At 38.6% G+C, this 144,179-nt stretch overlaps 6 protein-coding genes across 9 annotated transcripts; 4 read left to right on the top strand and 2 right to left on the bottom strand.

Annotated features, from left to right (window-relative positions):
* Positions 1–40,770: 40,770 nt before the first annotated feature.
* Positions 40,771–45,804, top strand: GSTK1 (glutathione S-transferase kappa 1). Its single transcript, XM_053450260.1, has 8 exons — positions 40,771–40,875; positions 42,686–42,767; positions 43,427–43,555; positions 43,949–44,049; positions 44,144–44,179; positions 44,259–44,375; positions 45,310–45,403; positions 45,542–45,804. Exons 1-8 carry the CDS (start codon positions 40,807–40,809, stop codon positions 45,583–45,585), a joined length of 672 nt encoding a protein of 223 aa, XP_053306235.1. The 5' UTR covers positions 40,771–40,806; the 3' UTR covers positions 45,586–45,804.
* Positions 45,805–50,789: 4,985 nt separating this feature from the next.
* Positions 50,790–59,384, top strand: LOC128468509 (Y-box-binding protein 3). Its single transcript, XM_053450258.1, has 9 exons — positions 50,790–51,048; positions 51,743–51,806; positions 52,329–52,362; positions 53,554–53,643; positions 54,320–54,442; positions 56,172–56,266; positions 56,484–56,664; positions 57,813–57,885; positions 58,779–59,384. Exons 1-8 carry the CDS (start codon positions 50,949–50,951, stop codon positions 57,870–57,872), a joined length of 747 nt encoding a protein of 248 aa, XP_053306233.1. The 5' UTR covers positions 50,790–50,948; the 3' UTR covers positions 57,873–57,885; positions 58,779–59,384.
* A 16,233-nt stretch (positions 59,385–75,617) lies between these two features.
* STYK1 (serine/threonine/tyrosine kinase 1) lies at positions 75,618–142,196 on the top strand. Of its 3 annotated transcripts, XR_008345850.1 has the most exons (11): positions 75,619–75,809; positions 80,783–80,881; positions 82,026–82,151; positions 82,914–83,156; positions 83,432–83,613; positions 83,904–83,987; positions 84,070–84,278; positions 84,839–84,879; positions 86,312–86,408; positions 86,682–87,199; positions 142,186–142,196. XR_008345850.1 is itself a non-coding variant. In XM_053450257.1 (10 exons), exons 2-10 carry the CDS (start codon positions 80,812–80,814, stop codon positions 86,884–86,886), a joined length of 1,254 nt encoding a protein of 417 aa, XP_053306232.1. In that variant the 5' UTR covers positions 75,618–75,809; positions 80,783–80,811; the 3' UTR covers positions 86,887–87,371. The 3 variants fall into 3 exon arrangements, 2 of the variants coding, with proteins under 2 accessions (XP_053306232.1, XP_053306231.1); XM_053450257.1 differs by lacking the exon at positions 142,186–142,196 and having other exon boundaries at positions 75,618–75,809; positions 82,917–83,156; positions 86,682–87,371; XM_053450256.1 differs by lacking the exon at positions 142,186–142,196 and having other exon boundaries at positions 86,682–87,371.
* Positions 90,006–95,010, top strand: LOC128468510 (claudin-10-like). Its single transcript, XM_053450259.1, has 5 exons — positions 90,006–90,342; positions 92,406–92,567; positions 93,404–93,485; positions 93,578–93,685; positions 94,512–95,010. The coding sequence occupies exons 1-5, from the start codon at positions 90,123–90,125 to the stop codon at positions 94,636–94,638; spliced, it is 699 nt and encodes a 232-aa protein (XP_053306234.1). The 5' UTR covers positions 90,006–90,122; the 3' UTR covers positions 94,639–95,010.
* On the bottom strand, positions 97,719–105,051 carry GABARAPL1 (GABA type A receptor associated protein like 1). Its single transcript, XM_053450266.1, has 4 exons — positions 104,799–105,051; positions 102,601–102,679; positions 101,801–101,919; positions 97,719–97,808 (listed from the first exon to the last, which is right to left on the bottom strand). The coding sequence occupies exons 1-4, from the start codon at positions 104,886–104,888 to the stop codon at positions 97,743–97,745; spliced, it is 354 nt and encodes a 117-aa protein (XP_053306241.1). The 5' UTR covers positions 104,889–105,051; the 3' UTR covers positions 97,719–97,742.
* On the bottom strand, positions 113,146–134,575 carry TMEM52B (transmembrane protein 52B). Of its 2 annotated transcripts, none has more exons than XM_053450261.1 (6): positions 134,463–134,575; positions 115,525–115,589; positions 114,696–114,739; positions 114,377–114,415; positions 113,787–113,956; positions 113,146–113,487 (listed from the first exon to the last, which is right to left on the bottom strand). In XM_053450261.1, exons 1-6 carry the CDS (start codon positions 134,491–134,493, stop codon positions 113,273–113,275), a joined length of 564 nt encoding a protein of 187 aa, XP_053306236.1. In that variant the 5' UTR covers positions 134,494–134,575; the 3' UTR covers positions 113,146–113,272. The 2 variants fall into 2 exon arrangements, with proteins under 2 accessions (XP_053306236.1, XP_053306237.1); XM_053450262.1 differs by lacking the exon at positions 134,463–134,575 and adding an exon at positions 116,622–116,691.
* Positions 142,197–144,179: the final 1,983 nt, after the last annotated feature.

Raw genomic sequence — 144,179 nt, 5'->3', positions numbered from 1 at the left:
CACGTGGCTTTCTGTCTATCGCAGCATTAAGATGACAAATAGTCAACAAAAGATTGTCAAGTGGATACGGCAACAAATCCCGAAAAAGGTTCCTCTCTTGATCATTGGTTCAGTGACTGTGTCAATGGCACAAACCTTTTCTGGGATAAATGATCTGACCGTTAACCATCAGACTGTACCCGACTATGGAAACAATGTTACCAAAGTGATTGTGGAAGTAAAGAGCAAGTGCGCTTGTATGCTATGGATATTTCTGACTACTTCCTCATTAGCATTTGGACTTTTTTTTATTGCAACTGTGAGTCTCCTCCATTCCCTTTGGGGTCATGTTAACAATATGCAGACTAATGGAAATATTGCTAAAACCCCAAATCTTGATAAACTATACAAAGCATGTAAAACATTAACTTCACTACTGCTCTTGTGCATTGCCTTCTATATCACTCAGGGCCTCTTATTCACAAATGCATTTGTGTATAACAGTGCTCCCTTTATAACATGCATGCTGTTTGTCTCCACATTTCCATCTTTAAATGCTGTAATCCTAATAATGGGCAACCATAATCTTATGCATCCCATTACCGATATACTAAGAAGAGGCTTTGTGTGAGATGTAATGTAAACTCTTCTTCCTTTGTTTTCACTATGCATGTAATACAGTACAGAACTCCATAAAAAATGAACATTGTAAATTTTATCACTTGACATCTGAGTCATCACCATTTTTTTCTCAAGAAATCATACAATATTTAAATGGACAATGTGAACAGCTTTGTGTAAGATCCTGCAAAATTTTAGTATTCAATGTTATTATTTATTATTATCTTGTTATTGTTTGAAAACAAAGTTGTACCGATTTGGTAAAAATACACTACATATTATAAAAAATGCTCACCGATGAATGATCAGTAACACTGATGGATAGTAAAATAGCTAAAAACTAAATTAAGGTTTTTTGGTCATGTTTATCACTAGCAAACACAGTAAAGCAGTAAAGTAATTTAGGCATAAAAAGCTTGGGTAAATGGGTTTAGGGTGGTATAAGAGAGGTATTTTGCCCTAACGTCCACATTTCCCTGGATACAAGTTTAAAATTTATTGTTTGCATATGGCTCCTGTCTTATCTATACTTTGTACTGAGCGGGTGGTAGATAAGTGGAAAAGCCCCCAGCAGATGTGATAGAGGCTAACAGGGCTGGACTGACCTACTGGCAAACCAGAATATTTCCTGGTGGGTTGACTGGTCCGGAGATTGGTGGAGCAACACTGGGGCCACGCTGATGTCTATGTGGACTAATGTTATCAATGCAGTCAGTGGCATAACAACCATGGTCACAACTGTAACCTGGCCCACCACAACCTGCAACCACTTGTGTACACAGATGGGCCTGTAGCCTACCCCTGTGACACCCGCACACTATGCGAGTAGCCTCCCAGCTATTTTTTTACAGAGGTTATTTTATTTACACTGCCTTTACACACACCTGCCCATAAATACACATATACACATACACTGCCCTTACACACACCTGTCCATAAACACACATATACACATACACTGCCCTTACACACACCTGTCCATAAACACACACATATACACATACACTGCCCTTACACACACCTGCCCACACACACCTGCCCATAAATACACATATACACATACACTGCCTTTACACACACCTGTCCATAAACACACATATACACACACAAGCCTGTCCATACACACCTGCCCATAAACACACATATACACACACAAGCCTGTCCATACACACTGTATTTGTATTTGCTACATTAAATTGCAATTGCACAAAGTGCAGAATAAGAAACTTTTCTCTGAGGAAGCAGCTTGTCTTCTGTTTCAGCTGTTCTAACCCCATCTTTTCAGGAACAAAAAGCCTACCGCACCTACAACCATCATCTGTGCATCATTAGTGCAGTATGTATACTACTTTGTTCTAACAAATACATATATTTAAGAAGACTTAGAAGTTGTGGTCTTGATTGCTCTTTGGTCACTGCAAAGTTTAGATATTTAAGACAAATGCATATCTAACCATGATCTCTAGATTACTTTGTTCATGTTGCACCAACCAAGAATAACAGTAGTTAATCGTAATATCCAGCATGAGTTCATGCAGCTAATATAAAGGAAATTTAAAGGAATCTAAAGGAGAGCTACAGGTTACTATTATGATATTCAAAATTAATGCGCTGTTTATTTTTAAAACAGTTCTAGATTTTTTTATAATATAATATTTTTATTTCTATTAGCCATTTATATGTCTTCTGTTATCTACTGGACAAACAGCTTGACTCATTTTAACGCTGCCTGTAGCAAAGAATAAAATTCCCCAGTCTTAATAACTCAGCCAGTTTTTGCCAGATTTGCAAAATAAACACCAAACGATGGTCAAGCCAATATACCTGAAATGATAACAGGATTTATGGATATGTCCTGAATTTCTGTAGCATTTATCTTCTTCTTCATTGCAGTTCATTTGATTGCAGATGATCATTTTAGAGACATGCCAGAAATATGCACAGATCTGCAAACTCTCTTTGACCTTTGCTTCATGTCCCTTGGGGGGGGTTAGCCACTCCCACTCCCCTCTTGCTTTCTCTCCTATGTCTACTGTTTGGTGCTAGCCATCCCCCATGTAGGACTAACAATGCTTATAAGGCCAACTAACCCAGCCCCTTGGGAAGTCACTTCCTGGAAGAGTGAGAGCTCCAGGTAGGTTGCTCCAGGAAATTCCCAGGTGTCAATTTGGAGAATTAAAATATTTTTTCACCCCAAAACTTCCTAATTTATTCAGATGAGGTAAAATATTAACACCACTCTTGGCCCTGTGTATCGCCTTCTACAGTTGTGCTTAAAAGTGTGCATACCATTGGAGAATTGGTAATATATGTACCATTTTTAAAGAAAACATGAGTGAAAAGGCAGAACACATTTCTTTTATTACTCATGGGATTCATATTCAACCTTAGGTTATAACAGAACAGCACAACCATAAAACAAAACATGGCAACAAAGAAAATAATGAAATTACCCCTGTTCAAAAAGTCTACATACCCTTAGTTCTTAATACAGCGTATTGCACCCTTTAGGATCAGTGACAGCGTGCAGTCTTTTGTAAGGTGTCACCTCCACATTCTGTATCCATGCAAGAACACATTGGACAATATGCAATTATATAATAATTAAAACCTCCGACAACATTGTGAATGGGGAACAAATTACATCATCCTAGGTTGGGCCATTGGAATGTTGGAGGAAAGGAGATGGAGTACCTGTGATATTTTGTTCTAATGCTAACTGTACCACCATCACAATGTGTCTGTGTTGTGCGTTCAGAGATGGTATTCTGCATACCTTGGTTGTAACGAGTGTTCTGCCCATTCTCCTCTGACATCAACAAGGCATTTTTCCTCCACACAACTGCCGCTCACTGGATATACTGGAGACACTGGATACACTGGATACTGGAAGTGAAAAAAGAAAGGGAGAATATTCTAGTATTCTAGTCTAGTCTAGTATACAATCATTTAGAAGTTACATGAGTTGTCCTTTGCCATTAAAATGTGTTGGCTTGTTAACATAGTTGTTAAAAACATGGTACATATTTATGAAAGTATATATTGTGCTCTTGTTTGTTTGGTGAAAATGTGCACAGTTGACACTTGATAGTAGTTAGCATTTGCATAGTATTGCTTACCTATGGATATATACAAATAACATATACCCTTAACAGTACAAAAATATAAGAGGTGAAATATAAAAGGGATAGGTTGAAATGAGGGAAGGGCTGGGAGAGTAGCATTAATATTCTAAGAACAGACATCTCAAATACTAGAAAAATGGTGGCATACACGTAATAAGCTGAATTTGCTGAAAGTAATTACATCATAGTTCCACATTTAAAACAGTTGGGCAAAGTGAAATGCCTCTCTCCTAGGAAAAAACTTTATGTTACTTCCAGTTCTATTAATCTCATTCTCCAGATTGGTATAACCTTCACTGATTTCCTTTCCTATTTCTGGCCATAGGCTTATGTTGTATACTATGTTACAAAATCATTTTTTGCATGCGGAATGTTCCTGATGATCAAAAATAGCCAAATAAAGATAGTTAGGTGGCTGAAACAACAAATACCCCAAACCAGAATCTAATGAAGCCTGTGACTGCTATTTATTTGCATACACACACTTACATAAATCACACAGCTTATATTATATGTATATATACATTATATGACTCTTACTCCAGTCATACACAAAGAGAATTACCGTACATGGGAAAGTATACATTTATATCCACCTGGTTACAATTAGCACTTCCTTAGAATATGATATCCTGTATGGACAGTCTTTCATCATTTCATTCTAAGATGCTAATATTTTTTTATTTTTTATTTTTTTAAGCCCAACAAGTTTTGCATAAAGTGAATATAGCTGTATATTTAGGATGGTTATCTGATAGTAGATAGTATTTGCATAGTGATGTTTTCCTATATATCTATACAAATTACTTGGTATATTTTAATGTTCCTGGCTGGTAAAAAAAAAAAAAAGGTCAAAGGCCCATTGCATGCCTTCTAATCCACCCCTGTGTTAGGGTCCTCAAAAGACCAAGAGCGAAACATAAAGTTAAATCAGAATGAAATCCCTTAATTCTATTAAGCACACAGCAAAATAATGAAAATAAAATCTGATTATTGCAGTCCTTTGAACTCCTCCATAAAGAGCACAGGCCTGCTTTTTACCGACACATAGGGTGAAAGAAGCCATCCTGAGAAAGCCGCACTGTGTATTGGCGAAGTACATGTCATGACTCTTTATGTGATAGTACAAAGAAGATTGATAAGACAGGTAGTACTATATTATGCATTGTTTTATGGGCATCCTAATATGATTTGCTGGTTGCCTGTTATGTCCAACAGGGAAAAGAAAAAATGTCGGTGCGCTAAGCTAGTCACAGGCTCAAATAATACAAATGTGTAATACGAGGCCTACCAAACAGGTGTAAGCATGCTGCAAAAACAGTGTATTGGCTGTTGCTTTGGCCAATTCATATAACCAAAACCTCTCATTTATATTATGTTTATATATTTGTTGCCAACTTTATTAGGGTAAGAAGCGCAGACAGTTTTTGTTTTTTTGTATACATTGTACAGCCAATACACTGTTTTTGCAGCATGCTTACACCGGTTTGGTAGGCCTCGTATTACACATTTGTATTATTTGAGCCTGTGACTAGCTTAGCGCACCGACATTTTTTCTTTTCCCTGTTTGCACATATTTGAGGTTGTTGGCTCCTCATCAGTCTGGTTGCAGCTTGCTGTCCAGGGGTTAATGGGGAGGAGGTTTAATTGCACCTCCCCCAACACATTAATAAGGTTTTGGTAGCCGTATAAACTGCTTTGTGTGCCCACTATGTAGGAGGTGAGACTAGGTTCTCACCCTATTGAGAGTGTGCCTTGACGTGGCGGGTGAGCTTAATTATGCTTTGGCCAATTCATATAACCAAAACCTCTCATTTATATTATGTTTATATATTTGTTGCCAACTTTATTAGGGTAAGAAGCGCAGACAGTTTTTGTTTTTTGTTATGTCCAACAGAATATTACTCAGAGAGCAAGCAGAGCATAATCACCAACAATGCCACTTTGCATCAAAGGATATGCATAAAGAAACATTAACCCCTTAAGGACAATGGGCGGTCCCAAAACCCATTGGAAACAATGCATTTTGAGCCCGTACATGTACGGGCTTTGTCATTAAGAGGTTAAAAGGAAAAAGAACATTAACAACAATGAAAACAAAACAAGTCCCGCCCTAAGGACACCCTTGTGTTTATACTCACCTGGTATAATCCAAGGTGAGTATAAACACAAGGTTCAATAAACTGAACTATAGAAGCCAGAAAACAGCTGGAGAAGTTACCACATCAAACATCGCAGAAAGCTAAAAATACTCCTGGTGCTAAAAGAGTTCAACACAAAAAACTAATATAAAACAAAGTAACATTCCAATTAAGTATTTTAATCAAGTCTCCTATATGTTCTTATAAAAAAAAAGATCCATGGGAGGGTAGAGCAATATAATCATATTCACATAATGAAAAAGTAGAAATAAAAATATATTTGCTTGGATAGGTATGTAACTATAGCATCCAGTATGTCTCCGGTAAAGATCCTTAACAGGACATTACACTATATAGCAGTGCGAGGATAAATAAGATACACACACTCATCAAACAAAGACTTGAAGCTTCTCCAACATAAGCGTTCTGCTTGGCGTATCATCACCAGTTGTTTTGTTTTTTGCAACATGAAAACTATGTCAGGTAGGCCAGCTAAATGAGCTAGGAACTATACTCCTATCCCATTATATACATTCCTCCAATTTGTGCTTAAGTGCAGCTCAGTTTCTCTTGTTATACCACTTAAAAGGCCTTTATTAGCTATTTTTTGTCGTTGAGGTAGCTCCAGAAGTGTTTTTTTAAGGCTCAGGTGAAAAGTGAAATTTTTCCTCAAGAGAATTCCTGCAGAAATTTTTGTCTGATCCTTAAGAAGTAACAAATTCAGTCCTCAATAGATTATTTTTGTCAGTTCAACAAAACAATTAGTATCAATTAACCCTTAGACATCATTTCATAAATGTTCTGTGTAGCACTGAACTGAATCATTTATGAATTATTATTTGCATTAGTGTCACTTATCGCTTCACATTTGCAAACAAATTGGCAAATCTCGTGTCTCATTGATATGGGAACCTTATAGGCAAATTCATGTTATAAAATGGGCATCTGAGAATCCAAAAACCAGACTGTGAAGAGAAACATTACAAAGAAAAAATGAAGATCTTTTTGTTCCAAGCAGTCTTTGTCTTTGTTGGAGTGGCTTCCAATAGCTACAAGTTTCTTTTTAGTCTTAGTTCCATTAACCTTTTTCTCTAGATAACGTTGGCATCAATGTATTTTTGTTTTCACGTCTGGCTGCAGAAATATGCTGAAGAGAATGTAGAGAGATTATACTTTGTAGCAGGTCTGTTTTGGGTCTTATCCAGCGTGTGGGTGTCTACATAGTCTTCTGTCTATTGCAGCTTGGAAATCTCAAATAAAGAAAAGTTCATGGTTAAAGCACGAAATGCCTGGAATGGTTCGTTGGTTGGTTGCTGGTTCAGTAACTATTACAATGGAACAAATTTTTTTCTGCTTTCAAATACTGCTACTATGAAAATAGGAACACAACTCAAAAGTAAAACAATGTTAATGAAGGTATAGATATATCCAGCAGCAAGTGCCATCTAATGTGGGTGAACATTTCAATTTCATCCTTGTATATTTTTTCTTTTTTCATTGCATATTTGTTCTTTCTTTGTTACTTTTGGAGATGTGAAAAATACAGATAGTAATGAAAATGTGTTTGGTAACCCATGATTTGATAAATTATTCAAAGCAGCTAAAAAGTTTCTTGTATTTGGAAATGTATTTGAATATAGGACTGCGAAATCCATTAACTGCTCGATATTTGTCTCCATGTGTCTATCGTCAAATGCTACAATCTTAGTTATAGGAAAAAGCTAATTAAAGCAACTGGTGATTGATTTGGTTCTACAGAAGCAGGACCTGGTGTCTCTTTAACGAGTTTTATCTATGCCTTACATAGATCTGAAGATTTTATAGGGTACATCTATTAATAGTAATTAACACTCTAACACACCCAAAAGCCTGTGAATTAGTAAATGACGTTCTGTATTACCAGAATACCTTGCGTCTGAAAACCTGACACTGGTTGTAATTTGCATAGCATCATTTCTCTATGCATTTATACAAATAACTTGGTTTCCCAGAGCAGTGGAAAATAAAAACAGACTTGGTCAGTTATAAAAGGATTACTTTAAAATGATGAGGAACACAGAACCAACATACAGAGAACAAAACACAGTAATCTCTGCCATTCACAACTGAAAGAGAAGAATGGGAGAAAGCAAGGAAAAATTGACATTGTTTTTCCAAGGAGCCTTTGCTATTGTGGGATTAGCTAGCAATATCTACATCGTTGCTATACTTATAAAAGATTTGGGCAAGAAGAGAAGTGTCCCTCCAAGGGAAAAACTTGTTGTGAGTCTCAGTTTTATTAACATTTGCCTTCAGATCTTTATGACAGCCAATAATTTCTGCTCTTTTATTTGGCCATATCTCTACCTTTTAGACTATGTCGCGAAATCATTCCTTTTCGTTGGGTTGTTTTTGATGTCCTCCAGCTTATGGATTTCCACGTGGTTCTGTGTCTATTGCAGCCTAAAGATTACAAATACTCAACAAAATATTGTAAAGTGGCTTCAGCAAAACATGTCCAAAATGGTTCCTTGGCTGATAACAGGATCTTTTTTTTTAGCGCTGATACAAAGTATCCCTGCTGCATATGATACTAACTTTAGTATTCAAGCAACACCCAGCGGTAAAGGCAATAGGACCACATTTTTGGTGGCGCTTGATAGTAACTGTAGTTTTTGTGCCATGTGGATATACCTTGGCATTTCTTTTATAGCGTTCATAGTTTTCTTCACTACAACTGTCATAACCCTCTGTACCCTTTGGGGACACATGAAAAACATGGAGAGTATTTTTGGGAACCCACAACTTGATAAATTATTTCAAGCGGCAAAAACAGTTACATTACTTCTTATCCTGTGCATTGTCTTCTATGTATCTCAAAGTCTCTTACTTATAAATATTACCAACAGTATGGGCACTCACATGCTGTGTATAGTTTTGATCACAGTGTTTCCATCGCTTAATGCGGCAGTTTTGGTTATGGGGAATCAAAAATTAAAGCAGACTCTGAAAAACACATTCCAACGTCTTTTTAGAAAAGATGGTACTTAAGGTTTTATGATATCTCAAGCCTGCTGGTTCACTGTTATAATTAATGAAAGTGACTGTACTCAGTAACGCCGTATTCCAGGAATCTTTGATATTAAATCTAATGTTAAAACAAATCTTAAAATCACACTTTGAAATGATAATAATAACAATAAAATAATGTGTAGGTTATATGCACTTCAGAAGAAACTGATAAGACTTGCCTACAAGAATAATAAAATGAATCCTAAAGCTAGAATGGTGATATAATGGATCAATCACAGATCCAACGGGGTCTGTTAACGAAACTGACATGACCTGAGTTTACATGTAAAGTTTAAATTGATTGATAAAATAATATATGATTATATTATCTCCATGGATGTTCACTTGCACAATAATGGTCATTGCAGATTTTGAGCTAAATTTTGAGTAAACTGTTACATAGCGGTAATGTTATATAGTAATTGTTTGTTATACTCCCCCTTTCTATGTATTCAAAAAAAGAAAATGTCAATATTAAATTACATGCTTTGATACCAAACAACCCTAAAATTGAAATTTGCTTTTAAGAATATGCCTAATAACAATATTGGAAATGACCTCCACCATGGTAAATGTAACAAAGGCTGAAAACATTGGCGCTGCGAAACTTTGAGGTTCTTTTTGGGAAAAAAGAGCTTTAAGAAGTTTGCCAATTACTTCAACGTTACTTCCAATTTACTAAATAACATCAAAATGAAGCTCTTCTAAGAAACAAAGAGCAGTACTCCTATCAAAACCAATACACACAAAGAATCAAACAAAAGGAGCAAACTATATGAAAAACAAAACTAGAATAAAGAACTGACGCACCAAGTCCAAAACAAAAGTTTCTTCTAAAGCAATCCCAAAGCAACAGAATAACCTTTTCAAACTGAAAGAGACATGAACTGGATTCAAATGTATTTACTCCTCAGTCATCAACTTTTTAAACAAGGAGCAATAAAGGTGAACAAAAGATCAGTACTTGACATTTAAAGGCATTTTGTTTATGGATTGCACCATGCTATGGCTGCCCTCTGTGTCTCCTGTTTAACCATAGACGTGTCTATGTAGTAACGCTCTGCCTGAAACAACATATGAAAAATGCGTGTTCTCAACATAACTGCAATATTTGTACTTATATATGCTACTACCTGTACCACATTATACATCCCTTCCTACTTAGTCTCATGTCACTTGACATGTACAGCTTTGCTTTAACGCCGCAGTGTCCAACATAAATCTTATGTGGGCATCCACCTATCATCCACAGACCACAATCACTATCAAATATCTTATCAACTTATCTTATTATCTTATCAAACAAATATTTTAGGATGAGAAGACAATTTACAGCATGTAATGTGACAGCAAGATGGCAGCCCCTTACAATGCACAAGTTATTTTTTATACATATATTTTACTTAAGTAAGAAGACAAAAATAACCTGATTGATGTCTTGTATATAGATGTAAAAATTAGGTTAATCTGGAATATAATATTTCCCATTCAAGGGTCTTATATAATAAATAACTACATACTGTTTTATCTTTTGTTTGGCTTGGTGTTGATATTCTTTAAAAATGGAACTAACCAGTGGAAATATAATTTAACAGATTATGTGACTGGATCATTTTTGTTGTTTGGGTTCATATTTATCATCAGGTTTGGATTTACGTTCCTGGCTTCTCTATGGATAAATATGGATGGTCTTTAACCAGGCCCGTTTGGTCATTTGACACACTGGGCAAATGCTGGTGGGCTGCTGGCGGGCAGCGCCCTATACTCACCTGAACTGATCCAGCGTTGTGGGTATTCCCAGCCGCATGTTTGGTGAGCATAAAAACAGAAAGTGCAGCTGTGTATGCTCAGTTGGTGGCTGCACGTACGTCATTTGGCAACCACTGGCCTTAAAATGCAAGGGTCAGTAAGACATCCCCATTCAGTCCTGCCTTTAACTCATGAAAATAATGATATTAAGGGCAAAAATTGGGATATAGGAAGTACATAACTGGCCTCTGGTAATGCCCAGTATATTACATGTTGTGCTTGCCACATGGAAAATCCCGTTCTGGTCACAGTCAATTACTTTTATAGAGTCATGGAAGGTTGCTTGTTTTGTGAAATAAGTATATAATTTCATAACATCATTAAGTGAAAATAGGGAGGTGGTAGACCTGAGGGTGATCAGTATAGTTATAAAAACAATGGCAATACTAAACATATTTCAGGTCTTTTAAAACCAAAGTAATCCATTATCAGGGTTCAGGACACTGTTCTAGAGACAAACATTAACTGGTCTTAATCAGCAGACCGTCTCATGAGAATTAGAAATCTCATCCCGTTAAAATTCCGTAGATGTTACTAATGCCCTGTATTGATTTTTACAGTTTAAAAAATCTTCTGCACGTTCTTATGATTCCCTGTTGAGGTTTGGACACTTCGTATACTCTTACCTTAATTTTCACAACTGCTTGAAATGTTTACTAATGCCATCTTATGTCAGGAAGTCTAGTTTTAAATGCGTCAACATTATGTATATCTATAGTTTTATTAACTGAATCCAACAGATTTACTTAGAGCTTTACATTTGTATTAAAAGGAGAGCACAATAAGTGATGTTAAATAATAAGCACAGCGGCTTACAGACATTTCTGCATTTAAATTGCTGATACATTTGTGGTGTACAGCTTTGCTCCATTATGATGTTGGAGAAGGCAAGAAAAAGCTTTGAACTGCTTGAAAAGTGCCATAAATTTAAGTATTAGTTGTAGGTCAGTAATGGATGTTCATCAACCTCATGTCCCAAAGATGTGCAGCTATGATACCTGATACCAAATCATTATGCATCATACATTAATACGTAAATTACCCTTTCATGCCATTAACCACTAAAGGTAACTGAATAAAAAAATGTTCTCTAGAATGAAAAAGCTTACTGAATTTGTGGCCACTTAACCTTTGGAAAATGTAAGATACTTATAACCCTCAATAATTATTAGATTTAGGCTCTGGATTGTGACAATGGTATATTTTTGGAACTATTAATCCTGTTATTGCAGGTTATATTCTCACATCTCTAGATACTGTGTCATTGTATGGAAAAGCAATATATATATATATATATATATATATATAGAGAGAGAGAGAGAGAGAGAGAGTGTTTTAACTATCCTAATCACTCAGACCTTTCTTTTATGAACACGATGACCATGGTATGCTTCACTACTATTTTAACAATTTTGATCCAGGTGGTGATACAGCAAGGTAAGGATAAATGAGTATATGAGTGGAAGTTGTTACGACTGTTCCCATTAGAGTGTAGAAAATAGATACAAATACTTTCCTCATGATGCCCATGGAATGCCTTCTAGAACTGAAAACCATACAAATCAATGGAAGCCAGCTTACTAATCACAATGTAATTAGTCAAAATTAGAAGAAAAAAAAATTTGTGTATGTATTAATAATTCCCCACTGATATCCCCACTGATGTCACCATCAGGACAACCATCCATCACAAAAATCTTTGCATGGAAAGCATTACAATACTGGCATTTTAAAATCCGATGGGGTCAATCCCAATGGAGAGCTCAGGGTCCAAGGATGGTATGTTCCAAAAAGCAACTTGATTCAACCTTGGGAACCTGAGCAACAGTTTGGAATAGTCCACTGGTTAAACCCCGGTCCAAAAGATAATGTTATTAAAACTAGGGTTTCCAAATGAGAGTGACGTGGTGGGACAAGAAATGTCCGTAGCAACGCAGTTGATGGGCATTGCCACGGTTCCTAGCCGCCGTACAGTTCAATGAATTTGTGGCTAGGTCCCAGTCAAGCATATGGAGCGTTTCAGGCCAGGTACAGCCCCATAGTCAGCTAGTTCGTGGGAGTGTGGTTAGGGCAGAACAGACAGAGGTTTTTCAGTCACCCCGTGCCCCCAGACGTCTGGTCAGTCTGTGCCCATGTCCTATTTTTGGGTCATGAACACGGCTGTCCCGGTAACCCCCTGAGGCTGACGACACATGTGGGCGGATTTAAGTTTAGGAGGGGGCAGTGATAGGTTCCTGGAGAGACTCTTTGCCTGCCTGCCCAGTCCCCTCTTATGTCTTAAGTCACCAGGACAGCCATGTTCAAAGATGTCCCAAAAATAGGACATGGGTGCAGACTGGCCAGAAGTTGAAATTCCAAAAAAACGCACACCACCCTAATGTGGCCTTTTACCCCCCAAACAGCCCAACAAACCCTTGCATGGATGGTATCGCTGTTCGTAGGAGATGCTGCTGAACACTTGAAATATCCTGGGGTGTGTAGCATTTGAAATACCCTGGGGTGTGCAGTTTTCAAAAACATATGGGGCAACATTGTCAAAATTGTTGAAAAACTGAATTGCACATGCCCCAAATATGACCTTTTACTCCCAAACAACCCAACAAACCTGTGCATGGGTGGTATCACTCTACTCAAGAGATGTTGCTGAAGATATATTGAGCTGTTGATTGGCACTGACATATACTACGAGCTGTAAATTCGTACCTAAATTAGAATTTGTGTGTGAACAAAACACACGTAAAAAAATACTACTGAAAACTTTGATAAAGGTGGTAAAATGTGTGCATGCAAAGGGTTAAAATACCAGTATTTGAAATACCCTGGGGTGTCTAGTTTTCAAACATATATGGTCTGATGGGGTAAATTTAATTGGTTGGCTTCAAAGATGTCACAAATAGGACATGGGGCATAATTTTCAACATTTCTGGAAAAAATGGTTTTGAAATAGCAATAATTTGCACATATTGCCCTATAACTTGCCAAAAAAATTGAAAAGCATTTGGTATTTCTAAACAGACGTGAAGGGGGTCCCCTGGCAACATCAGCTATTGCAACATCATTCATGTGTAAATATCCTTACTGTATATTAACCCTTACCACTTGTGCTTGAAAACCCACCACCTTTCTCTCTAATACAGTTTACATAATCATGTATGAATGATCTGATTAAATTTATGTTTACTGAAAATGTATGATGAAGTATACCACATACAAAGGTGAATTAAATGAATAAGGTCGTGTTTATTAAAACAACATCAATGTAATTTTTGGACCATTGAGTTGCTCTTTAGCTCTGTGTTCTATATGCACAGGATCAAGAAATGCTTATATTATTGAGATATGATGATAACTATTGAGATGGCACCTAACAGCACTTTACAGAAATGCTCAGTGCTCATGCTCTTTAACACATCAAAAGAACTGTGGTATTATAACTTGTAATAATACAAGGAGATATGTAGTTCAAGGAAATATAAGCTGTGATGGCAACTATATAATGACAGAAGTAGAAGAGCAAGAGGCTTAACATTCACTCAGGTATACAAAGCTGAAAATAGGTTGTCAGGACTGATTTTCTAAAACAAAAGGTAACAGATCACTCAGCATTGCATGGATGCAGGTTTCTCACTTCCTCTTTGAAGTCGTAGAATAAATTGTGATACATGCAGAGGAACCACCTTGTTTTTTGGGGGTTTTTTTTGTTTCTCTGCAATATGATTTCTCAATTGGTTGACCCAATACAAGCAAACACTAAACTTTTTCCTGTGACTCATATTTAGCGAAGGGGTTTAGTATTCTGAAAGATACGTGTCTTGTAGCAAACACGTCATAACACTCTATTGGGAAGGCAGGTGTGCAAACATTGGTCATTTGGTGATGAATGGATTATGCTTTCCGTGTAGCAAACAATATGGAATATATAGCTACTCTAGGAGCCCAAAGACAGCAAATCAACTCCCATGCCAGCTGTGACTACACTAAATGGAAAATTAAAAAGTCAAGAGCTGTGATTTCCTTCATTACTGTTGCGCATTCCTCCCAGAGATTTATATTATAAGAGAAATACATTAAAGTATATATGCGAATAGAAAGATACTGTCATAAAGGTGCAGGTCAAACCATTCCTGCTGAGTGGTAGGACTGAACACAATGCAAGCAGTGATCATATCCATTTCTAGCGTTTTACTTTTTTTTTACTTTTCACTAAATATTGCACTTTAATCACACCTTTCATTTACAAATAGTAAAAAATAATAAAAATGATAAAGTTCAGGAGCAGGTCACAGAGCAATCCAGGAGTTACATGTCAAAGCGTGTAGTCAGGGGAGCCGGGTTGGGGAAGCCGGAAACCAGAGTTGTCTAGAACGAAACCACACAAGGGCTGAGAAGTGCTGAACCTTTGCAGCTAAATAGCCAGAGGACTGCAGGAAGGGGCTGACTGATTAGCAGCTAATCAGGTAAGGGTGTGACAGATCAAAACCAACAAGATAGGTGTGGAGCGGGGGAAGGGTGGAAACCCTGACACTTCAATTATAATCACTTAATGACACAATCCATTTATGCAAGGTCTGGTTCCATTGGCTCTAAACATTGTTCTGATGTCTGTATGCAGGAGACTAAGGATTTCTATAACAACTTTGCAACCTCTGCTTGATCGCTTAACTTGTTTGCCTATGACCCTGACCGTTGGCTTTCCTCCTGAGTCTTCTTTTTTTTTTTTTTTTTATAAATATATCAAATAACATACATACATAAATACTTAATAAATATCGTACAAAGACAACATAATAGAAAAAAAAATATCTTCTTAATCCTAAATACATCTGGTTGGATGGAAATATTGAAAAAAACAAGATTGTCCTCGAAGGCCAGGTTTTTAGAATTGTTCTTTACATTTTAAAAAAAAATACTCAGAGTAGGGACTGAGTGTCTAAAAATATCTATAAATTGTATGCCTCAAACTTTCCGAATTAATATTAAACATGAGGGATTATATGACTTTTGTTTTTGTTTTGTTTTATAAACACACATATACACATACACTGCCCTACACACACACATATACACTGCCCTTACACACACATATACACTGCCCTTACACACACATATACACTGCCCTTACACACACCTGCACATACACTGCCTCTACACACACACACACACATACATATACACTGTCCTTACACACACATATACATGTACACTGCCCTTACACACACACATATACATGTACACTGCCCTTACACACACATATATACATATACACTGCGCTTACACACCAGCTAAGTGACAGACCTCGCGCTCCCTAATGTTGAGCCGACTAGAGGGAGATTGCAATCTCCCAGCTAGTGTGCAGGCTGCAGCTGCTGATCGGGCGGCTGTGCGCCCCTCACAGCTGCACCCGAGGTGAGTATAGATCTCGCCTCACAGTTCACAGTTGTATGATCTCCTAGTCAGCAGTCTACAGTTACATGAATAAAGATACTTTGTGCTGAATGGAACATGGTTCCGTAAATTAGAAAAGATGGGCATTTTAATAATAGATCTTTTTGAGACAATATTCTATTTTTAATTGTTTTTGTACAATCTAGGTAAGTTTAAAAGTTAGAAAAAAAAACTTTCATTATTACAACAAGTAAGATTTTTGTTGCTAATCTCTAATTTGCATGAAACTTTGAACAAACAACCACAATGCAAATTTAATGTTTCTATATGTACACAATTGGAAGTGCTAAATTATCTTTAAAATCTCTTGAGTGGGTTGTGTTAGTATATAATGTATATACACAAAGTTTCAACTGTGGTGATTTATCTGCTGTGGATAGCAAAAGTCTCATCCTATGTCTGACTTCCTGCAATATAAATTCATGCTTTCTTCCTACTACTCTTCTCTCTACTGCATTTCCTTTATCTCCTCCCTTTCTCATAACCCTGAAAATCTCTTCAATACTTTCATTTTGCAATATCATAACTACCCCTTCCACTAATACTACTGCCTCTGACTTTTGCCACATACTTCAACAATAAAATTGCATTCCCTCTGACTCGGCACCCTCTCCTACACTGAGCTCTTCTTCCTCTTCTACATTAAACCAGTTCTCTGTTGTCACTGTCCAAGCACTCTCTGGTCTTTACACTAGCTTATATCTTCAACCTCTCCCTCTCTATTGCAAGCAACATTTACTGACATTTTCAGTGACTACAATAGTTTATGATAGCAACAGGGAGTATTCATGTAATAGACAAAATAAATAAGTTCAAGATGGCACATAAAATTAGGTTTGGACTAGTAGTGATCACTTTGTACCTCAGTACATCTTCAGTATTTTGGGTTTTAGTGGTAAAAAAGTATGTATTAATGTTTTAATTAACTGCTCTACCATGTTTAGAAACCACCAATGCAAATATACCACTGGTACAGTAGGAAATGTTTCAACTTCATTTTATTGTGGTCATGATCTATTTATTTCACACAGAAGCAGTATGTAAATACATATGTTTAACTGAACGATAGTAAAGTCAATCTGTTGCTGCTTTGCCAGGAATAGAGTTGTCTAGTATGCCAACCAAATGAGATCCATCTGAAAATTATAACTGGACTGGGGTACTGTAATCCTTTAAGGTATGTGTTCTTTGAGAAATATTGAGATGTACATAACATGCCATTCCATAATGTACAGCAATCATTCTGAAAACAAAAATGAAATAATCAGTTTGCCAGTACAGTCAGCATTCGTTTTGATAATCTTGTCTTAAAGTGACCTCTAGTGGTAAAATTCCATATTTCCCACTTTGGAATGACGTTACATTTAGGGCCTAATTAAGTACTAGACTTGTGCATTCGTATTCGGGCGAACATGAAAACGAACACGAAGGGTACGTTTTCATTGTTCAACCCAAATACCGAACATATGAACATGGCGGCGGCAAAACATAGACGAAGATGAAGACACACAACACAAAGAATCTTCGTGTTTGTCTTCGTCTACTAATCTCCTTGGTCCCTTCCCCATCTAGCCTACCTTATCTATGCAGCATTGCAGGGGTTAACGGAAGCGGAAATCCGTAGGTTCGCTGTCAAGTGTTAAAGGGCCGTGTGAATGACTCTATTGGTCGCCTGCAGGGGCCTCCTCTGGCATCAACCAATAGGCTCACTCGCACTGCCTTTTTAACTTCTAACGGTGCAACTTTGTCGGCAGAGACCACTGGTCTCCCTGCTCCAACAGTTAAAAGTCTGTACGAACGACCAATAAAGTCGCTTGTACGGACCTTTAATTGTTGGAGCAAGGAGACCAGTGGTCTCTGCCAGCCAAGTTGCGGCACCAGGATTTTAAAAGTCTGTACGAGCGACTCTATTGGTCGCCAGCAGGGGGCTCGTCTGCCATCTACCAATGAAGTACAGGTGTTGCTTGTACGGACATTTAAAATCCTGGCGCCAAAGCTGCTGCGTAGTCTGTACCGCATTAAAAAAACAAAAAGAAAAAACGAACACAAAGAATGTACTTGAATATTTGCGGAATATGAAGATTTTTTCTCCCACAAAGACGAACACGAAGAGTTGACAAGCGCCCGAGTCTATTAAGTACTACCTTTGGGGAACTCCAGACTTAACTCCAGATATTAAAAATCATTGACTAGATTATTTTTATATACTGAATCTAAGACATACTTACAGATATATACTCAAGCTAACACACTCACGCATTCATGCTCACTAATGCACACTTACATAAACACAGGGACGTAACTACAGGAGGCCTGGGGCGACCCCTGCTACTACTAGTTCCTGTCACCTCATACTGGTTCAAAGTAGTTTACAAAGGGCCCTTCTGACCAGGACTGCACTGGTCCAGGTCGAAAGGGCCCTTTCTAAATTATTTTGAACTGGCACAGGGAAACAGGAATGTATCAGTTTCATGTTACATCAAGTGACCCCAAGGCTGCTTGTGTTGAGTGTGAGAGGACGAACAGAAAGCTGCTGCAGAGGTGAGAGGTAAGCGGGGGCAAGAGGGAGTTGGTATGTAGTGGATGTATGTGAGCATGGATGCATAATTGTGTGTGTGGGTAAGCATAGATGTGTGTGTGAGCATAGATCTGCAATTGTGTGTGTAAGCATGGATGTATGTGTTAGCATGAATGTGTAATTGTGTGTGTGAGCATGGATGTGTAATTGTGTGTGTGAGCATGGATATGTATGCGTTTGTGTATGAGCATGGATGTGTAGGTGTTTGTGTATGAGCATGGAGTGTATGTGTTTGTGTATGAGCATAGGTGTATACGTGTTTGTGTGTAAGCATGGATGTGTAAGTAGGAGAAGGAGTGTGTATTAGAATTAATGTGTACATGTGGGTTAGTGAGTAAGTGTGTGTAATTTGTGTAAGTATGTTTTCATATGTGTCCCATATGTGTGCCAGAGTGTATGTTGGAGGGGGGGCAAAGGAAAAAGATGGCACAGACAAGCAGTGATGGCACAGACAAGCTGTTTGAGGGCAATGATGGCACAGATAAGCTGTTTGGGGTTACTGACAACCTGGGGACAAAGATGGCACAGACAGGCTGTTTTGGGATTAGGATGGCACTGAGTTATTAAGGGGAAAGGTGGACCTGTGGGAAATGTTGCTTGGTGAAGTTGGGGGACCCCGTGGCCAGGGCCCTGTGATTTCTAGTTATGCCCCTGCATAAACACATTCACACACCTACACATACATACTCATGCTTGCACACACACTGAAACATTTTTAGGGACCAGGAACCAGACGGACACAAAACGAAAAATGCAAAACACCTTTATTGTAATAACAATAGCAAACAAAGCCAAATCGTGATCCAAGAGCGTATACCAGAAGACAAGCCGGGGTCAGGAACCAAGACGGGGTCAGACAAGCCAGGGTCAAGAATATGGAGATCAGCAAGGTCAGGAACAAGCCAGGAATCAGGATCTAGGAGAGACGTCAGAGAAAGCCAGGTCCTGCACAGGAACTCAGGAACACAGAGATTGCACTTGCATCCGGAAACAACACAAGGGCAAGGAGGAAGTGAACTTAGCTGCTTAAGGGGCCAGAAGGGACTGCCTGTGGGCTGGACAATGGGCTGAGTCACAGGAGTGTAGCCATGGCAATCCAGACAGGCTCTAACTAGCATAGCAGTGTAGCCCTGGTCGTGAGCAGGAAAGCAGCCAGATCAAAACACACATACATCACTCTAATAAACACAGTATTATTATTTATTAATTTATAAAGCATCATCATGTTCTACAGTACTATATAATGGGTAAACATTAGACATGTGCAAATGCATACCTCCCAACATTTTAAAATGTGAAAGAGGGACACTTTTTTTGTTTTTTAAAATCTCGCAGAACTCACCGATACAAGCAATTGCACTTTACAATGCTGCACTTGCATCGCCACTTAAAACACGCTTTGTTTTTGTCAGCAGTCATGCATCTTAAAAATTACCAACACATTGCATTGAACAGTAAAGCTGCAGATGCTAGCTGTGAACTAAAATCCCCATAATTCTCAGCCAGCCAGGTGTCCACCATAATGCTGGCTGAGCATCATTGGAAGAGTAGTCCACAGCAGCAGAGATTTTTTTTAATGAAAAAAGGCTAATGTTAGCCTCTCCCCCAGGACCCTTACACACACCTGCCTTTACACACACCTGTTCATAAACACACATATACACGTACACTGCCCTTAGACACACCACCCTTCATCCTTCTTCCTTCTGCCTCCATCCTGTATCCTGCGGTGGGAGCGCGAGGTCTGTCACTTCAGACCTTTCTTTACTACTCCCTCATCACTACGTGCCGGCTATTGCTGCAGAGTGCAGGGATTACGTCATAGGTCTGAAGTGACAGACATCGCGCTCCCTAATGTTGAGCCGACTAGAGGGAGATTGCGATTTCTCAGCTAGTCTGCAGGCTGCAGCTGCTGATCGGGTGGCTGTGCATCCCCCGCAGCTGCACCTGAGGTGAGTATGGATTTCACCTCACCCTTCCTCAGCCCCTGCAAAGCAGAGGAAGGGATAGGCAGGACAGCGGGACAGAGACCCGAAATCGTGACTGTTCTGCGTAAATTGGCATGCAAATGGCCCAAAAATGAGTTGGACACATTTTTGGTTAATTTTTAGCCCATTCGTTTTTTGGTATTGAATTTAGTTCTATCCCCTTTCACTTCAGCTGAAAATGGGGACATTTTTAATTCGGAAACAAATTTCATTGCCTGTGCCCATATTCCCTCTCTCACACTGTCACTCTCATCCTCATAACCTGACAACTTCAGCCAAAATGGTCTGCACTGTGCTGATGTCCTCCTCAATCCTTCAATCGGGCAAGAGGATGTCATCAAAAGTATGAGCTGAGGGCAATATGACGGAGCTTGTAGTGACATTCCTCGATCGGAGGTTCAAGGAGGAATGTCAACGCAGAGCTACTATTTTAGCGGACGTTGCCGGGTTATGTCTGTGGAGATGCAGACGAAGAAAGAAGATACCAGATTAAGGATTGAATATTAAAGATAGAAGAAATAAGAGAAGGGAGAAGACAAAAGATGAAGAAGAAGATGCAGAATAACATGCAGAAGATGGTGTGGAAGTGGTCAGCAGAATTGAAAGTGGGAGGCAGAGAAGGTAGGGAAACATTTAAAGAACGTGAGAGAGAGTGTGAGTGAATGTGCACCCATGAATTCATAAATTCAGAGCTTTTTGCTTCGTCTTCATCTAATTCGTGGGGGGGGCTTCCCTAGTTTTTCGGGGTTCGTAACACTGTGAATTAAAATTTAGTAAATTTGCAATCCGAATGCAAAATTCGAAGTAAACTATACATAACAAATAGTACATAACAATTTTCACTGGAACAAATGGTAATTAGGGCCTTATAATCTAAAAGTGCAGACACACTTACTGTACATGCAAACCCACACTGACATACATTTGCCTACTCACTCTAACACAATTCATTCATCACATCATCAAAGCCTCATCTTGCCCAGAGCCAATTTTCCAGCCTCTTGCGCTGTGCGAGGGTCCATACTATTAGCGCTGTACCACGTAACATTGCGTTACATGACACCACAGCATTCCCACCTCAAGAAGTGGGCCTCAACTAGGGAGCAATTGCCCTCCTGTCCAGTCCGTCTGTGATTGCTGTTCAATAATTTCAAACATATATTTAAAAAATGTAAAAATGCCATGGGTAGGGCATATATCTAGAGCACATCACTGTGCACATGTGGAAGACCTACACATTACTTGGTTATCAATAGCAATAAAACACACTACAATACAAAAAATATATAAAAATGCATAACATCTGGTTCATGAAACAGTGATGTCTCATGTCAAATTTATTTCCATGTTTGACATCTTAAAACCTGTGCTTTTTTCAGCATTTGCCCCACAATCTAGTTTAAAGCACCAGTCAACATTTAAATAACTCTTGTTTTCTTCGATACTGTCAGTGCATATTAGTTAATCAGCTGAGACTGGTAGCCAAGAGACCTTCTTTCACTTTTACTAGTGGGATTGCGTGTTGCTCACAAATGGTGAATGAGATCTAGTTAAGTTCCCCTCCTTGGTTAAAATTAAGTTGTTCCCCTTCAGCATATCAAGACATTTTGGACGATGGTATGCTTCCAACTTTGTGGGAACAGTTTGGGAAAGGTCCTTTTCTATTCCAGCATGACTGTGCCCTGGAGCAAGGTCCAAGACATGGTTGGATGAATTTGCCAGCCCACTCCTTCTATTGCAGTTGTTTGGTTTAGATGATCAGGACACAAACTGTGACCTTCAAGCTGTCACATTCTGAAGAACAACAGCTAACTGAGGATTCTCACAAGGTGCAAAAAATAGGAAGATTATGTATTTAGTTTCATCTGTACAGTTCACAATTATGCAAAACAAGTGAGGGATATGCCAGATAACACTGGGTCATTTGCATCTAACAAATCCAATCAGTGGAGGAGGATGAGGGTATTGACTTGCAAATGTGCATACTACTGCGTGATTTGGCCAATGATATATTGAGGTTTTCAGAATTTATGAATGAAATTAAATAGAAAAAGATTCTCACATTACAAAGCTAGATAGTGGAAAGCAAACACTAATTGCTTCTGGATGTGAATCGAGTCCACAGAGAATATACTTTGGATTATGAGAAGATTCATTTTATCTTTCAAGTGATCAAAAAATTGCAATCGTTATTTTTTGGAATAACATATTTTGTGGACATTCTTGTACTTCAAGGAATTGATCAATATCAATTAACCAACCAAAAACATTTTTTTCTTCACTGAATGTTTGGTCTGGAACAGCTTCTGAAGCATCAGAAATTGCACGTTTGTAGGCTGACACAGTGTTGTCTCCTAAAAAAAGGCTTCTCTTAAAGCAACTCATCATCTCTCAGTGACAATGCTCAGCTGCAGTGTAACTTTAGTCACTCATACCTTTTTCTTTCTGATGGGCACATCAGGAAATCTCTTTATTGTGATAATCAACTTTCGGGAATGGAGAAAGACTGGAGACATCAATTCGTGTGCTTTGATTATAAATACTCTTGGCTGTTCTAACATCTTTCTCCAGATAGGCATGTTGGCCAACGAATTTTGCTTCTCTGTCTTCCCAACATTTTACTCCCAGGATTCAGTGATTAAATTATTCATGGCCATACTGACTTCACTCTTCTTCTCCAGTTTGTTGTTTTCCATCTGCCTATGCTTTTATTATTTTGTGAAAATTGTGCAGTGCAACCACTCATTCTTCCAAAAGCTAAAGAGGAGGATTACAAAGATAATCCCCTGGCTTCTTGTAGGATCTCTCATTGTATCGTTTGTCATTGGTATACCTTCCTACTGGGACCTTTACAGAGATCAATCTGTGGTCACTACTTTATCAGGAAATGTAACGTATTCACTTCATTTTAAATATGAAAGTGGATGTAATTGTATTTTTTTACTATACAGAGTGTTGTCCTCAGTAGCTTTGACTATATTCTTCATACTAACCATTAGCATTATCACTTCTCTTTATAAACACATGACTAGAGTACAGAAGAACTCTGATGGCACCTGCAATATAAACATTAGTACTCATCGAGCTGCTGCCAAAACACTTACCTCACTTTTACTCCTCTATATCTATTTTATGGTGGCTTTGAGTTGTATCTTCGATGTGACAGAGCTAGGTGGCACTTTAATCTACTCTATATGCTTGTTGATGGTAGCAAGCTTCCCATCGCTGAATTCTCTTATTCTGATTATGGGAAATTCCAAACTCAAGATATCTTTGAAAAAGTTACTTTTTATCAATTACCGTAAAAATTCGAATGTTTTTTTATCACAATAAGCTTTGAACAGTTTAAATTTACTTATGACTATTACCGTATAATTTGTATTTAGCTTGATCTGTTATTAGCTATATAATATGTGTTTTTATATAAATTAGCGCTTTTGTCTAATTGTTATAACATATAACTATTTTTTCTGTGTATGTTTATATTATTATACAATACATTATCATACAAATATGTATAATGCAAACTTACTCTTTCATAACAAAACATAGCATTGTATGAAAGGAAAGATGCCAAATAACACTGTTTACAACAGTAACCTAAATTCTAAGACTTATTCTGGGAACTCTGCCAGCTCAATAGTAATTTATAAGTGACAAATTAAACAGTTGGCAGAATAAATCTGGGAATCTTGCTATCTGCGGTAAACAATGTAGTTTTGTATCTCTCCTTTCATATAATTGGTGGTTTTGTCATCCTCACAGCGCATGTTGTGGTGATACTGTGTTTTTTGGACTATGTGAATTGTGGCTGAGAACGCTCACATTTGTATACAGAAAGAATGTTCTGTATTTCACTATTATCATTAAAGCTAGATGGGAGCATTGAATCAAACCCATTATTTTGAGACTGCCAGAACCCTACGTAAAAATACTTCTTTAGTTATGTAAATGTTGACCTATTCATCATTTTCCAGGGATTGCTTAATTCACAAAGACATACACTGATAGGTAATTTCATATAACCAAAACCTCTCATTTATATTATGTTTATATATTTGTTGCCAACTTTATTAGGGGGAGAACCGCAGACAGTTTTTTTTTCTTTCAAAAACAAGCCTTTTCTTATGCGTTACAATAGTATTGAACATAGAAAATGCATTATTATATGTAGTTACAATACAATTATGCTATAAAACATTTGCTATTATGCTTCTGGCCTGAAAGAGTATGAATTATTTCTAATAAATTATTACATATATACATACAAACATTGCTCTGTCATTCTATCCCAAACATCCATCAATTGTCCTCATGGGGGGAGTCTAAGGTTTTCTATTGGGGCAAGTTAACTGTCTACTTTGTTATGTTCTTATTTCGCCCAGGGGAAAAAAAGAGAGTCTACAGGAGGGAAGATTGGCATTGAATTTGGTTAATGACTTTCTTCCAACTAATTATATCTTCGTTTCTCCACTGCCTAGCCATACATACCTTAGCCGCAAGAAGGGCATGAACAATTAGAATCTTTTGTTTTAACTGAAATGTATCTAAACCCAAATGAAACAGGAACGTCCAATTAAGTTGAGATTGGAAAAAGTATCCGAATAAATGCAAAATATTATTTTTGAGATAAAGTAGCTGGAGACACTCCCACCATATGTAAGCAAAGGTTCCAATATGGGTGGAACATCGCCAGCGCCTCTCTCAATTTGTACAGCTGGTTTTCTTAAGTGTGCTTGGAACTAGGTACCAGCGGTATACAATCTTAATATAAAGCTCTATCAGATTTATTGAGTGGACGTGTTTTTTCGTCAGCATGAAGGCTTGCCGCCATTGTTCCAACCCTATCTCTATATTAAGATCAGTTTCCCATCTAACAATCGGTAAGCTGCAGCGGAAGTTGCCTACGCGAATCGCGTAGACGTCTACCCGCTGCCCGGACAACACACTGGGGAGTCAGAAGCACCGGTAAGTTTGGGTGTGAAAAATATTCAGGTGAGTCTAAATGGATTTAGCAAAGTACAGGAGGCAAGCTTATTTGAAAGGCAGAGAAATGCTAGAACCTAATCTAAAACTAGATGGTCAAAGGTTTAGATGTAATGTAAGGAAGTTCTACTTTACTGAGAGAGAGAGACAGAACAGTTTCCCAGCAGAAGTCGCGGAGGCTAATAAAGTAAGGGAACATGCGTGGGATAGGCATAAAGATATCCTGACTTTGGCACCAGACCAGGGACTGATTGAGGTTTGAGAACTTAAAAAAATGGGCAGAACAATGTAGCATTTAGGAACTATACACAGAACCTAAGAATACGGAAGATGAGAACAAATATGAAGCTAAGCTTAAGCAGGCAAAATGCATTATTAGATGCACAAAAGCACATACAGAGGAGAAAATTGACGGGTTAATAAATGGTTGAAAAGCAGAGCCAGACTGGGGAAGAAAACCATCCCTGTCACTTTAAGGTGAGTGGGTACTAAATGACATACTTTTGTTAAAAAAGTGAGTTCTAGCAAAGCTGTTGACAGATTTATGTAACCAGTCATTTTTGACAGCAATAGGGCAAGAAGCTGAAAATTGTTTTACCACCTGGCACATGGCAGAGAAAACTTTGCCAACTACAGACTAGTAAGTCTTATAGTTGCAGTTGCGAAATCAATGGAAACCATGCTAAAGAAAAAGGATTGCTAAATATATAATGATAAATGGTTTGCTTATCTTATCTTATCAAACTAACTTGATTTATTTTTTGACTGGATAAATAAAATAATACACCAGGGAGGAGCAGTAGATATCACCTAGCTATATTTCAGTTCTCTTCATGGAGACATCATAAATCAGTGTTTAGGTTTGGATGTTCAAATAATTAAAAAGATAAGGCAATGGTTGAATGACATGAGACAGAAGGTTATAGTTGATTAGTTTTTATTAAAATAAAAGTCTTTTTTAATGAAGACTTGTATTAAAAAATGGCCGGGTATCGTTCTATTTGCTTTCATTTATTTTGTTCGGGATACCACTGTGTTTCTCGAGATCTGGATGAATTCAAGAATTATGCAAAATGTGTTAGAAATGTAGCAACTGCTGTTTAATATTGATGAATGTAAAATAATGCCTCCGAGACCAAATACAGCATTGGGGGTACCATCGAAAACAGAAGAGAAGATCTGTATCCTTCTGAATCAAGGTGAACAAAAGGCATACTGTCCAGGACTTCTGCACGGCAGTACATGCTTATATAAGATATGTTGACCACTTGACCCACATCTTTACATATGCATAACTCAACAATCCAGAGCTCAGTTACCGTGCTTACTGAGATTTTCCTGAATATACAAACCTACCATGATTTCAGTCGCTGCTTGGATACATAATCCCAAAGCAACCAAAAATCATATTCTTCATTTGCACACTATTGAAATTATGCCATCATGCAAATATATGTGGTCATCATACTCATTTTACCCTTTGCCCTGATTTGTGTGGAGTTTAAAGGTTCAAATACACAATACAATTTCACATTATGCCATTCAAGGCTTTATAGTGACATGATACTATTAACACCTTATGGATTAGTAATAGAAAATTTGATTTCACAACAATCATTATTTTCAATTAAAAATCACTGATTGTCTAAACCTACACAGTGACATCATATTTACATTAAAATAGCATTGTGTGTATATAATTTATTTATAATAGCAATGTTAATATGGTAATTATACTTTTAATTATTAGCTAGCTTTCATTTTCATTTTACAAAGTAAACAACGGTACCAGCATTGTAATGGCTATATTTAACCCTTACTTTTATGAAACATGGATTGTATTGTATTTCAATCACAAAGGGTGCATATCCCAAGGAATGTGACATACTGTAAAAGGCTTACTGTATAAACAGAGCTTGACAAAAGATATAGTACAATCTTTCGTTTACTATTGCGTCTCCTTCGCCTAGTCTGTCAAGCTACTAGGATACAAAGCTGTTAAAAAACATATAAAAAGAAACATGAAAAGGATAATAAGAGCAAACCAAATAAACATAAATAAACATATCTCTTTCAGATTTAATACAATATGTCTACAGTACGTTTCTCTTCATCTTCTCAGGAGCCACCATCCACCAACTCCCTGACCATACTGTGTCTTGTAACAGGAACATACTCCGTTAGAAAATACAAACTACCTGCTCTTGTTTACCTTCCAAATAAATGATCATCAGCACTTGAGAAAGGACATGTTATGAGCACCATGAGGACCCACATAGTCCATACCTTTGAACCTATTGACTGCCATATGCAAGCTCTTTTTAAGAACCCTGTGGCTGACATCATTCATCTGGCATGAATGGAAACAATCTCCTACTTAATAAATCAGTCTATACGGGGCTTGTGCAAGGTTTTTTGTCACATTAGGCAAGAACCTCATTTTGCTGCTCCATTGGCTCCGACCCTTGGGGCAGAGTCACGTGAGAGCATTATACACATACATTATTACTTGCCTGCATTACAGGCATAGATTATAGTTCACACACTAAATAGTGATAAGAGGTGGGCAATGAAAAAAATGAGTTACCCAACACCTAGGTTCCATCCACAGGACTTGCCCCAGCACCTTTAATGGACACCTAAGGACTTGCCCCACAAACCAGATTGCACACAGACACAGGACATGGCCAGATTGCATCAACGGGATTTGCTGGAGCACCTAGATTATACACAGACACAGGACTTGCCCAGATTGCACCCACAGGATTTACCCAGCACTGAGATCGCACCCACTGTGATCTCCTCTCAGAGTCTGGGGTGTCCTTTCAGTCAGGGCTCCTCTCAGTCAGGGCTCGTTAGTCAAGGCTTCTCTCAGTCTGGCTCATGCACACCCTTTATTCATTCTATACCCTTTAGGCCCAAAACAGTAACAGTAAGAGATAGATTGCCAAAATGCACACATATACTCTACCCATACAAATGCCTGCCCATAAACACACACGCCTGCCAATACACACGTACATACACACAGGCATTCACAATTGCCCCATCACCTTCCTCTTTCTCTTTACCTCTCCTCCTCTTTTCTTCTCACCCTTTTCCCCTATCTCTCCACACTGGGATTCTCTGGGGATACAACAGGGAAAACAAGAACCACACATAAACTCCCTCCCAAAATGCAGGATCCCAAAATCTGTCTGAGCTCCACAGTCTTTAGAGTCTCTGGTACTTTGGCTTCCGTGACACACCTCATCTAATCTGCCCAGTTTTCCTGATGGAAAGACTCAGACTTTAATCAGTCATTGGTCTCATGTTACATTCAGGATAGCTTTTGCCTATCCCCTGCATGGTTACTTTCCCTTACTGTGTTAGCCTCTACAACGTCTGATGGGAGGTGGTTCCATTTAAGTACTACCCCTCCGTAAAGAAAAACGTCCTTATATTACATCTAAACCTCTGACCCCTTTAGTTTTATTCAAAATACATTTATTTGCACGAGTTTTACATTTGCACAAGAAGCACTTAATCTGTTGTTTTTTGGCTCTTTCACTTATTCCATTCACAGTTTGTTTCTATCTGTATTACACACGTACATCTGCCTGTGCCAGTGTTTAAGAAGGCAATAACTGAGAGGGTGGAAGATATGTAGGGCAGCCTCCCAGCAGATATGGTAGAGGTGAGGTGAAAACTGAATGGATTTATGGCATGAGAGGAAACCAAAGTCTGAGTCTTTACATGAGCAGACTAGATGCGCTAAATGGTTCTTATCTATTGTCAAATTCAGTGTTTCTCTTTGTTAATGTTACATTTGTGGTTTAAAATGTTATTTTCATATTAAGTGTACTCTCCCCATACATTTAATTTGTTTACCATTTACATAAAAGTCCCGGTGATATATATATGTCTTACTATGCTTTCAACCAATAGTTATTTGTGTATTTATGAGTTGTAGTCAAAAGTTGTTTTTCTCATCAGGTATACGTAGTTACAGTGGAAACGTGAAAATCTTGTTTATTTACACATGTAAAATATTAAAATCATGTGTATTTTACCTAAATTTCCTTAGTAAATAAGTCATGTGACACATTTGTTGAAAGTTCACAAAACTAAGATAAAGTGAAGGAAAAAATTATTTGATCCCCTGCTGATTTTGTACGTTTGCCCACTGACAAATACATGATCAGTCTATAATTTAAATGGTAGGTTTATGTGAACAGTGAGAGACAGAATAACAAAAAAAATCCAGAATAACGCATTTCAATTAAGTATAGTTCTAAAGTGGTAATTTGAGGTTTTGTGCTACTCTAGGCCTGACTAAACTCACGTGCCCAATAATCTTAATTTGCCTGGCGATGCCACACATCTTCCTGCTTATGATCCACCCTTGCTGTGTTAACCCTACCTCTTTTTGGTCCCACCCATCCTGTTTAGGCTCCACCTTTTCCCGTTTGAGCGCCACCTCTTCCTCTCTGTAAATTCAACAATTTTGACCAAGATTAGTCATCTATGGCAACTATACTAAAAGATCACAAAAACGAATTCACACACCATACATACAGGACAGGACAACGCATCGTACTTACCAACACATCCAGTCTTTTATACTAAATCGCCTCCTAGCATAATGGGAACTATAGTCCACAGTAGCTGGAGTGTCAAAGGTAGCCATTAGGGTCACCACCTTTTCTTAAAAAAAAATACTGACTATAGTCATGTTTCATGATTAGTCTACAGTAACTGAGCCAAAAGGGGCACTCAACAGAGTTCCCCCCTAATATTGAGCTGCAGATAACACGTGTAAGGAACTCAATTCATGCCTGTTTAGAGTGTAAAACATACATAGTTTAAACTTAATCCAGCTTGTGCATAACATCCTTCTGCCATCTTTTTATTTTTTTTTTTACAAATAACCTTTCCATCCTTGTGCCCAAACAGCTTAATAGTGCCATCTTTGTGCCCAAACAGCTTGTCTCTGCCATCGTTGTCCCCAAACAGTTTAACAATGCCAACTTTGTCCCCATATTCCCAGTGCCAACTTTGTCCCCAAACAGCTTGCCAGCTTGCCTGCCTGAAAACTTCTTGTTTTAACTGTGTCTCATTCCTTCCACGGCTCCATAACAGTAACTTGCTAGTGGTTACAATGCCCCTCACCATTAAAAAAAATTGAAAGAATCTTTGTGGGCAGTGCCACTCACAAACATTATTGAACAGGCATGCTTAATTCCTCTTAAGCAGGTTGCACCTACCCACCCAAAGAATTCGAGCCCATCTGCTCAATAATTTTTGTGGGCAGTCGCTCAATAATCTTTGTGGGCAGCACCGCACATGAAAATTATTGAGCTGGCCAGTTCAATTCTTCTAGTGGATGGGAGCATCCGAACGGGCAGATTGAGGCAATTTTTATGCCTCCCCCTGTAAAGTGCCGCCCCAGACATAGTTAAATTGAAAAAAGTAGGTGAAAGAGCACTTTCTTGCTGTGGAGGGCCAGTTCCTAAGAAGCGATCCCTTCTGCAAATAACATCTGAGCCCCCACCCTAAGCCATTTGCCACAGAGCTGGCCCCTTTTGCTGATTTTATGTGTGACTACAAAAACACCCCCTCTCACTGCCTCTCTCACCCCTTTACTTTACCCACAGCTTTCACTCTGCATCCTGGCATTTACTACAAAACATCAGGTTACACGGCCCCGCTGCCTCTCTGGGTCAGTTCAAAACTCTTCACAAAAGGGTTGGCTCTTTCTGAAAAATTTCCAAGTGCACCAGAGCAGGCAAAAAAGTTTGTCCATCAGTAATAGAACATTGAAAGCTCTCAAACCCAAGGATAATTTTATATGCTTTACTTTCTTGTGCATTTTAAAATAATAAAAACAAACAAATACAATTTGTATTATTTATTTACTATTGTGCATATTTACAAATTGTTTTTTTTACACATTGTTTATGTATAGGCCAGCGTGAGAAGGTGCCAAGGGAAACCACCTTATTTGTATCTGTCAAACACAAACAATGAAAGGAAATTGAGAAGAATACTGTTGACTTGCAAATATCATCTTGCAGCCATATTGGCTATCCCAGCCATAGTAAAAGTAGAGGATTTAGTGCTTTGACATTCCCTAAAATAGGGGTGAATATGTTAAAAGTAGAAGAGGTTTCAGTATTCACATCAAAACAAGACGACATGGCAGGGTATGAATTGTTCATTCCTTCACCGCTTTTAACGGAATTGTCAATTTTTCTGTTTAGGGCATTATTTACATTACTTTTAAGAAAAAAATGTATTCAGTCAATGATTAATGTTGTTTGTTTATTTTAACAGAAAGTGTTGATTTCATGGATTTATTGGACAACTGGATATCACAGACAGCAATGATAATATGAAGGATACAGCTATAGCATTAAGAAAAAAATTGTCTAACTTCTAAATCTTTTTTGGAACTTACTTGAATACTTAACAACTGGCGACAGTGACCAGAGATTATAGTAGGTTTCAGTGGTTTATCCAATTTCACTATATGTAGAACTTTATTGTTTTTATCTTTGTATAACGGAAAATTGAGGAATTATTGACGCTTTTATTTGCAATGGCTGGACTAAATCCTATTGTTTTCTTGGTTCTGCATGCAATATTTTTTGTGACAGGTTTAACTGCAAATAACTTTATTCTGCTGGTACACTTTTTGGACTGGTTAAAGACCCACGAAATCAATCCTTGCGATCTCATTATCAACAGCATTGGGATTTCAAACATCTTCTTCCAGGGAATAGTGGCAGTCAATGAATATTGCTTCTATTTGTTCAGAGTATTCTATGCCCAAGATTGGATACTCAAATCATTTATAACTATCATGGCTTCTCTTACATTCTCTAGCCTCTGGTGCTGCACTTGTTTGTGTTTTTACTACTTTGTAAAGATAATAAACCTCAAGGGGAACTTTTTCTACAGGCTGAAAACAAACATTCAAAAAATGGTACCATGGCTTCTTGTAGGATCTATTCTAATATCTCTGGCTGCTGGACTGCCAACATATTGGGACCTGACCTTAGACCATTCTGCTTCCATTTATGCCAACATGTCAATGAATAAAACATCAGCAGTTGGTCTCAATATTAAAAGCAAATGTGAATGTCTCTTTCATATATATATGGGTCTGTCATCTGTGGCTTTCACTATCATCTCTTTTACTGTTGTGGCCATCCTCACTTCACTCTTTAAGCACATGAAAAGGATGAGAAGTAACAATGAAGGACCTGGTGGTATAAAAATAACATCTCACTTAGCAGCGGCAAAAACAGTTACTTCTCTTCTGATACTTTATTTAACATTCTATGGTGCTCTTAATGTAATATTCAATGAACCGACAGCACCAGGCACCATGTTTTTTTCACTTTGTTTTGTAGTGGTTTCAAGCTTTCCCACAGTAAATGCCATAATTTTAATCACAGGCAACAGAAAACTGGCCAATGTTTTGAAAGAAATATTGGGCATAAAATCCAGCAATACAAATGAAGTGACTACTACTAGTTGACACATCTCAGTCAGTCTTAAGTTTTTAACTATTCTAGATGGCTAGGCAGTTGAGTCTGTGAAGTGTTTGTACTATTTTGTTGCGTCAGTAGTCTTGGATGATCTCTCTCTTCTAGAGTCAAATTCTATATTCAAATTCTATAGTTCACATATTACTGGTTGTTTTTTCTTTAGTTTATCATACACTATTTTAATATTTGCCAGTATCAGGTTTCTAATATTATGTTCTCTGTTTGTCCTCCCACATATCCTGGATGTATATGTACTTTAAAGTGGGGGTGCGGCCTATATTCGGTGATTAGCGAAGGGATGCACAGTTCTTGTCGCCCGACGCCCGGGACATGCAGTTCCCGGCGCCGGGCAGGTGTTATTTTTCTCTTTTTCATTTATCCCTGCAGTGCTGCAGGGGGCCTGGATCCTCCTCTGCCGGCACTTCCACCGGGGCTTCTATGGTGGCGCACCGGCATGACATAACCTTCCAGCACCTCTAGGGAGCATAAAGCATATCTGGGGGGGGTAGGTGGGCATGTGGGCATTTCTAGGAGGCATAAAGCATATCTGGGGTGTCAGAGTGGCATATCTAGGGGACATAAAGCATATTAGGCGCAGAGTGGCATATTTGGGGGCAGAGTGGCATATCAGGGATTATAAAGCATATCTGGGGCACAGAGTGGCATATCAGGGGCTAGAGGGGCACATCTATAGCTAAGGTCCATTATGGATTAAGGGGGGGACCTTAAAATGGCTATTGGCTTTCTGTTTGTATATAACATATGCTGACAAACTGTGTAATAGATACCAAAAATGTTAAAATACATGTATTCCTGTTCATGAGATAAAATACTGTTTTACGATTCCATTTATGTATTTTTCTTTAAAAATATTTTTTTCTTTAAAATAGCACCATGGGTGCGACCCATATTCAGGTGCGACCTATATTCAGGTGCGGCCTATATTCGAGCCAATACGGTATATATGTACTTTTCATGAGCTCAAATATGATGGTGCTCTGATGTAATTTAAGGCCACTTGTTTTACCTGAGTGATTCAGTCTGATGGCCAGTGATTGTGAGAAGGTGCTATTCTTAATCCACGCCAGTAAATATTAATCTACGCTTGCTTTCTTTCTTGAGATGACAAATAATTTTGATTGAGGATAATCAAAATGATTTGAGGAAAGTGCCCCGGGAGATAACTTACTGAGAAAGCATAATATTGAAAGAGAAGCAAAATAAATGAATTTTACTTAAGGATTTTAAGTATTCTTCTTACTTAATCTTAAGGATTTAAGAATTATTACTGAACATGGATTAATCATTAATTTAAAACAAAACCTTGACCATTCTGTTGGATGTTTTCTACAGATAATTTCATTAATTAATTATGTTATTTTGGTTTTGCACTATATTTTTCTGTTTGTACTAATGGGAATTTCATTTTGAAAAAGATTATAAGGCTTGATGATACAAACCAAATTCACTTTGTTTTCTTTAACATCTTCTTCCAAGCAACAGTTGTTATCAATGAGTTTGTATATATCTCTGTAAAGAATTGTACATTAAAGATTTAGTAAAATCAGTTGGAATAAACTGGAAGATTTAAAATGAATTCCCCCTTCCTTGCTTGCTAATGACTCTCTCAATGATACAATCTCACTCAATTCATATTCAAGAGAAAAGACACTCTCTTTGAGTAGCTTTTGCTATATTTTCCTTGTTGTCATTGGCTATACCTATATTCTGGGGCCGCATGAGAACAGCTGTATAGTTGAAGAGAGGGCTTTAACTATACAATCTTTGGTCTCTTTGTAATATACCACATGTATGTCTTAAATGTTCCATCACTGACTGCATTAATCCTGATATGAGGAATACAAAAGTTAAGTGGGCACCCAAGAAACGAGTGACCACCTGTGACATCTGTGAAGAAGGCAGCAAAGAACTAAACTTGAGGGTCACATAGATTAGTTTATGTAATATAAATTTTATAATAATTATGAAAATAATCTAAACTTTACAGGTACCCGTTGTGGAAATATATCTTTATTTCTGTGTGTCAGAATGGATTCCATTCTAGTTAGAAGTTGTGATATCATGAACCACATTTACTTCAAAGCATGTATGCACAGTATATGTATGAAATGTAGGTAATTTTTTTTTTAATTATTATTTTTTATTTTAATAATCTTTATAATTTAACAATTATAATTTATAAAAACACATACACATGAATATTCTATAGTATTATAATACTGACTTTTACATGAAGCCTATGTATAAGACATACAAAAAACAAATCCACACTGTCCGGAGGGAGGCAGGGAGAGGGGAGAGGGAGGAATTCACAGCTTGATCTTCACACTTTGAAAATAGTACTTTATAGCGCTGGGCGCCATTAAGAGAAATGATCAATTTTCTTAGCCCATTTGTTCCAAATATCAAAAAGTTTTGCGGAATTAAGATAGGAACAACTAAGATCTCTCTCCATTCTAATTTGTGCAAAAATCTGGTTTTTAGCTGGTTCCCAAGGGACTGAGTTGGGTTTCTTCCAATCACGGGCTATTATGACTTTAAATGCTACAAAACAGTGAGTAATTAATTTCGGTGTCATATAACAATTATTTCCATCAACTAACTTTACAATATGTTTAGCTGCATTCTGTATTCTTAATTTATTGGTAAGCATTTTATCTGTCTTGTTCTCCCTACAGTAGAATCTCAGTTTTATTTTTTTCATATTCTGAGCTATCTTTTCCGTTAACTGTTGATCTATTTGAGTTTGAATCTCTAAGATTTTCCCTGACAAGTCTGGTGTGGGAGCTTTTTTGTTTTCGATCAATGTTTTTTTGAGATGTATATTTAGCAGGGATAGATCTAAACCCTTCCTTTTTGGTTTTCTTTGTTCATTTGAATTAAATATCCTCTAATTACTGCTTTATACGTACATACGTACTTTGATTTATATGATATTTGGAGAAGTGTTAATCCTATGGATTAATATGGTCTGGGGAAATGCTGAAGCTGTAATTAATATTGATAATATCAAAATCATAGATAATACTTGAATCCTGATGTTTAAAAAAAATGCTCTGAAAAATACCCCTCGTCTTATAATCGAGGTTGTCTTCTACTCAGACCTCAAATAGGGCCAGGCTGCTTACCGGTGCTTTGGCTGCACAGTGTACGAGCAGCGTCTCTTGTACCGGCCAGGAGAACAGGAACCCAGTGGATTCCTCTGGAGGTGGGACAAGAGAAGTTGCAGAAGGAAGAAGCCGGGCCCCTGCAGAAGTCTGCGAGTGAGAGATCTGCAGTTCAGGTAAGGGGTGGGGAAGGGTTTATTAGCAAGTATGCGTGATTAAGGGAATTAATAAGTATTTAAATGTTTGTGAATGAGTGTGTGTGATAGCATGGATTTGTAAGGGGGGGTAGTTTGGCATAGGGGACTGTAATCACACTCCTATCATGCCCAGGTTCCAGAATGTACTGGCTTCAGACCCAGTGCCATCATAGACCCCAAGTAGCTTGCCAGTGCATATTTGACCCCAGACAGCTTTTTCATGCCATCTTAGTCCCCAAACAGGATTTATGTGCCATCTACCTTCCCAAACAGCTTATCAGTGCCCCAAATAGGTTGTATGTGCCATATTTGTCCCCAATCTGCTTGTCAGTACCCCCAAACAGCCTGTCCGTACCATATTTGCCCCCAAACAGCCTGTCTGTGCCTTCTTTGCCACCAGAAAAGAGGAGTAGGTGGGAATGTCAGGGTGGTGTGTGGGGGGACTTGTATTAAGAATGAAACTGGGTTACTAATTAATAATACATTCTGCTTATGCTAAAGATGTCAAAGAAGGATCATCTAAACACTATATTAGATTCAAATAAAATATGCAAGGATGTTAACATAACTGTGTTTGCCCATTTTCTTTATTGTAATTTTGTGTATTAACTGAAACATGTTGAGAAAGAAAATTGGTTTTAATGTTTTTGTTAAAAAAAAGGGAACAAGAGCAACCACAGTGCAAGCTGATTTGTTTTTTGTAAATGGGAACTTGCAAATCATTACTTATTGTTATGTTATGTAGCTCCAAAAATTGCAGGTTTGTTTTGCATTAAAATGTCAGGTGTGTTTTAAAATATCAGGAATAATACTCTCTAATGGTTTCCTTTCAATGTCTGAAAAATGAATCTACCAACTACTGGATTGGAGCAGTTCCCCAAGGGTCTCAACAGGGTTTTTTCACTACCCTCTCCAGCTCAATCTAACTGTTGAGCTGTGCCTAAGGTTCCACACACATCCTTACTACTTAGATACTATGATCTATCATCATGGTATGTTGATGTAGGTTTAGAAATTACAAAATCTGCTGCATTTTCTCCCCAGGATATTTAAGGTATAACTAAAGATTTTTCCATTGTCAGAGAGTGGGTGAGGGAACGACACACCTCATGCAGTATCTAAGCCTCTGCCTTACTTTATCATATATCAAATATTATTTGCTTTTGTAAAGAGGGAATAGGTTGGATGATTATGTGTCCATTTTGGTCAAAGACATGTATACAAAAGAAACAAGTAGGGCAGAAGTTATTGTATCTCAGCCTTGTTTTGAATGTATTTCATTTATATCCCTGTCTATATAGAATGGGGTGGATTGATACCTCGAATGAAAGCCACCATCTTAAAGATGCCATCATGCAGTCATTCTGTTATCAATAAAAAGTGAAACTGTTTATTCACCAAACATAGTGATGAATTATGAAGGGCCAGTCCAACAGGTTTAGTTCTATTGATGTATACATTATACATGACCAGCTTGGCTTTTCTTCCTGGTGAAACTAGATGCAGTTGGCTCCTTACAGTGCATTCTTAAGTCTATGACATGACATGTTTATTTTACTGCTACTCCCTGGAGATACTTAAGCACAAACGTGGGGACTCTCTGGGTGCACTGATTACTCTGGTCATTTTCTTCTTTCTCTGGGCAAGTGAGTGGCATTTTCATTATGCCCACTCCCTCTAGAATGTCCCTCCTACCTCCACCATCTAGAGGCCGTTTGGAGCTAGCTCCACCACTATACATGGCTTTCACACCTGGACGTGTGGGTAGCCCCTTCCTTTTTACAAAGCCGCTTCCCACATGGGGGAGAGCTGCAGGTAAAATACCCTAGGACATTTCCAGGTACACCTAGGATGTACAACAAACTACAGGGCCGCCATTAGGGTATAACTATTTCAGTTGTAAGAAGCCTGGCTCTCCTTGGGGCCCAGCTTTCCTAGGGGGCCTTCTCGGTCCTCTGTTTTTTCTAAAATAAAAAAAAGCTTAGTGGCAACTCCATCAAGCTTGTGATCCCAATACTACAGGACCACCAATTAGAGGGGACCTGAGGAGGAGCCCTTCCTGGCAGGGGCAGTGCTAGTCTTTCACTTGCAGGACTGGACGTGATTTTCGTGTGACTGCTGCCCTGGAACTGGATGTGGTTTTACGGACATGATGAGTGCCAACAAGGTGATTGAAAAATGCTGCAAATAAGGTTAGTTAAGGTGCATTCTGAATTTTATTTTTTACAATTTGTAATAAGACCCCAGTGCCATTTTAGTGCCCCAGACTGTATGTGCTATCTTTGCCACGAAAAAGCTTGTCAGTACCCCCAAACAGCACATAAATAATTTGCCGTAATAAACAGAGATCATATTATACATCAGGAGCGTCCACCATGCAGCCCGCGGGCCAAATGCAAGATCTGCAGTGCAGGTAAGAGGGTGGGTTGGATGCGTGATTGAGGGAAAGAATCTGTGAATGAATGAGTATATGAATGAGTGTATGTGTGATAGCATGGATGTGTAAGTGGGGGGCATGGCACAGTGAGTCTGTCAGTGACCTCATACTGCTGGCAGGTTTCACCATATATTGGCTGACTTGGAATGATAGGAGTGTGATTGCTAACAGCAATCACAGTCCTATCATGCCCAGGTTCCTGCATTTATTTGTTGCCTGGGCATGATAGGAGTGTGAATGCTATCAGCAATTATATATATATATATATTAATATTGTTATTGTATTTTATTGTTCAATGTTGGTGTGATAACACCACACTTTTATTAAAAGTAAGTAACACACCAAAATTGGACAAAAATACAATAACAATATCAATTATTGTGCACGGAGGGGCGTGCGCGGCGACAGGGCATGCATACCGCACAGTGACAGCTCGACCAAGCTGCCGCGGCGTGCCTGCGGCGATCGGGCGGATCTGTGATAATCACCCGATCGCCCATTACCGCTTCTGCCTGTGTGGCACCTTCGCGCCGCTCGTAGAGCTTGTTGTTATGTTGGCGATGTTGCCATCACGACAGCACCCATCGGTTTTTCTGTTTTCCCCACCTCTAGTACTATTTAAACCCCCTTTGCCCTGTGCTTAGTGCCCGTGCAAAGAGTCTTTATCACTCTGGGTGTGTGTTTGTGTTACATTTGTGACTCCTGTTCCTACGCTACCTGATTTCCGTGTACCAGACCTCGGCTATTGTTCCTGACAATCGCTCCTACGCTGCCTGCCCCGACCTCGGCTTTGTTTACTTATTCTGAACCTGCGCTGCCTGCCCCGACCTCGGCTTTGTTTACTTATTCTGAACCTGCGCTGCCTGCCCAAACCTCGGCTTTGTTTACTGATTCTGAACCTGTGCTGCCTGCCCCGACCTCGGATTGTTTAGTTCTTGTGCCTCTGTCTCTGGTCCTGATTTGTCCTGTTACCTTGGAGTACGTACCATTCATCTGCGTGTACGCCACCACTCCTGCTTAGTTGGTCCATTATCCTGTGGTGCCTAGGCCTGCATAACAAGAGGCATTGTAAAGGATTTTGTGTCATTTACTTTATTTCAATCTGCATGTGTTATTAAAGGCCTTTTTTTTTCTCTCAGTGAAAAATAAGTGCAGTCCCCGAACATATACATTTCTGATGAAGTGGCCCACTGCAGAAAAAACTTGGACACCCCTGTTATACATACACTCCTGTCTGTGTGTCTGATTTCTCTCGGGCCGCTCGATAAAGATATCTACATAATTTGGAAGTACTCGGAAATTCTCCGTCAGTATGCAAACACAATTTTTTTTATTTTCCATGAAGCTACATCCCTTTTACTTACATTTACCTCACCACATTAATCATTGTTAGCAAGAACGGGATTCAGGAAATCTGTGGCACCTTGCCATAGTGAGCAGATGACATGTGGTGCAGCCATGTCATTTTTACGTAAGAGATAATTGTTTAGTTATTGATTTATTTTCTGATGAAAATCTTGCATACCAGAGGTTTTTGAAAAGAAATGTAAACTATTACCGTCCAGTTAGTGATTTTACCATCTCTTTCTCAACTAGGACAATTTTTCCCCTTCATACGGGTACACGTGTTTGTTGAAATTACCTGACGTGACCAGCAGATGGCAGTGAAACTCCGGACAGACCTACTTTACAAGGTCTTTCAATAACAGAAAGGAAAGCGTACACTTTGCCCTCTTCCCATAATGCTCTTGTAGACTTGCAGCAAAAAGACAAGGAGGAAGCAAAATGTCTACACGCAAAGTTGTCGAATTGTTCTATGATGTGGTCTCCCCTTATTCATGGCTTGGGTTTGAGGTGAGAAAGCAAATAAGCTTTGCTCTATGCAAGGAAATGTCACTTTGCACGTGAAGCTAAAAGCTCTACCAAACTGCTTTTACCCACATATAACCAAAACAGTGGATTTAAAGTTGAGTTAATGGCCTTTTTATGCCTTTTACTAAATGTTTGTGTTATTTTGATGTAACTTAAATATTGCTGACAACCTTTTTTGCACAGAAAGTAAATAATGCTTAACTATAAATGTATCCATAAATTTAAATTATTTTACTATATATAATACTTTGGTGTTAAAATTGCACTTTAATGCATATGATAGCTGTCAAGTTTAGGTCCTCTGGTAAATGCATGGGGGATTCTATAGACTTATTCCCAAATGTATTTGCCCATTTCCCCCCCTTCTAGCTGTTGGCAGCCAAACACATCCCATGTGATTTACTTACCCCCAGTCAGATCCAGCACTGGCCTTGGTAATGTTCTGGGTGGGGGGTCTATCATGGTCTCCTATTCATTTCAATTGGAGCACATTCCTGCTACTGATTGGCTGCTTCATGTGACACCTCGGGCCATAGAGGGGATAGTTTCCTCCTAAAGTATTATTGTTTGTATGTTAAATCAATAGATATGAAAGTAGTAACAATATGAAAGTACTTTCATATGCGATCATTGTTTAGGGGACCTGTAGTGTCACTTTAAAATGGATGTGTTTGAAATAATGATCATCAATAATATCAAATTCTCAGGGTTTTCCTGGACAGTGCTCCTCCAAAACAGACATTCTAGCATTCATTTATTTTTACCGCTTTTTTCCTGAACACATAGCTCAAATACGGGACCATCCGCTGGAATATCAGAAGCCCTACCAATTGGTAAAGTTGGCTGCGCACTTTCAGAGTATATTGCGGTGGAATTGTGATGCTGTAAGCACTTGTATAAGACATCACAGCATCAGTGCGATAGCCTCATGTTTCAGTTTCAAGTTCCATCATAATATGATGGCATCTGCTTGGTGTCACCCGTATGGTTATGTCATTTCTTCGCCATGCCTGTGTTGTGCATGCATAATGCCCATTTCACTGCAAATTTGGAATAGCGCATGTTCAAGTGCCAGTAGCAGGACAGTCTGACTGTCACACCAAAAACTAGATGTTTGAACAAAAAGGTTCCTCTTGTGTATAAATGTTTGTTGAGTTTATATATTTATATATATATTGCTGCCCCAAAAATTAAGTATAAACTAGAGATGTCTTCTGCACCCAACATTTTCTTTTACTTCATCCAAAAACCCTCATCACTTAACTGAATATGGTATTGATGCGTATTATAAATAAATACCTCCAATCATTGGAGATGGCCGGTACAAGACAATTTCAGTAAAAGTTGCTGGTTATTACCTCTTATTTCTGGGGGCAATAAGTGAGCAGGACAACATGGATCCCTAATTCTACTGCCAATACTGGGAAAATGGGGAGCTAGGCATAACACACATTGTTCACCCATAGCACGGAAGTTTTAATTTTCAAAAGAATGTAGTTAATACATTTATCTCTCATATTCTCATTCTCCTATTTCTGTTTATGATGTACAATTAAAAAAGATGACCACAAAGAACTAATATATTTTTAATTAAATATTCTTCAGTTGTGTTCTTTAGGATGGAGCTACTCAAATAATTTTATATCTGTGCACCGTTTTGTTTGGATATTCCACAGTATTGAGATATTCCATCATGGTTCCCAGCATGTTGATGTTCATTTTGCATCATTCTTGCTCCTTGTCTGTGTTACTTTGATCTCTCTCTTTTCCCATTATCTGTGTTTTGAATCAGATTTTGTGTCGCTATAAGAATATCTGGAATGTTGATGTTCGGCTGCGCCCTGGGTTCCTTGGGGGTATTATGCAGGCTTCTGGTAAGAAACTAACCATTAATGAAAACAATGGAGTTTAATCTGAACTGCTATGTTCCATAGGGGATACAGGTTACTATGGCAAGTAATGGCTGTTCCTGACTCAGTAGTCAGATTGTGATGATATCAATGGGTGAGCACTACTGTTTAATTTCCAAGTCAACTATTTGCCCCTGTGATCAGCAATAGACATGTGAATCTGGTCCAAAGTTTGTACAGTGGTCTTATCGCCATAGCAAACTATGCAATGGTCAAATCAGGAGAAACATTCAGTAGTTCACCATGGTAGTAACATCTTTATACCCAAATCACGTTTTATGCAAACCCTCTATGGAGTTTACCCACTATGCATTGTGTATGCATTTGAGTTGAAACATATTAACTCACCAGCTTCACTATGCCTTTTGAGGGCCAACCGTTATCATTTCATCCTGTTAGAACATCTGGGATGTCCCTGCATAATGCATAGTTGAGTTGTTGTGGATTTCAGTCCCACCTATTTAAAGTTAGCTATATAGTAGGAATGCTAAATAATACAGATAAAACAGTTATTGGTTAAAAGTTTTTTTTTTACAATTTGATCTGTTACATGTTTTTACATTTTAGAGAATTCATATAAGAATTATATCGAGAGATGTACCGTAATCATGTTTTTGAAACAGGTAACTCCGCACCTGCAATGGTCCCAAATAAAGGTGCTTACATGGTAAAGGATCTTAAGCGACTCGCTGAGTTTTATCAAGTCCCTCTAAATCAACCAAGTGATTTTTTCCATGTTGTAATTAAGAAAGGTCAGTAAATACTGTTTTTTACAAATTCCATTACTTCCTCTCATTTTTCTTTCACCGCGCAGTAAGTAAGATACAATATACTTTTTCACGCAAATCTTTTTTCTCTGCCTTAAAGCATAGGCCTCTCTTTCTTCCATTTCCTTAAAAGCCAAATTTTTAGTATCAGTATAGTTCATTTCCTTGGACTCTCCATACACGTTTCCATACTTATGCAGGCTAATTATGCTATGGCACTTTAGTGTGATAAAAAATGACTGATGAGGCAGCCATTTTAGTCAGGTAGCTGTTTATGGCAAAAAAAAATTGTATAATAGCTTTTTGTGTTTACTGGTACGGCTTAACCAAAGTGTTTCTCTCCGTCTCATACTTGCTGTCTTCACCAACGTTTTGCAGGCAGTCTTGCAGCCATGCGTTTCGTCACTGCTGTTAGCATTTCACATCCAGAATTTTTGGAGCCGGTGTCTCGAGAGCTGTGGATAAGAATCTGGTCTGAGGTATGTGTAGTTTTAAGAATGGGCTTCCTTCTATTTGTGCATATTCTTCCATGTCTGTCTGTACTACCGTCCTTTCCTTTTTGAATTCTTGCAGGATAAAGATATTACAGAACCAGCCAGTATACTAGAGGTAAGCACCATTTGTAAGAATGTCCAATGTATACCCCTCTTTTTTGTGTGCATACCACTCACAAATTGTTTTTCTTTAGGCTGCCAAAAAAGCGGGGATGCCAGAAAATGAAGCAACTAAGCTTCTTCAAATAATTTCACTGCCAGAAGTGAAGAACAAGCTCAAGGAAACCACTGATGAAGCTTTAAAGTATGGGGTGAGTAGGGATCCATGGGAGTCACATACAGTAAGGGAGACTGCAAAGAACAGCAAAGGTATTCCAGTAACTACCCTCATTATTACTGACCAAATGTTTTCAACATGAAAACCACAATTTTTTTTTGACAAAAAATAATGCTTTTTGTACTAAGGAACATAATTCCATGACTAATGAGGAATGTTTGTCACAAACAAAGGCTTTGATGACACCTCCAACGTGTTCTAGTGAAGTGGTTTCGATACGCTGAGACTAAAGGGCATGAGAATGGGTTGAGTACAGAGATTGCTGACAGACCAGCCAAGGTCAAGAAACCAATAGTCCAGGAACAACTTAGGCAAAGCACAACATGCTTGTCAGGCTAATCAGCTTCAGGATGTTGTGTAGCAGGAACCATGCGTGTAGAACACAAAACGACAAGTTTAGGGACCAAAGAACACAGAATACCAGAAATAAAGACAAAGGGATGCTGGAGCCAAGGATTCAAGTACAAGTACTGCTAGATCAGCACCATTAGGATCTGATAATCTTACAATGGAGTGTGAGAAAAGGGAGATAACAAGATGGCTGATGGGGCAAAGAGCTCTGACCTATGTTTTTAAAGGGCTACAGAAGGATCAATTCGGTGTGCATCCCAGCGGTAATGGAGCAAGCATATAACTCTTACGCCTGTCACACGCATGTTTACATTTTGTCGCTAGATAAGCCTTTGCCTTGTGTTTTCAATGTTATACATTTCTGCATCCCCACACATTCTGCTGCTGTCTCTTCACACACTCATTTTGATACTGATAATTATGTATATAATGTTTTTTCAATGTGATCTGTAAGAATCTTTTGCTTTAGTTACCACAAATATAGATAACGTACGTTTCTGATACAGGTAATTAAAAAAATGCTAAAGAGTTATCTGTTTACCTTCTCTTTATAACAGGTTTTTGGATTGCCAAGCATTGTAGCTCATATAGATGGCAAGCCACAAATGTACTTTGGATCAGATCGCTTTGAGCTTCTAGCGCACCAGTTAGGTCAGTGCAGTTGAACTTAAACATTTTCATGAAAAACAAATCTATGTATGAGTAGGCATGTGATCTACACCTCCCTTCTACAGGAGAGGCATTTGCACATTGTATTTTACTAATCTACCCATCCTGTTTTATTTATAGGGGAGAAATGGCTGGGGCCCGTGCCTTCAAAATCACGATTGTAAAGCAGAATAAAGAGAGTTGTGGAATATAATTATTTTTGTTTCAGCTCACATATTTCGATGCACTTTGCTGTAAAATTAGAACTATACTTTAATGCTAAATTCAGTTGATACCGTTTAAGGTCATCTAAGGAAGTTGTAAAGCATCATTCTTAATTATGGTTTCAAAACACCAACACACAATTTCCTATTATCTTTAATAAAGCACCATGACAATTAAAATATTTTGCAATTCTTTGCCACGTTTCTGTGTAGTGTTGTACCTTTTAAGGAGAACCCCCTATTATCTGCATTGATTTAGGGCTGAAACAACTAATCGATAATAATCGATAATGAAAATCGTTGTCAACGATTTTCATTATCGATTAATCGGATCGATTTTTATCGATTATAAAAAGAGGTTTTTTTCAGAGCAAATGCTCTGAAAAACTCCTCTCCTTATATAATCCGACCTCAAACAGAGATCGGATTATAACACCGGAATCCAGATCCCCCGTTAGGCTGCAGGAGACCGGGATTCTCCTCACTGTCGGCCGGTCTCTCTCCCCCTCCCATCTGCCTCCTCCCCCCTCCCATACATCACTCTGCCTCTCTACCCGGCTCCGTTACTGAAGGCACTTTCCCTGCAGCTTCATAGAAGCCTCAGTGTAAGTGAAGGTGAGTAACGGAGTCTGTCTGTGCGATGCAGACCCCCACCGGCTGACAGAGAATCATCCTCTCTGCATCGCAGAGACAGCCTCCGTTACTGCCCTTCACTTACACTGAGGCTTCTATGAAGCTGCAGTGAAAGTGCCTTCAGTAACGGAGCCGGGTAGAGAGGCAGAGCGGTGTATGGGAGGGGGGAGGAGTCAGAGGGGTGTATGGGAGCCACCCTCCAATACACCACTCTGCCTCTCTACCCGGCTCCCTGGTGTCTTGTCAGAAACGGAGGTTCACAGGAGGCAGAGTGGAGTATGGGAGGGGGGAGGAGGCAAAGTGATGTATGGGAGGGGGAGGAGGCAGAGTGGAGTATGGGAGGAGCCAGAGTGGAGTGTGGGGGAGGGGAGGAGCCAGAGTGGTGTATGGGAGGGGGAGGAGCCAGAGTGGTGTATGGGAGGAGGCAGAGTGGAGTATGGGAGGGGGAGGAGCCAAAGTGATGTATGGGAGGGGAGGAGGCAGAGTGGTATATGGGAGGGGGAGGAAGCAAAGTGATGTATGGGAGGGGAGGAGCCAAAGTGATGTATGGGCGGGGGAGGAGGCAGAGTGGTGTATGGGAGGGGGGAGGAGGCAGAGTGGAGTATGAGAGGGGGGAGGAGCCAGAGTGGTGTATGGGAGGAGGAGGAGCCAGAGTGGTGTATGGGAGGGGGAGGAGCCAGAGTGGTGTATGGGTGAGTTATAGTGGTGTATGGGGGTATTATGAATTTTTAGGGCATATAGGGGGTATAAGGCATATGGATATTAGGCATATCAGGGGGCATAAACATATCTGGGGGTAAAAGGTATATCAGGGGGCTCAGTGGCATATAGGGGGTATAAGACATATCGATATTAGGCATATCAGGGGGGCATAAAACAAATCTGGGGGTTAAAAGTATATCAGGGGGCTCAGTTGCATATCACTGGCATATAAGGAGTATAAGGCATATCAGGGGGCACAGTGGCATATCATGGGGCACAGTGGAATCTGGCATATAAGAGGTATAAGGCATATATGGGGGCAGAGTGGCAAGCTGGGGGTCAGATGTGCATAACTGGGGGCAGTTTGGTAAATAAAAAAATTTAAACAAGGCTTTTTTCTCAGTTTTTATTAAATATGAAAAATAGTTAACATATGAATTAATATTTACTAATAACTTTGTATTAAAACCTAGTTTGAGAAACACCGTGTTTGGGTTCTTGTAGCTTTTATTATTATGTCAGTAAAATAAGAAGGTGAATAGAGAGAGGGCATTGCAATAAAGAGATGAAAGTGTAAATTGTACGTTTTTTATTGCAATTTTTCTTCAATTTAAAATAATGTATTTTTTTATCCGATTAATCGACAAAATAATCGGCCAACTAATCGATTATTAAAATAATCGTTAGTTGCAGCCCTACATTGATTACATCACAGCTGTTGAAAGTTTTGGATGTCTACCCACTTCACTCAAAACTAAATGGAAACACACTGAAGTAAATTTAGGTTTTAAGAGAAATTTTATTTGATTGCAGTTTGATTGAGAGAAGATAATTGGGAGTGCTGGAAAGGAAAAGAGTCTGAATGAATTAATGTATTAAACCCTGCCCATCTTGAAGCAGAAACAGACAGATATGACAAGAGAAAATAACTTTGTGACATAATTGTTCACGTTACATATCCTCAATAGAGTGCAAGATATGATGTCATATCCTGGGTTTCAACAGCAAGGGTGGCAGCTGCAGAGGGGGCAAAGATAAATGAATTGCTGATCACAAAGTTGATAATTATTCTAGGGCTGCAACTAACGATTATTTTCATAGTTGGCCGATTATTTTTTAGATTAATTGGATAAAAAAAAATTTACCTTTTTTGTTTATTTAAAATAATGTAATGAACAAACTGGATGTTAAAAACAAACTTGCAATTCTTGTTTTTATTTCCCAACCTGCCCAGCCCCATTAATGCATATTTGAGCCCAGGCTTGCCACACTGCCTCCCAGATATGCGTTATACCCCCTGTATTCCACTCCGCCCTCCCCAGATATGCCTTATATCCCCTATATGCCTTTATATCCCCCTGATATGCCTTATACCCCCAGATATGCCACTCTGCCCCCCAGATATGCCCCTCTGCTCCCCAAATATGCCTTATATGCCACTGTGCCCCCCCTGATATGCCTTATAACACCCGATATGCCACTGCCTCCCTGATATGCCACTCTGCCCCCCCACCCCATGCTCCAGACTCCTTGGTGTCTAGTAGGGGCAGATGCGCGCAGACAACCTCTGCCACTGCTGGCCAGTACTTCTGCCTGGGCTTCTATGCTGGAGCACCGGGACATCATGTCACACTGGTGCCCCATCAAAGAAGCCCCGGCGGAAGGTCTTGTTACCAGTGGGATACCTCAGGGATCTGTACTTGGACCCATTCTCTTTAATATTTTCATTAGTGATATTGCAGATGGTGTTGATGGAAAGGTATGTTTATTTGCCGACGACACAAAAATTTGCAACAGGGTTGATGTTCCTGGAGGAAGAAGCCAAATGGCAAACGATCTAGGTAAGCTGGAAAAATGGTCAGAGCTGTGGCAATTGGCATTTAACGTGGATAAATGCAAAGTAATGCACCTGGGGCATAAAAACCCAAGGGCAGAGTATAGACTATTTGGTACTGTCCTAACCTCAACGTGTGAGGAAAGGGATTTAGGGGTAATTATTTCTGAGGATTTAAAGGTAGGTAGACAATGCAGTAGAGCAGCAGGTAATGCTAGCAGAATGCTTGGTTGTATAGGGAGAGGTATTAGCAGTAGGAAGAGGGAAGTGCTCATGCCGCTGTACAGATCACTGGTGAGACCTCACTTGGAGTATTGTGTACAGTACTGGAGACCATATCTCCAGAAGGATATAGATATGTTGGAGAAAGTGCAGAGAAGGGCTACTAAAATGGTTTATGGATTACAAAATAAAAACCTTACCAGGACAGGTTAAAGGATCTTAACCTATATAGCCTTGAAAAAAGACGGGACAGGGGGATATGATAGAAACATTTAAATACTTAAAGGGAATCAACAAAGTAAAGGAAGAAAGTTTATTTAAAAGAAGAAATAAAACCGCAACAAGAGGACACAAGCATAAACTAGAGGGGCAAAGGTTTAATGGTAACATCAGAAAATATTACTTTACGGAAAGGGTAGTGGACGCATGGAATAGCCTCCCAGTGGAAGTGGTAGATGTTAATACAGTAAAGTCATTTAAGCAAGCATGGGATAGGCATAATGCCAAGCTAGATATAGGATAAGGGCAAGTACTAAAGGAGAGTACTCAGAGGTTGGGCAGACTGGATGGGCCTTCTGGCTCTTATCTGCCGTCACTTTCTATGTTTCTATGTAAGTGGAGGACATGTGCATTTCAGTTTTTCAATTTGGAATTTTGGCATCTGGTCACCCTGCCCCAATGTCGTATTTGGGATATCTTTGAAGCCGACAAAGAATGAGAATGAGACACCACAGGGTATTTCAAATGGTGGTATTCTAAACCCTTTCCATGCACTTACTCTACTACCAGCCTTGTCAACATTTGTGGCAGTAATCTTAGTACACAAAGAAATTCTACCACATAATTTAACAAAGGCTTGTGGTAGTATTAGTACATGGGAAGTGTTAAATACCACAATTTACTTTTATGTAACTTTACTTTAGCTGTCCCAATTCAAATTACCACACATAATTTATATTAGGTAATGGGGAGTGCTGTAGGGGGGTGGGAAATGTATTTTTAAAATTTGGTATAGGGCAAGATATGATGGGATTTCTTTAAAACATAATTTGATATCAGGGCTCTGTGTGGTCCAGTGAAGTTCTTCCACACCAAACCCATCCAACCATGTCTTTATGGACCTTGCTTTGTGCACTGGGACACAATCATGCTGGAATGGAAAAGGGCTTTCCCAAAACTGTTCCCACAAAGTTGGAAGCATAGAATTGTCCAAAATGTCTTGGTATGCTGAAGCAATAAATTTACCTTCACTGAAAGTAAGGGGCCCAATGCATTAAAAAGGTGGCATCCTGTTTTTCATAAAAAAAACATTTTTTTGTAAATGCAGACTGCGTGGCCTGGTGCTTGATATTATACACCTGTGGGAGTGGGTCTGATCGATCCTTACATAGTGCCCTATATATTCTGTGATACTGTAGTGTAACATTAATAATTATTACCAATACATGCATTAGTGAAAATATAAAAAAATGTATATGTTTTCTATTTCTTAATCATGTATTGTCATTTTAGCTTATACATCGCATTAATACATAAGATATGATACCTTGAAATAGCTGGTATAAGGAGGTATGGCATTGGAGAATAGTTTACACATCATTTATTTGTCAACATAAAAAGACTGAAAAATTAGCTACAGAGGTGTTAAAGGCATGTGGCGAGTCCCTAGCTAAGGCAATGCTTTATGAACCATTTGAATAGTATGTTTCTTTAAGTGGTCCAACGGGGGGTGTGACTAATGCTCACCCTACATATAAAAAGATCTTACAAGCCATTTTTAGGTCAGTAAGATCAGTGACAAAAAGAGAACAGGAAAGACCGAGGCTTGCGATCCCTCGAAATACCATCTGCAGCCCTCCCTGCCTCTCCCCCTTTCTCTCCCAAAATCATTTTTAGCAGGGACAAAGAGAAAACAATTACTGTTATCTCAACCATGAGTGACGTAACAGCTGAAGAACCAAAGCCCAAAACTCCTGGAACTGATCAAAATACAGCTCCACCTGTTCCAGGAGAAACGGAGAGGAAAGTATTAGGTGAGTAACACGCTGTCGGACACTAATCTGCTAAAAACTAAGGCTAATTTTTCTAAAAGGTTTGCCTAGATTCACACTGAATATTCTTTGGTGTTGTGTTACTTAGCTTGTGATGCCATCAATATTCTATTTTTGTTTCTGCATCTGTTCATCTATTACATTTCTTTCTTTGACACGAAAGATTTGTTGCCATCTGATTGTTTCAATGAAACCATTTTTTGCTTATTGCTGTAATGCATAAAAACTTCTGAACTTTTTAAGATCACACTTTTCATTCCACTTTTCCTAGTATCTTTATGGTACATTATTATTATTATTATTATTAATAGTTTATAAAGCACCATCATATTTCACTGTGGTGTATAATGGAATTAAATCATCTTTTGTTTCAAAATGGATTCTCATTTTAGGACAGCTTAATAGCTTCCATACAACAACGCAAGGGTTTTAAGCTGTAAAAAAACTTTTAACATAATCATGAATTGCTATATATGAGAACTCTATTTACAATTCTGTACAAACATTAGACGACAAACATCAGTCAAAATATTTACTGTGACATAGTAGTATGTAACATATCGGCAAGTTTAATCTATAGAGAATTAGTGCTGAATAATTTTGGCTGATACCTATATTTGTATCAGAAATGCTGATTGCACATGGATATATTATTTTTTTCCGATTCTACCTCTAGCAACCAAAGTCCAAGGAACTGTGAAATGGTTCAATGTAAGAAATGGCTATGGATTTATAAACCGGTGAGTTCTCATATTCTAGTACCTTTCACAAACTCATCTGAGCCCAAAAATAGATTTAGCACTACAGTGCAAGAATTATTAAAAACAGATTACATACAAGGATATTTATTCACTAAGACAGTTCGTTGGCTATTAAACTAAAATGGATATCAATATAATGATTTATGAGCTAATATTGATGACAATTGTTGGTCACTTTTTGTTCGTAATCACGAACATTTTAATGATTATTTTCTACTGCTTGGTTTGGCTTTTGTTCAGCTTATAGCTGCACGTGGCTTTTTTCCTTTTGATACATAGAGACAGCAGAAAAGGACTACTGGGCCATCCAGTCTGCCCTTTTCGAATGACTTTTTTAGGACCGTCAAATGTGTACCGCATGCTTTATTTAATTCATATCTTTCTAGTCTCCAGAACTGGACTAACACAGGATGAATAAAAGACAAATGATAATAATAACATAGGACTAATATATGGATGAATAATTGTGTTTATTACATGTTCTCTTTTTGCTTTCTGTAGGAATGACACTAAAGAGGATGTGTTTGTACATCAGGTGAGCGTGCTTTATGGGATTCTCCGTGGCTCTGTATGGGATATTTATAATTTCAAGTAAATTTAGAAATGATGTGATACATATAACACAAATAAAACCCAAAGACATGAGTAAGTTGATTTTTCAGGTGAAAACCTTGGCTGGTACATTGCTGTCCTCATATGCATTTCAAAGCATATATATATATATAAAGGTAGTCATCTCCACCCAGCTCTGGCTCATGTAAGATGTATCGGGGTCTAACTAGACTTCTATGTCTGTATGCACATTTGGTGCTCCCTTTTACATGAATAGGAACACTCTTGCTCAAGGATTTGTTGCTCCATGCAGCAAAAACTGGTGAGAATTATAGAGAGTGTAGGTAATGTCTACTCTGTATTTAATTATGGATTGATCAGTCATAATATACTATCATGCATCTTCTTGTTTGGAATTCAAAGTCATACTCATCAACTAAAATAGAAAACTCATCTCTAGCCAAATCTGTCAGACCGTAACTTGATAACAAAAAACTAACAGTGACCCATTTGCCAAACACTGATAAAGCTGCTATTTGATGGATCAATGAGAGCAGACCGGTAGATGTCTAGTTTGAAGGTAAAACTAAGTTTCCTAAAGAGAAAGTGAAGCGAGGACCTTGACAGTCATATATATGCTTTTTACAGCTTTTAAACATAAAATAATACACTTTAGGGGAGAATCGGTGAGGGGCTCCACCATATGGCATGGAGCAAATAGAAGTGAGTTGTTTTGGATAAATGCCCATGGACCAGCAGTATTCAGTGTCATGGTGGCACAGTGCCTGCTTTTCTCTGCTGCTATAATCTGGCCATGTAGGACACCTGTTCCCTTCTCATACTCACTAACCTGGCACATTCTCATGAAGTGGACCTTTAACTCCATGTTGTGAGGAAGTCCACACATTACCACCATTCAGCTGACAGCATTTGTACGATGCTTGTGTTTTAATATAGGATGTAAGACATGTAAATTCCCAACTAATCTAACGCACTCATAACAGAATTGTACTTTTTCAGTATGAACCATATATTTCATTTTTGTCAGGACAGACAAGGGGACATAGCATATTGGACTTAATCTGCCTATACCTTTATAACCTTTTAAATATAATTATAATTTAAGTAAGAAACCTGCTGACTTTTAACTGTGGCATAATCCCTATCTTGGCAGACAGCGATCAAGAAGAACAATCCTCGCAAGTACCTGCGGAGTGTAGGGGATGGAGAGGTGGTGGAGTTTGATGTTGTTGCTGGGGAAAAGGTAAGAAGCTGGGGCAGTTTTTTGTTTCTGTTTTATTGAAGTACAGAAGTTCTTTTCAAACAATCAGTAGATTCTATCAGTGGCAAAATCAGTAGTTACCATGGCTAGGAATTCTCTAAATCTGCCGGAATTAGGCAGGTGATGTTTTTGGTTACCATAATTAGCCCTCCATATAATGCTGCAGGAACCAGTTGCTAGTTGTACTTAAACATAATCTTTTCATATCACAGAAGATGTGTTAGAGCCACGGCAAGGCGCTTTCGATCATGATTTACTTCTGATCTTATGCCTCATCAAGACAAATGAAAATCATTACTTTTGTTATTTGTCACTTGTCATGAGTTTGTAGTTCTTAATATTTTGTTACCACCATTCCCATACAAGTTGTAATCTTTCCAACCCCAAACTAAAATGTGCTTCATACTTAGCGGACAAAAATACATACTTGCCAATATCAACATGTCCAAAATCCTTGCTCTCAATTCCAAACTTGTACATTTTCCAACTTTAAGGATTCTAGAAAGAATAAAGTAAAAAAAAATTTTTTTTTTATAATTTTTAACTAGTTACCCATCATTAGAGGGACTTTGAATCACATAAACCAGAGAACTCAACCTACAGATGTTTCCATTTTGTAATATATGAACATATTAAGCTCATGCTAATTTTTGTTCAGGGGGCTGAAGCAGCTAATGTAACTGGCCCTAAAGGAGCACCAGTACAAGGCAGTCGTTATGCTGCAGACCGCCGTAGATATCGCCGTGGTTACTATGGCCGTAGGAGAGGACCTCCACGGGAGGTAAGACATTACTTACTGTATAATTTTTTTATGAGGACTGGCATTATAGACATACCTGGGAACTTTCTTAGAGTCCCTTCCTGGAAATGATGGGAGTGGGTGGGCTAAATATCAATTCCCCCTGCCAGAGAAAGAAAGGAGCTCCCCCAATAAGATGCCATACCACAAGCCTATGCATGAACGTTTAGGGATATATTCCAAGCTCTACAAGCTTCCCCTGGAAGTAGGAGGCGACTCTGAGCAATGAATAGTTAAATCTATGACATTACTTTTAAGAAATTTCACCATCTTAACAGTTAGTTAATTACAACCAGCTCATCCTTTCTTGATGGAGGCGCTCACTTGGGTTGGCCCTTGAATGGAGAACTCAAGAAATTGAGCACCAACATAGCACAGTGTATTCATCTCTTAGCTTGTTATTGTTAGGCTTCCATGGATGTCATACCTCCCAACACTTCACTTGTCAAAATCGGTACTGTGTTGGGGGTTATGGCAAGAGCTGGGGTGGGGGGAGCAGGGCCAGCATTGGAAGTGGGTGACCCAAAGGTCCACCTAGGGACACTCAGCTGCAGAGCGTTATGTGGTGGCCCAGTGGGAGCTGCATTGAAGATCTGTTCTACAATAGCACAGACCCCCATTGATTGTACAGCTCCCTGTGCTGAAAGTTGGCACTGTCCCATGAAAACTAGGACTGTAAGTATGTATGGGATATGCTTTAAATTGAGAATGTGGATGATGGTGATTCTGTTCTGTACCAGCTATACATATTAAAATGTATTTTGTATTAGTTTTCATATTGTGTTATACTACCAGGCTGGTTTTCCCTATCAAGATTTGGAGAGCGTAACAGATGGTAATTGGTGATTTCTACAATTATTTGTCTTTTGGCATAACCAGAATTTAAAGAAACACATATTATACATTACTGAATGTGTTCTTTAACTTCTAAAACCCTTCGTTGAAGTAATGTGCCAGTGAAGATTTAACCAGAGCAGCTGCCTCTTGTTGAAATTCTAAATTTGGCTTCTGAATTTCATACTGTTTGAGGGAGAGAAACAGATGCTCTGGATTAGAAGAGAAAATGAGGAGGCTCTGCAGTAAGAAGTTCCTATGAACTGAACAGCTCAGATGACAGCCTTACTCGTGGTGGTTGCTTATAATGTATAAATAAAATGCATACTGATCAAAGTATGGTGCAGGCTCCCCGGGGAGTATTCTCCAAGAGGAGGATTTGAATAATTCTGTGGGTGAATGACAAAGAATAACAACCACACAGATAGATAGCATTCAGAACACAAAGAGGATAAAATAAAGAGCACGGCAGGTATGATGCTTTTCCCAAATCGAGTTGGATAAGTCATTCCCGGAGGCAGTTTTGGCTTCCTGGTGATCGATCTATCTTTTTCTAGGAAAGCATTCTATTTACAGAGGAACCAGCTAGCATAGTTTGCTGGGTAAAGCGTTGCTCTTATTATACTGTATAAAAGCAAAAGACCACGGAAGTGTGATGTTTTTGAAAGTGTGTATTACCATACTATACAATTCTCTCATGTCCAGAATAACCTCAGGGTAGTGGATAAAGCTTCTTTAATGGATGCTATGAAAAGATTAACTTTCAGCTTGGAATTGTAGTTTTTTGTTGATGTGATAAGGACAAAAACAGGTAAAACCATAATAACTTTGCCTACATTTACTGCAGATGCATATCATTTATAGTGTTTTTTTGCAGGGAGGCGAAGGTGAGATCAAAGAGGGATTACCAGATGCTCCTCAAACTCAGCCACCCATTCGTCAATCTGCTAACTACCGTCCAAGATATCGCCGGTTTGTGCCATTCGTAACATTATTTTCTCCATCTACAGTTGTATTCATTTGCGGGGTTTCTGATCCCCCTCTATTTTTTTTTTTTTATTATTTTTTTATAAGAAAAAGCCTATTTATTAGTCTTCCCTTTTAGAATGAAATGTATGTATATGTTTTTTTTTTTTTTAACTTCATCCTACCATACTTCCAATACTCATTTGTTATACTCCTACCACAGGCCTGTGCCTCAACCAAGAACTCTTCCACCTACCGGAGAAAATGAAAATAAGGAGAACCAGTATGAGGCAGGGGCTCTAGACCAGCAACAAAATCGCCGTGGCTTCAGAAGACCATACAACTACCGACGTAGACCGAACCAAGCAGGTGTTCCAACACAGGGAAGCAAGGAGCCAACTAAGGTATTTCACATTTAAACCATGATCTTCACATACAATGGGCCCTAATAAGTAGAATATAGCGAAAACCACAGCTACAAAACTATTCTGTATACGAATCAAACTGCCCTTTAAGCATATCCAGTCTGTCCTTGAGCTGTTACTCAAACGCTTTGACTTCACAATAATAGCCCTTACACTAAACTGGGGCAGATCTAGCAGGGCAAAACTTTCACTGATTTGTGCCAAAAACATCCTATGACAGTGCTGTGTTTGAAGTCACTGAACTCTTCAGTACAACCCTTTCTACTGCTAATGTTTGTCTATGGTGATGGCTGCCTACAGTGTTGATGACCATTATGACCAATGACTATAACAACATTGTTAGTTTATAGTTACAGAAGTAAAAACAGCTTACCAGACTTTAGTTATTTTCCTTTCAGGTTACTTTAGTTGGTTACCCAACTGGATTCAGTTAAAGCAGTTACCTTGCACAATGATATAACAGAACCATGGATGATGAGCAATAGATGATCAATAACCTCCATAAGCTAAATATAATTGATTTTCAACTTTAAACAATATTCAAATCAAAGAAAAGAGAACCCAGATATATTAAATGTACTGTTTCATACATTGACTGCTCTAGAATGCTAAGCAAATAAAACCAACTATATCAAATGTTAAAACATACATAGAAAAGGTAGAGGGGGAGATATGATTGACATTTTGAAGTATAGTAAGGGATTAAATAAAGTCCAAGAGGGTAGCAATAACTAACAAGTATTTTTTAATGTGTTTATCTTGCTATAATTTCACATGTTTCTCTTGAGAAAAAGTTTCTACGGCAACCACAATTAGCACCTGTTTTGTGTCACATGACAATAAAGTATTCCCTAAACATATGACCATAACTATTTCACAAAAGGCTTTGGACATTGATCAGTATTATGAATTATGTTTTAATGCTGAATGTATTTGTTATTGTGGGATTCATAATTAAATCAAATTCAATGCATTTGTACCAGAAATGTTTTATAGTACTTACTGTATTTTTGTGTTTGTGGACAACAATAGTGCATATATACTATGAAGGTGAGCATTTGATTACTGGATATAAATGATTATACGTGTTATTCAGTGCAATAACGGTAGCTTTTTATGCGCTATAGCTGGCTGAAACTCCAGCAGAGAAGCCTGTGCCAGTGGGTGAGAAAAGCAATGCTTCATAATCCCATCCATCAGGTAAGTGAGAGAGTCAGATCCTATCACAATATATGACCTCTGTATAGTGTACTCAGCTTGGGTCATGCAGCCAACATAGCGCTGGTCATCAGATTGAATGATTACTGCGAGGCAGCAGGAGAGTGTAGAACTCAGTGCTCAACACTTAATGATTTGGGTCAGAAGACTTGTGTAACACATTATTGGGTATAAAAACTATTTTGTGATATGTATTAAAAATATTTTATAACTGTAGTTTTCACTTTATAGCCATAAATATCATCTGATCTGATACAGGGTGTGACCATTACTGGCACTGCCCCAGAGGGGTTTTGTCATTTAGCTGATTTACAAGGAATGAGCTAATGGTTACCTAAACGTCCATGTGCAATTAGTGACTTAATAGTGTTGCTAATTGGTGGTCATTGCTTCTTCCTCCAATGTCCCATTTTCAGGGGGGGGATTAAAAACAGGAGGACCTAATATTAAGACACTTGCAAGTAACTTTGCTGAAAGGATGTTTCTGAACAGACTCATTCTTTTAGTATAATTAACAACATAACAGTGGTTATCAGGATCAAAGAGATAAAACGTTATACATAAGACTATATATAACTCTAGTTGTCCCTTGATTGGTTTAATCTCAGTAACCTTGACAGTGGTTGCCATACCTCAACTTTGTACCTGGTAACCCTATCAGAGTTTATCAGACCAGGGTTAGTTATGTAAAGTTGGCAACCTTTAGTCTGAGCCAATTAATTCTGATTCAGAACACAAGCTGAGCAGAATCCTGGACTATGTCTTTAAAATGACCTAAAATAATATTTCAACCTGATTTATTATACATATATACCGGTATATATTTTTTATTAAACATCTATTAACATGCTGATATTATCGCTCTTTTTTTGTAGACACAAAGTGAGCTGAGAAAAGACCGACATCAGAAGTGGCCAGAAACCTTCACTATTTTTTTGAAAATGCTACAGTTGCTGAATAATTGAGAGGGATCTGAAACAATTATGTCTACTTGCTGCAGAGTTTGTGTGACCAAACTTTACACAAAGTTGTCTTTAAACTAAATGTGAAGGGACGTCCATCGTTTCAAATACTTTGAAATCAAAGGAAATTAGAGTTGCAACAAATATATAAATGAAAAGTATAGAAAATATGAAATTAGATATAATTAGTATCTTGATTTGAAAGGTTTCACAATATCACCAATTTATACAGCACATAAGCATGACAATGTGAGCTATATTTAAAAAATGTAAGCATTTTAGCTAGTGCAGCAACTTTTAATCCCTCTTAGAGCAAAACAGGTTAAGTACTGTTTTACCAGCAATGAACCGACCTGAAACTAAAACACCATTTAGCTGTTGCAGATCTGATGACATCATGGCCCATTTTTGACCTTGGTTCACAGATACATTATTGGTGTGCTTGCTTTTTTCACAAGCCAAGTAGAGTGCACAGACATTTGTTGACGTGAAAGAACATAAAAGTCTGAATGAAAAGAATTATATTTTCAAGTTTCATTATTTATTTAGTCTTCCGTGAAGCTGACTCATGAATCCAGATAAGATCTCCCATACCCTTCAAAACGTCCATCACCTACACAAAAAAAACACAACTTGCTCCTCTCTACCAGTATGGAAAAAAAGAGCCACCTGAGTCTCCTATTTTAGGACAAGGTTGTGCTCAAGGGCTTCCTCCAAACAACAAAAAATAACTGTTCATAAATAAACATGATACACAATGAATATTAAACAAATACTTGTCAAAAAGTCACGTTTCTCCTTGGGAAAATTCCAATTCCAGCTTATCATTCACATGTACAGATGATATATATAGTATATCACGAAGATTCAAACTATTTTCACACAACCCCCTTAGGCAGCAAGTAAATGCCACATAGTTGTTTTGCACTCCAGTAATTAAGGGTCTATAACACACATAGACGACATGTAGCCAGACGCTAAAGGGCAGTTCATTGTCCTGAAACCAGATTTCCAGGGATATGGCCTAGGTTCCTGATTAGGGGACTGTCGCTCCAACACAGGACACATGGCCACTCTAGCTTATGGTTTATCCGCATTGGAACTCTAGGGAAATTTATATAACAAATGAGCCCTCCTGTCCAAGAACTTATACTAGAAACCCATCACTGCAAAGGTTTCGGTGGGGAGTTGTACTAAGCCTTCCTGGCATCTGCAGCAGTGCTTCATTTACATTCCAGTACTTCTGGTTTGGTTACTAATCCTGCAACACAGTGTGCGGCTTTGATCATTCCTGAATACCAGGCCGTGAGTATCTGAGTCTAAACCTAGTAATGCACTAAAACATAATTTCTCAAATTGCGTTATGTTTCCATATGCATATCTTATTGCATATTACTTTTGTGTAGGGTACTTATTAAAACAGTTATTATAAAAGGGGATACTATAACCTGACACGTAAAGTGCCCCTGTTTGGTATAATTATACCTTTAGGTGGCACCATGTTACATCAATGGCCTTTATGTGTGCATGCTAGTCTTCTTTTGTGTGATTTAAGTGTGATTTATGTGGCTACATTTTTTTTGGTTAATTCACCAAAGGTTGAGTGAATAGCTTGCATTTGAAAAATTGCAAAAGTTGGGGAAAATGCCCAGCAGGCATATTAACTGCCAATTTGGCTGCACGCTTGGCAAAAACCTGGCTCCTGTCGATTTAGCTGGAGGACAAATTAGTTGAAAAACAAAAGCAGGGATTTTAAGTTGGAACATTATTGGAACTTTGTAACTAGTGGCATCTGGTGTTTGAAGGATGAATTGCATCACTATAATAGTGATTCAGTATTCACTATCCTGGCACACAAAAGGCTTGGCGTGTGTGTGTGTGTTTTTTTTTAAACAAAAACACAAGGTGTTTTAAACAAATCCCACTGTTAATCCAGCATTATGTTATAATGGTGTCCTAAAGAAAGATAAAAACATTTTGCTTAATTTTTTAGTATTGCAGGTGCGTTTTCTTTAATGCCTATCATGATGACATCTCAGTGACATATTATCTTTGCTTCATTTGTTGATATAATGATGGTGTCATAGAGGAGGATCACAATAAATAGTGTCACTTCTAATATTGCGGATTTTATCATTAATGGTAATCACAAATGATGTCATAGAGACAGCTAGAAAGTTACCTAGAGGTTTAGCTTCTTTTCATGACATGTCGGAAGTCTAATTCTCTTCAATAACTAAAGAATGCCTGCTTCACGTAGGAAACCGCATTGAGGTCCATGCAAAAGAGACCCTGATAATTCCTGTAAGGAATCCGTGCTAGCAAATTTTTAGTTGATAAAAACATTTATAGTAAAATCACTCAGTGCCTTTTTCTATTTGAAACTGTGGCACAGACAACAGGCACGGGCCTTATTTATGCTGTGGCTCAATTTAGATTTATTTTACGTACATGTCACCTGTAAAAGGTATATTCATAGCGCCTGTAGATTGATTATATTAAAAATTGGTGAAAGCATGTTCTGGGTACAGTGCACATTACTGTTCCAATATGAGAAGAGTGTTATATGTAAATATTATTTTTATCCTGAAAACACCATTCCTTGGTTTATTTACCATATGGAAGTGTAAAATGTATGAGCTGGAAAAAGTGAGAGATCTGGATACTTTAGTATCTTGATACATCAGCTGTGCAAGCTAAGTAGGTCTTGATACTGGCTGTGCTGCTATCTCTGGAGGATTGCATTTGAGAGATAAACAATGGTAACAAGACCCGGAGCAGCCCGTGATCAGGTAATAATATACCTGAGTACATCTGTTTGCATGTGAAGCTTCTGCTATTTAAGGTAGAACGAGTGTTCAGCACATTAAAAGTGACCTCGTTTACAGATACAGGAGTTACAGACACAGGTGTAAATTATATATTCTGTAATAAAAAAAAAAAAACATTTTAACTGCACCTAGCATTTCACAGGGGCGCAGCCAAAACCAGCATTCTGTTTTACCTTTTATTATTTTTTTATTATATTTTTTGTAAATTAATCTTTCATTGATATTATAAAATTTAAGTCAACATTCCGTGTCTCAGCAACTAATGGTAATAAGAAATGTAGGTTCCTTCTACTAACTTTTTACATGTTCTGGAACCGTCCAGTTTCACTTCTTCAGTATCGGATTTTGGACCTCATTTAACTTAATAATATAATTACTGGGAAAATCCAGTTCTACCTCCCACATCTTATCTAAAATAAGATAAAACACACAGGACAATAAGTCCCTCCATCATCTGATAAAGTCAGGGGCTCAGAGTGACTTCTTCGGCATTTGCATTGTTATATGGCTTCTGGAACCAAGCAACTGTGCTGAACATCATAAAGGCTTTTTTTCTGGTTGCTGGTGTGTCGTCTAAGTCCTCAGAACAGTTGTTTATGCTCACAAAAAGATGGAATTACAGGGCCGAGGGCAACTGCCTCCTTTTTAAGGGATGAATGTGAATAAATATCACTTGTTCATGACCAACGCATGTACCACCCTGAAATAAGTGGAATGTATAATAAGTGTGTAATGGATTAACGTTTGTCAAGTTGTACATGCATATATACATATAACATACTACAGGGAAGCACATTACATCTGTGGGTCATATACTTGTGAACTGTATATGTGCTCTGCCAAAAAATGGCTAATGCCACCCTAATTCTCACTCTTTATATCTGCCATCTCTACTATGCTTGTGTAGTTGTGTTAGCAAATGCATTACATTGGGACTGTACTTGGTAAATGAAATATTTGTAAATACTTGGTATGTATTTTACGTTTGAAAGATATGTCAACTATAGAATTTAATAGCCATACTAAAATAAGGACAATCCAGATTGCCTAACAATAACAAACTTTTACCAGACCATATCTGGGCTATCCATTTTCTACCAATCTTCACCATCCCTTTGATAGTTTTAATAACAAGCATTATATCCATGACTGTGAAGTACTACGGATGTGTGTTTCGTAATTAGTATTTTTAGTGCCAAAAATCATTCAAAATTGCCATAACTTACAAATATCCAGATGTGTTGAAAAACCCCCACAGAATATACTGTATATTATACTGTATTTCTTCCTGCCAGCAGAAATACAAAACTTGTTTTCAAGGAATAATACAATCTTCTGACTAATTATATTAAACAGCGTTTATGCCCAGGTCAGGATTTAAATGAGAGAACTACCTTAACAGTGATGCTGTGCCTTGATCACATTACCATTGGCGTATAGCCAGTTTAGGAAAAAAAAGAGAGAATTAGCAAGCAATAGATTAACTGATACAGAAGCAGGAAGGAGCAACAGTTTTTCTCATCTTTCTATCTAGCAGCATTGAGCTTTGAAAGCGGAGCAGTCATTTGTTTACGGGAACTACTCCATCCAGTGCATCCCACTACCTACAGGCATGAGTGAAAAGGACTATGTACCAAGTCAGGACATTCCTGCTGTTGCTCGTGCCTTTGGGACACTGGCTTTGGCAGCTGCCACGGTAGTGGCTATCAAGTGGTTTCTTTCACATGAAAACAAGGAAGAAAAGCCCAAAGACGACAATGAGACAGAATCGCAAAGATGTCCTGATGCTGTATCGCGAGATAAGTCAGACAAATGCAACACGCCTTGTTTACTTGACACAGCAACTGCAACAAAACCTTCAATACTACAAGTCAGCGATGCGAAGGGCGATACCATTTCAAACGGTTGCATGGACACTCTGGGTATTCTACAGGACAAGGTTTTGCTGGAAAATGGACAGGGGTATGGAGGCTCTTTAGACACACAGAGCAAGGACAGGAGCAATCTGTATTATGAAGAAAATAGGGGACATGAACCCAAAGACACAAGTACAAATTATTCGGCAAACACAGCTGGACAGAATGTTGGAAACCCCATATACAGTAAGACAAATAATATAACTGCCTTTGATACATCAGGAAATTTACATGTCACAATACCTAAAATGTATGCAGGATCTAGGGAAGGTTGGATAAATGATACATGCTCTGAAGCACCGAATGGCTCATGCATGGAAAGGGTGTCTAACAAATCACTATGTGAAAGATCAAAAATCCTTAGTGAACATGGCAACAACTATGAAACACAAAAATTAAGAATCATAGAGAAGCAGGCTTATGATTTCACTGTGGGATCCCACAGTAGCAATGCTAAAGACATGCTGGATGATGATTGCAACACAATTTACATGCTCTTTCATCAGCAGACCAGCGCATACATGATTGAGAAGCACACTCCTGGGTCAAATGTATTCCATAACAGAGTGTTAAACTGTAATTCTAAACTAAACACAACAGGTAAAGACACAAAGTATGAAACAGAGAAAAGTCTCATTAGTCTGCAGTCAGAAAATGCAGGCAATGCCCTTGGAGAAAGTCGAGTACTAGAGGTCTCTGAATATTATTCTTTGGAAAAAGGAAATTATAAAGACTTGATTTCAAAAACAGAAATGTGTACTAGCCAGCAGAATGTTGCCGGACTTTCAGATGACTCTGATGTAGTTAATGATGGTCTCCTGACCCCTACTGTAAATCCAAAGGCTTCACACTATGATGTTTGGTTTGAAGAAAAAGAGTCGGACCTCTGTATCTTAAGCAGCTTTCAGAAACGTAACACTGCTCATCCATCAGTATCTGCACCTGATGACAATGTACTGTTGTCAAATCAAGTTGATGACCATGAAGACATTTACTACACTGACGGCGATGACACACACAAAAACAAACCTGTGGACTATACAACTCAAAATGATCCAGAACATATAAACCCAGAAATAATATTTCCAAATGAAAGCTCTTTGCCATTCCAACTATTGAAGATGTGTTCCTCAAAATGTGAGATTTCAGCAGATGACAAAAGTGTTGGTGACAGCTCCTGTGAATTACCGGACCCCATCATAAATACTTACATACAGAGCATGGTTGTAAACAGTAAAAAAAGTGATGTATTTCATAATATGAATACAATTGTACTACATTCACCAAATGATTACACTGATACCACAATATATACATATAGTAATGCACTTGAAAGGGAATCAACAGATGTTCTAGATAATTGCCCTTATGACTGCAACAAAAGAGTAGACACTCAAGCTATGAAAAGGACCAAGGAGGTCCACGGAGAGACACAAAGTGCCTCTATCACAAATGTGAAAATTCAAAATGAATATGTTATGAACTGCTCCACCATGGATAATGCTATGGTTAATGAAAAATGCCCTTCTCCAAATCCCTGTTTAGCAGGAAAATGCACAAATGGTGATACTGAGATTGGAAGTTTGCAGATAATGGACATCACTGACAAGCCATTGGGTGACAAGACAAATAAACAATGTATTCTAAGTATATTCATTAACGAACCAGATACAAATCTATTAAGCCCTCTTCATAAGTTGGACATATCAAATGTAAGAGACACCACAGGGACAGACTTTGCGTTATATACCAGAGATATCAATCTGTTAAACACTGAAGCCAATAGCACAGAAGAATTAAGCAACGCTGAAGCAAACTGTCCATCAACTCACATTAAAAACATTTCAATTAAAACAGGCACTGAAAGTTATCAGGATAATGCATATGATTTGGAATTACCCGTGGAGTTGGCACCTTTATGTAAGCAGCCTGCTTTTAATAAAATTTCCAATGAGATTTTCTGTGTTACAGAGAAAGAGAGTGATACTGGGATAGAAGTGTGTCAAAATCAGCAAAGGGGAGACAATATTCACCCACTTTATAAACCTGGGACTCTGAAAAACGAACAAAATAAGGGTAAGGGTGAAGATGAAAGCGTCTCTCCTTTAGAGCAGCCAGAAGACATTTTGGAGTTTGATCTGAATGTTTTGCCTCTGGAACTGGTGGAACCAAGTAAGGGTTCCAGTCAGACAAAGATGCATTTTAGTTTTTCTGGACTCCAGCCTATATTGACAAGTTTTGAAGAAGATGTTAAAACAGACTATACTGATGACTCTATCATTACATATGAAGATTCACAGAAGGATGTTTTAAAAAGATCACACGATAGTTTATCAGATAATCTCCTCCTTCCCAGAGAAAGGACAATGTCTTCCTTTGCGGAAAAGCTGAACATAAAGTCACATGATCTTACATCGATTCCAGAATTTAGAATGTCTCCAGTATCAAACAGCTGTGAAAATATCCTTTCTGGTGTCTTGGGTCAGAGAGCTAAATTAAAAAGCAAAGCTAAAAGTGTTTTATGCTTATCAACAGAATATTATTCTTCAACACTTTCCTGTTATAAGAATGGACCAATTGAAGAAGTATCCAGAGGAAGATTTTTTTGCATTCCTAAGAGTTTTCAGCATATAGGTGATGTTATGAGGCTTCAACTGACATTAGGAAACTGCTTAGAATTGTTAAAGTTGGCCAGAAAGAATAGTGTGCCTGATGTTCTACAAGCAGTTTACATGGTAATTAGTGACAATTATCTTAATGTTCTAAAGAACACGGCAATATATGGTCAGCTAAACAGCTCTGATCGGGAAAGAATTCTCCATTTACGAATGAGGGGAAGGCCATCTCTTTGTGTACTTGAAGTAAATTGTATCTTTGGTTTGAATCAAATCAATCCAAGTGTAGAGGAGAGTGGTTCACCCCAAACCAAAACTCAAATCTATACACTTGATATTGAGCAGAACCAGTGGAATATAGTAACAAGTATTCCAGAAGAGGCCTGCCTTAAAGGGTGCAGCATTTGTTCCATGCACAACTATCTATTCATTGCAGGAGGCATCCAAAAAAGAAGTGGACTTCCGATATGCTCAAACAAGTTATTTTGCTATAATCCCCTTACAGACATTTGGAGCCAACTCGCCCCTATGAACCAAGCACGTTCACAACTGACGTTAGTTCCACTTGATGGTTATCTTTTTGCCATTGGAGGTGAGTGCTTACATACAATGGAGAAATATGACCCTAGGTCAAACAGATGGATCTTTAGAGCCCCTCTCCCAAAAGGCTCATTTGCTGTGGCTCATGAAGCTACAGCCTGTGGAGGAGACATCTATGTATCAGGAGGACACCTTTTTTATCGACTATTAAAGTACAGTCCCATTCAAGACAGCTGGGAAGAATGCCCTTTTAACGCCAGTAAGGGTCGTTCTTGTGACATGGTGTCCATTAAGAATGTTCTTTACAGATTTGACATGCAGAGAGACTCCAAAGTCAGTATTTTAAAATATAACACCACTACCAAGATCTGGACAGAATATTCAGCCATATTTCCCTCTAGCAAAGTACCTTTTAAATGTGTAGTGTTAAATGGCATCATCTACTGCTTAAATAGAGAGACCACGGCTCGGTTTATTGATGGAGATGGAGAACCTGTATTTGAATCAGTGGTCTTCAACACTCTTCCCACCAAAGGGCAAGGATCCCCTTATCCAGTTGTGTTAAATCTGCCTGGGCCTGTGCAACAAACATCAGTATAATGTTCTGCTACAAACATGAATGAGTGGGAATGCACCAAATTTTGCCTTTGATACTGTTAGCACAATTTTATTAATATTAAATAGTACAATTTTGTGCCACAACAGTATTAAATACACATAGACAAGTCAAAACAGTGAATGTGAAGACATCAGAATCATCTACCCTAGACTCACTCTTTATGACATTTGGCCTGTTACTCTACTAAATTCCCTAAAGAGGCATATAGAAATGGTTGACAGGCCTTACAGTGCCTGACTAATTATAATTCCCAGTCCATTCCTAGTGGATGAGAACCTTATGTCTGGAGAATAATCTAATTAAATTAGTCAATCATATTTTGGTTCTGATGTGTTTTTAATGCTGCCTTTATACTGTTGTGCATCCTATCTATAAAAATAGTTGCTCGCAGGACAATGCCGTATAATATGTGTCCCGGTAGGTATTGACTGACTAGTGCTGTGATACATTTGACAACCATTCTAACCACATGATAAAGTTTAGTTTACTAAAAATACAGCAGCTATATTCTGAAGTGGTGGGATTAGTGGGAGAGTGATCTGTGATCTTAGATTACTCTCCTATCATTCTGAGGTAGGTAGGCACTCAGGTGGGCAGTTTGACCCTGTGCTTCTCTGCTAGTAGTATAGCAGCTCCCACAGAATGGCAGAGGGAGTGCTAACTGACACAGATAAGTTAACTTATAATGGGAGTGTGTTGCGTGTGTCTGAGAGTTCTCTGTGTAGCCAAAAAGTGAGCATTCCAGTGTGTCATTTGGTTGATTAGATTGTGTGCGTTAGTTTGGCCAAGAGTGGTATGTGTATTTGAGTTTTTGTTTGTGTGTGGCCACCAGAATATTGCTATGACTGCATTTGTGTCTAGCAAACGTTTTAGGAACTCCTGGCGTATCATGCTCCTGCAGAATAGAGTGGAGGATACCGTATTGTTAGTATATTTATGTAGAACTTCAAAATAAAGCTTGTTTTTGATACAGTAATCACTACATCTGGTGTAATCAATTACACATTATTGAAATATCTGAAATAACGTTATGGGACGGGATGACTTGTTCCCATACTGTGTACACCCTCCAAATCGTGCTTCCTGAGATTTGAAACTTTGTGATTAACCCCTTCAGCGCAGTCACTATTTCGGGGTGATCCCAAGGGAGCGGCATCAATCCCGGGGTACAGTTGGAGAGTTCATGTTATGTTATGTTGATCTGTCGTTGGGACCCTGAGAGTCAGTGTCGGTAACGTCCCCGGGAATAGTCCATGCTGTAGCCGGGCCAGATTTCCAGAGCTGCGGTGGGTAAACCCTGGTTCTAAAGATGGATAATAAAACCATGTTTCCCAAATGAGCTCCCTCTATATACCACCTCTGAGTGCTGCCCACCACAAGCACACTATAACCCCATAAGAGCAATGTGGTGGGACAACAGACGTGCGTATCGACTCAGTTCCAAATGTCAGCTGGCTTTGTTGCGGTTCCTACAAGCCGCAGAGTTCCATAGTGATCCAACGGGTTGGGAACAGAAGGGTGTGATTGTACTCCTGTGGGAATGTGGAAACAGGGGGAAAACAATGCCAAGGTAAACAATCCTCTGCAGCCCTAGTTCTGTGACACTTTCTAAATGAACTCACCCTGAGACTTATTAAATATTATTAGAACAGTAGTTCAATACCCTATAGTGAAATATACTATAGTGCAAATTGCTCTAATACTGGGCATACCCAGATTCCAGCATGTACTGGTTGCCTGGGCATGATAGGAGTGTGATTGCTGTTAATCATATTATATATAAATATTGTTATTTAATTTTTCTGTCCAATTTTGGTGTGTTACTTACTTTTAATAAAAGTGTGGTTAACACACCAAAACATTATATATATATATATAAAATTGCTAACAGCAGTCACATTCCTATCATACCCAGGCAGCCAGTACATGCTAGAACGTAGGCATGGTAGGTGTGATTATAGGATCCCTATGCCATGCTATCCCCCACACACTTACACATCTATGCTGTCACACACACACATTCATTCATATACTCATTCATTCACTCATTCATATACTCATTCATCCCCTTACCAGAACTGCAGATATCTCACTCGCAGACTTCTGCAGGGGCCCTGCTGCTTCCTTCTGTGTTGCTGTGAATGCAACTTCTCTTGTCCCACACCCAGGGGAAGGAAGCAGAGTCATGCGACATGCATTCACGTGACTCCGCTGGGTTACTGCTTTTCCTGGCTTGTACAAGAGACGCTGCTCGACACACACAATGTGTGCGACCAACGCACAGGTAAGCAGCCTGGCCCTGTGAATGATTATTTTCGGCAGGTTTTTTTTTTTTTGCATTTTGCCAATAATGCCCTTTTCGGACGATATATTTTGGCCACCGATATATTGGGGCATCCCTACTTTTAAGGATGCAGAGGCGGCACAAGCATACTGTTTAAGAACAGAGATGGCAAAGGAAGCCTGCTTGTTTTTGTCTGTGCCATACTTGCCTCCAGATAGTTGCGCCAGCCAACACCAGCATCACACAAGGATATCCGTGAATGTATAAAATGTATTAAACATCCATGGACAATAAAATCAAAAGAGGACAACAGAACGAAAACAAACAAAAAGGCTAAACCGCTTGACACGTTTTGCACAAACTGTGCTTACTCATAAGCAGCCAAACAGAATGGTACACTGTGTTATAGAGGGTACATGCAAATTAAAACAATTAGAAAACAACAACAGCGGTGCAAATGTGGGAGGAGACACAGGAGCTGGGGATACACACCCCTCCTAGACCCAGCATATCAAATCACCAAAGGTGCTACAGATATATTACCACATGCCTAGAATAATGAGAGAGAGGACATCAATATATAACAGAAAGAATATATATATATAATAAAGGCAAAATTAAACATAGAATTGTAGAATTATACAAATCCAACAACATATATTAATATATAAACACACAAATGGAGAAAGAACACCATAACTTTGATGTGATATGAATAGAAGGATGAGACAAAATAAAGACAAAATATAGACTCTTACACAGGGAGCATATATGTATGTATATATGTATGTATATATGTACATAGGGAGCATATATAGTTAGGGTAAATATAACAGGTACTGCCACATCCAGTGAAACTCTGTAGGAATTAATCCACGTAGCAAGAGACCTCATATTGTGAATTGAGGACATGAAGAATTTGAGTGCTCAGCCGAAATATCCAATAGACTTCCCTTTGATTGAGACAGGTAGTGATACAACCCCCACGTGGGGAGCCAAAAACGTTTTCAATCCCTGTGAATAAAAAAATAAGCTAGATCTCCTCCATTGCAATAAAAAAAATATTTACCTATGGGAGATTTAATATCTTTGTCCTTAATACTAATGACATGTTTCCTGATGCGTGCCTTCAATTCACGCACAGCACGTCCAATGTATTTTACACTTATTACATGTGATTAACCCCTTAACAACCTTGGATGGTCCTGAACCGTCATTAAATTAAATAAGCTTGGAAAGTGATCAACATCACTTTCCTCGCTTAAACGGCGTTGCTATAATGCCTCGATGTCGAGAGTCTCTCCAGACCCTCCTGAGAATCTGGCTCCACTTGCAGGTTGAATACAATGGAGCCCAGCTTTCTAATCACAATGTGATTAGTAAAATATTCAAATAATAATAATAAAAAAATTTGGAAAAAGAAATTGCTAAAAAAGGGGCTTAGATTTAAAAATAATTATGCAGTGATGTCACCAGAGAAACCATCCAGTGCCAGCAAAATGTAAAAAGAATAACTAAACTTACCGGTTATGCCAACTTATTTGTAAGTTTTTCTAATTTTCTATATTAAAAGTATAAGAAGATACTGCACCATTTGTGGTTTTTCATCTATATTCCAGATTTTCAGAATTAAAGCCTCTTTATCCTGATGAGCCACCTTTTGATGTTACACTTGTGAGTGCACATATACAAACCACTTGTGTTTGAACTTATTATTTTTTCCCACATGTTCATGCGCCCCACTTCTGATATACTGTTTATTTGAACATTTGTGAGGATTGTTGACTGGGAATTGGGATACTGGAGACGAGTAGATGTAGGTTTACCATCTTCAACACGAATTAACCTCTCCAAAAATGATTCTTGCTCCACTTCAGAAGCAGCCTGTCAGAACGTTCTAGAGCCTGCAAATAATGAAAATGAATGGCAGCCTGATGTGAAGCATGTATAAAGGGACTATGAACTGCGAGCATGCTCATGAACCAAGACACTGTAGTGCTGCCTGCCTGTGTATGTAGGTTTCTACAGCGAGTGACGTAACAGGATAAGAGCGCGTGCGTAAATATCAGCTGGCTTACCTTGTAGGACCACATGCGGAGCTTATGATCCTGACACAATGCGAAGAGGAAAGCATCGTTATCAAGGCAGTGAAGCGCAAGACTTACTGGAAGGTGGGCTGGACCTTGGTCTCCTCTGAAAACAAACACAAGGTCAACTTAAAAACGTAAAGACAAATTGCTATAAACGCTATTTTTTTTAAAGGAAAACAGACCGCCTGATATAACCACATCTGTACTGATTTTACTGAACTAGTGATACAAAGAATCCCTGATTTCTGTTACTACAACTTTCTGCTTCATGCAGAAAAACAACAACAAGTACCAAAAGATTTAAAAGCTTATACATGACAGCACATGTAAACAGACATAACCAAACTCTACCAGGATATTATTGTCATTTAAACGCTCTATAAATCTATGACTAGTCATCATACATTAACGGGTGCAATGGGGGAATACTAGGAGAATTTAGTAACTTTACTTATAGATGGGAATGGCCTTAGTGTTTAACTTTCAAGCACTTGTTGATCACCTAGGCATCACTTGAAGAGACAAAACGGAATTGCATGTATTTGTTCTATAAGCTAGTCTGGGAAGGCAACCATCTAACTAAACCAACCGTATAGTGATTTCTGGGCCTTGAAAGTTTTGTCCTCTGAAGTGAATGGGATGTTTTATCTCTGGATAAGTAAAAATTAAATAGTTCTATTCATTCCTACAGTAAGCAAAGAGCCAGGAAACAGATGACCAAATACACACACCAGGACAGGCTCTGCCACACCGACACCAAACACACACACACCAGGATAGGTTCTGCCATGCCAACACCCAAACGCACACACACCAGGATAGGTTCTGCCACGCCAACACCCAAACGCACACACACCAACACAGGCTTTGCCACACCGACACCCACACACACACCAGGACTGGCTATTCCACACCGACACCCAAACACACACACACACCAGGACAGGCACTCTGCCACACCGACACCCAAACACAGACGCACCAGGACAGGCTCTGCCACACCGACACCGACACCCAAACACACACACACACCAGTACGGACACAGCCTCACCGACACCCCAACACACACATCAGGACAGGCTCTGCCACACTGACATCCAGACACACACACCAGGACAGACTCTGCCACACCAGCACCCAAACACACACACCAGGACAGGCTCTGCCATACTGATACCCAAACACACACACCAGGACATGCTCTGCCACACCGACACCCAAACACACACACCAGGTCATGCTCTGCCACACCAGCACCCTAACACACACACCAGGACAGTCTCTGCCACACTGATACCCAAACACACACCAGGACATGCTCTGCCACACCGACACCCAAACACACACACCAGGACATGCTCTGCCACACCGACACCCAAACGCACACACACCAGGACAGGCTTTGCCACACCGACACCCACACACTAACACCTTTTTGTTCTTAGCTAATAAATCCTTAAAAGATATTGCTGTCATTGTATTTCAATGTATTATTTGTTTCCCAGTGCTGTTGGTTTGCTAAGCACATGTTGAGTTAAGTGCCCATCCTGCCTGCCTGTTTTGATGTTTGACCAAACACATTTGGAAAACATTTGGAGATTTAGATAACATGTTTGACATTATAACTGATTATTTTTATGTTAACGTATTGGTAGTTAACTTCACAAAACAATCCAGTTAGACCAGTGCTCAGGAATGAGGAACATAACTACACCCAGGCATTATACAATGTATCTCTATGCGTTTCCTTGTATGATTCCACGCTCTGTGTCACATGGCTGCTTTTGTACATCAGAGCTCTTATGTGTACTTTACTTTGTAGTTATTTGTACTTTACCTGCCTTACCTTACCTTGTGTCTCTTAGTTATGCTGTTTAATTGTTCCTAAACATCAAAAACAGACCAGCATTTAATATCCTTACCTTACACATGTCAATCTTATGTATAACATGCACTTGGTCCTAGGTGGGCCAATTTTGTCTTAACAACCTTGGCTTACACTCCAGTATCCTATTACACTTTGTAGCTTATTAACCTAGTGACCTAGGCCCCCTCCATGGCCACTGTCCTCACTGCGGAGAGCAGGAATACATCAACTTCTGTCGCTCCTATTCTTAAAAATAAAATATGTGGGAATGAGTATGTGGGAATGAATGAATGAGTTTCAATAAATGAGTGAATGAGTATGGGTGAATGAGTATGCTTGCGTGGGGGGCAAGCAAATGCATTTATCCTTCAACCACCTTGTGGAAATATTAATGATGAACAAGCTGTTTATCAGAAAAAAATAAGAGCAATTCTAAATAAACAATGCACAATGAAATTTGCCTTTCCTTCCAGCATGCTAGACTTTAGTACATTTTAGTTTTTGTTACCATAAATAATAACGAGAATGTTTCGTTTCTTTAAAATGAAGGACTTACTAAACATGAACAAAAATAAGTCAGGTCGTTGAATATCTACATAGATCTAATCACTAACAAAATGATTATTTTGAAAATGTCAAATAATATTTCATTCTCGGCAATGTAACATTTTGTGATATATAAAACCTTCCTAGAAATCCACAAACATCTGAAGCTAAAGGATTAATGATAATCCGTCCAAACGTTGTGTAACTGATATATGGAAAATAGAAAAAAAAAGAGAAGATTTTTGGTTCACTTCGTGACAGGCGCATCGTCTAATGAGGGCTTAAAGAAAAAGAATAAAGACTTTCCCAACCAAACCCCAGTAACGAGACTCACACATTCTCTTGTTGGAAACAAGACTGTTGTCCACAGCTTTATTATAACAATAAATAACATAATAAACATACATTGTCCAAACAGCAAACCATAACAATGTCACCCCTTATACATTCCCCCATCATACCAATAACACATAGACAATGACCCCACAGATGACAAAATGACAAAACAGAGCAACACTAAACAAACTCCAAAAGCTTAGAGAGGGAGGGACAAAACCAAGTCTGTAGAGCTAAGTTAATAAAGGCAGTCCCTAAAATGTCTGCCCTATATATAGTGACTAAACCCCGCCTATAACAACTTCACCCAATCACCAACCTCACACCCAAAGCCCTTATGCTAGCTCTGTCAAGCCCCCTTCTGCGAAGCTGCGCTGCTCCATGGGCTACATTAGATGGGCAAAAGACCTCAGATAGCTTCCGTGATTCTATCGAAGAAAATGTGTCACCTTCAACTAAGACTCTATTTAACTTATATAAAAAATTTAGATTCAAGGCTGACAGGAAGCAAGAGACATGTTTTTGTTACAAAACCACATGTTTGTTGGATATAGCCATTTTTTCACTGGTTTATTTGATGGATCTGGTACACATTATTTTTTAATGGTATATAAATCATCAAGTCTTGTAGTATGTATAAAGTGGGGTAGCTAAAATCCGTGCGCACATTTAAAATTCAGGAAGGGAAGTAATTATCATAGTTTTGAAGCTTGAAGTAAAAGTTTTTTTAAAAAAAAAATGAAGCAAGACTTTATTATATGTTAAGTCTAAAGTAATTGGGTCAATCAAGGTTATAATTTCATATTTAAGCTAAAATACATACGTAACATATACCGTGCGGCTTCACCATAAACTACATTAAGATAAATAGTTCTGCTTTTTCCAACATAATTTTCCATCATCTCTTTGTTAGTATATTTGGATATCCTCAGGATTGGGCTTTATGGACGTTCTTGTCCCCAGGGGTTTTTGAACATGTAATTGCAGCTGCACCTTGTGTGCATGGAGAAGGAAGGTGTCCAACCAGTGCATAGAACAGGGGAGTGGAGTTAGTACACATTAGAGCCAGAAAGACCCGTCTGACAGGTGTGAAGTCAGTGGAAATCTGATCACATATGTGTATCATGGGACCTTCCTGTCTGCCTGAAGAGTTCCGAGAAGCTAGGTGAAAAACCACGACACTCTAAATGGGAGAGAGGGCATTCACTTCAAATTATGAACAGAAAGTAATTGTGGAAGAAAACTAAGTTGATGGCGGATAAAGCATGGTAATCACTAAATGACGGAAGCTTCACACAGGTAAGTAAGTGCAGAAGGATACAGGGGAGTGATGAGAAGTTACTAGGTATGTTCATAGGGTGTGATTCTGGGTAAACAAAGCAGCTATAAGCAAATTAGTATTATAAAGAAAATTGTAAATATGTGGATGGATCCAGTACAAGAAGCATATTTCCATGTGAGCTCTTTACACAAGCAAGAATGACACGTACTAAACCATCAGTGCTAAAAAATGAAAACCAGGCATTGAAAAGAATGTATTATAGTATGGGGTCGTTTGCATTTGATTGTTTGTTTTCCAGACCTAGCATTTATTTTTAAACAGTGTATGTTTTTGTGGGTATGTTAATATATCTGCGAGCTACCTAAGAAGATTTGTGAGACAGGATGTTTGTTCTGTGTGCTAGTGGCGTTTGTTCCCCTCAGAGAGGCTAAGAACAGCATCTACAATAAATATCATTAGGGATTGGACAGGAATAAAAAAAAGGCAAAAAACTGTAATTTATGATGATTTTAATTTAACACCTGGTGTAGGTTTATTAACTGTTTATTAAATGAGAAATAGTATATATATATATATATATATACACACACACTGTATAGCCGTATGGTTATTCATTATACAACAGGGTCTCTAATTACAAATTGCAAGTAGCCCTAATGAACAGGATAAATACATAAACATGTAATATGATTTCACCAAAATGAAAACACAGCTTTTACTTAAGAAATTGTTAAAATGAGACACACTTACTCAGGAGTGTCAATAATCAAGCAATCTTGATAAATTACAAAATTCATAAAAAGGGTTAAAACATCACTGGTAAATGAATTACTAACTGAAAAGTGACCTCCATAATCTAGTGATTTATAATAAAATAATAAAAGATTGGGATTTCTACACTCACTAGTCAATAATCTATTGCACACGTAACAGTTGCACAGCCACTTTAGTAATAAATAGTCACAAGTGACTTTATGAGGGCTGCTACTTTCTACATAACTCAGTTACCCAGAGAATGTGTGCGACACAAGTTTAGTGTCATTCCTGTCATACTTTATCGAGAGGGTGGTAGATAAGTGGAATAGCCTCCCATCAGAAGTGGTAGAAGCCTATACAATGAGGGAATTTAAACATGCATAGGATAGGCACAGGGCTATTCTGATTTCGATTTGTGGTGTGTAGTAAAATATCTATACACTTCAGTCAGTGAACTAATTACATATAGTCATACGTTTTTGGGGAGCTGATTGAGAATCTATATGCACTCAAGAAAAAGGTGGGCACCCAGGTAAAATTAGGTATGCACACAATAAAAACAAAAAAAAAAAAGGTATGTGTATTTTTTTTGTGTATTATGTATCATCGAGCTTCCGTATAAACATGTAACATTATTTTTCTGTACTGTCAATTATAGTGGCATCTGTGAAGCTGTAAAAAAACCGACAAATATTTGGTTCTGTTATGTGTAACCATAAATAGAGTACATGTCGACATACCTGTACCTGTTAAACTGGACTGAACTTGGCATTTATATATAAATAACATTGGTGGCATTCATGTTTCTTTGCATTTATTATAGCTACACAGTATTTAGGAGATATATATATATATATATATATATATATATACGGTATATTTTAAATAGTTTGTGATTACTAGTGACGTTATTGGAATAGTCAAGGTTAGTTTTTCTGGGATCAGGGTAAATTACATTTGCTTTACTGTCCGATAAAATCCACATGAACAGATACAGAGAGTTCATGTATATGCAATCAATGCATTGTATACCTTGGTTCAGCAATTAACCCAATGGGTACCCTGCCTGTCCCAAAAGACATGAAATCTTGAGAAGAAGGGTATCAATGTCATCAAGAATTACGTGTTTATTCTCTAGACGTTGAGTGTTTGTGACAGAAATGCTATGTAGTGGTACAAAGTAGTAATTTATGTATTTTGTTGCATTTTATATTCAATATTTATTTCTCAACTCCCGCAGAAACACACGCAGTCAAAATAAACATTGAAATAAATGTACAAAAAATATTGATTTATATATCATTTACTATGACGTTTAGCACTCCCTCTTTTAAAGACTACACTTCCTTAGAGCCTTTTGACTTTATAAGCATGAATGGAACTTCTTGGCCATATAGCGTGTCGGAAACCCCAATACTTATGCCTTAGACAGGTGTTTTTTAAATGGTATTTGCAGGGAATGCTTAGTTTTGTGTACTTATTGGTCGTTATTATTTTAGCAGTAACCCGGGAATCTCCCGGGTGTACACCTTTTATGCTTTTTTAGGTTGTGCGCTTTTCTTTTACCAAACTTAGAAATGTAGTGATTTGTGATGATTAGCCCTTATTCTCTGACTGGCTTTAAATTAATCTCTCTTGTGAGAGGCATTATGTAGACCTTATTTAACTAATTAAATAATCACTCCCAAGGCACTAAAACCTAGAAAAGTAGTAATCTACTATACATGCTGTTTTCTAAATAATTAGGCCACTGTTTAGATTATTATAAGAAGGCGGATGATTCAAGAATAACTTGCTCACCGTAAACGTGCTGAGATTGGGAACTCCAAATCCATAAATAAATAAAATTATATAGGCGTGGGCAGATGGAGGTTCATACAATATGCAGAGAACAGGTTCCGGTTACAATGTAAACAGCTCATGTGTCCAAAGTTAAACTATTCGATGTCTTGAGTCTGTGTAAAGGAAAGACAATTAGTTAGTTTTAGCTTTGGGCAGCCTATCGTTTTTTTCTTGTAGCTGCATGAATCAAAAAAGCCTCCTTTAATATCAGCTTACTTCTTTTGTAAGTGTAAGGTAGGAGGGAGTACCCTTAAGGATGGAAAGTGTGGTAAGCTGCTATACAAAGACTAAGACGTTGGTACGAAGCTTATAAAATGCATTATGCCATGGCTTTTCTTTGATTTGGTATGTTTACTAATTATTGCGTGTTCAGAAAATACTTATGTGATATATCAGTAATGTTATCAATGTATGTACTTTACTGAGGCAAGGGGGAGTAAATGTTGAGTATGATTCACAAGTTTTGATGATGATTGCATTTTAACATTGTGTTTTGTATGTAGTTATGTACGCGTTTTAATTGGTCATTTTAATTGTAATTACCCACATGCCTTGCCATGATTCAGATGAACCTAGACTGTTAAATACTTTTGTACTGAACTGTACTGTGCTCTAGTTTTCTTAACTTGATCAAAAGACCTACGTTTCTCAAGCCGTTTAGACAAATTACTTTCAAAAGGTGTTGAGTTGTTCTTGAGTTGAGTTGAGTTGTGTTGAAACACAAGAGCAATCGAGATGCAGTACAGCTTCTCTGTAAATTTAACTTTTTTTGTGAAAAGGTTACTTGCTACGCTTTTTATCGCAAATGGACAAAAATGAAGGATCCACTTAATAGCTGATTGAGTTGAGTAGAATTAAGTTAATCAATAAGTTGCTCCATCTAAACCAACTCTCATCTGAATTATCCTCAGTGAGTCAACTCTACTCTCGTTGAATAGTCCATAGAAACAGAATGCAAGAGTCTGTTTTCAATTGGCATTCATCTTAAGACTACTATTGTGTCACTCTCTTTATATACAGTTCTGTGTAGTATATGCCCCTTCCTGATGTCTCCTGTTTTTGCATATTTGTCACACTTAAATGTTTCAGATCATGGAACTAATTTTAATATTAGACAACGTCAACCAGAATAAAACAAAAAAATATTTTAAATGAGGATTTGTTTATACAGAAAAAAGCTTTCCAACCTTACCTGGTCTAAAAAGAAAATAACTTCAATAACTAAGTTCAGTTTCACTAGACACACACAGGTATTACTACTGCAAGCCCAGTTGAATCTAAACATCAATGAAATAGAACCTGTCTCACAAAGTGAAGTAGGCTAAAAGGTCTCAAAAGGCAGTACATGATGCCACATGAAATGTAAGATGAGAAACAAAGTCATTGATATCTGTTGGTCTGGAAAAGGTTACAAAGCCATTTCTAAGGCTCCGGGACTCCAGTGAACCATGAGGAGAGCCATTATCTACAAATGGAGATAATTTGGAATGGTGATGAACCTTCCAGGTAGTGGGTGGCCTACCAATATCCCTCCAAGAGCGCATTGACGACTCATCCGGGAGGTGGTAGAGGAACCTGGACTAACACGCAAAAGAACTGCGTGCCTCTCTAGCCTACCATCTAGTCCGACCATCAGTTTGTGACCTAAAGCTCCAGCTCAGTTGGGCCATGGATCAGGACAATGATCCGAAGCACACAAGCAAGTCCACCTCTGTATGGCTCAAAAGAAACAAAAATCAAGGTTTCGGAGTGGCCTAGTTAAAGTCCTGACTGGAATCCTTTTGAGATGCTGTGACTTGACCTTAAAAAGACAGTTCATGCTCAAAAACTCTCCATTGTGGCTTAATTGAAACAATTCTGCCAAGAAGATTTGCCAAAATTCCTGCACAGTGATTTAAGACTCATTGCCAATTATTCTTGATTGCAGTCTTTGCCGCCAACGGTGGCACAACAAGTTATTAGTTTTAGGAGGGCAATTACTTTTTCACATCCCTTGATTAACTCTTTACCTTCTATAAATTAAATGATCAGTAAAAAAAACAGCATTTTGTGTTTACTCAGGTTATCTTTGTCTTATATTAAAATTAGTTGGATGATTGGAACATTTTAATGTATCAAATAAGCAAAAATTGAAGAAATTGTGAAACAAATAATTTTTCATAGCACTGTAATATATATATATATATATATATATATATATATATATATTATATATATTATTGCTAGATGTTCCTGGAAATGAATGCTGCTGCGCCATATAAATGATTAACCTCCCAACCTGATTTTATCCCACTATTTTAATGCTATATTACAAGCTGATGTTTTGCAACATCAATTATACGCATTCTTCCAAGCTAAAATTGTTTTGGTTTTGTGTCCCCTCCTTGTTTAGGTGGTGGCTAGCTAACTGGATGGTGGACAATGGGAGAAGATCATATCCGTGGGCCCACTCGTACTCTGCTGGGATGTGCCAGTAATGACTCCCTGTGCAGTAAGTTCCTAGAGCCCTTGTTAAGAGTTGGTATATCCAGAGATCTAAACAAGGATTTTTTGGATCTTATGTATATCATAAAAGCACCTTCTGTGTATACCATGGGTGAAACCACCTCAAAGTTGTGCTATGATACGTGGTAGTTATTCCTATCCATTAAGTTCTTCCTCTCCGTCTTGTTAAGTTATTACTTTCCTTTGGTGAAAGTGGGTTCTAACAGCTTTTGCAAGGATAACTTGAAGAGAGTAAAGATTTAATAAGAAAATGGAAAGAATTTCAGTGCCACCATGCTGGTAGAGGAGGATTTACATTGAGAATTTGTAGAATTTAGGGATTAATTTTTAGAAAAAAAATAATAAAAATAAATAAATAAATAATAATAATAATAATAAATAAATAAATAAATATATATATATATATATATATATATATATAGTGGCAAGAAAAAGTAAGTGAACCCTTTAGTTACCGGTATTTATGAATAATAATGAATTCCTAAGTTTATCAAGGTATCACACAGGATAATAATAGGGAGGCTATTCGCCAGCTGAAGCTCAGTAGAAGTTGTATAATGCCACAGTCATTGTCAGTGTATATGTGTGTGTATGCGTATATATGCGATGTAGGTGTGTGTAATATATATACATGTGCGTGTGTATTTTTGTGTATTTTTATGTATATGTGATGTATACAGTATGTGTGTATATGCATGTGTGGGGGCAGAATAGAGGTTAGAAAGAGGATGAAAATGTCAAAGACAGAACAGCTAGATAAAAGAAAAAAGGGAAAGAAGATAGAAAAACGTGATGTAAGCATGTAAGTGCAAAAAAAATAGAAGAGATCGGGGCAAAAGAAAGAACAGAAAGGAAAAAAATTAACAACATTAGACAGAAACAAAGGAAAAAGAAATAAAGAGAAGGGGCCTTCCTGTGTAATTGCTCCAGGGCCTAAAGCTTAATCCGGCCTTCGGGAGAACAGATGACTCCATTTAAGGATGCAAGTTGTTTACTATACATACAAACGATGTGTAAACCATGTAAAGAGTGCTTGTACACGTTTGCAAAGCGCACTGTTCACTGTTATACAGTAAGTAAAAGGATCTTTGCACTTTTGGAACTTTAAACTTTGTTGCTTTTCTCTGCAGTTGTCAGAACATACCAGGATGAGGTGATTGTGGTGCCTGTGTTCCTGATAGGGCTCACTGTGATATTGTTAGCTGTTATATTATGGATGCGATATCGAACGGTGAAAACCTCAGAACACAAACAAGGTAACTTCTTTTATGACCTGTTAGGACCTGTAATTGCTACTTATGGACATGAACCCTAACTAGATAAGTAGCCATTAATAAAAAAGTAAAACATAACTTTTATTATTATATTGCTAAAATGATCAATGAACCACTACAATCTATGATCATACACTGCCCAGAGTACTGTTGATTGGTAACAGTGTATCTTTTCTTAAGTAAATAAGCTCGTTTGAGCAGGGCCCTCCTCACCTGTTGTTTCTGTAAGTCAGGTTGTTATGTTATATACTACTTGTTATGTGCTGTTTACCCATTGTACAGCGCTACGGAATTTGATGGCGCTAAACATTGATCATTGTTTTTAATGTGCCACACTCCAGTGTAGTGTTGCTAGATTAGCAAATGTTCCTGATTGGGTTGAAAGGAGAACCTTTCAGCTTTTATAAAGTCATTTGAGTACATTAGTGAATATCATTACATGAGATATATTTTAGCCGTAGTCTAACGCAAAAGACAGATAAAAGCTGCGACTTCCATTTTATTTGATACGTATGTTTCTACCAATAGTAGATTTGCTTAATTTCCAAAGGTAATAATTGTAGCTGGCATTTTGCCATTTTGGCACAGGATAGCAGTTAGAGATTAGTTTACAAAAAACAATGAAATATGTGCTGCATATTCATACTTTTGAATTGTGACAAATTGTGTACTAGCATAGGAACAAGACAATATTTAGCATCTTGCAACCTGTTCTGATGCTAATTTGTTTTATTATTTTATTAGCAGATGGTCGGTCACAGATTAGTCAAAACGGTCTCAACTCAGGAGTCTCCCTGGAGGAATTGTCCTTGGAGGCTGTGCAAAGAACAACAGATGCGTCCTTACAGGCCTTGGAAACACCTTGGGACAGGGTCAGGAAGCCTCTTCAGCTTTTAGGAGAAGGACAGTTTGGTCCTATCTACAAGACAGTACTGAATGTTCCAGGTGGAGGCCAAGAAAGGGACATAGTCATCAAACAGTTAAGAGGTAAAATAATCTTTAAAAATGGCACAGCTCCATTTATTCAGAGCAAAGGCTTTTCTTTCGTTTCTGTAACTCAAAATATAATATAATGCATATACATCTATTTGTACAGCATTGCAGAATATGATGGTGCTATATAAATCAATTAATTGTATGATGTTTTTAACTGTATAAATCTTACTATCGAGACATTACAAATCTCTCAGATTTACTAGATTATTATTTGTTTTCCATTATGTTTTCATGAGTTGTCATTTTATTTAATTGTTTTTGTTTAGACTCAGCAGGACCGAGCAGTACTCGAGATTTCCTGCAGAGGTCAGCATTTCAAGCCTGGCTCGGTCGGCACCCGCACTTTGTGGAACTGGTTGGATGCTGCACTGTAGAAAAGCCATTTTGCATGCTACTAGAGAACATTGAGCCAGGGTGTCTTCTGAACTTCTTATGGGACTGCCGCAGGGTAAGAAAGGGTTCTGAGGTCAGGTGATGGACTCTTCTATTTTGCTAGCATTTGAGACAATATAAGAAGTTCACTAAGTTATCACAACCATAGGAAGAAGATTCTATATATTCTATAAGTAGTCAGTAATTTCTCAGGATCTTTTAAGAAGATGTTATTGGTCATTCTCTTTGTTGAACCTGAAGCATAAATGTTTGTGTAGTACATCAGAAGGGACATAAATCTGTTCTTAATGTTTTATTATGTTTTGTTTTTTTTACATAAGAATATCAAATCTTTGTATTTTGCAGGATGTTCTGTCTATGGATGGAATACTCTATGATATCACAGAGTGTCAAGTTTACATTATAGCACTTCAGATCCTTTCAGCACTGGTAGGTGTACCTTATCCACTATCTTTGACTTCCTTCACACTATTCCAGTCATAACTGAGCGCATATTTTTTTTTCTCATCAGGAGTTCTTACATAAACGCAATCTCCTGCACGGTGATGTAGCAGCACGCAATGTCCTTATTCATCGGAATTTTACTGCAAAACTGGCTGGACTTGGTAGCGCCTGTACTATGCAACTGAGTGGGTCTTTTCCTTCCCGAAGCCCTGCACCACTGAAATGGATGGCCCCGGAGCGGCTACTTCAGTTGCCTCTTTCTGGAAAATCTGATGTGTACGTTTTACCTTAAATCTTCAAAAGCTCATTTGGAATGTTTAAAATGATACATTGAATAAGATGAACTTACTTAGATCAAAGTCAGATGGGATATAATCAGGAGTGGACTTTTTACTGTTTGCACCAAATAACCCCATAGAATACACCACCACATCTGAGGAGGGGGTACCACATCACTGCTGCCAATGCTGTAATACATGTCATTATCCCCTTAACGACAAAGCATTGTTTTCAATGGGCTTAGGGACCGCCCATTGTCCTTAAGGGGTTATACAACATAGGAACTGCCCCTATCAAATATCTTTCTAATTAGTTGCTATTCATTTACTTAACTATACATTGTGCAATCCACAAACATATTTTAGTAAAAAGATATGTGGAAGACACAGTAGGCATTTTCCCAGTTTGCCCTATGGCCGGTCAGGGCCTGTAGTAACTATAAAGTCCATCCCTTGCTTGGTGTTCAGATGAACCCGGGCTATTGTTTCAGATGGTACACAACGTTATCAGCAATCACGTGTTGTCTTTGTAATAATTTTTATCTTTATCAATTCCAGATGGTCATTTGGAATTTTCCTCTATGAGATGATAAGTTTAGGTAAGTTTGTAACTTTTATCTAGACAGATACTAATATTGCATCGATTATAGGCCGCATCCGATTATAGGCCGCACCCTTAAAGTTTGGTGCTATTTTAAAGAAAAATGTATTTTTAAAGAAAAAATACACATTAGTGGAATGGTAAAACAGTATTTTACCTGATAAACAGGAATACATGTATTTTAACATTTTTGGTAACTTATATGCAGTTAGTTACATACAAACAGAAATTTGGAAAACCCTTAGCCATTTTAAGGCCCCCCCTCAATTCATAATGCACCTTACTCCGCTGCCAGCACTTCCGCCGGGGCTTCTATGGTGGAGTACCGGAAAGTTATGTCACACTGTTGCTCTGTTATAGAAGCCGTTCGCAGGAAGCGGAGGAACCAGGTCACCTGCAGTGCTGCGGGGGCTCTGGATCCTAACCCTGCTGCTTGCCTGCAGCAGGGCTAAATGAAAAAAGAAAAAAAAAACGCCCAGAACTACATGTCCCGTGCAATAGGAACTGTACATCCCTGCGCTAAACCCCGATTACAGGCCGCACTTTAAAGACTTAAAGTGTGTGGGGGGGTGCGGCCTATATTGGGGCAAATACGTTATTCACAGTGTTTAGTGGCAACAAAGAAGGCCAGCTGTCCATCTATTCTTAGTTAACTGAATTTTAAACATCTCTCACTGACATTATGAGTATACCAATTTTTACTTAGATTCATTAGGAGTCTGAATAACTCCATTTATCTTTGAGCACCTCTTTCCCTAGGGAGTTAAAGAGATAGTTTTATATCCAGTACAATCCGTCAGCAGATAAGGCATATTAAGGTACTTAGTACTTTAATATGCATTTTATATATCGCTATCCCCCACGCTGTCCAAGTTTTGTGCCAGTTTTCACTGCTTGAAGTAGCCAAATGCTGGTAGGAAACCGCTTCTATTGAGATGAATAGGAGCACTTTCTGCAAATGTGCTCAGGGCTCATGCTAGAGCCACTAAAGATGGCAGATGGTGAATATGCCATTAATGTTCCCTGGCAAATACGAGATTCCATTAATGTGCATTTATTGTGGAAACAAAACATTAATTTAAAGGTGAAACTCAGCTCTCATATGCATTAAAGTGAATATTATGGCTGAAGAGTGGCGCGGGTTTAACATATTAAATTGTTAAGAATTCAGGTTCCATACAACAGAAAAATAGCCAATATGTAATTCTAGTATTTTAAAGAAGGTTAATAGAGTAGGTTGTGGAATCATAGGCTTTCAAGGCCTGAGAGGTACCTTTTTCGTATGTAATAATATGCAGGTGTTATACACATTAGATAACCCAAAATCTATCTTATTGGCTATAGAAGTTTTTGTGCAGCTCCAAATGTCTTCTTTGTCCCGTCCATCCATGAAGGCACCTGAGAGAATCCCCTGTATACTATTGTTTCAGGTGCCCCCCCATACCCTGAAGTCCCTCCTTCCAGCATTCTTCAACACTTACAGAGAGGAAATATCATGCAGAGACCCTCCACCTGCAAGCCATCCATGTAAGAAATAAATAGTTTTTCACTTTCAGTCTTCAAATGACATTTGCATTCCCCCTTCTTCAGCTTTAACACCTTTCTGTTTTGCTTTTCATTTGGCGTTTTACATTTATTTTAGTGCATCAGTTTTTATTATGTCAATTACGTGTTTTTTTGTTATTTATTTGTTCCTTTCTCTTTTATTTATAATGTATACATTGACACACAGTTAGATTGTAATAGATACTGATAAAGTGCCACAAGAAATGTTATCTTAATGATTAAATCTTCTCCCAGGTACACCATTATGAAGTCCTGTTGGTCATGGAGACATTCAGAACGTATCTCACTTTCGGAACTGCAAACCCGCCTGGAAGTTGGAAAGAGAAACTCCAACGACAAGACGGTTCTTCAGGTCCCTGAGTTAGTTGTTCCTGAACTGTATGCAGGTGTGGCTGGGACGGAACCTCTGAAAATGGAGGCCGATTATACGGTGCTATGAAAAGCAGGCCACAAATTACAAAGACTTGTGGCAAGTTGTTTAAATGGACTTAGAGGAAACTGCTGGAGAAGAGTTAGAACATTTTCTAACTATAAGCAAACCTGGCTGGTAATATTAAGGCTAACATGGCTTATTGACTGTAGTATATGACAGAGACGATTTCATTTTGTGTTGACACTCAGGTGTGTGGACTTCAGGACTCTCCTATCACATTTGGTTGTACCATTCTATAAATCAATGTATGTTTACAATATGTTTGATATTTTGAATGATGTTAAAGGCTGACAGCGTTTTATGTTGATTAACTTTGTGTGTAGTGCAACGGTAATTAACCTGGGTTTCCGCAACTACAAAAAATACATGGGAATGCTTGCATTAGTCTTAATGATTCCGGTCATTGCATGGCATTATGGTGGGGACAGCACTGAATGAGTTGCCTTTAACTCTCTTATCAACTAAATAAGCCAAATCAATTTCACCAAAAATTGCAGAAAAAAAATGGTCTTTTTTAAACTTGCCCTCATGCCCTTAAAATTCGGTCTGTTGCCAATGTCAGCTCCTACTCTTGTCACTGGCTGGTGTCCTCGATCCTTAACACGATGTGGTGTCACCATGCTTTGACTTTAATTCCCATTATCCTCTTTGCTAGGTTAAGAAATATAGGAATTGCATTTTGTAGCAAGTACTTTATTGCTACATTTTGTCTTTTAACTTCATTTAAGAAATACACATAAACATTTACTGTTTTATCTACCATAACACTTTTGTAATTATAAATGTTTTTTTCAATCACAGGCAATGAAAATGAAGTTTTTTACTTGTTGATCTAATTAATATTAATTAAATAATCATAACAACTTGGTAATGTTGTCTAAAATTTAAAGTAAAATAAAAGTGTATGTTTTTTTTTCTTTTTAAATATTCAGAGGTCACAAGGTTAAGGGCTTTCAGCAATATTATTTCTATTTGTCTACAGCTTTAAAACAAGTTTATAAAGTGTTCTCTAAAAGTGCATGTTTTTAAGTAAAAAAAAACACCTATTGTGAGAATAGTGAGACAAAATGACATGTATCCCGGATGCAGATTTTTTGTTATAAAATGTTACAACACGCTTACCTCTATTCTTCGATGACAGTAAGATGATGAATTTCATGATTGGACAAGGTCAAGTAGTTGCCGTAGCTCCTTCCATAGTCTGTTGGACCTAGCTACTAATGAAAAATGCACCTTTCTGTATGGTTACAAGTATTTTATATTTAATAAACTACATTATATTTCACAAAACTTCTTCTACTGCTTTGTTTGCTCAGCTAAATCAGGTTTTTATGGTATCTGTTTTCCAGAAACATGTTCTATCAAGCCAGTCTTTTAAATTAGCATAAAATATCCTGTTGAATAAAAACAAGTAAGTTAATGTTTTAGATAATGGGTGGCAGAATTCAGCTATTTCTTTGTCGTATATATTTTTTGTTTTGTTTAACCGATCAGGTAACTTTGCACGTTCCAAACGTCTCACAATTTCATCTCCCCACCTATTAATTTACTCTTGTGGTTTATTTTTTACTTCTAAGTTTCCTAAATGTAATTACTTGTTATCAAAGACCAATCATTATTATACAATCCCTGTAAGGAGTGCTCAGTTGGCTCTGCAAAATGCAGGGGGATTTTTTTTTAATTACACCATAATGATTTAATTTCACAGGGTTGGCCCTTCAAAATGCATAGTCCAATTGATTTATTGTCTACTAAATACATTCCATTGTTATTATGGCATTATGCCATCTACAAACATTGCTTAAGAGGTTCTATCATGTTGCCTTGCAGTCTCGCAAAATATTCCGCATCACATACCTTGGCCAAGTTAGCCCCTGCCTCCATCTTTCATATACTATAAGTATACTATAAGTATACTATAAGTATCTCATTTGCCTTTTCTAGCCCTGACGATATACACAGAAATGTTAGCAGTAGAGAAGGTGCTAATTTATAACTCCGACAGGTGTGATTTAATGCCCTAGCTAGTCGTTAATTAACTCATTAAACTGCAAAGTTCAGGGCTCATTTGACTCTAGGAATCTCCAAACACACATTTATATGACAACCAACTCATGAATAGTTTAACTCACCTTAGCTTTGGTTTTGTGAACCAAACTTGAAGGGGTGAATATGTGTTTAGCATAACTGACATATACTTTCTGCCTGTGTGTCCTACGCCTAATATTATAGTAGCCTCTCCTCCTCTTAAATGATGGAAAGATACTAATTTAGCCCGAGACAAATTTATTTGAACCACAACACACAGGTGGACATGCAGGAATGAAACACATGAATATAGTATATTTAACAGAGCTTGTTTTGTTTCAAAGTTATAAAAAGCACACAATTTGCTACACAAACACATAAAACTATTTATATTACAGTTTTTATTGCATTATCTTAGTTGTTGACAAATATATCCAAATGAAATAGTTATTTTGGCTGTGACTCACTGTAATGAGTAGTTAACTATTTCATATGAAGGGAAACACAAAATACCCTGTCCTACTGTAAACCACAATTGGAGAAATCTTTGGTTTTTAGGTCACTTGCGGCTTCACAGAGGAAACAAACTGCATCATGATGAGTCTAGAAGGGCTGGAACCAAAATGAAGGAACTAACAACCCCAGATGTACCTTCATGGGCCCAAATCATTGAGCTTTCCCTGATTAGAGCCCATGGAGGCTAAAGTGTACATCTGGGGTTGTTAGAACCTCAACTACAAGTTCAGTGAGTAAACACCACTTGGGGAATTCTACGTTGTAAGGGAAAAGTATATCCTTTTTTTAACTTGGATAGTTAGGTATACAGTATATCATATATATTATAACAAATTATATTCATTGGAATAGATAAATGGTCCCGTTTATTTTGTTTTCAAATACCTGAGATTTTGATTTAAGGGCCCCATACCTTGCAGTGCTCACAAAAAGTAATTCTGCATAGTAGGAGGACTACCTTGAGATGTTTTGTTTATTTTGCATTTGTGCATGGAATGTAGAGAATATATTAGGGGAGGGACGCACGAAAAACACATCAGGGAGGGGTTTTCTTGACCCTTTAGTTCATGCTACACAGAGAATGAACACTAGTTTCCATCATTCTAGTGGGTTTTGTTCTAACGTTTTCTAGTCTTTTTTATTTTTCCAAAAACGTATTTTCTTCCTCTCTTGGAAAAAAAAAATTGTCCTTTTCAAAGATGGCTCACATGGCATCTGAGATTATTGGGTTTGTTCTGGCAGTATCAGGCTGGGTGCTGGTCAGCTCCACTCTACCCACCGACTATTGGAAAGTGTCCAGTATTGATGGTACCGTTATCACCACTGCAACCTTCTGGTCCAATTTGTGGAAGACGTGTGTCACTGACTCCACCGGAGTGTCCAACTGTAAGGACTTCCCATCCATGCTTGCACTTGAAGGTAAGAATATGGGATGCATATGGTGGTGATAAGAGAGCCAGAACGTTTCATTTGTATTTTTAATGTTTAGAATTTCTTTCATTAGAAATTAGGTCAGATTAATTTTTATAATGTTGGACTATATGAACATATTTCCCTAAAAATACAGCCATTGTCGATCTATTTAAGCAGGTTCAAAACCCTAGTATATTTTTGTATCAGTGATTTTGGTGTTTGAGGTCATACCATATATACTTTTAAAGCTGCAGCTGAGAATAATTGGGAAAGCAACCTTCTGATATTTACCACCTACCTATTCCTCATGCATAGCTTCTATACTTTGTGGGCGATGCTTCTAAAGGCATATAAGAAAAGCCATACTGGTCACATATCAAACACAATTAAAAAAAACAGTTTGAAAGAGTTATCAAAGTTTTGTGTATATATTTGAAATGACATTGAACACAAAGCACTATGGCCCAGTTATATTTTCTAGTAGCTAAAACAATATTGAGAATATAGAGAAAACATGATACGTCATCGATGTACTTAGTGAAATTATTAATTATCTTAATTTTAAAGGAGAGGGTCTTGGGTTTTAAATGTCTTCTTCTTCTATAGCATCGTTTTAAAGATGGTAGGATATACATTTCCTACCTCCAACGTTTTCAGACGCTAATGTAATACACTACTAATTATTTTTTACACTATTAAAATGGGGGTCTGATACGGGCATCAATAAATAGTTTAGGAAAATTAGCTTGGCAGAGGAGAATCCTAAGATTTAACATTATATTTTATAAGAAACAACTGAAGTCTCCCTGGCAGCTTGTGTTCCCAATAAATCTTCTTTATGAACTCCCGGGAGGTAATGAGCCATTTAATGAGTCAGTTAATGACTAACATCTACAAACATTCGTGTTTTTATATGGCTACTGTTTTACCCTTTTGTCCGAGCATGCAGCAGGAACCAACAAATCAATCCTTCCCAGAAGAAAAGTCAGAACGTCAAAGAAAGATAATAAATAAGGAACAAACGGTGTACCTCACGGAATCAGTACTTTTAGGTGCTCACTAACTAATCGCCGTGAACTAGAATCAATCTGAAAGTCTACCATGTGGTAAACGATTACACTTTGGTGGATACAATGGGGTTTAAACACTAAAGGGATAGTTGTCAGGAGAGTTTGCGCAAGCGCTAACACCGGCAGATCTCTCCAGCAAAAGGCTAAGCTGGTCCTGTATAATGCCAAAGATGTGAAAAATGTCACTGATTTAACTATACATACTCAAGGGCAGGAACGGCGTTGCTGTATAGAAGCTCGCTCTGGTTCATTGCATATACTAAAGTCAAGTAGCTGAAACACAACTTTCCTGCCAACCCTCACTTTAATGAATAGACAGAAAATGTGTAATATGCCAACAAATGCCGTGTTTCTTTACTAAACACCAAATTGGCTCCAAGTTTACTATTAAGATTTATGTATGAGATACCAATCATCACTGCAATTATCTTATGAAGACACCTTGAAATTAACGATACTGTTCTCAGAAAATAAAACATGTCAGGATTCCGAACACCTTGGGGATCTGAAATCTTTATTTGTGAAATGATCTGCTCAATTCAGATGAACTTAGTGTGAAGTTGAGGATTCCTACTTTGTGATGAGTTCCTACTGAGTCACATTGAGGTCTATGCAATAAAGAGAGTGTTTGTAGAAGAGCTAAACATTTCAAGTCTCTGATATAATTATAAATTATGAAAAGCAAACCCAAGTGAGCATCTCCTGAACGAAGGTATCAGCTGGCTCTTTATAATACTTAACTAAATCAGTAGAAGAGTTATTAGGAAATCTCTATTGTCTATGCATTATGCAAGGGCTTTCTTAGACCCTAGAAGAAGAAACATCTCGCATATTCATCTTCGATACAGTGATATCAGGAATCGGAAATGAGATTAATGTAAAATCCCATTTTAGGGAACTAGCTCAACACTATTTTTAGATGAAATATGAATCAGTGCTCCATTTTCCTTATAATATATATTATATCTACCAGTTTCTCACAATATTTATCAATTTCAGGATATATCCAAGCCTGCCGGGGTTTACTAATCGCAGCAGTGAGTCTAGGATTCTTTGGTTCAATTTTTGCTCTCATTGGCATGAAATGCACCAAGATTGGAGGGTCAGACAAACAAAAAATAAAAATCACAGTTTTCTCCGGCATACTGTACATTTTGAGTGGTAAGTATGAGTGAGTTTATATCACAGTCAACAGTCAAATATGTGTGCATTACTTTCGTGTCTGTTAACAGACAAAATGTAACATCAAAACTGCAACACTAATCACTCCCCATCCGAGCCGAGCTTCCATATTCAACACAAGAGGTAGGTAAGGTATCTCCTTACCGAATGAAATATTCAGAGAATATTCATGTCTGCAAAAATTAGATTATTTATTGATCCATTTATTGATTTAACATTGAGATTGAGAGCTGTTAAGTTTGAAAAATGCATCTGCTGTTTACCCCCCCCCCCAAATTGGGGTTTTCTCTCTTCTTTATTGATCAATGGATAGATCAATAAATTGTCTCTTTTTGCAGACATGAATATTCATTGCATCTGAAACAATAAGATCTACCTACTTCTTCTGTTTGTATATGTGCCTTGTGTGCTTTCCATAGAAAAGAAATGTAACAGATGGCGTAGGTATAGGTTTAGTATACACACTATGATAAATATGTTTCCATATATGTTATCCATAATGTAAATATCTCACACACTGAAATACATATTCTGGGTACATATTCAGAAGATGACTATTTGGGATCCGATTTATAACACAAATATTTGCACATTTTCTTTGAAACGTACATTTTATTTGCACCTATATCAATATACTGTATATGGAGGGTTTACCGTTTATAGGATTCAGATTAAATCTGTCACTCTGCACGCCATATGTGGCCACATTTTGTGTGTCTGTCTCGAAATCACTTTATTTAAAGGCAGACATGAAGATATATGCAGGATCCTCAGCTCTTTATCTCTGGAATGATTCTCTATCTTTTCTTTTTTAGGTATCTGTGCAATGGCTGGCATTTCTTTGTATGCCCATAAAATAACATCAGAATTCTTTGATCCAACATTTTTGGAGCAAAAGTAAGTCTTCTATGTTAAACACGGAAAATGACTCATTAATAATAATTAAGGTTTACATTAGGTGTCATGCTTCTGGTATCTTTGCTCGTTAGGTACGAGTTGGGAGCAGCCCTCTTCATCGGATGGGGTGGATCTTCTCTCAATGTCATTGGAGGATCCATTCTCTGCTTTTCTCTTAATGAAAACTTAAAAGACTCCAGGTAATACTAATAATTCACAATTAAAACTCCAGTTCTGTGCCAGAAATATCAAAGCAATATTCTTTACCCATTGTACAGCACTACAGAGTATGATTTTGCTATATAAATCAATTAATAAATAATAATAATGTATCCAGTATCATTTTCTTACAGAATTAAAAAAAATCATAAATAATGCAACTAGAACAATAAGGACAATCACTATAAGTATAAGGCCATAAAATACAGTGCTGCACAGTATTGTGGGTTTTGTGTCATTTTCATACTTCTCGGCACCGGCTACCCAGACCCTACCCTTGCGCGACACAGCCAGGACTACTCACTGACGTCAATGGGCAGTCCTGGTGACATTGCGGGAAACACTCCCATTTAAAGGGGAAATGGGCGGGGAGTGGGGTGTGTGTGGGAGCTTCTCTTAGAGTTCTCTGGGTCAAACCCGGAGAGTTCCCAGGTATGGTAATTTTGCTCCGATAAACTTCCTTTATTTGCAGACCTGGAGGCTGCCAACGTTGTGCGTCATATAATTTTTTTGTGTGAATATTTCCCCTTTAAGATGTTTTTTAGCAACCGGTGTTTAAAACATATTCAAGAAATCAAGATGCTTGATTCTCTCATTTTTGATACATCTGATGAATGTTGAGCAGGGACCTTTGATGTAAATGTACCTAGTTTTCAGTGAATGCAGACTTGTCATACACATTCCCGAAAGTTGGACATAGACCTTTGTTTTGCTTTTTCTCATGTTTTTTTGTGCTTTAAGCACAACTTCTTATGTACCTGATTTGTTATGAACATTTGATGGTGATGTGTATTTATGTTTTTTTAGGATAAATTATTCTTATAATGGAGTCCCATCAGTCAGGTCAGCACGTACACGTCAACCAGATGCAAGCAACGGTCGCAATGCACACAGGGATCTTCCTAGACACTTCGATAAGAATGCTTACGTATGACAGAAACATTCCAAATGAAGAAACATCATGTACGCTCCAAACAAAGTATATTCTTCCAAGGATTCAGTTTCAGCTGCAAAGGACAAAACTTGATGCATGAACATTTGGCATCATTGTCCTACACATTCGCACACTGTCCCAGTCAGTCCACAATGAACCGGGAACCATAAATTAATTTACAACCCACAGAACCTAAACCATGAAAAAGAAGGTGACAAGCCATAAAACTATATCAGACAACAAAGAATTATGTAAAAGAAGCATTGGAAAGCTTTCATCTGGACGCTAAAAGCCACGTAGCTATAGATGTGTATTATCTCCCATTTGTTGCGGCCATCCTCATGGCTGTCCCTAATAAGTAAAAATGCTTCCCCAATACTACACGTGCCCTTAGATTTCTTATAGGTTATCTGGCTAAAACGAGTAAAATCACCCACCTGGTGGGCATAGGTGATATAGAATTTCAGGGTAAACTGCATAGTGGTTGGTATTCATCAGGAATAGAAATTCAGTGGTGGTGGCAAATTCTATACTTAAACGCTGCCAGCTGAAATGAACATGTCTAGAATAAGGAATGTCTCCAAGTGTAAATGGAAACAACTTCTCCTTCGTAAATGATCATAAGCTCTTCTCTGTGCAGTACAGTTTTACAATATCTTCCATCTCATCATTCCTTGTTTTTTATTTGCCTCTGCTTTTACTTATTTTCTCCTACCTCCAGTCAGGGCCAATGCATTGGGAAATGCATTGGCACAGGGTAGCAGCTAGAGCCCCGTGCGGGGCGGCTTTTTTAATCCCGCTCCCGCAATGTGGGTGTTCCACTCCCGCCAGCTCCCGTCACATTTGTGGCCAATCCTGCCCACTCCCGTCACATTTGTGGCCAATTACGCCCACCTCCTTACCTGAACTGCAGATTTCCTGTGCAGTCCCGCAAGGGTGCCCTCGAGTTGCTCCCTCACAGCATTTCTTCTCTTGCTCCGCCCAGGAACAAGGCAGAGTCACGGGAAGTGACATCACATTACGTGACTCCTGTTCCTGGGCAGAGCAAGATAGGAGACACTGTAAGGGAGCAGCGAGAAGGCAGCCTTACGGGACTGCACGGGATTACCGGGACCCGCAGGTACAGTGCCTGACGGCCCGCAGCACCAACAAGACCGCCCGCCTCCCAATGCAGTCCTCTAGTAGCAGCATTGTTATTTCCTCCATTAATGACAGCCTTACCCTGGAATGAAATTGCAGGTATCAACCTTCACAAAAAGTGATATGATAATACCAGGAACTTAAATGACAACAGACAGAAATATCCCCTTTGCCCTTGGGCAAATGAACGACAACACAGTCTCCAGTGTGAATGTTTCCAGTTTTATTGAAACATATGCATGTAATGGTAATTATATAATTATTGAATAGAACAAAAACAAAATCAACATAAAATAAAAGACACAGAAATGTATATGCCCTAACTAAAACAGCAAAAACACAAATGCTAATACATGATACTTTTCAATTGAATCGACTAGATAAATAATTTGCTTTGGTTGAAAATACTTTAAGTATATGGGCTAGATCTAAGGTGGCACCAAATCTCCAAACATTCTACTGTGGAAGATAACATTTATTACATATCGCAGAAGTTATCCAAAAAGAATCCTCAGTATCACAGTGTTCTAAGCTGGGATACAATGTTTCTATAGGTTTTATAATTATTAAAAAAAGACTATAGAAGTTGTATAAGCTTCCCTGGAGATCTAGAAAAAAAAATGTATGCATGTATGTATGTGCAGTGTCGTCTGCATTTCTCCCTAACAAATTAGTGTTCATTTGTGGGCTTATTTATTAATAATTATTTTATATACAGACCTGTATTCTATGCTCGGATCTGGAATACTAGTTATAACTGTCACGGCACAAGAAAAAAACAAAAGATACAAAAAAAAATTATAACCATTAAATAAGGGTTGTGCTGACTGTGCTTAACCAGTGCATCGGGATTGAATATGTCATTTCACATCACATAATATATACCACATCAAAATACTGCGTCATACTTTTGTTTATGTCACAAAGTAACAAAAATAAATCATGACTAATATACAGGCACAGTAATATAGTACATTTGCTAAACCAAAACTTGAAAGGACAGAGAGCCTGTCTCAGGTTTCTCTCTACACTGCCCCCTAAAGGACACTTTCAATATCAACTGCACTATAAGTTTGTCCTTTACGGTTTAACAATTAAAAAGCACGTTACCTTACAGACAGGTTTAGGTTAACACAAGAGTTAGAGCATCTGTCAAAACTCCCATGCTTTTAATCATAAAACTAGTGCACAGAACATCAATAGGTGGTAGTTAATAATAATGATTTCAGTTTTGTCCTCAAGCCTCCTTGTGGTATGTATGTGTATAGGCAAATTACAAAGTGCATTCCTACTCGTAATATACTTTCTTTCTCTGAAAACATATTTAGTGGTCTAGTTATTAATATAGTTTATTCGCATAAAAAGATGTATCCATGAAAGAGGAGATTATAAAATATAATTGGTTGTTTCTGTCTTGCTTTATGCAAGGAGACAATCTTGTTCTATTATGGTCCTTGAATGCTCTAAGGATGTCAAACATGTAAAGGTGCTTCTCATATATCTCTGGCTTTCATCTCCCTGTATTAAATATAATGATATCGATGCTTATTTCGTTACAGATGGTATTGGTTTGTGTGTAAAGTGGCATGTTGGCATTGGTTTAAAAAGACGCTGGGTAACTAAAGAAGGATTTTTTGTGAGCAAAACATGTTGGACAGGTGGAGAGGTCAGGAACCACCCAGCCCACTCTAACCCTCTTGTGTGTATTAAGATGTAATGTACACAACTTGCTATTTCTTTAGCACTGGAATTATCTCACTTTAAGAAAACCAATTGGATCCGTTAAAATGCCCATTCTTAAAACTGATCAATTCTCAATTCCGCACGCACTCTTACATATAATTCCCCAAAAGTTCCAGAGCTGGTAGGTTCCATGATCTGTGCAGTCTTCGAGGTTGGGTAAGCAGTTATATGGTTAATGGTCAAGGTGTCAGGGTAGGGATTGCAATTCTCCATCTTTGGCTTCATTTTCCATACACACTCTCATCGCTGTAGGCCACATACAGAAAGAAGTCTTCTTCGTGGTTGTCCTAGAAAACAAAAAAAACCCATCATTTTGTTGCTCAGATTTGCAAGATACTTTCCGTTACCTGTCCTTTCTTCATTTACTATTTCGAGGGATCTTGAACCAATTTGTATTTGGTCTAAAATCAAAACCCATATTGAAATAAAATTAATGACAAGGCTACGCAGGAGTCCATTGTGCAGTTTCACATCCGTTTAGATGACGCGGCAGAGTCCAGCCTGCGGAATTTAAGTCACTTCTGGCTCAACCACAATTTCCTGTTGGATTCAATCCATTACAGTCCAAGCTTTTATAGTAGTTATATGTGTACGTCAAATTACTTTGTTCTTCTTATCTTAAAATCACAAACATTATAGCCACCAGAGTTCCTAGAACAGCAAGGTCTTCACATAACAAAACAGTCAAATTCAGAGCACTCAACCAAAGTAAGAGAAGATCGCTCTGTCAGCCATACACTTAATTGTTCAATGAAAAACTAAATACATTTGTCTTCTATCAGGTAAGCCAGTTATTTTAAATGTTTACTAGGGAACTATATATCATTTTTTGTAGGTGTCATGTTTGTATTGTCAATAGGTTCGCTAACGACATGTGCCAAGTAGGTTTCTCTTACACGACACCGAAGGGCAGGCAAACTTACATGAGGTTTTCTCAGCGTTATTTCCCTGCAGAAAATCCAGCATTTACTACAGTTAAGGACTGGGTTTCCAAGCTGGACACAAATGGGTGATACTAGCCTGAGCTGATAGCAGATGTGCCACAGGTGAAGTATTGCTGCACGCATTTTGCATGTGGCTTGTATAAGGACATTTAGCATGATTTATAGCATAAAATATGTGGTTTCATGCTGCATCACGTGAGACGCAAATGGTGCTGGGTTCTGCTCTCCAATTGTGAAAATTATCTGGTGAACGAATACTCGCGTGATAAATAGAAATTATAAAGTTACTACTTATTAGGCTTTTTGTGACAGATTTGACATATATATTGTTGGCAAAAATAGGACAATAAGTGAAGGGTATAAATGTATAGTGGGAGCTCCTCCGGCACATAAAAACGTACCGGTCAGTGATGAGCATACATGGGAACCTGCCCACTATTGCCTCTTTAAAGCCTTGACTGGGTCTCGCCCCACTGTGTTATTGGTAAAGACGCTGTTCACTATATTTTATATTATATATGTTTAAACGGTTTTACCCCTAAATTCTTGTGTAAAGTGTATTAAGAAATACAAAGCTTATAATAAGATACCACTAATGCCTTATCCACGGTCAAGTCAGCTCTTGTTTCATGCAAAACTCACTTGGGGTGAATATCCATTTTGAAGAATGTGTCTAGGTCAGGAATGGCAAGAGCACATTGGTTTTTGCCAAGTTTACTTTGGCTTGCAATGAGACTAGGCCATACTAGGTTGGAGCCCTGGGTTCACCCGGACAACCCTTGTTCCTCGGTTTTGAGAGCATTGTGTCTATAGTAAATGGCAATTTGAGTTTTACAGAAGTGAAATTCCAAGCTAAATAGGAGAAAGGAGTGGTAGAGAAGCATCCCACTCCTCAACTGGAGATATGGTTTGGTCGACAAGCATATCAATATTCACCAAAGTATTCTCCTGAAAGTCTTCTGTACACTTTCCCATTTCAGCAAAACGTTCAAGAAAGTGGGTCAGGACACTTCGACAGCCTCGAAGGATATTATCCAGCTGCATGATGTTCTACTTATCCCGGAGTATCTCAGAAATGCTATTATTTTATGCTGCTGTTGTGAAATTAACAAGACCTTATTTTTAACCTTGACATTTTTTCTCTGGCAGTTCCGCCCTAGGTATTGCAAACATGACCAACATCTTTATCTGTCATCCCAAAACACAGAAAGACATTCAACCTAATTCACAGAAATGTAACCTGATCTTGGAACAAACAAATACTTGACTGCCACCAGATTAAGACACCAATCCTAAATTATGTATTATCTGCCCTGCCAAGTGTTCTTTTTCAGTTACCACAAACAACAATGATGCTTATGATGGCATTGTAGGGCTCCTATGTCATAGATACACTAGTTTTGTCATAATTATTTTTTATGCACTTAGAAGCAATCTTATGTACTAGTAGGGCTATCAAAAACAAAGACAGAGTTTTGAAAACATATATCTTGCTTTTAATCTGATGTGATAAACTTGCTTGCAAAATACTCTATGAAGAAATAACACGGGTTAATATATGCGGAAATACCAGGTTTAATAACATTGTTTCAGTAATAGCATTGCTAAAAAACTTTCTAACTTAAGATAATGACAGCCTATGTCAGGGGTGTCCAAGTTTTTTCTGCAGTGGGCCACTTCATCAGAATTGTATACGTGCGCGGGCCGCACTTATTTTTCACTGTGACAAAAAATATGGCCTTTAATAAAATATGCAGATTAAAATAAAGTAAAATGACACAAAACCTTTACTCTTCCTCTCACTGACTTCTGGGCCTAGAAAGTTTTGCGACTACAAATTCAGGATTCCCTAGATTTATTCTAGGGATGAACTAAAATGAAAATTCTGGACCAAAACATTCAGGGTTCCCTTAGCCAAAACCGAAAATGACCCCCACCTTTAAAAATAATAATAAAAACTCACATTTTTAATAAAAGTAGGTAACACACAACTGGACAAAATTAGCAATATGACTTGGCAACCAGTAAATGCTGGCAACCCAGGCAACCAGTAAATGCTGGTACCTAGGCATGATGGGACTGTGCTCGCTGTGATTGCTGTTAGCAATCACACTCCTATCATGCCAAGTCAGCCAGTACATGCTGGTACAGGGTGGTTGTAAGTGATGTGCAGACCCCATACTGCTGGCAGCATCACTACACAAGGGGGGCAGCTAGCTAGGTTTCAGCATGTACTGGCTGACTTGGCATGATAGGAGTGTGATTGCTAACAGTAGTCACAGTCCCATCATGCCTAGGTTCCAGCACTTACACATGCATCCAGTAAATGCTGGAACCTAGGCATGATGGGACTGTGATTGCTGTTAGCAATCACACTCATATCATGCCAAGTCAGCCAATACACGCTGGTACAGGGTGGCTGTAAGTGATGTGCAGACCCCATACTGCTGGCAGCATCAATACACAAGGGGGGCAGCTAGCCAGGTTTCAGCATGTACTGGCTGACTTGGCATGATAGGAGTGTGATTGCTGACAGCAATCACAGTCCCATCATGCCTAGGTTCCAGCACTTACACATCCATCCAGTAAATACTGGAACCTAGGCATTATGGGACTGTGATTGCTGTTAGCAATCACACTCCTATCATGCCAAGTCAGCCAGTACATGCTGGTACAGGGTGGCTGTAAGTGCAGACCCCATACTGCTGGCAGCATCAATACACAAGGGGGGCAGCTGGCCAGGTTTCAGCATGTACTGGCTGACTTGGCATGATAGAAGTGTGATTGCTAACAGCAATCACAGTCCCATCATGCCTAGGTTCCAGCACTTACACAATTATGCTATCACACACACACACACTCATTTATTCATATAATCATTCATTCACAGATTCATTCCCTCAATCACACACACTCATTCAAACACCCTCCCCACCCCCTTACCTGCACTGCAACTCCTCGATGCCGCTTACAAACTTCAGCAGGGGGCGCGGCCTCCCTCTGCCTTCTCTGCTAAAGCACAGAGGAAGTAGGATGTCACGTGAACTCCGCTTCCTCTGTGTGCAGTCCAGAAGACCCTCCCACAAGTAAGTAGCAGGGCTTGAGGTGCGGCTCTCGTAAGATCGGTTGCCCTGGCTGCCGATCTTACGCGGGCCGCACCTTGAGGTCTCGCGGGCCGCATTTGGCCCGCGGGCCGCATGTTGGACGCCCCTGGCCTATGTAGTTGTTTGTAGTAAGTAAGAAAATGATGGTCATTGACCTTAGTACATATTTTATGATGGTAATAAAGCTTTGTTTAGCTCATACTATCAGCAGGACACTCCAACCGCTCTCACCTCATACAGTTGCCCCATGGTAGCGCTCGTGGGGGGGATAGTATTGTTGACAAAGAAAAACAGAGCATCCTCAGGGCGAAGATGAATCCGCTTCCTGATTAGGAAGTAAAACTGGCCAACTAGAAAGAAAAACAAAAAAGACTTAACATAGAGGAAGCGAAACAGTGACGTGAATCTGAGATACTGAGAACTCTCCAGGTTTCAATTGCAGTCTCTGGGTGTAGCTCTACCCACTCCACACCCACTGTTTGGAGTTACGAGAAGCCACCAGGGAGAGCACTGGGTAGACTGCCAGGGTATGTTCCCAGGTAAGATACCAAGTGGTTGGGGGGATATGGCCAATAATATGGAAAATAAATGGTCAAAATGAGGTGCTGAGTGTAACAGACAAGGGTAATGAGAATGATACAGACATACTAATAGTAATGGTACGGATGTGGTGGTAAGCATGTGATCCCCGCTTCCACGGAGTTCTCAAGGCTTCTTTAAAAGGCCTGCTTGACTTCCATGTGCCGGACAGCAGGTAGATTAGTCACTGCTAGACTGCAATTGTTGCAGACGCTGGAAGTTGGCACACGCGTGTAATCTCAGTGATTATCAGACATTCCTTGCAAGGGTTGTTTTTCCCTACTATTTCCGAATCATAGTTCTGTCATTCTGGATTAGCCATGGTTAGATCCCATCATCTGAGACACTACCCTTAGCTTTAGGTTTCTCTATACTCTGAAGAGATGCATTCATTCTGCATTTATCAGGTGGGCAGAATACCTCAATAACACGTGGGGCAGGAGGGCATGTACCTGTGAGGTCTGATGGCACCAGGTACTTCCTTTTGTCCAGATCTGGAACCCGTGCTTTAGGGGCCTTTTCCACAATGACCTAAATCAGGACAGAAATAAATATATACAAGGACAGTGAGCAGCAAATTACATAGAAATGTAACAGAGTAAATAAATCCCGTAAAGAAGAACACACACGGTAACTAGGAGGTACAGCAGGAATCAGAGACCGGTAAACACTGCACACAGATGTCCTAGATTTCAGCTAATTCTAGGCCGTTCTAATATGATCCTTGGTTCTCTAACTATGTCAAGGTGACTTGGTACATGACTAATAGACACAAAGTACTGACACTGAAGGGGGTATTTTCCAAGGGGTATGACAGGACGAGAATTGACAGACTAAGACAAACCGATACATTAGGTGGAGAGACCCCTGCTCACAAGCTTACAATCTAACACAGTTTAAACAATTAACTATTTGCTGGGAAGCTGGTTTTCAGTAATATATATATATATATATATATATATATATATATATATATTATATATATATATATATATTTATAGTAAAAAGGTATTTATGGCACCGAAGATCTAGAACTATAAATGCCTACGAATGTTGCGGAAATAAGCAGACGCTGTAGACCCATGTCTAAATGCCAGCACTGGTTACAGAAAACGCGTGCATTTATGGCAAGCACACACAGCTATTTAACTCCACTTAATGGCATAGATCAGACTGCAGCACAATATATAACATATGGGGTTAATGTGAAGTAAGCGGCGCAGTGCAGAGAGAGGAGGAGCCCGGAGCTCTAGAGCTCTCCCTTGGGTAGAAGCTACAGCAAAGGTGCACAAGTTGGTCATTACAGGTTGTGCAACGGCCGGGGTGCCGGATTTCTCAATTTCCTGTGCTTTCCAAACAACACACTTACACACATTTTTCTTAGATATTATTAATACTGGACAAAACAAAAAAAAAGGATGAGAACACGGTCATCGGGTAGACATTGGGGCGCCCCATTTTTTTTTATTAAGTCTAGTACATGATCCTAAGCTACTTGCTTTTCAGGTGTAGTGACAGGCGCTGCACTCAGACGTCAAAATGATTAAGAAGTGCTTAGAATCTCGGTGTCAGTGGAAGGCCCCAGCCAGAGATGCGGTACCAGAGTATTTTTATAAAAAACACTAGTACTTCTGTATTTTACAGTCTAGGGAAGAACATCTAACCAACATCTGTTGCTATGTTGATATATGTATGTTATGGCATTAATGTATAGGGTACCCCTGGAAACCTCATGTTCTGTAACATTAGGAAATCTTTGGGATTGTATCCCTCCATAACAGCTTTGTGATATCACTAACAACCAAGTTCAGATCACATCAGAGGGGTACCGGTTTCTTGTAGGGTAGGTTGTAGTCATTCAGTGTTAAAATTTAGCCTCAACTGTATTTATGTCCATGTTTGTCAGGTACCATTAACTACTACCCATATCAACTATTTTGGGTTGGAAGCGGTCCGGTGATAACGGGAAAAATCAATGACTATGGACGCTGTAGTTTAACAAAACCTGGAGATTGATTATTAGGAATAAAGTCCAAAACAGCACTAGGCCACTGACTGTCTAACTCTGAATTACACCGTCATGTTTTATTCCTATGTAGTAGATGCCCCATGGACTTCCAGCTCCGCAGGTTCTAATGAATCAATCATTCTGACATCACTACCTGTCCCACAATTAATGCACATGAAACAAGAAAATAAATATATATATCTATATATCTATATATATACACACACACACACACACATCATATTCTATAGGGTACAGTCCATAACCATCAACGCTATCATTTCTTTATATAGGTCAGAGCTCTGTCCGTATATCTGGGCCTGCACTTATCATAACCAGTAGTTTCCTGGTGTAACCTACAGCGGATCATCGGCTCATATCACACGTTTAGAGAGTCAGCTCGCCAGTACTAGTCCCACTTTTACAGGTACCCATTAACCCTACGATGCCGTCACACCATTAGCCAATACGAGTGTCAGACAGTATCCTGTACATTAACGTTACTTTACAATCTATTTCCGTTATACCCAACGGTATCCTATGGATAAAGGGTTAAAAATGCAGAAAAGGCAATCTGCCATGAGCCGAGGCTCCGTGACTGGGTGGCGATGGCAGGACGGCACCGGGCAGCCTCAGACTTACAGGGACCCTGTCCGGGTACTTCTTCCTGATCTTCTCCCCCTCTTTCTTCCTGTACTCGAACGGATGATCCTCTTTGTATTGGAATTTCATAGCTACCCCGGTATGAGGTCCAGACGTACGTTCTCCGCTGCTGATCAATCCCTTTAAACCTGTATACCCTCCGCGATCACAAGGAGCCCAGAAGGGACAATGTGACGTTCTAAGACACGCCCCACTGGGCGGAGCCCTCTGAGCCAAACAAAGACTGTGATGACATTAACCTCTTCCATGGCAGATTAGCTACATCATATGTAACCCAACAAGCCTGGACAAGCACAGTGTCGCTGCTTTAAGATGCAGTCGAACTATTACGTCACCTCAAGCGATTTTTATGTTGTTTTCTATGACTTCCTGGAAAATACTCATCATGTACAGTTATTTATGGACAGCCATCCTAGTCAACACGGTTAACCCAATCCTCCTGCCATGCCGATTATTTACTAGATCTCTGGGGACACACCATTTTTATTTAATACTTTTATTGTGTGTAATCTCAAAATTACAAACCCCCTCCCAACCCATGATCTGACATTGTGGGAGTAAAATCGGTCACGCAGATTGAGATGCTAGGTACTGAACGAGTTAATGTCATCATAATTCTAAAACGTAGCATTGATTTGCAGGGTTTGTTAATAAAAGAAATACCGGTTTGTACTGCGATCGATGATCTGCGTGTGCAATAGTCTGCAGTGTTGTTTTGTTGCGGAATTAGCTAGTCTTGTGACAGATCACGTGGTTTCACAGAAGGTAAACAGGTGACTCAGCCAGATTAGAATAACAGGTGTGATGGTGAGGGGTCACTGCCTGTGGCTGGGGACACGTGTTTCTATACTCGTTCCTGTCCATAGAATGTCCTGATAGTGTTACATACAGCTTTGCTATTCCAACTGGGTTTTATTTTTAATTACCAGTTGACTGTTTTAATGCAGACATTTTAATACAATATTTACTGATCCAATGGCCCTTCTTTATCCAGGAATGGATTGGTGGGTAGAAGTGTCTCTGTGTTCTACAATCCTAAAAAGTTACAATTTTGTATATAGGCACAACAAAAAATGTAAACAAATGAGATTTTGTAAAAATACACAATATAAAATATTAACATATATGAAAGTCTATGAGGTCCCAGCTCCTGGCTGCATCTCTAGCTGCACACCTAAAACAAAGGTGTCCTCTTTGGCCATTTGAAATGTCGGGAGGGCAAATAATAATTTATAACTGGAGACGTATGAAGTGCACCCCACAGGGGGTTTTCTTGGCGGCCCCTGGCCTGTTCTTGTGGCTGCATAGAGGGCAGATTGGAGATGGCTTGGAAGACCTGGCACTTTATGCCATCATGAAAATAGTGGAGCGTCATGAAGAAAGTAGCGGGGTGCGCTCCTGTACACACTGTTACCCAAGGGTTCCTCAGGATCTTCCAGAAACCCAGTGATCATGTGATTCTTCCTTTATCAATCGTGAAAATGGACAGAATGCTATAGAAGAATCTCTGAATAATGCAGGGTATTGGGAATCATCTGGAAAGTGAAAACAACTTATTGGAAAAGATATAATTTAAGTCTGTACCCATTCTACACCTAATTAGGCCAGAATGTTGCACAGGTTACTTCTTAAAGTCAAACCGAATATATGCGTGTTTACAACCTGAAGCTCCCTGAAAATTATAGAGCGTGTGAGATATAAATGTGGATCACCGTATTTTTACCTATGATTTCCGCATGATACTGACTAGCTTATAAATTGTAAATGGCTGTTAAATTAATAATGTGGCTAACCTGTATGGCTTTGTATTGACATATTGGACCAACCTTCCGGTTCTTATATAAAGTCATTATAATTCTATATAATATGATTAGCGGTATATATATTTTCATTACAGAACATGTGTCATGTTATCGGCCGGTATATTGGAGGAGCTCTTTGTGTACTTTGTTAGTTGTAGTCATGATGACAGGGCCACATGCACACAGGACACCGGGAGGTGTTATGCCTTCTTCACTTCTGATTCATGGCGTGACCTCAGCAGACACCTTGTAATTGTCACATGACTCCAAGTCATGGTAAGCAGATGTTTCTTTGTCAGGTGTGAGGCAGGGAAAAAAAGAACAAAATCTTAATTATTGTTGTACCAGAAGGACCAGAACCAAAAATAATTGATTCATCCCTATAGCCCTCCAAAACTCACATACACTGCACTGGTCACATAAAATCTTCTATTTAAGTCGTGGTTTTATCTTGCCAACAATGTGCACAGCATTTAACAATTTCATACACAATGGACCCACACGTTCTTCTTGTGTTTGCAGGTCACTTATGGATCATGATTGAGATGTTTGCAGAGGTGCTGCGGGTCTTTACAGCAGCAAAGTCAGGCAGATGGACCGAATGCTTCTTATCTGCAGACAATGTTCCTATAATACAGGGGTGTCCAAGTTTTTTCTGCAGTGGGCCACTTCAGAAATGTATATGTGCGTCGGCCGCACTCATTTTTCACTGAGAGAAAATATGGCCTTTTAGCTTTATAATGCCTATTAATGCAGGGTTAATTTGGCGATAATGAAAAAAGCAGCGGACAGTTTTTTGATCAGCCGTTATATGTCATTCTATCAATACTAAATTACTTAAAAATAGTAAAACAAAGCAGCAAAAGCCCCCAGCACCCGCCGTGGGCCGGCACACCGGGATGCCATTGCAGCCGATGCGGCTGCGAGTTTTTAAGCGGCCGTGAGACACGCCGTCAGCCGTGCCTGCACCATGCCGCTCAGTGGCACAGTGAGGCCCTTCGTCCCAGCCCCTTTGAAGACGCAAATCAATACACAAAGGGGGGTGGCTGGGGGCAATACACAAGGGTACATTTACCAGTACAAAAGGCGGCATCAATACAAAAGGGAGGGGGGCTAGCTGGGGACATCACATAAATCAATACACAAGGGTGTTGGGGCATAAATGCACATTTGGGCCAGCTGGGGGCACAAATGCACATGGGGCAATAGACAAGGGTGTGGGGGGAATACATTAAAACATCTTCAAAGGGGCAGGACGAAGAGCCTCATTAAGGCACTGGGCCAGCCGGCCCACGGACCAGCCAGCCCACCGGGAAATCTCACGCGGGGCTCACCTCGAAGTCCGGCGGGCTGTTGGACGCCCCTGCTATAATATTTGAATCTGTGCGTCATGTTAGAGTAATCCAAAATGATGTGCCTAAGAGGTATAAGATCTTTCAGCCCGTAATGAATATAAAAGAAGGGTTTGAGGGTGTGATAAGGCACAGATTTTGTCAGAAATTGGGGGCTTTGGGCAAAAGTGGGTCATGCAGGTCATGACATACAGGGCTATAAGTAGAATTGATATTTTAGAGCTTCTTGATCCAAGGAGAAATCTGATTGCCTTTTGGAGTCAAGAAGGATTTTTTTCCCCTGATGGCAGAATTAGCTTAATTAGGGTTTTTTTTTGCCTTCTTTTGGATCAAGAGTAGGAAGGTTAGGTAGAACTTTTTTCAACCGTATGTAGTATGTAACTATATATAACAACTACCCACCCCTGTTTGTTTTAGTCATTTAAGTGAACCTCAGCTAGTTGCTGCGACATATATAAGGAATACTCGTCCTTTACAATATCATTGCTTCTTAGAGTTTAGCTATGATGAAGGCAATATATAATACCAGCGGTGCAAACGTCTTCTAGATGTTCCCTAAAGTCAGCAGACTGGACTCTTAAAATCAGGTTGTAGGACTCAAAACATGCTCCATCATGGATTTGTCAGCTCTGATGAAAAGAACTTTCAATAATGTTCTAAAGGCAGCCCTTAGACTGTGTATCATAAGTTTAAGGGAAAGTATGGTAAAAAGCCTATGCCTAGTGACGTGGTATTATCAACAACAATAAATAAGCACATTCTAGCCAGTAACAATTAAATATGGCACACATTAGGATACTGGTGAAATAGCGACATCACACCCAGGTCATGCATTTTTGCCACCCACTTCAGGTGGGCAAAGTATATAAAAACATGTTTTCCAGTCGCTAAAAAGAGTTGATTATAAAATAAATAAATCTGCATAAGCACAGTTACGTAAGTTAATAAATCATCTGTATTATTTAAGGACTAATTAGGCTATCTCATGTTAGGGTGTACGCGATTACTGGTGACGCGTTTTACAATGCAGTCCTTGCCTTGGTGTCTTTGTGTACGGAAACCTCTGATTTGTAATAAGGAAATAGAACGCATACAGTACTAATGACTAGACAGAAGTACGCCATTAAAATGCCTGGTATAAGTACTTGTTACATAAGATGACTGCTCTGCTTTTGCTAAATACAAATTAATAATAAACTACATATTTTCTGCACCAATCCGTAGGCACAGCGCTCATTGCTGCCGGATACCTCACCTGTAGGAGAAAATACTAAAGGTTACTGTAAAGCAACCGTATCTCAGGCATAACGTCAACTGCCTTTCTTATTTACCCAGGTGACTTCAATGGCTTTTCCTCAAGTTCTTTGGATCCTACTAAACATTTCCCTTAGTTGTTCTCCCAACAGCAGCCAATGGATCCCTGATAACGTTTTCATTGTGGTCTGATTAGATTCTGACGGGATTTACCAATTCCGATTGTAACCCCATGAGGGACAAAACATACTGAAGCATTTAAGATATGTGTATTTAATACAATGTTTAGGCAGTTTTTTTTTGCATTTATTCTTGTGTAGGTCTATCCAGGGTAAGCACCTTGTATTTCCACTTAGCTTTGCACCTTAAAGGGGTTAAATGTTCTACTCAACTCTCATAAATATAAAACTGAAAATATTTGGCAAACAGATGTTTTGCTATAGCAAGCATTGTATTGTATGGAGTCACAATGACCTGACTGCTGTAGGTGACATCATAATGCAGTGACATATGGTGGCTACATACTGTATGTATTTGCAATTCATCCATCTTGGTCCAAGTGAAATGTTACTATTATAAGCATCCATTATATTTATCAATTTTTTTTTCGCCAATCAACTTAAGTCTTTTATTTACTATAGCTATTAATAAGAGGTGATGTCAAAATTCTGACTGCATGGGCATCTATATCAGCAACCATGACAACCTTTTTATACATGTATAACTGTAAAATTGTCTCAGCCAATCATATGCAACAATTAAGGTTATAAGGCGCTCACTCAGCAATAGAAATTAGAAAAAAAATCAGCTTTATCATATCAGACTGCTCTTGACCATAAATAGTCAGCTGAGCTATTATAATATCCAATGACATAACACCCAGGACTTTAGCTAAATAGATGCTGGTTCACAACAATTGACTATATACAGTATGTCTTTATTTATTAATCACAATGCATTTAGCTGTCATATATTTTATTTATATAGGATTAGCAGGTTTTGTAGGGCTATTTAATGAGTTATACATACACTGACAATATGAAACAATAACATGAAGGGTGCGTTTTCGTTGTTCAGCCCCAATCCTGAAGAAACGGCCAAACGTACACGAAGACGAAGACACACAACACGAAGAATCTTCGTGTTCGCCTTCGTTTACTAATCTCCCTGGTCCCTTCCCCATCTAGCCTACCTTATCTATGCAGCATTGCAGGGGTTAACAGGAGCGGATATCCGTAGGTTCGCGCAAGGAATTAAAGGTCCGTGCGAGTGACTCTATTGGTCTCCCTGTATGTAGGGGGCGACTCTATTGGTCGTCAGCAGGGGGCTTCATTGGTTGGTGGCAGAGGAGCTCCCTGCCGGCGACCAATAGAGTCGCTCCTCGTATGGACCTTTAACTCTAGGAGTTCCACGTCAAGAGTTAAAGGTCTGTATGAGCGACTCTATTGGTCGTTCGTAGGGACCTTTATCTCCTGGAGCGGGGTCTCCCCAGGCCGAGTTTCGGCACCAGGATTTTAAAAGTCTGTACGACTTCATTGGTTGACGGCAGAGGAGGCCCCTGCCGGTGACCAATAGAGTTGCTCGTATGGACCTTTAAAATCCTGGCGCCAAAGCTGCAGCGTAGTGCGTACCGTGTTAACCCTGTATTAACCCCTTCTAAAAAAAGGCAAAAAACTAAGAAAAAAACCACAAAGAATGTACACGGATATTCACCCGAACCAAATACAGGGACGGGCGAGTATTTGTGGAACACGAAGAGTTGGCCGGCGCCAAAGTCTAGTGTAAATACATAAAAATATTTTAACATTAATATAAGATAAAATGGATGCACAATTTTTTGCATATAATATTTCAAAACATATGTAATTTAATTGAATTACATTATTATTTTTTTTAATGGAAAGGTGACATACACTCTTTGGGCTTCTAGGTTTATGTGTGGAAGAATCTGCAGAGCTGCTTAGTTCTACCCGTTTTGGTGCAGTGGCCACCATGGCATTGATGGATACCGACAAGGTTTACTCCTAATTTCTGCTGCTTTTTTGATTAAATATGTATTACTTTAAAACATTTTTTGTCATGATTTGTATCTGCATATACATTTGGCTGTGAGTGTTAATGAGACCCTGCTTTATTATAATATTTATTAAAACACGAGCCATAAATATTAAGTAATTCTTAAACAATATTTGGCCTGTGTGAACTTTTTGGCAAAAAGCAGCGTTATACAAAGAGGTGCACCAGCCAAAAAATTACAGCTGAGTAAATTATAGAGTACAGTACATCACTCGGTACATAAATATTACCTTAACAAAGCTGTGTTAATAGGTGGCTATGCATCTGTCAGTGCCAGAGGTGGGTATGGTTATAAGGGATGATACCTATTCCATTTTTAAGTGACTATTTAGCTTTTTTTGTTTACTTTTGTTTTTTTTTTGGATGCAAGCTTTGCTTTGACATGAGAATACTAGTAATACTATGCCATCCAAGGAAGAAATAGTCAAGTAATATGAAAATTCTGATGCAAGACTATTGGTTTTTTATGTGTATACCAATTCCCATTTATTCAATTCATTAAAAAATATTTGGGTATTTTGAATTTCTATATTCTTTTATGTTTGCTAGTAAGACAATGCTACTGGGACGATAGAGGCTCCCATCTGTATTTCTAATCAATTGATAGGATATTCGCATTTCAGATAATCTGTCCTTAGGCAAGTGATGGGTTACTCTCCTGATTAGTCTGTGTTTCTGGAAAACTGATAACAATTTGTAGTTATAGACTTCTGAAGTGTTAGTGAGTGTTAGCCTATCTTTTATTACATCACTAACACAAGATATATTAATCATCTATGTGAATAATATACAATTCATACCAAATGAGCCTGAAAATCTACTCCTTGGGATGTCGCAGTCCACAAAATAATACTTCTGTATTTTATTTCTATTGTTGACTATTTCGTTTAAATCATTATATACTATAAATTGAAAATATCAGGTCTTTGATCATATTTTCGATTCTAATAACATCTTGGAAACAATAATTGTTAGTTTACCTTTAACCATTCGCAACAGTGTGGCACCACCTTGTGGCATCTTTTCAAAGTGCAATATGAATTCCTTTTTTTCTTCTTTTTTACGATTTGGTATGACATAATCTTATTAACTACTCACAATATGTAAGTTCATGGTTTGCTGCCTTTCTAGATAGCCTGGGTGAAATGTTTATGTGGTTAATTGTATGACCCACTAGCAAATATTTTAGTGCTACTAACAGGACCGAGATGGCCATCCAGCACAGCACACAAATGCTAGTGGGCTGCTGGCCCTGAGCTCCCCATACACCAGAGCGGCATAATGGGTGTTGCAAAGTGTGGCCAGCGGCTGGATATACATAAAAACATAGTGTGCTGCCTCGCGTATCCATCCGTCAGCCTCACTTACTTCATCAGACGTCTGCTGGCCTTAAAGTGGCAGGGCCGCCTTGTGATAGCCAGTCTGGGCCTGGCTACTAATAAGCAGTGTGAAATTTATTATGATTATGTCTTGTGAGCATTTGCCAGAAAAGTAGGTCAGTTTTGCTAAAAGCTTAATGCAGTTATAGTTAATAGTTCCTTTACGACAAACCTGGGAACTCTCTCTCTCTTGTGAGGGGTAGGGCAAGCTAGATGCAAGGTGGCCATGTGAAGGCCGTGGTTAGCCCTGTGATTGGCAGAGCTAGCCCCAGATAGTATTAAATGTGTTAGGACTGGCAGGGGAATTGCATAAGGAGCAGGTGTGGCTAAATACTGCTCCCTTTTCTGGAGAAAGTGAAGAGTGACCCGGAGACCTGGGTGAGCAGCGCTTCACACGGAGACTCCGGGTCTAGCCCAAAGAGTTCCCAGGTATGCTTTACTGTGCATTGGTGGATTGAAGCTTTACACTTATATGCCCAAAATGCAGGTACGTATACTGCAGTCTTCTTCACAATAAACTCATGCATAACACTCTTATGTTTGTTCCTGGGGCCAATACCTCACACATGGGTCATGTAGTTTAAAGTCTCTTAGGGTAGAGGAATCTCAGTCCTCTCTTCAAGCACTGGGGTCAGATGACAGGCCTTATGGGTGCTCCGGGCAACAGTAAAGCGACTCATTTGTAAGGCTTCCTCATAACATGGTGGGGTCTCAGGAGCAACAGGAGAGAGTTGAGGTGGGGGGACATGAGAATGAGATACAGCAAATATCCTACGGGCAGCTGGGCCAAACACAGACTGCAGAGCTGAAATAGATGGACACAGATAGATTTAAAGCATAAAGTACATTGTTAAAGACAAAGATAGTGCTAATAATAAACAGAATGTTTCTACTTCATTTAGTCTCTAAACAAACCTTGGACTATTACATTTGCTGCAGGCTTATAGTTTTACAATTAGCCTCCAAAGTTCTTTAAAAATATTTTTTTTCTACAAACCTTGGCTGGTCTTATAGACATTGCTTAAAACAATCAACAAGTACAGAGATAGAAGAACTGTTTCTTGTGAATTGTCATAAGGGCATTTAGCAGCGTCTGTAACTTACAGGTCACAGTGCTTTGTATTGTGCTATCGTGGTCAATGGCGATGACTGTGACCTCACACGGACGCTCTCCTCTCCCCTCTGGACAATGCTGCTGTCTCAGGTAGAAGCAGCGCAGACAGGCGCAGGTGACTCCAAACATCAGCAGCAGAATCCCAGCAGTCACTACCAACCTGCAAAACAGGATGGATGTCTACAAAGCGGGATGTATAGAGAATATGCATCATTGGTTGGCAACAGCTCAGAGAAACGATCTATAATAGGGCCACAACAGTCCCAACAGTCAGTGCATGCAGGCACTTAACAATCGCTGCGGTATTGAAAGACGGCTTATATTCAAAGCTTATGGAGGGACAACATAATGGAGGCCAATAATACAGTATAAGTGTTTATAATACAGCTCAAATATGTGTAATTGCAAACAATTAGAATGCTAATAATACTACTGCTACTAATATAAAAATATATGTGGACTGCCTTCGATGCCCTATTTGCTATTCTATCAATTTCTTGGCTTTTTCAAATAAATGTCTACACTATATACTTGTAAAAAGCCCATTCTTCCGCACCAAATGTCAGGAGAGCACTCTTACCATATGTACCACTGGTTCACCCATTCTGACTTTGAACAGCTAGATGGAAAAAAAGAAATAATATTATCCCCTATATATGGATATAGTTAAAGCCAAAAATTAGTAGGATTAGAATGATTATATTGTAATTGTATTATCCAAAGTATTAAACAATATGCAAGAGTGAAATAAAATCACATCAGAAGATGGTCCCTTGGTCTGAGATGGCTACAGATAATTTAGAAGAGAAGATTTTCTGCCTATTGCAGGTAAGCCCCCAAATACTGTAACCACTTTTTAAATAAATAAATATTTCCTGCCGGAGAGTCTAGATACTCACTGCTTGGGATTTTCACAGTCTGATTCACATTTTCCCATACAAACCTGCAACACAATCACAATCATTGAAACATGCTGAACTTTGACCCTAGTTGCGCAATCACCATTGCATTAATACAGTTAATACGTTTATATTCTACATCTGACTTAGCCCAGACAAAGGTTGGCTGAGGGTCATGAGCTTTGTAGTGCAACCACAGCTGGTGAGGTATCTGTTGGATACCCTTGATATAAAGTTTCCCGTTTGCTGTGGGTCATGGGACTTTCAGCTTTCCAAAGGCTGCAGAGCTAACCTGCTGAAAACTACTACTATAAGCAAACTACAAACTAGATAAACATATGCTCAGATTTCTAATTACTATCTAACTGCTGCCATAATATTCATTAAAAAAAATAACCAATGACTTAAATTCTTATTTTTTCAAAGAAAGAAAGGACAGCGCACCTGTGCAATATCCACAAGCAGTAAATGTATACAATCAATAAATGAGCAGGTAGAATCGAGTCATTATATTGGACTGTTGCGCAATATGGAAAGTTTCAAAGAAACTTGCATCAGAGTGGCAAATACATTTGTCACAACATCATATAGTGGCTTATAAAACCATGCAGGTGTGCCTGCAATCATGTCTTTAGTTTTATACTGTGTTTCGCACAGAGTCTGTAACCCTGTAACATTTTGTGTCTTGTCATTGTGCCCTTATCATTAACCATCGTTATATTCATTTCCAATTGTAACATTATATCTGCTATTTTGGGTCTTGTTAATGTTATTATGCATTATGTAGATGCGTCATTGTGTCGCTGCCATTCATTATGTTCTACGTTACCAGATAAAGTCCAGTGACCACAGACAGAAAAATGTAGCTTCTCATGTTACTGCCCCAGGGTGAACCTGATAAGAATAGACAATATAAAAAAATGTTTACTACTGTAATTAAATACACACAGAGAAATACTATGAACATTAATACTTTTGCAAGACCTTTTTAGCTACCAAGCTTAGATTTGAGATACTGCTCTATTTTGACATTAAAAAACATTAAAGCCGCCTAAGCAAATTCTGTCAAATATTGATTTTATATAACCCCCCCATACAATAAACAAAGAAACATGATTATCCGCTAACACAAGAGGGTGTAAAGAGTTACAAAGCTAAAACATATTCTGAGCTGAATACATCTCTGGTATATACAAAAGAGAAAAACAATGTACTCAAGTGCAAACAAATATTGAATTTGTTATCTAGAGCCTCCAAAATATTTGGAACATGCTGAAAACACAGTAACACTTCCCATGCAGTGTTTAGAAACAAATTGTGTACGTTAGAGACCAAGGTCTAGTGCTGCACACAGCAAACCGTTGATATTGGTGGTACTTTCCCTATATTGGACCCTATAATTTTCAATCGTTCTTGATCAATTATATACTCAATCAGTGTTAATACATAAAAAAACCCCAAGAATAAAGCATATCCCATAGTGCATGAATTCAGTCCTCAAGTTGGCTAAAGTTACTTTCAGTGAATACCTTTGGTGACAATTGTCAGGTCTAGTGTCTGAGGTTTACATAGGCCAGCTTGAGTTTATCTACCTCATCACACAAATATGTTCACAAGTGACATGCGCCACGCTGAGATAGGGATAGATATAGTGTCAGGCAAGTGAACCAGAAAGTTGCAACAGGTACGTAGGTGAAATATATTACATGTGCATGGGCCACTTGTGGACAGATGCTGCCACTGGACAATCACATCATGTTTTAGTGGCCGTGCTATTATAATATAATGTATAGTTCTGAAAAGGGTAAGATTACAGCAGAATATTCTAAGAAACTAAGCCAAAATCAATTGCTGTCCATGAAAGTAAATAAATGATGGCCAGTATTAACAAGAATTATTTGAAATGTTAGTTTTCGGGTTCCTCACCTCACACGTCAGTCTAGTAGATCCTTGCTGTGTTTTTGAGAGAAATGTCCATGCTCATGGTGTTGTGAAAGTTGTGGCCAAAAGCAGAATAAAACTCCGACTCTCTTAAACTTTCCTTAATGTCCTAACTAGTTTCAAGGAGAGTAACAAGTGGGAGGGTTCAGAGTGTGGAGCTAGATATGATCTCCAGAAAATTTGGAATAGGAGCTAAATGTAACGTTCCGTTGAACCATGAAAAAAAAATGGCAGGGCAGCCCTTTTTTAACATTTTAACTTTAAAAATGTCCTAAGCGTTCTGGCCACTCTAGTGGACCAAGTGACAAAATATACTATTGATTGGCATTTCAACAAAACCTTTAAGCAGAGACGAGATTCCCCCAGTAAAATTACCCTTAGATGCTGAACGGAATCATTTTGCCCTAGTATACGACAAAAAAGAAATTGCTAAATATGTGAAATTAACTTTTTCCCTTCCAGAATGGCTGTAATCTGTCACTGTGGATGTCACAGATGGATTATTATTACTATGTACGTATATGGAACGCATGGAACATAAATGTGTGTTTGTCCAGCGGGTAAGGAGTTAACTAATTAAAAATACTCGGACTAGGGAGGTGGCAGTGTCCATGCAAAACAGCAAAGGGTAATATTTGTTCTGATGTTGCTTGGACATTATAATGTGTGTTCTGGATGTTCTTTAATGTAATTACCCACCCTAGGGCAGGAGGAAGTAAGGGGGGTTGCTATGGCTAGATAATAGGACTTCCAATTACAACTGTTAATATTAACAGCAAGCACATTAAGTGAAGCTATGTGGAACCACTGCAAATGAGAAAAGGGACGAAATGCAGCCCACAAAGGTCATACCTGGCCTGAGTGAAGGTCAATACTTTAACCCACTCACTGCCAGTGCAGAATGAAATCAGAGACCTTAGCATTGCAAACAAATTTGTTATTGCTATAAATGTATAAATCATTCTTCCTGATGTCCAAGTTTTTATGCACCCATGTGGATAGGTTTGGGGATATACTGTATGTTGAAATTAAAGAAATTAAAAATCATGATCTGAACCTGAAACAGATGATGAAACCCTGAAACATATAATTTGACAGCCGACCAGAACCATTTGGCCCATCTAGTCTATAATTTTTTTCTGATGCAATAATCAGACCTTAATCAGTCCTACGTAGTAATACTCAGGCCTTAGATTCAGGAAAGCTTTATGGCTATCCCACGCAAGTTTAAATTCCTTTGCTGTATTAGCCTTTACCACGTCTGATGATAGGCTGTTCCATTTATATATCACCCTCTTACATCTAAACCTCTGACCCTCTAGGTCTAGACTATGACCTCCTGATCTAAAGCTTCTCCTCCTTTGAAATGAGCTTCCCTCCCTTACTTTGTTAAATCCCTTTAAGTATTTAAGTGTTTGTAGTGCACCTCCTATCTTTCTTCTTTGGTCCAAGCTACACACTGAGATCCCTTAGGCTTTCATGATATGTTTTTATCCTGAATACCATTCACCATTTTGGTAGCTCCTTTCTGAACTCTATCCAAAATATCAATATCCTTCTGGAGATGGCAGAGATCCCATGTTTGGAAATTAGGCTTCAGGGAGATTTGTAGGTGAATGTAGATTCATTCCTACCTACACTCTCTTACACTCTTACACACTCTCTCAACACACTCTCTCACACTTTCTCTCAATGTCTTCCTACTTTCTCTGCTAACCCTTTCCGTGTCCCTGTCTCCTTTTCCGCAGCTCCGTTTCTTCTCTTGCCAGAACCACCTCCCTCTTCCTATTACTAATGCCTCTCTCCATTCAACCCAGCACCCTTTATTGCATTGCTTACATACCTTTAAATCCTCAGAAATAATTATTCCAAAGTGCCTCTCTTCTGTTGTCACCGACAAAACATTGTCTGTTATGCTATATTCTGCCTTCTGATTTTTATGTCGCATTCTTATACATTTATCAACATGAAACTGCAGATACCACACTCTCCACCATTCTCCAATTTTCTTAAATCACTTGCCATTCTTCTAAGTTACTTAAATCACTTGCCATTTGGTAATACAATGGTGTCTGCATTCTTTATGTGTTCAGAGGGACATACAGGCTTGATATTGTTTTCAAAAGTAAAGGAGGTTGTGTTCAGGACTGGACCCTTTAATTACCTGTCCGTGTTATTGGCACTTTAGTCCACTGAACAGACTAGCATACCAGATCATGGAAGGGGGTGGGGGTGCCAAGCTGTTCTGCAGAGCGCTTGATGTCACCATAAACAACATGAATGTCAAATAAGGCCATATTTGAGTATGTCAGCGGGTACACACCTGTGCCAGAGGGGCTGACAATAGCAACCAGGCGTCCACCAAATGAGCAAATAATTAGGTGACGGTTACATACCAGACCCATCTATACAGAGTGTTTTCCTAGAGCGAACCAGTGGCAAGTCAGGATTATGAAAACAAAGAAAGTGTTTGGGGTGAGATCTCTAAAATGCAAACCGTAAGCCATGGGGCAATGTGCTAAAGACAGGCCAGAAAGACGTCTACTAGCGAGGGAAGCTGAATGTTGGCTACATACTTCACTGAAGATGACTGAAGTTGACTGGAGAGAATAAGTGATCTTTTCTATTGTATGCATCAACATAGAAAATACCTTCTTTAGGTGTTCATGTTAACTCTGACTTTACTCTGGGGGTTTATTCACTGTTAGTTTGAATAAATATTTTTTTCATACTTTCAATACTTGGAAATATTTATTTTTCTAGTCAATGAAATGGAATCTGTCTATGCAAATGGAACAGATTGTGTTTCCCATGGTAGATTTTACTATGAAATGTTTGATATGCTGTGGAAAAAATAACTCATTTGATAATGAAAACCCCAGGATGTGGGCTACAATATACACAAAATGCACGATGCTGAAGAAAAATAATTTTATTGCGTACCTGCAGTGGAAGTCATATAGTGGGCAATATAGTGGGAATAATACAAAACCTCAAAGAGGTAATTTCCAAACCAAATTTGTAAAGTAACCAAAACTAAATAATTTCCTTCAGAGCTCCCACAATCCCTAGTAAATGAATCCAATTGAGACAATATAAGACAGTTTAGGCCTACATAAGAAGGAGTTATTCTCCATAATCATGCCAATGAAACAAACTCTGGTGTACCTACTTCTGATGGTTGCAACTCCCACTAGGACCATTTTGACACTTTTCAAGCAAACATTATGCAATTTTAATATGCATCTCTTGCCCAGAAAATGGCCAATCACAGAATAAAACCCATTTTATGTTCAGCAATACCTCTTAAAAAAAGTCAATTGCCTCCCCCAATTCAATTACTTTTTTTTATACTGCTCCCTTACCAGGTAGCAATGTACAATGTAAAGATCCACTTTGGGGTCTCTATTACCACTGGTGACATTACAGTAGGGTTCCAATACACAACAATTCACGTGACTCTGCTGTGTTCCTGCTTCCCCTAGGCGGAACAAGAGAAGCTGGCTTTTGCTTTGTATTAAAGACAAAAATTGCCCCTCGGCCCAACCTTTCAGCAGAAGGAAAAACACTCCCTGCCAATTCCCTATTGCAGGAAGAAATCATGTTTGGGAGAAAAACTCTTTTAGGCACTTTAAAGAATAAACTCATCATATCTTTGCTGAAAAGCTGCATGAACCGACTGATAAATTGCAGCTTTTCATGTACTTAAATTTTTAAAGGCAAGTTATCAACATCACTAAAAATGAATATCCCGTGGGCTCATATTTGTTATTATTTAATATTTATTGCATATATTAATAAAAGGTACAAGAAAATGTACCCGTTTGCTTTAGAGAATTCATTCATTCAATTGTCTATCAAACTGAATATGCATAGTATATGAATGCTTGAATATCCTTTATATTTGCATGCCCTGTGACCATTTATTAATATTAATGAGTTTCTAAGAAAATGAGTGTTGGTTTAGATTTGTGCACAGAACAGATCATCCCAAAATACAGTGAAGACTGAAAACAGAATTGGAGGACAATAACTGAATCCAATAGTACACAAAAACAAAAGATAGAAGAATAAAGAAAAGCAACTAAAGGAGACTTAAGTCAATTAGAATTTTTACTGGGCATCTACTAGGTACTGAAAATGAACAACGATGATGCAAACACGCTGTCTTTAACTTTATCCTTCGTCATTCTGCTGTTAGAGACAATCATTGGCTGTTTTGTGAATGGTCTCATGTCAGTCAGTAATTTAATGGACCTTGTAGCCCATGGAAGCCTGAATTCTTCCGACTCCATCATGATGTGCCTTGGCCTATCACGCTTTTTCTTCCAGTGGCTTGTCTTGTCATCATATGCCTGCTTGTATTTCTTTCCCAAGGTTGCCATATCAGATAATGTGATCCAATATACGCGATCCTGCTGGCTCTTCTTCAGCACTCTTAGCTTGTGGTGTGTCACTTGGCTGTGTGTGTTCTACTGTGTCCGGATAGCCAACATCCAAAGTTACCTATTTTGCCTTCTGAAAAAACATTTTGATCGACTGGTTCCGTGGTTTTTAATCGCCAGTGTTTCAATATCAATAGTTTGCAGCACCCCTTCTGTGTACAGTGCTATGAACACTTTCAACTTCACCAAGATGGCAAATGAGAACAATTCAAGACCATTGTTTATGGACAGCCAGAGCTTTGTTTCCTTTACTATAATTTCTGGTTTGGCGTCTGCATTTCAATTTATAATCATTTGCATTGCAACATGGTTGGTAGTGTACTCCCTTTTGAAACACACAAGGAAGGTGAAAGTACAAGAAAGGACAGGCTTCAGGGAACCATCACTTAAAGCCCATTACGATGCAGTGAAGACAATGGGTGTATTTTTCATCTTTTACTTTTTGTACTTTTTGGCCTTTCATCTATATATCTCAAATGTACAAGGTTATGTTCAAGGCCTCTTTTGTGTAATAATGATTGGAGCCTATCCATCTATCCATTCTGTGCTCCTGGTCGCTGGCAACAACAAGCTTCGTCAAATTATCCATAACACTCTGCAGAAAGTTGGATGCTATTCTTTGAGAGTGGCTCAATGAGAGACATTTACCAGATCTCTACAGTAGAAATCTACTCTGAAACGTTTACCAGATCTCTACAGTAGAAATCTACTCTGAAATGTTTACCAGATCTCTACAGTAGAGATCTCTAAAGCCTGATTAGAAATTATAATAGTTTACTCGCGTATGTGATTGATTTCACTCTATTTAAAGCAGTTTCCAAAACCAACTTCCCCAATAACACAAAAACCTAGTTGTATTTCATGACATCAAGACATTAGAATGTTTGTGCAACTGTGTAGTATATTTAGGTGAGTTTTTGGGCAGTAGGTCACAGGTTCATGTTCCTTCTCATAGAATCTCTACTATCTCTAGGGTCCATCACCACTAGGTGACAGATCTCAGCCTTCATAAGATAAAATAGGCTCTTACATTTAAACCTAATAGCTTTAAAAACATTTACGCACAAAATGCACAAGCTACATGTTGCTTAATTTATTTTGTGAAAATTTCCCTTCGATAATATGACAAATAACTGTTTATCTATCTATAGCTCCTATTTTAGAAGTTTGTGGTTCCCTCCACAATGGAACACTACACCAAACTGCTCTAATGGCTAAGCGTGACGAGAAGTTTAGATCTTATATTACTTAATAGAGCATTAACTTTTAAATGTACGTATAACTGTTATGAAAGAAGAGAAAGGAAGAGAAATGTGATAGCAAAATTTTCATACATAACCAAATTACAGGATGGAAGTTTATTTTAAAGACGTATAAACAATAGAACAAGAAGTCATCCTCTAAAACTGGAGGGTTAAATGTAATGGAAGGAAGTGTTACTTTATCGAGAAGGTAGTAGATACATGGCACATCCTCTCATCAGACTTTCTATAGGCTAGTAGAGTGAGGGAATTAAAACATACAGTGCCCTTCACTAACATTTGCACCCTTGGTAAATCTTTATTGTTAAATCCTTATATCTTTTCTTAAAAAATATACGATTTCATGGATATTAATTTAACAATTGCAAACATAACACAGGTTTATAATAAAATGTGAAATATATGTATGTCACAATTATTGGCACTATTAATTGAAAAAGTATATTCCCATTGACATTTTAAATTTTTTAGTGGACATGGGTGACAAGGAACAGAAAATTGATCAACCATGACTTCCTGTTTCACAGGGGTGGAAATATTAGGTAACACATAGGCCAAATTCCCTTAGTCATTCATCACAATGGGTAAGACCAAGGAATATAGCTGTGATGTGCGGCGAAAGGCTGTTGAGCTTCACAAAATGGGAAGTAGCAAAAACATTGAAAATTTCTACCATCAGGACAATAATTAAGAAGTTCCAGTTAACTGGAAATGTTATGAATCAACCTGGAAGAGGATGTTTGTCTATATTGCCTCAAAGCACTGTGAAGGGGCATAGTTTGAGTGGCCAAAAGAAGTTGGGGTCATGCAAAACTGCAGTTCATAGTCACCAACATCAACACAATGCATTTCTGTCATCCAAAAACAAACTCAACCATCTTCAGTTTGCTAGACTTTATTGCCAGAGGACCTGGACATTTTGTTAGGATACATGGCATCATGGACTCCATCTATCTGGAGGGACTCTGTTTAGAGGAATGGTCTCAGATCCCCTGCCATGTATTCTCCAACCTCATCAGGCATTATAGGAGAAGACTCCGAGCTGTTATCTTGGCAAAAGGAGGTAGCACAAAGTATTGACTAAAAGGCTGTCAGCGGGACGTCCTACATGCATCCCGCAGGGGGGTCTCCCTGTAACTGGAGCCAGAAAGCTTCCAGGTATGCTTAAGGGCCATCAGGCTGAAAGTGGCAGAGTCAAGCAACTTCAAAGTACATAATGGGAATTTAACACAGCATAATTAACTGTACTAAAATACAGAATTGCTTATTTAATATACAAGATTTACTAATACAAAACTCTCTGAAAAGTCCATGACACCAAATGGACAATAATACTTAGCCTAATTTGTTTGCATCCATATAAAACAATCATAACTAACTTTCCTTACACTTTCCATACCAGTTTTGATTCATTTTTCACTGAAACTGAATCTGTCAATGCAAATTAAACAGATTGTGTTACCCTGGGCAGATTTTACTATCAAATATTTGATAAGCTTCAGAAAGAATAATTTCTGTGATAATCCGCATGATGCAGCAGGATAGTGATTTGCTGCATACCCGCAATGGGAGTCAAATATATACACTCAATGGCCACTTTATTAGGTACACCGTGCTAGTACCGGGTTGGTCCCCCATTTTGCCTTTAGAACTGCCTTCATTCTTCATGGCATACTTTCTACAAGATGCTTATGGACATGGTGGCATCACGCAGTTGCTGCAGATTTGTCGGCTGCACATCCATGATGCAAATATTTCATTCCACCACATCCCAAAGGTGCTCTATTGGATTGAGATCTGGTGACTCTGGAGGCCATTGGAGTGCAGTGAACTCATTGTCATGTTCAAGAAAGCAGTTTGAGAACATGGTGCATTATCCTGCTGGAAGTAAAATTGTTAAATGGGGGCATAAGGCATTTTTGTAGGCAGAGTGCTCTCTGAACCCCCTTAATGCCACTCTGCCTCCAGAAATGCCTTTTAACCCTCTATACGCCACTCTGCCTCCAGAAATGCCTTATACCTCCTTATATGCCACTCTGCCCCGTAAGATACATTTTAACCCCTAAATGCCAGAGTGGCATATAGGGGTATAAGGCATTTCTGGAGGCAGAGTGGCACATAGGGGGTCAAAAGGCATATCATGGGGCACAGTGGCATATAGAGGGTTAAAAGGCATATCATGGGGCACAGTGGCATTTAGAGGGTTAAAAGGCATATCATGGGGCACAGTGGTATATAGGGGGTATAAGGCATTTCTGGGGCAGAGTGGCAAGCCTGGGGGCAGATGCGCATAACTGGGGGGGGGGCAGGTTGGAAAAGAAGCAAATAAAAACTAAGTATTTTTCTCGATCATAGCTTTTACTAAGAAAAAAATAGTTCACATAGTTTACATGAATTAACATTTACTGGTAATGTTCAGGCTTTTTCTTTTTTTCATAAATTAATATTCAGATTTTGGGGGGTTGTCTTATAATCGAGCAAATACGGTATATATATATATAGATATATATCTATATATATATATATATAGATATATATCTATATATATATAGATATAGATATATATATACAAAGTTTGAAAAGTGCCCTTCACAATAGAACAACCAATGGAATGTTCATATTTATCAGACAATTCAATTAGTTACTATATGGATAAAGACACTTTGTTAAGCATCAGCATCACATTTAATGTGTTGGAGCCATTTCTATAGTTTGCTATAGTTATTGTTAGATGACAATAACATATAGCTGTAACTATATAGCACTAAATAACTATGCTAAATACTCCAACACCCCTTAGTAAGCTTATCCAGTTGATGTGGCTGTACATGCATATAGATTGCACACACAGCCCATGTTGGTACAGTACAAAATACAACACAGTTTAGTTCTGGAATAGCCAGGAGCGTCTTCCAGCTTTGCTCTGACCTGGGTTGCCCGGAACATTTTACTTTTATGCCTTAACCTCTCCATGTTACACCAACCTTGCTTGAAGAATTTGGATCTTCTGGGGGCAATTGCCTTTTTGCCCCATGGCTGATTGAGGAGTTAAAGGGGAAAAAAATCACCACATTATTTAGGGTCTGTTTAACTCTTCAAGCAACAGAAGGAGAAAATCCCCTCTTGTGTGAATAACTCCCAATGTGGTGGTGGTGCTTGTGAGAAATTGTTTCCACTCATACAATTTAAAGTTTCATGAATAAACGCATTATATCGCTTACAAAAAAAGGCATATGTACACCCGTAAACTGCAGTTTTTACATACGTTAGTTTTTATTATATAGACAAATTATCAGCTTCACTAAAAATAAAGATCCCATGGGCTCATACTTTAACAGTTTGTCTGCTATAGTTCATTAAGAACACAAGGTTAGTCATAGAAAATTTTACTAGTTGTACTATGACACATAGAGGGTTCATTATACATAGAATATCAGTGCTTAAGTATTCTTTATATTTGCATGCCCTGTGACCATATATTAATATTAATGAGTATTTGAGAAAATGTGTGTTGGCTGGGATTGGAGGAGAACAGAATTGGAGGAACAGAGCTGATGCTGACTTTACTCAAGAGAAATAAATAAAAATAGACAAAAGGGAAGCAACGGGAGGAAGCAAAGAAGAAAGAAAAGAAACCCAACAGAAAAGTAATAATGATATTATTGCTAAGTATAATCTTGATTTTACTGTTAGAGACAATCATTGGAAGTTTTGCAAATGGTTTCATGTCAGCTGTTAATTTAATGGACCTTGTAGCCCATGGAAGCCTGAGTTCCTCCGACTCCATCATGATGTGCCTTGGCTTATCACGCTTTTTCTTCCAGTGGCTTGTCTTATTGGTGTTTGCCTGCATTTTGTTCTTCCCCAGCTTTTTCATAACCAATATTTTAACTTTCCAATGCTGCTGGCTCTTCTTCAGTAGCATTAGCTTGTGGTGTGACACTTGGCTGTGTGTGTACTACTGTGTCCGGATAGTCAACATCCAACTTTCCATATTTATCCTTTTGAAAAAACATTTTGATCGGCTGGTTCCTTGGTTCCTTACTGCCAGTGTTGCAATTTCAATCGCTTGCAGCACTCCTTATGGGTACAGTGCTGTGAGCGCTTTCAACTTCACCATGAAGGCTAGTGACAATGTTTCAGGACAATTCCTTATGGAGAGGCAGAAAATTGTTTCTGCTTTAAGTATATTCTCTTTTGTGGGTTCTGTACTTCAGTTTTTAATTTTCTGCATTGCAACATGGTTGGTAGTATACTCCCTTTTGAAACACACAAGGAAGGTGAAAGTACAAGAAAGGACAGGCTTCAGGGAACCATCACTAAAAGCTCATTACGATGCAATTCAGACATTGGGTATATTTTTCACCTTTTACTTATTTTACATTGTGTCCTTTAATCTATATATGTTAGAGATCTTTGATAGTAATGTAATAGAATTCCTTTTGGTAATGATTATTGGAGCCTACCCATCTATCCATTCTGTGCTCCTGGTTATTGGAAACAAGAAACTCCGGCAAATCATCCAGGACTCTCTGCAGAAAGTTAGATGCTACTCTTCAGGACAGAAGCTGTCTAAAACATTTACCAGATCTGTAATTTCATATAAAGCCTGAATTGTACAGGTTTACTCCCTTAGTAATTCAGTTTACTCTTTTTAAATTTGTAACAAAAGAAAGACATTAAAACATGTATCGTCAGTTTTGGGCAGTAGGTCACAGATTCAGGTTTCTCATCTTAGGATATCTACAGCCCCCAGGGTCCAGATAACCACTAGGTTATTTTGGTCACAAATCTCAGCCTTCATAAGATAAAACATCGAAACCAACTAGCTTTAAAAACTGTTACACACAACATGCACAACCTTTAGGGTTTTGTAATTTAATTATGCTAACTGATGTAATTTTTATGATTTCCCATCAATATTATACAACAAATATTGTTTTAACATCTAGCAACCTCTATTTTTGTTGCTCCCTCCACAGTAAAACACTACAACAAACCGTACCTAACAATGAATAAGTCTAAGCAATTAAAATATTTTTGGGAAAATAATGTGCTTCTATCCTTTATGTAGTTATATAATTAATGCTCCAACGAATATACATTTAGAAGAATCTCTTGTAACTTAAAACATTTCAAAGTGATAAGGACATATAGTAGGTTAGTGGTATAGCAGACAAGTATGTTTTGGAAAATAAAATATTTAAGAGAATAAATGTTCTGGAAAGTTTAAGTATTGTGCCTTTTCAATTCATGTTTTAATTTTTTTGTAGTTAAAGGACCCCAATAAAAATTGCAAAAACAGCTTTAAAAAATGTGTCAATCTCTATTTGATTCTGTAAAAACCTGGGAATAGTGTTACTGGAATAGGTGGTGTGTGATAAAAAAATTTATACATTGAACGAAAGGACAGGATGAAAGTTTATTTTAAATGATATCATAAGATGGCATAGAGATCAAACTAGAGGCTTGAAGGAAGTTTTAAGTTACTAAGATAAATTGAGCAGTCTCCCATCAGAAGTTGTACAGGCTAATAGAGTGAGGGCACTTAAAAATGCATGAAATCGGCATATGGGAGTTATACATCAGGAAAAATCAGCAGAATAGATGGGTCTAATGGTTCTTATCTGGCATCAAAATCATCCCAAGATATAATATTATACGGTAGCTACAACTGTAAGTCATGTTAGGCAGACTCTGATGACACTACCATATAAACAGAATAAGCGGCTAACTAAGGCCCACAGGAAGGCTCTGGCACTTATATGCCGTATTGGCTCGGATATAGGCCGCCCCCGTATATATAGGCCGCACCCTAAAAGTTGGGTACTTTTTTAAAGAAAAGGTTTTTTTTAATAGACATGCTGTCACTCTGTTCCCCCCCCCGAGATATGCTGCCACTCTGTCCCCCCCCGAGATATGCTGCCACTGTCCTCCCCCCCGAGATATGCTGCCACTGTCCTCCCCCCCGAGAAATGCTGCCACTGTCCTCCCCCCGAGATATGCTGCCACTGTCCTCCCCCCAAGATATGCTGCCACTGTCCTCCCCCCGAGATATGCTGCCACTGTCCTCCTCCTCCCCCCCGAGATATGCTGCCACTCTGCCCCCCGACTTACCAGAGCAGACTTCCGGGTGTCTTGTGGGGCCGGCGGGGGACATCTACGCAATACGCGTATACAACCTCCGGTGCCGGCACTCAGGGGATGTGCCGGCACCGGAAGTTGTATACGCGTATTGCGTAGATGTCCCCCGCCGGCCCCGCAAGACACCCGGGAGTCTGCTCTGGTAAGTCTTGGGGGCAGAGGTAAAACGCATCGTGCGGACGTTCACCGTCTGCACGAAGTGCTTTAACAATCTCCCTTGCCGGGACTCTCCCCGTGGGAATTCCCGGCAAGGGAGATTGTTAAAGCACATCGTGCAGTCATGCCGGCAGCGGAGGCTGTTTACCCGCATCGCTGCTGCCGGTAACGTCTGCACGATGCGCTTAGACAACCTCCCGTGCCGGCCCTCTCCCCGTGGGAAGTGCTGGCAGGGGAGGCTGTCTGAGCGTATCAGAGAGTAGGATGCAGGTCCCCTGCACCGCTGCGGGGGATCTGTATCCTAAACCTGCTGCCTGCCCGGCGCCCGGAACTGCATGTCCCGGGCAACGGGCGCTAGACCCCGAATATAGGCCGCACCCCCACTTTAAAGACTTAAAGTGGGGAAAAAAGTGCGACCTATATTCGAGCCAATACGCTATATGTTGCACTTTCGGCATTCAAACTTGAAAATGTTCTAGGTTTGACCCGGAGTTTCTGGGTAAAGTGCTGTCCCCTGGATTCTGGTTTAGTTTCTTCAATGTTCAAGACGGGAAGTGTTGTTCCATGCCTGCTATCTGCTCAGGTTCCACCTAAGGCTAAAGCCCCACCACATGTACAGCTAGCCCACCCCATGGGCAAAGCCATGCTGTCAGAAGCAGGGATTTCCAGGTAGGCCACCAAGGGAAGATCCCAGGTATGTCTGTACTGTTGTTTTTTTTCTAGATATGGAACCATTTGAATGTTTTTTGGTCCCCCAAAACCTATAGCAACCCCTGCAAACACAATATGAACTCTCAACAAATGACTTTAAGCTTATGCTTGTTGTAACATGATTGTTTTATATGTAAGACTTGGTCAGATGAGTTAATCTCTGTTTCTGTACTAATCAACTGAAGCAGCAATGACATTGTTGGCTTTACCCATGGCATTCTCTTAATGATATAAGCTATATTTAACTTAGAAATGTAATTGTCTGAGACTACTTCGCATGTTTATTTGCATCCAATGGAGTCTCCTCTAATGACATGAGCCACCAGACTGAAAGGGGCAGAGCCAGGGCCGGCCTTAGGGGTGCGCCATGGCAACAGGGGCGCCGTCCGGGGCTTAAATTATAACATCGTTTGTTTTTTTTGTAACTTTATTTAACATCCTCCATGTTAAATAAAGTTTTTAAAAGTTAAACAAAAACAAAAACGGTGTTTTCATTTAAGTCCCGGGCAGGGGCGCCGAGCGGTTGCTCATGAAGTTTTCAGCAACCACTCGGCGCCCCTCACTCCCCGTGACTCCGTCGCGGTGCCGGCGTTTCGTGCTGAGCGCCAGAATTATTCTGGCGCTCAGCTGTGAAGCGTGCACCGTGGCAGAGCGGGAAGACGGACGCCTCCCGCTCCCACCGCAGGACTCCAGCAACAAGGAAAGTAAGGATAGGGGGTAGATATAGTGATAAGGGGCAGGGGGGGGGTAGATAGTGATAAGGGGCAGGGGGGGCAGTGAGAAGGGGCAGAGGTGGGAAGGCAGTGAGAAGGGGCTGAGGGGGGAAGGCAGTGAGAAGGGGCTGAGGGGGGGAGGCTGTGAGAAGGGGCAGAGGGGGGCCAGTGAGAAGGGGCAGAGGGGGGAGATTTTTTTCCTTTCTTTTTTGGGGGATGGGGGGCGCCAGAGGAGTAGTCAGCACAGGGCGCCAGAACACTTAAGGCCGGCTCTGGGCAGAGCAACTTCAAAGTGGAGCGAAGGAGACTTAACACGTAGCATAATAAGCTATACTAAAATACAAAATACATATATTTAATATATGGAGGTTTCTAACACAAGACCCACTGAGGAGATCATGTCTCCAGATAGACATCAATCGTCAACTTTTGTTTGCATCCATGTAAAACCGGAATAACTAATTTCCCTTATAGTTTAAATACAAGCTTGGAAATGTTCTATTTTTCTAGTCACTGAAATTGAATCTGCCAATGCAAATTGAACAGATAGCGTTACCATGAACAGATTTCATTATCAAATATCTGATAAACTGCAGTGAGAATAAGTCATTTGATAATCAAAACCTCAGGAAGTTTGAGCCCATACACAAAAATCCATGATTCGGCAGAATAATGATTTTATTGCATACCTGCATACCTGATTTTATTGCATGACTTGTGTCTTTGCAACATAACAACATATGGATTATTGTGGATTATTAAATAATTTAATTGGTTGCTATGGTGATAAGAACAGTTTGTAAACTTAACATCAGTACCACATTAAATGTGATGGAGCAATTTTTGTACTTTTGCTATAGTTATAGTTAGTTGAGAAAAAACATCCACACAGTTTGTCCATCAGCTAGGGAAACCTGTATATATATTTTAGGACAAGTTAAGCTATTTATAGAGCAAATTGTTTACTACAGAGCTTTAAATAGTGGTATACAGAACAGATCATTTCCCCCCATAAATACTAAACCTCAATCATTTTCTTAAAAGCTCCTACATCCCCTAAGTAAATATATCCAATTGATGAGGTTGCACATACATACAGATTTTACATGCAACCCATGTAGGTGATTAGAAAAAGTTAAATTCCATAATTGTGCTAAAGAAACTCTAGATAAAAAGACACATGTTGAGATGTATGCCAACCTTTTTGCACCTCTGGTGCCACTGCCTTTAATGACTACAACTTCCAGCACCCTTGTCTTCATTCATCCTGAGGGTAAGGGGGAAATGTATAATCCTGATACATAGAAGATGAATGCTTTGAATATTTTTTATATTTGCATACCATGTGACCATTTATTAATATTAATAAGTATCTGAGAAAATGGGTGTTGGTTTTGTGGATTTGTGCACAGAACAGATCATCCCAAAATAGAGTAAAGACTGAATTGGAGGAACAGAACAGATAAAAGCACACAAGAGAAAAGGAAATAAAAACAGACCCAAGGGGGATGAAAGAGACAAAACAAAAAACAAAAGAAGAAAGGAAAGAAAGCCAATAGAAAGAGACTAAAGTGAGGTTTCTTCTTGAGATTCAAAATGGACCATAACGATGACGAGAATACAATATCTAATAGTATAGCCTTCATCATTCTACTGTTAGAGACAATAATTGGAAGTTTTGTGAATGGCCTCATGTCAGTTGGTAATTTGATGGACCTTGTAGCCCATGGAAGCCTGAATTCTTCTGACTCTATCATGATGTGCCTTGGCCTATCACGCTTTTTCTTCCAGTGGCTTGTCTTATCAATGTATGCCTACATTTTTTTCTACACCAGCTCTGCCTTATCAGATGAAATAATCAAAAATTTCCAATACTGCTGGCTCTTCTTCAGTAGCATTAGCTTGTGGTGTGTCACTTGGCTGTGTGTGTACTACTGTGTCCGGATAGTCAACATCCAACTTTCCATATTTATCCTTTTGAAAAAACATTTTGATCGACTGGTTCCTTGGTTCCTAATCACCAGCGTTGCAATTTCAATCGCTTGCAGCACCCCTTCTGTGTACAATGTTGTGGGCACTTTCAACTTTACCATGATGGCTAGGGGTAACGAATCAAGATCATTCTTTATGGACAGGCAGGACTATGCTGTTTTTAGTATACTTTCTGTTTTGGGGTCTGTACTTCAGTTTTTCATTTTCTGCATTGCAACATGGTTGGTAGTGTACTCCCTTTTGAAACACACAAGGAAGGTGAAGGTACAAGAAAGGACAGGCTTCAGGGAACCATCACTAAAAGCTCATTACGATGCAATTCAGACATTGGGTATATTTTTCATCTTTTACTTATTTTACATTATTGCTTTCAATGTGTATATGTCAGATTCATATAGTCCTGTACAGGAATTCGTTTGTGTAACAATAATTGGAGCCTACCCATCAATCCATTCTGTGCTCCTGGTCGCTGGTAACAAGAAACTCCGGCAAATCATCCAAAACTCTCTGCAGAAGGTTGGATGCTATTCTTTGAAAGTGGCCCTAACAGAGACAGAAACTGTCTGAAACATTTACCAGACCTCTACAGTAGTTTTCTGATTTAATGTAAAGCTTGATTAGGAATTATGCAAGATTACTTACTTATGTGATTGATTTACCAGATCTCTACAGTAGCTTTCTAATTTAATATGAAGCTTGATAAGGAATTGTGCACGTTAACTGCCTCATGAGTTGGTTTTACTGTTTAAAGCAATTTTCATAACCAACTCAAAACCTATACTTTGTGTTATATCAAATGCTTTAATTATGCTAAATGTTGTAATCGTTATGATTTCTCTTCAATATTAAAATATGACAAAGCATTGTTGTGCATCTAATAGCCCCATTTCTAAATATCTTGGTTCCCTCCACAATGAAACAACATAGCAAAAAGTTCTAATTTGGAATATTGTTGTATTTAAATTGGAATATTGATGTTTGTAGGTAATCCTACTTAATAATTAGTCTACTTTATAATAACTCTAAGGAACTACAATATTTTTGGAAAATAATGTGCTTCTATTCTTTATATAATTAATCTAATTAATCTCCCACCAAAACGAATATACTTTCACAAAGATAGCGCTTTGTTTTTCATATGTAATTATTCTATGTAAAGTTTTAAATGTGAAATAGTATATGTGTATATATATATATATATATATATATATATATATATATATATATATATATATATATATGTTATCCCCATCTTTATACCTATCTTTATACCCATACTACAGTATGTTTGTTCAAATATTTAAGAATCTGTTAAATTTAGGGGTGATGTAAAGAATGCTAATGATAACAATTTCAAAATGATAAAGAGATATAGCAGCATATTAGAGAAGTATATTTTAGAAAATAAAATAGGTAAGAAAATAAATGATCTAGAAGTGATAAAATTGTGCATAATATCACATTGTATAACATGTTTGGATATTATGTACAACTGTAAAATAGTTTTAAAAATTAAGAAAAAAGGTATAGTAAAAGTGCTCAAATAACCCTAAGATCACCCTTCTCCCCGTTAAATTAAAATAAACAACACAGATAATGAATATAGGGTGAGCCACACCAAATAAAGTGAATACAACACGAAAAAAATATAGAATACTAATGTAATAATGCTAAAAAATAACTAGAAAGTGATTAAATTGTGCATAATGTAACATTGTATACAATGCTTGGATATTATATGCAACTATGATTGAAAATACGTAAAAAAAAATTTAAAAAAAAAATTAACAAATAGACAGCTACCGTATTTTCTGCATTTTTTATTCATTTGTTAACATTTTAATTAATTGTGGTTAAAGAAACATGATATTGCTGTGTTTATATATTTTAATTTGCTTTGGTTTTTTACCCAGGTTTGTTTAAAAAAAAGAGATACAAACACGTGATATGTAGCACAATGCACTTTAATGTATGGTATCCATTGCTGGATTATATGCCAGTAATGAAATGTCACAATATCATAAAATCATGGCAGATTTTCAGATGCCAAGGTCATGGGTAACCTGGTTATATCCAAAGCTGAGCAACACCCCAAAAATTGTGTAAGACATAACCACTGGGTATCATTATAATAACCACTGGGTAACATTATTATATATGTGTGTATATCTATATATATATATATATATATATATATATATATATATATATATATATATATATATATATATATATACACTATTGTAAAGTTATAAATAAAAGACTTCTGTGCAGACTCACATTTCACCCCAGATACAGTGAGAGACATTGATGAAAAATAACATTACGTTATTAATGATAGTATTCCATCTATGCACTCAATAATCCTCACTCAACGTTAGACTCCAATTCTCCAAACAGTACCTCGATTTTCTTTGGTCAGTACAGATGACATCGGTTGATAGCAGTGTTCTCATGATAATCATTTTTCAGCCTCCAACCACATCTCCATGTTGAAGAGATTCAGTGTTCTCTTACTGCTACTCATTGTAAAATGTGTACTTCTCTGTATTTTACCACATCGTTTGCAGGTGAACATTTCTTTACTACCATATAAAAATTCTTGGAAAGGACAAGAATTTTTATAGGCAAAGGTCAGACAGAAAGCTGACGGTGAGGGTGGTGTTGATTTTCCATGTGTGATAGCTACATGCACGTTTAATGCCATCAGTTTTTTTTAGTTAAAACGTGTGGGTCACTTTAAGCATGTTAGCCCCATATATTTTATCTCGTGGTTGAGCTCTTGTGCCCACACGCAGCCCTCATACATACCTGAGTCACTCACTCATTTTTATCACATTATTTTTATTTAAATCACAGAAAACAAAAATGTTAAAAGGCCCAAATTAGTTACAGAGATTAGACATAATGGAATCAAAACATTCGTTACTGCAAAAATGCTTAGATGAAAAAGTTCCAGTACTGCCAGTGTGTATGTAAAAGGTTCTCCCTTAAGGAGACAGGGAATTATCCCCTGTAGAGCAGAATGAAATAAGGCCTTACAATTAAATTGGGTTTCACAGACTCTGAAAATCCCAACCACCATCCAAGTTTCTGCGACTATACCTTTGTGATAAGATCTGCATATTGAGATAGAGTAAATAACACAATACCTTCACTTTTCCTATCAGCAATTTCTGGGCCTAGAAAGTTTTGTCCTTTGAAGTGACTACAAATTTAGGAGGGCATCTTATCTCTGGATAAGTAATAATTAAATAGTTATCTTTATTCCTACAGAAAGTTAAGTGCCAGGAAATAGATGACCAAACACACACACACCAGAACAGGCTCTGCCGCACCGACACCCAAATACACACACCAAGACAGGCTCTGCCACACTGACAGCCAAACATACACCATGACAGGCTCTGCCGCACCAACACCCAAATACACACAACAGTACAGGCTCTGCCACACCGATACCCAAACACACACACCATGACAGGCTCTGCCACGCCGACACCCAAACACACACCAGGACAGGCTCTGCCACACCGACACACAAACACACCAAATTTTTCCAGGGCTGCTTTTCGCTCCGAACCGTGCAGCCGCACGATGGCCGCTCCGAACTGTGCAGCTGCATGAAGGCCGCTCCAAACTGCGCCGGCTGGACGATGGCTGGTCCGAATGTTGGTCTGCCGGCCCTGAGCAGCAGATTACATGTGTTCCTGCAAATTAAATTCCTGAAACATCTACCTGCTGTTTGATCTATGTGTTTAATACTATCAGATGGACAAATGCTCTGCTGCAAAAAGCATTTAGCTGTAATGAACCCAATCACAACAGTGTGTGGTGCTTATAGACAATAAATATACTTTAGCTACTTATATTCAAATTATTGCCAGGACTGGCCCTAGCTTTTTATCAACTTGCAAGCTTTGGATAGTCACTTCTTTCTGGTTTTTAGCACCCCCATGATCCTCACCCAGTGCCATCTCTGTACCAGCGGCAACGTTCCCATCCAACCAGAAAGACCTTTCATGTGAGTGGAGTTGCCCCTGTGTGGCTGGCTAGGCACTCACCCCTTAGAGGCTGTGTATGTAGGTGCTCCTGTGACACCTAGCCACAAACATGTTCACATCTCTGTGAATGGATTTGCTCCTGTGTGACATGCACTGCTCATAGTGTTTAATGCGCACCTTTAACTCTGTAACTTGCCAGGCAAATACAATAAAGATGATCTGACATCATGGATCTTGTAAACACCAGTTTAAAGAGCCGTATAGTTATAAACACAGGGAATGTCTGTTTTAATAGCACAGATCTAGAGAGATCATCAAGTCTGCAAGAGTTTACAGCTTTTCACTATAAATGAATCTGTTTTGGGGCCGATGCCATATAATTTATCAGTTTCACAGATTCTAAGAAAGATTAGTACATGTGAACAATTGATTAATCTTTTTTTTTTTGTGTATTTGAGTATGTGTGACCAGTAGATGGGGCAAGAGTTTCACCATTCTTCTTATATTGTAGCAGAGTGTAACAGACCCCTAATGCAGCTAGGCATAGCTGTTTGTTTCCCCCTCCAATTATAAGTGTTTACAAAAGATGAGTGTTTTTGTAATTAACAAAATGAATCTGCAGCGGGATTACCGCTGTTATTTCAATCAAACTAGATCTATTCTAGACCAGTTATAACCTTGTTCTGCTAGGTTCTCACAGGTGTGAAGACGGAGTGATGTCAGTAAATAGAAACATTGAAACATAGAATTGTATGATAGATAATAGCCTTTTAAGGGGCCCATCTAGTCGGACATTTTTTTCCTGCTAGTCCTTGATCTTGTCTTACAATTAGGATAGCCTTGAGCCTATCTGAAGCACGCTTAAATGTCCTCACTTCTATTTGAAGGCTGTTCAATGTATCTACCATGCTTTGAGTGATATAAGATAGTGATAGGTCGCCACCAAGAAACTAGACATCCAGCATCTATAGGTTACTTCACCAACCCTGACAAGTGTCACACGTCTATAATAAATGGTTGCCTTCATCCTCTAATGGTAACGACATAGATGAGCAGTGAGACATCAAGGAATAAAAAAAAACAAAATACAATATACAAAAATCAATTTAATTGCTGAATTTGTTAAATAGATTCTTTAGCTCAAGTAAAATTTACAAAGTTTTTACTGTACTTAATTATTAAAATGGCCTTTGACACCATTTTGCGAAGGAGATTGTTGACCTTTGTAGGCTTCTAAACAGCCTTCCAAACATTCTGCTAAAATACTTTAAAAGCAATAGTGTTTCAACTAAAGAATCAGGATTTTAGCATCAATAACAATCCATTTCTTGTTCCCAAATCCCAAATAGGTTTAAGTTTAATTTACATAATACATCAAACTCTACAATAAAAATGAAATTGCGTTCCTGACGGCATAATTACCAATATTTCATAAATCAGACTTAAGGGGAATTCTCTTCCATGAGCAAATTACTCATTTTTTAATCTAAGAGTTGCCAGAAAGAGCATGAAAAATATATCTGTTTTGTGAAACGAACCCCATCCTTTCAATCATAAGGTACTTATAAATACCTTAGTGGTACAAATTTATGATATTTCATTCTGTAATTAGAACCTATGTATTTTCCTATTTATTGTGTTGTTCTAATGTATCAATACACAAAACCCATATTTTAATACAATATAATTGTGTCCCATTGCTGCTTTGTGTAAATATTTAGTATTCTCCCAGCATAACTTTTTGTGCCTTGTTTTCTTTTTTTGTTATTAAGACCATATTTTACTTTTGCTGCGTCTGAGAACAAGAAATTGAGAATGTGATTGTGATGATGTTTGGAACAGATTTGCTTACTGAAATTAAAATACAAATTGCATATTTTGCTACCCTGTCTTACTTGCATATCTTGTTACTACTGTTACAATTATATTAGCCCCTTAATGACAAAGCACGTACATGTACGGGCTCAAAATGCATTGTTTTCAATGGGTTTAGGGACCACCCATTGTCCTTAAGGGGTTAAAAAAGAGGATGTTCACGTGTTAAATAAAGAAAGATAATTTGTTCATAGTCATATAAATCAACAGTTAAATGAGAGCTTTGCATATTTTTATTTATTGAAGAATAAAATCATAAATCTTGAAAATCTTAATCTGGCCAAAAACCTTCATGCATTTACCCATTGATGACTTTACCCAGTGATGTGCAGCAAAAGCATGGGCCGGCACACCGAGATGCCATTGCAGCCGATGTTTGGAGTGTCAGTGTGGCAGAGCCTGTACTGGTATGTGTGTTTCATGTGTCGGTGTTGCAGAGCCTACCCTGGTGTATATGTTGGGGTGTCGGTGTGGCAGAGCCTTTCCTGGTGTGTGTTTGGTGTGTTGGTGTGGCTGAGACTGTCCTGGTGTGTGTGTTTGGGTGTTGGTGGGGCAGAGCCTGTCCTGGTATGTGCATTTGGTCATCCGTTTCCTGGCACTTTCATTTCTGTAGGAATAAATTGAACAAATTTCATTCGTAGTTACCCAGAGATAAAACGCCCTCCTGAATTTGTAGTCACTTCAGAGGACAAAACTTTCAAGGCCCAGAAATCAGTGAGAGGAAAAGTAAAGGTTTTGTGTTATTTACTCTATTTTAATCTGCATATTTTATTGAAAAGGATTAGTTGCATTAAATTGTTGCTTCAGGCATCCTGTGTATGATAGCTTTTTTTTAGTGTACTGATCACTCCCGGTCCCATCACATTACATCAATATGTGTTAGAAAATCAGGAGAAGATAGGCATGAATGGTGGGCTGATTCGGTGGTGCAACGGGCCACTTGACTAGACTTGCCCCCCAGGCTACCCCCTGGATACATGAACAGTGCTTCTTCCCTCGTTTGCCCTCCAAACCAAATGTATGTACAAAGGTACATTTAATTGTGCTTACACTGATTTTATGTAAACATTTTTATTTATTTTTTTAACTAAACTGGGTAGAGTCCAAAAGTATGTTTCATGTGGTGTATATGCTTCAGTATTGGTCCTACAAGTTCAAAGTCGATTATTTATTTTTAAGAATGATCGATATAGCCAAGAGAAGATGGGGTCTTTAGTGAATGTGAAACCTTTTATTAGGCCAAGATAGAAAACAATTTATAGTTACCTGATCTTAAAACCACTTAATCCACTCATGCACAAAGACTCTGTTGCAACCAATTATCTAAGCATGTGGTTAGGTGGTGGGTCCGTTTAAAAGTCAGCAGCAGTAGTAGTAGTAGTAGAGCACTGGGCCTGGGCAGGCAGACACTGGCAGATGATAGGAACATGCAACCCCTTGCATCAGCACTGAATTCCCCCAATATTATATATTATACATATTATATTGTCACCAATATTTTTTATCAATGAAGAATAATAGATGATATGATTGAAATTTAATTAAAACAATAATCTTGTCCACAAATTACAGGTTTGGCTGGTAGCATAAATGGTCAACGGTTAACTAACTAAACTCCACTCAGGAACAGAGGGAAATGTCTGTTGCAGTCCCTGTAATACACTACAGTACCCACTACAGCTTCTCCAATCCACTCTACAACAGCACATTTTCTGCACTAAAATAAACTATTAATTAACTTGCAGTATGGTGGGTGACCATTAACTCTGTCACTATCCCAAACTCCAACTCCCATCAATCTGTATCTGCTGCTACTGACAAGTTAAAATGGATCTGCACACTTATATATCTAATGCTTTTCCCTCCCCTTCTAAATGCTCATTGGCCAGAGTGAAAAAAGTAATAAAAAAAACTCCCACAGGTTGTTGGACCCATCAATCACAGCCATCACCATCAATGAGACCACCCTCTGTTTTGTTGGCTACTTCTGCATATCAGTCATTGATATGTATCCCCCTACACACAGCCCCTCCCACTTTACCTCATCAAAAAGGAATGCACACATCTAATATATATATATATACTGCCATATAAAACAACTTGCTTTAATAAAAGGTATAGAAACAATATACAGAAGCTGCAAACTAAACTTGCAGTGGAGTTGAGTTGTTAACTCCCTTGCTCAACTATACATCAGACAGGGCCGACTCCTATAAACTTGACCCTGTACAAAGCATAGTTAACATTAAGCATTGCGTTTTCCACTATAGAGACCCAGCTCAGCCCTTTGTGCTGGAGACACCTGCAAGTGACAGCCCTTCATAACGAATAATGAAGATGCTCTTGCTTTAGTGAATAGACACACAATGCTTTATCTATAGTCCTTGCTCAAGACGTGGGACATCTATCTAGCTTTTCGGATCAAGTTGAACTACATCTTTTTTTTTACTGCTGGTGTGGCTGGAGCAGAAGTCTATGTTTTTGGGAAGTGAAGGAATAGGGCAGGAGCTGAATAATGAAGGCTGAATTTGTCTTGTGTGTTAGAACATTGCTCAGCTTGCGCACACATCCTTACTGCCAAAATCCTTTAGCAGATAGGCTGCAAGAACTGCAAGCCCAAGGCTGTTTACATTGTTCATTTGCATAGGAGATCTGTTTAATACTGAGCCAGACCCAAATCAGTAAAAATGTACATGCCTCATTTGCCGACAGGCAGCTTGATGCAGTCTGTCCCTTGGATGCTCAAGTGAGCAGCTTTCTATCAGAGGTATCCATGTTCCATTACATTTTATTGTATTTATTAGTTTCTCTTGCTGGGGTTCAGTGCATCTGGAAACTGCTGGGCTTGCAGCTCACATATCCCTCCATTAACCGTTCTCTGCTATATTGCAGTACATTTCATTTTATTACTCTTAAGGAGCGGATGAGATGACCAGAAATTTGTGGAATTCTGAACCAAAAATAAATGGCATTTTAATGGAAAAGATTTTTTTTGTTACATGCTATGTAGAGTTACTATGCTGTATCCAACCTGGACCCTCACTTTGCCATGTTTTTTGTCATACACTGGGGGATTAGTGATTTTTTATTCTATGTGTTCCAAAGAATTGTTAATGAATGCATACACTGATACACATATAGATATACTGTATATACTGTATTGTTCTTGTGTATTACAGATTGTGTTATTACAGATAAAAAGCGCAGAGATTCAGAAAAATGGACCTGTCCAACACACATAATTGTATTCAGGAGCTGCATACAAAGCTCAGATAAAAGAACATCATTTAATCAATTAAATGATAGAAGCCAGCCTAAGAAAGGTATTTAAAGTGCCTATTACTAATAACACATGTAACCAAGTATGACACCTATAGTTAGTTATTATGACTATCCGAGGTTAATAAGTGCCGCTTATATCCCTTAATGTTTGATATGTGTATTCTTTTTATATATTTGTGGTGTTTATTATCTGTGCTTTTTTCTCCCATCCCGTCCTACCCTATCCATGTGCCTCATGCCCTGCCCACGGGCTTTATCCCCTCGTAGCCGTCCATCAACCCAACCACAGCGCTCTTTCATGGAGATAACCCACGGGTGGTGGGATACCGACAAGAGGTTTTTTGGAGAGGGAGCCTCCGGCAGATTCCTGGTCGCTGGGATTGCCAGAAGAACGGAGATCGTCCGGCGGGGTTTTCGTACGCACCCGGCTATCTCACGGCCCGTCCCGGGGAAACTTTGAACTGTTGTCAACAGTTGAGCTATCCATCGGCACCCCAGGATCGCCGCCGCTCCTTCGGGATCACCTCGAGAATGACGGCCATAATCATACGGACATTGCGGGGCTCAGTGGAAGATGTGGACATGATTTATGGTCTTTTTGTCACCTAACCTGTATATAAGCCCGTGTGTTTCCCCAATAAAGTGTGTTACTTCCCATTGTGCTGTTCAGGACAAATACAGCAACGGCTTCGGCGAGCTGCAGTGCTAAAGACACCAGACCAGTTCTTGAGCCCTTGCTCGCTAGTGTCGGCTAGCGCTCAAAGTGGTTAACCATTTCGGTCCCGGCAGGAAGCATTGTAGAACCGACGGGTGCACCCAGCCAAGGCGTGCCCGTCACAGGAATATTTGGCAGTTGTAGACTAGTTTATTTATTTAATATTTTCAGGTCTGTTTATTATTCTGATTGTTTTGTAGATCCCAATTTTATCCTTGGGGGTTCCTTTTTTTTGCCTAGATAGTATGAGCCAGTGGCGGATTGTGCAGTCATAGATTTTCCTGTATTGTAGGTAAATACATTATCACTACAGGAGATTGTCTTAATGTTCACTTTATTAGATGTTTTATTTATTGCATTCTTTGAACATAAAACGTAAACCCTGTATATTGGTGCTTTTGTATTTCTCCAGAAGCAGAGAACAAACCTATTTATAACAATAAACATATTTACCTTGTTGCAAGAAATATCATGACTGCAATACCCAAGAGGACATTTCAGGTCAATGTCCAGGGAAGACAAAAAAAGATTTACTGTTTGCTTTAAGAAAACAAAAGCTTGGAGTGGCTCGTCATAAGAGGCTTTTGCGGCAGGTGTAATATTGTAGACTCCTTATTTAGCAAGGTTCTGCAGGGCTAATGAGAAGTGGCTACTGGTAGCCAAGTCAAGGACTTATTGTAGCAAGAGTACATCATCAAAAGATTATTTTATAAAATGTTACTGCAACACAGCAGGATGCGTGTCTCAAATGACTCTTTCTATATTATAAAAATCATTTCTAGAGAATAGTCTGAAATCTGCCTCCACAGGACCTGCCTAGCACCCAGACTGGAAGCATAGGACATCTTTGCCTTCCTTGTGGCATCTTTGCCTCAAACAGCCTCCCTGTGCCATCCTTGCCACAAACAGCCTCCCTGTGCCATACCCCCCCACTTACACATCCATGCTATCACACACATATTAATTTATTTACTCATTTACAAATATTAATTCCCCCATTCACAGATACTCATTAATTTAATAATAAAAAGTAAGGGCAGACTGGTCCGGATCAGAAAGGTCCTTTCTAAACAATTTTGAACCAGCACAGGGAGACAGGAAAGTAGCAGGGTGACGTGACTTCAAAGTGTGCACGAGCCCTAACGGTTTCTAGTTAACCCCCTGCATAAAATAGATTGTATGGAAATAATCTGCTAGAATTCTGCCCACTCAATTGTTTTTGGACAGTCATTGGTCACCATAGTTGGCTCCTACTCATAAGTCAATGCTTAACAAAAATCTACTGCCAATACCCACCCACTCATGTTTTCATGGCGAACAGATAGTAGAATACACTCTGTGCCCACTCACAGGTATCTCTGACTGCAACAGGACATCATTTCTCATAATTGCTGTGTTCATATTGGAAACTCTATAAACATAATCTTGGAAACCTAGAAATGATAAGCTGGCTGGCATACTATGTAAATTTATTGCCTCCAGCACTGTTACCTCGTGAAGAGAAGTTTAATGTCTATTCAGCAGCTGAATCACAGATACAAAAATGAAGGAAGCCACAGAAACAAGGTTCAGGCTTTGTTATTTAATATAGAAGTAAATGATTATATGCAATATGATATGGCAGTATAAAATGCATTATTAGGGTGTTTAATATAGGTCTTGGCAAAACTAAAAATTCTGCTGCATTTAATGTATTGTTTGCATAGTTTATACAAGCAAACCAGAATGAATATGTGACATGCCTCCTGCTGTCACAAAGTAGCCAGCGGCAAGTGAGGGATCAGTCATTCTAAGTGAAACACGGCCTAACATGGTAAAAAATAGAGGCCACTGAAGCTTCACGTAACAAAATGGCCATTTACCAGGGAAGCAAATATAGGGCTCAAGGAAAGATTAATTATTCAAAAATCTGAAACTGTTTAAAGGGACACCCCGGCCAACATAATCACGTAAAATACATACAATAGTTGACTGTGCCCTTTAAATTATATGTTTTCCATTGCAAAAATATTCATCATGTGCATGGTATATTCAACACCAACCAGCTCCAGCTCTTGCTTATGTGGCATTTTCGAGGGGTCTAATGAGACCTCCACTCATGTGCACAGAAAATGCTTCCATTGAGATCAAGGGGGGCACTTTCCTGTCAGTGATTGGCTGCTTAAAAGATGCCAGAACCTGGGGCTGAATGCAGAAGGTGTCCATATGGTGCCTCTGGAGCTGCAGCTTCTTTTAAAGGTAAGT

Source organism: Spea bombifrons, chromosome 11 (assembly GCF_027358695.1).
Source record: "Spea bombifrons isolate aSpeBom1 chromosome 11, aSpeBom1.2.pri, whole genome shotgun sequence".
Classification (NCBI taxonomy): Eukaryota; Metazoa; Chordata; class Amphibia; order Anura; family Pelobatidae; genus Spea; species Spea bombifrons.
The sequence above is the reverse complement of the archived record's forward strand: the minus strand, read 5'-3'. Positions and strand labels throughout refer to the sequence as shown.

Excerpts from the sequence above, each read along its gene's own strand:
- GSTK1 (XM_053450260.1), top strand. The coding sequence starts at position 40,807 with ATGTCTACACGCAAAGTTGTCGAATTGTTCTATGATGTGGTCTCCCCT. Across the intron at positions 43,556-43,948 it reads CCATGTTGTAATTAAGAAAG|GCAGTCTTGCAGCCATGCGT; the intron begins GTCAGTAAATAC and ends AACGTTTTGCAG. Across the intron at positions 44,180-44,258 it reads AACCAGCCAGTATACTAGAG|GCTGCCAAAAAAGCGGGGAT; the intron begins GTAAGCACCATT and ends GTTTTTCTTTAG.
- LOC128468509 (XM_053450258.1), top strand. The coding sequence starts at position 50,949 with ATGAGTGACGTAACAGCTGAAGAACCAAAGCCCAAAACTCCTGGAACT. Across the intron at positions 51,807-52,328 it reads GGCTATGGATTTATAAACCG|GAATGACACTAAAGAGGATG; the intron begins GTGAGTTCTCAT and ends TGCTTTCTGTAG. Across the intron at positions 56,267-56,483 it reads TACCGTCCAAGATATCGCCG|GCCTGTGCCTCAACCAAGAA; the intron begins GTTTGTGCCATT and ends CTCCTACCACAG.
- STYK1 (XM_053450256.1), top strand. The coding sequence starts at position 80,812 with ATGGGAGAAGATCATATCCGTGGGCCCACTCGTACTCTGCTGGGATGT. Across the intron at positions 83,988-84,069 it reads TTCAGATCCTTTCAGCACTG|GAGTTCTTACATAAACGCAA; the intron begins GTAGGTGTACCT and ends TTTTCTCATCAG. Across the intron at positions 86,409-86,681 it reads TCCACCTGCAAGCCATCCAT|GTACACCATTATGAAGTCCT; the intron begins GTAAGAAATAAA and ends ATCTTCTCCCAG.
- LOC128468510 (XM_053450259.1), top strand. The coding sequence starts at position 90,123 with ATGGCTCACATGGCATCTGAGATTATTGGGTTTGTTCTGGCAGTATCA. Across the intron at positions 90,343-92,405 it reads ATCCATGCTTGCACTTGAAG|GATATATCCAAGCCTGCCGG; the intron begins GTAAGAATATGG and ends TATCAATTTCAG. Across the intron at positions 93,486-93,577 it reads CCAACATTTTTGGAGCAAAA|GTACGAGTTGGGAGCAGCCC; the intron begins GTAAGTCTTCTA and ends TTTGCTCGTTAG.
- GABARAPL1 (XM_053450266.1), bottom strand. The coding sequence starts at position 104,888 with ATGAAATTCCAATACAAAGAGGATCATCCGTTCGAGTACAGGAAGAAA. Across the intron at positions 102,680-104,798 it reads AGTACCCGGACAGGGTCCCT|GTCATTGTGGAAAAGGCCCC; the intron begins GTAAGTCTGAGG and ends GTCCTGATTTAG. Across the intron at positions 101,920-102,600 it reads GGTGCCATCAGACCTCACAG|TTGGCCAGTTTTACTTCCTA; the intron begins GTACATGCCCTC and ends TTTTCTTTCTAG.
- TMEM52B (XM_053450261.1), bottom strand. The coding sequence starts at position 134,493 with ATGTCATCTGTACTGACCAAAGAAAATCGAG. Across the intron at positions 114,740-115,524 it reads TGGTCACTGGACTTTATCTG|GTTTGTATGGGAAAATGTGA; the intron begins GTAACGTAGAAC and ends ATTGTGTTGCAG. Across the intron at positions 113,957-114,376 it reads GTGAACCAGTGGTACATATG|GTTGGTAGTGACTGCTGGGA; the intron begins GTAAGAGTGCTC and ends CCTGTTTTGCAG.